At 44.5% G+C, this 143,777-nt stretch overlaps 6 protein-coding genes across 14 annotated transcripts in view; 5 read left to right on the top strand and 1 right to left on the bottom strand.

Moving 5' to 3' along the window:
* The window catches only part of rasal2 (RAS protein activator like 2), a 103,937-nt gene extending 76,535 nt beyond the window's left edge, over positions 1-27,402 (top strand). For 4 of the 6 annotated variants that reach the window (XM_083782906.1, XM_083782905.1, XM_083782909.1 and 1 more), the window contains 17 exons: positions 5,261-5,414; positions 5,819-5,917; positions 6,386-6,606; positions 7,103-7,233; positions 8,415-8,617; positions 9,685-9,829; positions 11,059-11,203; positions 12,034-12,273; positions 12,616-12,817; positions 13,915-14,120; positions 15,571-15,727; positions 17,949-18,256; positions 19,084-19,675; positions 19,985-20,110; positions 20,790-20,992; positions 22,051-22,138; positions 25,800-27,402. In XM_083782906.1, coding sequence (XP_083639032.1) covers positions 5,261-5,414; positions 5,819-5,917; positions 6,386-6,606; positions 7,103-7,233; positions 8,415-8,617; positions 9,685-9,829; positions 11,059-11,203; positions 12,034-12,273; positions 12,616-12,817; positions 13,915-14,120; positions 15,571-15,727; positions 17,949-18,256; positions 19,084-19,675; positions 19,985-20,110; positions 20,790-20,992; positions 22,051-22,138; positions 25,800-25,970 — 3,391 coding nt within the window. In that variant the 3' untranslated portion in view covers positions 25,971-27,402. The remainder of the gene's footprint in view (positions 1-5,260; positions 5,415-5,818; positions 5,918-6,385; positions 6,607-7,102; positions 7,234-8,414; positions 8,618-9,684; positions 9,830-11,058; positions 11,204-12,033; positions 12,274-12,615; positions 12,818-13,914; positions 14,121-15,570; positions 15,728-17,948; positions 18,257-19,083; positions 19,676-19,984; positions 20,111-20,789; positions 20,993-22,050; positions 22,139-25,799) is intronic. The other 2 variants (XM_083782908.1, XM_083782907.1) reach the window with 1 other exon arrangement.
* A 29,182-nt stretch (positions 27,403-56,584) lies between these two features.
* On the top strand, positions 56,585-65,230 carry LOC310871457 (ADP-ribosylation factor-like protein 9). Of its 2 annotated transcripts, XM_083782988.1 has the most exons (5): positions 56,585-56,854; positions 61,035-61,322; positions 62,248-62,398; positions 64,063-64,244; positions 64,560-65,230. In XM_083782988.1, exons 1-5 carry the CDS (start codon positions 56,594-56,596, stop codon positions 64,731-64,733), a joined length of 1,056 nt encoding a protein of 351 aa, XP_083639114.1. In that variant the 5' UTR covers positions 56,585-56,593; the 3' UTR covers positions 64,734-65,230. The 2 variants fall into 2 exon arrangements, with proteins under 2 accessions (XP_083639114.1, XP_083639115.1); XM_083782989.1 differs by lacking the exon at positions 61,035-61,322.
* Positions 65,231-66,369: 1,139 nt separating this feature from the next.
* Positions 66,370-97,862, top strand: dhx9 (DEAH (Asp-Glu-Ala-His) box helicase 9). 2 transcript variants are annotated; one of them, XM_083782102.1, is made up of 28 exons: positions 66,370-66,452; positions 67,883-68,034; positions 68,195-68,335; positions 70,501-70,645; positions 71,327-71,499; positions 74,990-75,138; positions 79,118-79,164; positions 79,736-79,872; positions 80,315-80,404; positions 82,011-82,172; positions 82,420-82,497; positions 82,828-83,019; positions 83,470-83,611; positions 83,777-83,859; positions 84,385-84,541; positions 85,509-85,606; positions 86,190-86,403; positions 87,896-87,990; positions 88,373-88,446; positions 89,046-89,198; positions 89,791-89,951; positions 90,749-90,860; positions 91,099-91,260; positions 92,417-92,544; positions 93,396-93,625; positions 94,113-94,228; positions 95,638-95,838; positions 96,237-97,862. In XM_083782102.1, the coding sequence occupies exons 2-28, from the start codon at positions 67,924-67,926 to the stop codon at positions 96,541-96,543; spliced, it is 3,858 nt and encodes a 1,285-aa protein (XP_083638228.1). In that variant the 5' UTR covers positions 66,370-66,452; positions 67,883-67,923; the 3' UTR covers positions 96,544-97,862. The 2 variants fall into 2 exon arrangements, with proteins under 2 accessions (XP_083638228.1, XP_083638229.1); XM_083782103.1 differs by lacking the exons at positions 66,370-66,452; positions 67,883-68,034; positions 68,195-68,335; positions 70,501-70,645; positions 71,327-71,499 and adding an exon at positions 77,881-77,965 and having other exon boundaries at positions 75,087-75,138.
* Positions 97,863-100,932: 3,070 nt separating this feature from the next.
* On the top strand, positions 100,933-107,999 carry LOC310871031 (kelch-like protein 24). The gene is made up of 12 exons (XM_083782464.1): positions 100,933-101,250; positions 102,293-102,467; positions 103,032-103,166; positions 103,247-103,441; positions 103,654-103,797; positions 104,089-104,236; positions 105,223-105,360; positions 105,494-105,616; positions 105,739-105,921; positions 107,110-107,232; positions 107,362-107,530; positions 107,777-107,999. Exons 2-12 carry the CDS (start codon positions 102,303-102,305, stop codon positions 107,928-107,930), a joined length of 1,677 nt encoding a protein of 558 aa, XP_083638590.1. The 5' UTR covers positions 100,933-101,250; positions 102,293-102,302; the 3' UTR covers positions 107,931-107,999.
* Positions 108,000-109,520: 1,521 nt separating this feature from the next.
* On the bottom strand, positions 109,521-111,815 carry LOC310871289 (exocyst complex component 3-like; the record flags this gene model as incomplete). The annotated part of the gene is made up of 1 exon (XM_083782774.1): positions 109,521-111,815. The coding sequence occupies one exon, from the start codon at positions 111,813-111,815 to the stop codon at positions 109,521-109,523; it is 2,295 nt and encodes a 764-aa protein (XP_083638900.1).
* Positions 111,816-113,448: 1,633 nt separating this feature from the next.
* retreg1 (reticulophagy regulator 1) lies at positions 113,449-139,822 on the top strand. 2 transcript variants are annotated; one of them, XM_083782970.1, is made up of 9 exons: positions 113,449-113,880; positions 116,782-116,888; positions 118,058-118,088; positions 135,762-135,879; positions 136,176-136,260; positions 136,609-136,731; positions 137,135-137,205; positions 137,973-138,096; positions 138,296-139,822. In XM_083782970.1, the coding sequence occupies exons 1-9, from the start codon at positions 113,741-113,743 to the stop codon at positions 138,859-138,861; spliced, it is 1,365 nt and encodes a 454-aa protein (XP_083639096.1). In that variant the 5' UTR covers positions 113,449-113,740; the 3' UTR covers positions 138,862-139,822. The 2 variants fall into 2 exon arrangements, with proteins under 2 accessions (XP_083639096.1, XP_083639097.1); XM_083782971.1 differs by lacking the exons at positions 113,449-113,880; positions 116,782-116,888; positions 118,058-118,088 and adding an exon at positions 130,898-131,154.
* The last annotated feature ends 3,955 nt before the right edge of the window (positions 139,823-143,777 follow it).

The following is a 143,777-nucleotide window of genomic DNA, read 5'->3' as shown; positions in this document are numbered from 1 at the left end:
CAGCTGTGTTACTGTTGGTCACTGGGACAGCTGTGTTACTATTGATCACTGGGACAGCTGTGTTTCTATTCGTCACTGTGACAACTGTGTTACTATTGGTCCCTGGGACAGCTGTGTTACTGTTGGTCACTGGGACAGCTGTGTTTCTATTCGTCACTGTGACAACTGTGTTACTATTGGTCACTGGGACAGCTGTGTTTCTATTCGTCACTGGAACAACTGTGTTACTATTGGGCACTGAGACTACTATGTTACTATTGGTCACTGGGACAGCTGTGTTACTATTGGTCACTGAGACAGCTGTTTTTATTCGTCACTGAAACAGCTGTACTGGGAGCCACACACACACACACACACACACACACACACACACACACACACCAACAATCAACCCACAACGTGCACTGTGAACGGCTCCCCCCCCCCCCCCCTAAACTGTCAACGGTAGCCCAGTGGTTGTACTGGTCAGCTCCCAGTATGAATGTTTCTGTCTGTCGCCATACCCTATCCCCCCCTCTCTCTCTCTCTCAGTGTAATGTTGTTAAGGTCTGATCATATTTCAGTAACTCATTCCGGTAGCTTCCTGTCTCTCTGTGTGTATCGATCCGTCTGGATGCTGGAATCACATCTCTGATACAGAGAGGTTTTAGCTTCTACACATTTTAAAATAGAACATGGATTATGTCTTATTATTATATAGTTCTTATGTACAGTATATGGAAACGTGTTGTTGTTCAACAGTGTGTTGCGTTTCCCAGTCGAAGGTCAGAATTAGTTTGTGCTCTCATCCAGACTCCAGTAGTGTTCTTGTCAAACTAACTTACCGGTAACAAAGCCAGCCGGGGCGCCTGATGGAGGGGAAAGGAACTGGTTGGAAAAACGTGTTCCTTCCACGTGCTACGTCCAACCGGGGAAACTCCCCATTGTCAGGTGAAAAGAAGTGGCTCGGACTCCTCATGCATTGAAAGAACATGAGGTCAGTCCGTTGCTCTCCCCAGGTTGGCAAAGGGAGTGTAGTGCCCAGCATTAAACTACTATTTTAGTACTAGTTTTACCACCACCACTACCACTACTATTACTTATTTTACTACTATTTACAACTATTACTACTGTCACATCGCAACATCTTGGAACCAATCGACCACTTTGATATCTTCCAGTCAGGATTTGGACCACACCACAGCACTGAGGCTGCTCTCATTGACGTCTTCAATGACACCCACTTAAAGACAGACAGTGGTAGAATTTCAGTATCACGAGACCTCAGTGCTGCATTCGACACGGTCTACCACAGTCTAACATATTGCTAGACTAGACTACAAATCTGGGTGGGACCTTCTGGCACAGTACTATTTTGAATCATACTTAAAGGACAGGGACTACTTTGTCTATAGTTAATTACACAGCTTGGCGGCCAAAAAATAATATGTAGTTCTGCAAGAATCCATTCTACTGTTCAATATCTAAACAAAGGCACAAACTGAAGCAATTGATTTTGGAGCCAAGGAAGACTTCTGCATAATTAGTACATTTACTTTTGGCACTTAAAGTAAAGTTTCATGCCAGTGCTCTTTACTCAAGTGACATTTATTTAGAAAACAGGACTTTTACTTCAGAGTATTTCTACATGGTGGTATTGCTACTTAAAAAACTGAGTCCCTGTACTTACACCACCGGTGTGTGCGTGCACATGTGCACATGCTTTCATTTGTGCGTGCCTGTGTTTGTATGTTACGTGTATTACTATACTTGTGTGGACCAAATGTCCTCGCAAGTATAGTAGAATTTGAACCAATTTATACTTGGTTACGTTCCAACATTAGCCTGGCTCCAGCCCCTAAATCGCTAGCCACATTAAAATATTATGTTCAGGCGATTTAGGGTCTGGTGACGCTCCCGAAGGAGGTCTCAGACTCGGTTGGAAATCCAACCGACGAATCAGCGCCGTTTCAACTCGATGACGTCAAACAACAGTGCCGTCCAGACACAAACAAACATGGCTGCCCCCACTGCGGTAACTCACGACCGTATCAATCTGGCTATTAAATCGACGTATGATAAATAGTTTCTTTGAAGACACGAGAGGTTTTATAAACATCATCATCCGACATATTTTACCACTTTTGTTTACATACTAGTAGCGCTCGTTGGCTGTGTTTGTTTGGTTAGCAAACGGGTTAGCCATAGCCACATGATTGACACAATGCCATCTGCTTTCCTACTATTCTGATTGGTTGGTATGAACCAATCACCGAAGACTGCCTCTTTGGCAACGCCCATCCCAGAAACGGTTGTAGTAGGGAGGGCGTTCAGACTGAATAATGGAGTGAAACAAAATGAAAATTCAGGCTGAGTGTCAGGCTATTCCAACATAGCAGTTCGAAAAGCTTACAAGTCACAACGTGTGTGTGTGTGTGTGTGTGTGTGTGTGTGCCTGCCTCTCCCTCGGGGGGGAGGGGGGGACGTCACTATGGCGACGCCCTCTGGGGCCTGAGGCGATTGGTCGGTTCCAGGGGATGTTGTTTTCTTAATCAGCTAGTGGGAAGAGAAGGCTCTTGAGTTTGATACTCCTCATGCTTAAGAGGAAGTGAGAGAGGGATGAGGAGAGAGACAGGGAGGAGGTGGAGGAGGGGTGGAGGACAGGAAGAGTAGCAGGAGGTGAAGATGCCCGGCTGAGATGCTGTGTGGAGGAGGTGCTGTATCCTGGCTGTGTGGTTGTTTATCGTAGGTATCACCTCCTCTCCTCTCCTCTCCTCTCCTCTCCTCTCCTCTCCTCTCCTCTCCTCTCCTCTCCTCTCCTCTCCTCTCCTCTCCTCTCCTCTCCTCTCCTCTCCTCTCCTCTCCTCTCCTCTCCTCTCCTCTCCTCTCCTCTCCTCTCCTCTCCCCCTCCCCTCCCCTCCCATCTCCTCTCCTCTTTCTATTCATTGCCTGCAGCCTGACCTTTGTATCCATCACAATGACACGCACAGGTCACATCCCCAGCGGACTGCTTTATGTGTGTGTGACTTGTTATTGTTAAATAGCTGATCAAAAAGTCGCAGTACGTTTGCTATTTTTTAATGTGGCAGTTGTTGTTGATGTGTGTGAGAGTTTTCCGCCCGACAGAGGCGATATTTGAAGCGCTCTCCTGCTCGTAAAATGCTTTCTGGACGCTTACCATGGAAAAAATGTGATCGGGACATCATTGTATCAATATTATATCCATATCATGATTTTAGACAAAAAAAACGTGATTGAGACATCCCTAGTGTTTAATGTACCGTATGTTTCGTAATAATAATCAAAATCTACACACAAACTAGTAACTAGTTTATTTGAAGTTTTCAAATAAATGCCTCTGAGATGTAGTGAGTGAATTAAAAGTACTACTACATACCACTGCACAGTAGACTTAGTTCGGCTTTTGACATGAAAAACGATTTATAACGAGACACAGGAAGGTTGCTCTGCTCGTTCAATAGACTAATTAGCAGTTAATTACCGTAAGGACACTATCTGCCATGGTTACTGTCAGTGTTCTTATTTCTTTTGTCCTGCATGATGAAAGCATTGTTGTTGATGGGTGTATGTCGTTGTTGCTGTTGTACATCGTTGCTGTCGGCCTGAAACCTCTTAGCTCCATATTCTAAGGGCTGTATTAATGCACTTGGCTGGGGAGCCCTCTTAATGACCCCTCTGGGGTCCCTGGACCCCACTTTGAGAACCACTGCCCTAGAAGGAGAGAATTTCGGTCTTTTCGGAGCATGTAAAAAATAAAATAAACCTCACTTTATGTCAATCACGTTTGCCGAATAAATATATTATCCGTTTTTCGCAGCTGTCTTTCACCATTTGAGCAGTGCTATCCTTCCAGAGCTACCATCCTTGTTTTTGTTTTGTTTCTGCCAACATGGTCTCGGTTGAGAAGTTGATCATCTCGTTGAAGAGCACAACATATTTTATGAAAAGCAACATGCAGTCTTCAAAGACAGAGTCTTGCATGCGTATGCCCGAGTGCGTGTGAAAATAGGCAGCAGCACGCACACACACACACACACACACACACACACACACACACACACACACACACAAAGCATTGGAAGAATGCAGAGAGCGAGAGAAACCGAGAGGGAGAGAGAGATAGAAAAACACGGTGACATCGCATAATAATGATCGGATCAGGGGGATCATCTTCACTACTGCTGCTGCTCCACTCACACACACAACAGCTTGGCACCTCCTCCTTATTCCTCAACCAGGTTTTGTCAAGTCATCCAACGTGGTTCTGTTGGTCGCATGTACAGCACGTACTGTACAGCCCAAGCTGATCCCACAAGTGTTCAAATGTGTTGAGGTCTGATGGAATGGCAGGCCATTCCATCCTCTCCACTCCCAAATTCTGGATTCTGGATGATCCTGGTTCTGTGGGAGCGAGCGTTGTCATCCTGGAGGATGGCGTTAGGTCCCAGATTCTGAAGATATGGGATCGCTACTGGCTCCAGAATCTCACTGCATTGAGATTGCCTTTAATGATGACAAGTTGTGTCACCTGTGAGAGAGATACTGCCCCATACCATTACCAAGCTGTTGTGGCTGTGTAAAGTGTGTATGGATCTTCCAGACACTACTGAGTTCCCTAACACTGAGTGTAACATTAATAAAGTGTAAAAATTACCAATATGTGTTTTTCTTTCTGTTTACTGTGTGAGAGTGCAATCCACTAAGCAACTTAAAGCAAGGGTGAATAGTGAATACCACCAACCACTACCCATTTTGGCAAATGTTTTGGAGGCGCTACCCACACATTTAGCTGTGTTGCTCATTCCAAGAATGCCCGATTCTTATACAATATATACCCTTCAGACGTGCTCCGTATATTTTACGATCATCCTTATTGTGCATCTCTCTCGCTGTCATATTCAAAGTAATCCCATATTGGACTGTGTCTCTTTCTTCCAACTTTAGCTATTTTTCCAAGTAGCATGTAGTCAGTTTCAGGCAGCACTAGCATGGTGCAGAATGTTAACAAGCGTAAAGCGTGACTACATGCTGCCATACGGTGCTGAAAACTGCAGTAAAACTTGAAATGAATCGAATGAATTTAAAAAGATTACATTATAAATATCCCCAAAAAACGAAGGGTATTTTGTCTATAATTTCAGTTAGTTTTATGAATTTATTTGTATTCTTTATTTAGTTTCAGTTAACTAAAATGTTTCTAGTTTTAGTTTTTTAGTTAGTTTTAGTTAACTATTTTAACCTTGGTGTGTGTCTCTTCCAGATCGCGGGCGCTACCCAAGCTGAAGGAGTCCAGCTCCCATGAGTCTCTGCTGTCTCCGGGCAGCGCCGTGGAGGCACTGGACCTGAACATGGAGGAGGACATTTACATTAAACCTCTGCACAGCAGCATCCTGGGACAGGACTACTGCTTTGAGGTACACACACAGAGAACACACGCTCGCCTGCACACACACATACACACACACACACACACACACACACACACACACACACACACACACACACACAGTCGAGTCACACAGTTTGTATTAATATACTTGTGAGGATGTCAAGATATTAGCGACAACGATTTCATGAATGCTGTTTTTAAATAGTAAGCCTAAAGCTGAAATATAGCAGATCTACAAGTGTGAGCTTGTATGTAGATCAGCTATTATTATTTATCTCTGTGTGTGTGTGTGTGTGTGTGTGTGTGTGTGTGTGTGTGTGTGTGTGTGTGTGTGTGTGTGTGTGTGTGTGTGTGTGTGTGTGTGTGTGTGTGTGTGTGTGTGTGTGTGTGTGTGTGTGTGTGTGTGTGTGTGTGTGTGCGTGTCTATAGGTGACGTACTCAGGAGGCAGTAAGTGCTTCAGTTGTGCTTCAGCGTCAGAGAGAGACAAATGGATGGAGAACCTGAGACGAACCGTTCAACCAAACAAGGTGACTTTTAAACATCATCCCTCTCTCTGTCTCCATTTCTGTCTGCATGCTTTGCTAAACACATCAGCATCTGTTGCTTAGTAAGCAACAGACTATGTATTACTGCATGTGTGTATAAACCAAAACCAGCTTGGTGGCTCACCACGACTATGACGACAAAGGTAGTCATAGTCAACATCATTCGGATCACTTTCAGAGCGACTTTTACGATTTATGAGCGATAGACACATTGACAGCCATTCAAAATCCATCAGAAGGTTATCTGTGATGCTGTCAGTCTCACTCAACTCGCGGAACGCTTCGTTATGGACGCCGGAGATAGGCACAGAAAGAATAAGTGGCATTACGACTAAATTGGGAGAAAAAGAGGTAAAAAAAAGTGTAAGATTTCTGTCTGATTCTCTCCATGCCGCCACCCCCCCCCCCCCCTCTCTCTCTCTCTCACTCTCTCTCTTTTCCCCCGTGGAGGATAATTGCCGTCGGTCGGAGAACATGCTCCGTCTGTGGATCATCGAGGCGAAGGATCTGCCGCCGAAGAAGAAGTATTTCTGCGAGCTGTGCTTGGACGACGTGCTGTTCGCTCGCACCACCAGCAAGCCTCGCAACGACTGCCTGTTCTGGGGAGAGCACTTCGACTTCTGCGGCCTGCCGGCTGTGCGCAGCGTCACCGTGCACGTCTACCGCGACAGGTAACTGTTACCAGAGCCTCCTATTGAGAGTTGCGCTAATGAAGGGGGGCAGAAAGCAGCGCCGGTCACATGGTTCATGTAACTCCAAATAGTGACAAACGCCCATAGAAGAACTGGCCCGATGAAGTGAATGGAGATGACGCAACTCTCCTTAAAACACATTCTGTGCCAAAACTTTTTGATACGTTTTTAGCAGCCTGTGCCAGAATGTAATATTACGTTTTTATTACAAAAGAAAAAAAAAAGAAAAGAAAAACTAAATCCCATTCCTATAAATGTAGCGTAGTCAAGATACATGCTTTGTCCTTAAATTGGGGTGTGAAACTCACAAGTATGATGTATCCAAAAACATATACAGTATATACAAATTTACTCAAGTAAATGTACTTTTTACTGTACTACTCTCCAGCACTAATATGCAGAGACAAAGTCCTTGATTCTTGAATCCTGATGATTGAATATTGAATCCTGATTCTTAAATCTTGAACCTCGACAGCGACAAGAAGAAGAAGAAGGACAAGAACAACTACGTGGGATTGGTCAACATCCCAGTTGCCGGGGTGACGGGACGACAGTTTGTGGAGAAGTGGTATCCAGTGAGCACGCCCACCACCAGCAAGGTCAAAGGTGAGAGTCAAGAGGCTAACCCCACCTCTCTAGGATTAGATTCAGGGTTATAATTTAAGTAATTTATTATTTAAAAAGCACACCCGTGTGAAGTGAGGGGTGCTCTTATCATTTCATTATCAGTTTGAACTGTTGCCCTCAGGTCGTCGGCTGAGGGTGCCCACTACAAAGACTAATCGGTTCAAACTATCCTTTGTCCCGGCTGCTATTCAATTGCTGAACAGCAGATAGCACTTTATTCTTGCCTCTTTGCACATACTGCCCACTAATGCACTTTGCTGACTTTGCTACTAATTGAATGTCATGAATTCTCTGTCTCTAGTGCCCTGTTCTTAGATCTTAGTCTTGTATTGAATGTTGTTGTTGTGTGTATTTTTACTATGATCTGGCTGCAAACCAATTTCCCGCAAGGGACAATAAAGCTAACCTTGAACATGAACATTGAACTACATCATCTCATGAACAACTGAATTTATGTGATTGGTTAGCCGATTTTCTCGTCTACATATGACGTAAATTTAATGTTTGCGTTGCCACAAATTTACGTCATAGTTGAGGCACATATGACCTAATTTCTTCTTTCATTGTCAATGGAAAATATGAGACGTGTGGGGACAAATGCTGTAAATAGGAGGGGCTAGGGCTCCTGAAAAAAAGAAAAAAAAGATTCATAATTTATCCCTGTTTTAGGCCTTTTGTTTTTATTATCAGTATTTGTTTTAATATTGAAAATAGTGGAGCTACCAGATCCTAATGTATCATGAAAGTGACACGTTGAGAGCTGCTAAGGTCTGCTCTTTTGAGCTTGTAGATCGGCTATTTTCTGTGAATGTTCCCCCCAGACTAGAGATGCTAGGGTTGAAGCAGAGTGCATTCCACTCAAAATGATTCCAACACCGGGACATAAAACATCCAGGGGGAGCACGTCAAATTGAATGAAGCATTCGGGCGATACACGGGATAACACTTTAACCCATTTTGACCTGAGATCAGATTCTAAAAATGTCTTCTACATCCTAACAGTTTTATGAAAAAGCTATGTTTCTATGTCAGTGGTTCTTCGATTTTTCAAAAATAGCAGACCTACAAGCTCGTAGCGTGACATTCAGTTGCGCGCTACGAGCTTGTAGAACTTTAGCTGTATTCAGTCAGTGTTATTATTTTCTTCATCATCTTTGCAGGTGGAGGGCCTTCTATCCGCATCAAGTGTCGTTTCCAGACCATCTCCATCTTGCCTATGGAACAGTACAAGGAGTTTGCAGAGTTTATCACCAACAACTACACCATGCTGTGTTCTGTCCTGGAGCCTGTTATCAGCGTCAAGAACAAAGAGGAGATGGCCTGTGCTCTGGTCCACATACTGCAGAGCACTGGACGAGCAAAGGTTAGTTCATACTGCATGGTTTACAGCATTATGCTGCTTTATACTGGTTTAGCAGTATACTACATTATACTGGTTCGTTTTCACTAGTATACTGGTTTATAGTGCATTATACTGGTTTATACATGTTTGTTTATACTGGCTCATACTGCATTATACTGGTTTATACAGGTCCGTTTATACAGGTTTACCGGTATACTAAATTATACTGGTTTACTGTATACAGGTCCGATAATACTGGTTTATACTGCCTTATATCTCATTATACTGGTCCCATTATACTGGTTTATACTGCATTATACACTGGTTTATGCAGGTCAGTTTACTGGTTTTTACTAAAGCAATAAGCCACTAGATGCCACAGTTTAGTATTTTAAGGGCTGAGAGGCAGCTGTAGCATGCCGAAAAACGAGATTTGTTTGTGGAAGTCTTTATAACAGTCACTTGTACTTTTTAAAGATATCGATTGAATTTTGAGAAATTAAGTTGTAGATGTCTTGAAATTTAATTTCTCCAGGTAAGAATATATATCTTATATCTTATTATTTCTATACCATTATCCTGGTAAGATATACATCTTACCATTATGACTAGTGAGTGAATGCAATTTTCACTTGGAGGAATATGATTATGGATATCTACAACATAATTACAGATATGAGTGTGGTTCGATTGAATGTTAAAACGGGCTTGCCAAAGCACACATTCCCTGTGAGACCAATAAAGATCAATCTAGAGCTATCTAACGCATCAAACAATAGCTATTTAATGACTATCCACCCCTCCCTCATCCTCTCCTCTCCTCCCCTCCCTTATCCTCTCCTCTCCTCCCCGTCCTTATCCTCTCCTCTCCCCTCCTCCCCTCCCTTATCCTCTCCTCCCCTCCCCTTCCTTATCCTCTCCTCTCCTCTCCTTCCCTCCCCGCCCTTACCCTCTCCCCTCCTCCCCTCTTTTATCCTCTCCTCTCCCCTCCTCCCCGCCCTTACCCTCTCCTCTCCTTCCCTCCCCGCCCTTACCCTCTCCCCTCCTCCCCGCCCTTACCCTCTACTCCCCACCCCTCACCTCTCCAGGACTTCCTGACAGACTTGGTGATGGCGGAGGTGGACCGCTGTGCGGACCATGACGTTCTCATCTTCAGAGAAAACACGCTGGCCACCAAGGCCATCGAGGAGTACCTCAAACTGGTGGGACAGAAATACCTTCACGACGCTCTGGGTGAGTAGAACTAAAGCTCACTGATGTAGCAGGCGCAGTGTGACTAACACCCTTAGAGTATATATGAATAGAGAGGGCATCCGAGTTCTCCTTCCATCCACTTGCATTAAGTTGCTCAAAAGCGCATGAGGCAATTTCACTCCTCTTTCCGGGTAGGAACAGAGTGCATTCTGGGATGGATTTTCCCCAAACACATGAACGCGCTGCCGTTGAACGTGCACGAACGTGCACGAGCGTGCTGCCGTCGTGAACGTGCACAATGATAGTCAACGGACCAGCACGTTCATGTGTTTGGGGCCAACTGCAATATCAAATTCGGCCACTATGTCCATTTCGCCTCAGGGTTTCCTCTGGGTGCCCTCTCTATTCATATATACTCTAAGCTAACGCCCCATGCCAGGGTTTCTCAAAGTGGGTGCCTCAGAATACATTGGTAATATTTGGAATTTGTCAACCCCTTAGACCCTCTACACTTAGTAAAACAGACCCGAGTTGTACTTGGCGTGTTCTTTTTCAATCTACACCAAATCTCTCACCAATAATAGCCGATCTGCAAGCTCACAAACGCTGTCCTTTTAATGGGAAGGTTTTCCTCGTGACATAACTGTATTTTAGTGGGAATGATTTGCATATTTATGTACCGTAATATGACATAAGATTCAATTGTAATGTAATTCAGGGGTGCCTTGAGTAAAAGAAACTACTGGCATGTTCTGACAGCAAGTTCAGCAATATGTTGTTGCTGTCAGGAAGAAATCTTGTGTCTCCATAATAATTTAGTAGTTAGTTATTATTTATTTTTTGTAAATTAATGCCATACTTTTGTCATATTTTAGCCAATCAAATTCATGTGTTGCTTTGTTTACCCTCCACGTGGAACCATACCACAGCAATGTGGTTCCTAGTTCCTAGTTTACTGGACCACAGCAGCGTTATTTACTGTACTAATTTTACATGCACTATGGAGATCTCTGCATCTGTCAGTCCTTTTATGCCCATATGGAGCTGAGTGATTTGTTTGCACGGTTGCACCAGGTGCCTTGCGTTGATGTTAGACAACACACTCCATATTTGGTCGTAGCTGCATTTTGAAACTCCATATATGGTTATGGCTGAGCCATGATGTCATGAGCGTGATGTCGGTCCATCTGCCGCCCGCCCGCCCACTGGCTGGCTAAAGTTGGATAAGAACATGGTGTAGCGGTGCGTCTCTCTTTCTCCCCCTACAGGGGAGTTCATCAAGGCTCTGTACGAGTCAGATGAGAACTGCGAGGTGGACCCAGGGAAATGCTCCAGCAGTGACCTGTCTGAGCACCAGAGCAACCTGAAGATGTGCTGTGAACTGGCCTTCTGCAAGGTCATCAATTCCTACTGGTAGGACTGTAGAACTGCACCTTAATAACATCATAAGTACACGTTCAATCGTGTTTAGCATAACTCCTAGTTAGTTGGTTCAATTCCTTGAGTCTTGCTCAAGGACACTTATCTGGGGGAGCCCGGGTTCGAACTGGGAACCTTCCGGTCACTCTACCCCTGAGCCACTGTTATGAATAAAATCACACCCGTGTGAACTGAGTGGTGCAACTCCCCTTCCCCCTCCCCCCTCCTCTCCTCTCTCTCTCATTAGCAGGCAACAGTGCAGCACTAATACTATATTTCTGTTTCTGGTAAACAGCGCCCCTACTGGTACTAATAGTCATACTCGTGCTCATTAACCCATTCTGAACGGGAACCCATTTTGGTGTTAGCATCATGTTATGCTTTAGCTATTGAAAAATAGCAGATCTACAAGCTCATATCTATTTTTGAAAAATCGAAGAACGACTGACATTTTTAGAATCTGATCTCAGGTCAGGATGGGTTAATCAGACCAGTGTGTGTCCAGTGGAAACCTTGTATGAATCTGATCTCAGGTCAGAATGGGTTAACGTCACATACATAGGCGGACGACACAGGACACAGACATTGCTGTTCCTCGGAGTGGTTGCACCGCTCAAAAAATAACAGTGTCTGATACTGTTATTAATAATACCAGTTCTGTTATTGAAGCTCATCTTTGTGAGGAGACTGACCTCTACTGGCCATTTAAAATAACTATTCTCCTTTCTCTTAATCTCTCCTCCACTCTGCTCCGCTTCCCTCCCATCACCTTCTCTCCCCTCCCCTCTTCTCCTCCGCTCTCCTCTCCCCTCTTTTCCCTCCAGTGTGTTTCCCAGGGAGTTGAAGGAGGTGTTTACATCATGGAGACAGCAGTGTGTAGCCCGCGGTCACCAGGCGGACATCTCTAAGCGTCTGATCAGCGCGTCTCTCTTCCTGAGGTTCCTGTGTCCCGCCATCATGTCCCCCTCGCTGTTCGGTCTCATGCAGGAGTACCCCGACGACCGCACCTCCAGAACTCTCACCCTCATCGCCAAGGTCATCCAGAACCTCGCCAACTTCGCCAAGTAGGTGGCATGGTTATAGTGCTGAATTTAGAGCTAATGACGTCACGTGCGCGATTTTGCGTGCGCAAACGAAAACGAGGCTTTGCAAAAATACGATGACCGAAACGGTTTTGTGTGTTTACAAAACGAACTTAAACTAACTAAAATCATAGAGAAAATGGATCCATCCATCAAAATTCTTCAAAAATAACAGATCTACAAGCTTGGAGATCTGCTATTTCCGCTATTTATATTACAAAAATAAGACTTGATGAATAACAATCGGGGCAAAAGTTTGACATAATCGTGATATTGATATATTCCCCAGGCCTAATCAAAAGCATGACTTTTGTCCCCGGTCAGGTTCGGTAACAAGGAGGAGTACATGGCGTTCATGAACGACTTCCTGGAACACGAGTGGGCAGGGATGATGCGTTTCCTGACGGAGATCTCCAACCCTGAGACGCTGACCAACACGCCCGGCTTCGAGGGCTACATCGACCTGGGACGAGAACTGTCTGTCCTGCACAACCTGCTGTGGGAGGTCGTCTCCCAGCTAGACAAGGTAGGTGTGTGTGTGTGTGTGTGTGTGTGTGTGTGTGTGCAGGCGAGCATGTGTTCTCACCCCAGTCCTTGTTGATGAACTGCATGGCGTTTATGTTACTCTCACCTCTCTTGACCCTACGTGAGAGAAGCTCAACAACGCTGTCTAACGTCCATTCTAACCCTGCAAAGGCTGTTCCTCGCAGCATGATCCCACCCACCCCAGCTAACCCCCCCTAACAAAACAAACACCCCAGCATGTGCACATGTATGCAACACACACACAGTGACCGCTGCCTTATACTCGAAACCGACGTCAAACTTTATTCGGACAATATCAGTCACCAGAAGCAGGGACGTGTTTTTAATCTAACACGGGTAAAATGTAGTTTGAAGTTCAATAGGTTCCAACTTGAAAACTGTCTGGGGTGTAGATGTTAAAATGACCCCATAAATACCCCTCTAACTGTCTTACTGTTAAGTGTACAACTGTCATTCTGATAAGAAAGTACAGTAAATATGAACTTCTACTTCAAGGCCCACACTAGCTGATCTAGTGTCAAATCCTACTGACTGTCTCCCTCTCGGCTGTCCTACTGTCTTTCTCTCCTACTGTACATGGTCTCCCTCTCGGCTGTCTGTCTGTCTGTCTGTCTGTCGGCTGTCTGTCTCTCGTACACTGGCACTGTTCCATTCTGGTCAAACGGAGTCAGCCATGCTATTATGCATGTTGGCTCACTGGAAACACTCTGCTACACCAGTGGGTTAGACATTTAGAGATTAGAGTTATGCCTAATTTATATTTATGCGTGTTTGTGCATGTGTGCGCGACTGCACATGCATGCGCACCTGAGCGCGCATGTGAGTTCTGTGTCCTCACTGTATATTGCATGGCACCCCCCTATGTTTGATTCTGGAATGGCAGTTAGCAGCATGTTTATTTTCATTCTTTTAACTCAAACTTTGTTTTTGTTTTTCTTCTTCCCTCCACACACACACCTCTGGCCCCTCCTCTTCCTGTCTGTTGCCATGGTTATGCTGTCCTGCACCCCTTTCATCATCACTGCATGCATTCTCCATTTACACACACACACACACAACACGCACACACACACTCAGGGTGAGAATTCCTTCCTCCAGGCGACAGTGGCCAAACTGGGGCCGTTGCCGCGGATACTGGGCGACATCACTCGCTGCCTGGCTAACCCCGCCCCCGCCACGCCCATCCAGCCAATCACGCGGCTCCAGGAACACAGCTCCGCCCACAACATCAGCGGAAGTGTCTCGTCTGGACTTCACAGGATCTTTGAAGAACCCACAGACTGGTAGGCAGACAGACAGACAGACAGACAGACAGACAGACAGACAGACAGACAGACAGACAGACAGACAATGATCAGAATACAAACTAGAAAAAGTGCCCTTCTGGGCACAGTTCTCCACCAGGAGAATAGAAGTGTGTGTGATGTTGAGCAAAATGGTTGAGGAGTAATGTTTTTTTCTTTTCTTATTTTTGACGCTACTTTGAAAACTTTAGAAGCCAATCGTAGCCAATCAGGATGGATTATGAGAAATCAAACAAACCCGTCTTGATCACATGACTATGGAGAGCATGTGTACCGATTTGCGTGAAATTTGGATAAAATCTGAAGGAGGTAATATTAGAAAATGTGTTTTACATATGCCGGCCTCCTGGTGGCGCTATAAAGAGCACATGTGAAAAATTCCAGACACAGATCCGTGCAGTTAGAGGTAAAAACACTAATCGGCCAGTTATAGCGCCACCATGAGGCTGAGTTGAAAATGTTGGCACATTGGCAAAAGTGGCATTTCTTCCTCGGCCTAGTGGGAATGTGCATGCACAATTTCACGGAAATCACACGATGTGTTCATGATTTGCGGCATTTTGTTTGGAAACTGAGCACTCCTGTGAACTTTGGAAGCCAATCTTAGCCAATCAGGATGAGTCTGAAAAATCTGAAAGACCCGTTTTGTTGAATGGCTCTAGAGAGACTGTGTAAACATGTGTGTGATGTTTGAACTAAATCTGTAGGTGTACTGTCCAAAAAATTGTTTTGTACAAAGCAGCCTCCTGGTGGCGCTATAAGAGGCCAATGTGAAACCCTTTGGGCAGAGGTTCAGCTGTGGCATTCAGGGAGTGTGTGTGCTATGGCTGTGATCAAGCCAGCGGCGCCGGAGATTAGCTGTCCACAGACGGACGGACGGACACACACATGGACGGACGGACTACTCTCTCCCCATGCCTTCGGCCTGGTGGAGACAATTAAAGCTGCAAGCAGCACGTCTGTGCTCGTTAGTGGCAAATATCGACCAATCAAAACTGGGAGCAGAGTAACTAATGAAGGACATACATTTTTACAGAGTCCAGTGAGGCTACTCATGACACTCTATGACAAACTGTTCAAAAGTTGTGGCAAATGGTAGAATCTATGACATATCAGACAATCAGAAGAGGGGACGGGGCTAATTGACTAGGAGTCAAGGACTTTCAATCGAATCAAGTGACTTGACTCACAAGTCTGTATGACAAACCGTTGAAAACTTAAAGCAAAAAAATAGGAACTATCAAATATCGACCAATCAGAAGACAATACACCAATGAAGGACAATGACTCTGAACCAAGTCCTATGAAACCACCCACAAGTCTGTACTTACAGACAGATCAGTTCAATACTTCCATCCTGTCTCCCACCACAGCGACAGCAGGGTCAGTACAGATCAGTTCAATACTTCCATCCTGTCTCCCACCACAGCGACAGCAGGGTCAGTGTGAAGTCTCCGGTCCAGAGGATGGGCACCAGAGCCCCCCTGCTTGGCCAGAGCTCCGCCCACAGCATGAGCCTGTCCGACCAGGAGGACAGGGACGGCGTCCTGCCCAACGGACGCAGCGTGTCCATGGTGGACCTGCAGGTAAACGCGTGTCATCTGTTCTAAAACACTGTGCAGGAGGTTGCCACTGTGTCATCTATTCTGAAACACAGTGCAGGAGGGTGCCACTGTGTCATCTATTCTGAAACACAGTGCAGGAGGGTGCCACTGTGTCATCTATTCTGAAACACTGCAGGAGGGTGCCACTGTGTCATCTATTCTGAAACACTGCAGGAGGGTGCCACTGTGTCATCTATTCTGAAACACAGTGCAGGAGGGTGCCACTGTGTCATCTATTCTGAAACACAGTGCAGGAGGGTGCCACTGTGTCATCTATTCTGAAACACTGCAGGAGGGTGCCACTGTGTCATCTATTCTAAAACACACTGCAGGAGGGTGCCACTGTGTCATCTATTCTGAAACACTGCAGGAGGGTGCCACTGTGTCATCTATTCTAAAACACAGTGCAGGAGGGTGCCACTGTGTCATCTATTCTGAAACACAGTGCAGGAGGGTGCCACTGTGTCATCTATTCTGAAACACTGCAGGAGGGTGCCACTGTGTCATCTATTCTAAAACACTGCAGGAGGGTGCCACTGTGTCATCTATTCTAAAACACTGCAGGAGGGTGCCACTGTGTCATCTATTCTAAAACACTGCAGGAGGGTGCCACTGTGTCATCTATTCTAAAACACTGCAGGAGGGTGCCACTGTGTCATCTATTCTAAAACAGTGCAGGAGGGTGCCACAGTGTCATCTATTCTGAAACACTGTGCAGGAGGTTGCCACTGTGTCATCTATTCTGAAACACAGTGCAGGAGGGTGCCACTGTGTCATCTATTCTGAAACACAGTGCAGGAGGTTGCCACTGTGTCATCTATTCTGAAACACAGTGCAGGAGGGTGCCACTGTGTCATCTATTCTGAAACACAGTGCAGGAGGTTGCCACTGTGTCATCTATTCTGAAACACAGTGCAGGAGGTTGCCACTGTCATCTATTCTAAAACACAGTGCAGGAGGGTGCCACTGTGTCATCTATTCTGAAACACAGTGCAGGAGGGTGCCACTGTGTCATCTATTCTGAAACACAGTGCAGGAGGTTGCCACTGTGTCATCTATTCTGAAACACAGTGCAGGAGGTTGCCACTGTGTCATCTATTCTGAAACACAGTGCAGGAGGTTGCCACTGTGTCATCTATTCTGAAACACAGTGCAGGAGGTTGCCACTGTGTCATCTATTCTAAAACACAGTGCAGGAGGGTGCCACTGTGTCATCTATTCTGAAACACAGTGCAGGAGGGTGCCACTGTGTCATCTATTCTAAAACACAGTGCAGGAGGGTGCCACTGTGTCATCTATTCTAAAACACAGTGCAGGAGGGTGCCACTGTGTCATCTATTCTGAAACACAGTGCAGGAGGGTGCCACACGTTTGTATTAGAGCAGTGGTTCAAACAGTTTTCATGTCATGGACCCCCCAAATTGACACTATTCCCCCCCCCCCCTTTTGAAAAGATATGCCAGGGAGTCAGGGACCCCCATAAGAGAAGATTTTTACGGCTCTAGCAGTGATTCTCAACCCGTTAAGGACCCTCCAGTTTAACATGCATTAGTCTACAGACCCCCATTTAATGGCATTTCTATCTCTGAGACCCCAATTTACCGTATATTGTAAAATCACTGTTCATTTTAACTCTGAGAATGTACAAATGGAATCAAATGGACCCGTTAGTGTACACTCTCAGAGTTACAGACCCTTAAGGGTCAATTTGGTTCCAAACTATCATTTAGCTGGCGACTCCCTGGAACTCCCTCAAGGACCCAAAAGAGAACTTTGATGTCTTTCAGGGACTAGGGAGTAGGGATGTCAATTATCGATTAATTCATTAATTGATCATTGATAACCTTATCGGTCAATTAACCGCTTAGTTGAATCTTAATTTCCCTCAATGTCTAACATAAAAATCTACATTTTGCTGATATACAGCACCACGTTGTGAGCTTGTAGATCGGCTATTTTCACTACTACTTAAACATTAGTTTTTAGAGAGTGTCCAGGGGGTATCCGTGAGGTTCCCAGTTTGATCCCGGGCTCCCCCAGAGTTAGTGTGGAAGTGTCCTTGAGCAATACACTGAACCCCTAATTGCTCCCAATGAGCAGGTTGGTGCCTTGCATGGTTTCCTCCGCCATTGGTGTATGAATGTTTGTGTGAATGGGTGAATGTAATACACAACCTACTGTATGTAATCATCTCCTCATCTAGGATACTCACTCTCACAAGGGCTCCCTGGTTCTCCACGAGGTCGCTCCGCCTCGCCTCAGCAGGGGCGGCTCCCAGGCCTCCATCGGACCCCCTCTGCCCCCCCACTCCAACCACCACCTCCTCAACTACCAGCCCGCCGCCCCCCACCACCACTCCACCAGCTCCACCCACTCCACGCCTTCGCAGCCCTTGCTGCACCCGGTCAATAAGGTGGCTCCTCCGGTCAGGGAGGTGCTGCCTCAGAGCGCCCCCCAGGTCCGTCGACCGCTGCCTCCCACCTCCCTGAGCCAACAGCATCACCAACGCAGGTAGGGGCTTCTTTTGATTGGTTCAATACTTAAGTAGCATTATTAGTAACGCACAGGTAGTCAAACGGTTAGGCCAGGGTGTCTATAACAGGGGGACTACAATACACTTTATTTGTAAATAAAGTGTATAGAGCGTCGCAGTCCCGCCCCCCCTCGAGAGACCCGGAAAAGAAATCGCCGTTCATTTACCTCATAGGCATTTCTTAAAGTATTTATTTAAAGACGGTTACGCCGCGGACACTCTTGTTCTGAAAGGGGGAGGGACTGCGACGCTCTATTGCAGTCCTGTTAAAGAGCTCTGGTGTAAATAAAGTGTATTGTAGTCCATTTTAGTCCTGGTGTAAATTAAGTGTATTGTAGTCCTGTTGTAAATAAAGTGTATTGTAGTCCTGGTGTAAAAAGGTGTATTGTAGTCCTGTTGTAAATAAAGTGTATTGTAGTCCTGGTGTAAATAAAGTGTATTGTAGTCCTGTTGTAAATAAATTATATTGTAGTCCTGTTGTAAATAAAGTATATTGTTGTCCTGGTGTAAATAAATTATATTGTAGTCCTGTTGTAAACAGTGTATTGTAGTCCTGGTGTAAACACAGTGTATTGTAGTCCTGGTGTAAATAAAGTGTATTGTAGTCCTGGTGTAAACAGTGTATTGTAGTCCTGGTGTAAACAGTGTATTGTAGTCCCGTTGTAAACAGTGTATTGTAGTCCTGGTGTAAACACAGTGTATTGTAGTCCTGTTGTAAATAAAGTGTATTGTAGTCCTGGTGTAAATAAAGTGTATTGTAGTCCTGGTGTAAACACAGTGTATTTCTCTCTTGTCACCGCTGCAGCCTCCAGCCGCTGTCCTTCCAGAACCCCGTCTATCACCTCAGCAACCAGCATCCCTCGCTGTTGCCGCGGCGACCGGACCAGGACGCGCCGGCGTCCAGCTCGGAGAACCTGAGCACGGAGAGCAGCAACAACAACGACGACTCTGACGACGGGCGGCCGGGTGGCCGCGTGGCGTCCAACAGCAGCCTGGAGGAGGTGGGCAGTAGGCGGAGCACGGCACACAGTGAAGACCGCGGCTCCAACGCTCCCGGGCGGAGACCCGCCACCACGCCAACCGCCGTGGCGGTGGTGCGGCAGGGCGGGGCGGCTGCCGGCACCGCCCACATCGTCAGGGTGGGAGGAGCCGGGGGTGGGACAGGGGGCGGGGTCAGGACCCAGAGGTCGCTCCCTCACAGCTCGTCGCTGCGCAGCAACAGCAGTAGCGTCAATATGGAGCCGGCGGCGCACACGCCAACCGTGCACACGCCGACACACACACCCGTGCAGACGCCCGTGCAGACGCCCACGCACACGCCCACGCACACGCAGCCTGCACCCCGGCCCGCTGTGGACAGTCCTGTACCTGCTAGGAACAAGCAGGCAACACCGCAGGTACGGTGCTCACACACAAACGCACACACGTACTCATCAAGTACTATGTAATTTTTGTTGTGGAAAAGAGACCCCTAGGTTGTACGGCTGTACAGCCTGTATATAAGATAAGGAAGACGGTTGTGCTGTTTGTGAAACAAGCTTGTAAATATCTGGAAACTCAGAGCTTCTAAATTTTCTTTCCTTGCCTTGATCTCCTAACCCCCCCCCCCCACCCCCTCTTTTTTCCCTTTCTTTGTTTTCTTGGAAAAATAACACGATGGGAACTACTGGTATGCACAGAAACTAATTTTGCCCTGTGACGTCCAGGTGCAGTCTCCGGTGGAGTCGGTGAGCATGTCGCCTGTGGAGCGGACGGCAGCCTGGGTGCTTAGCAACGGCCAATACCAGGAGGAGGAGGACACGCCCCCCACTGGAAACACCTCCACTGAAAAGGTACCTGAGCACACCTGGCAATCAATCAACCAATCAATTCATTTTCATTTTATTTATTCCATTCATAATTCTACAATCTACATACTATTTACTTATTCCATTTATGATTTTCTTTTTTCTTTTTCTTTTTTATAATGTTTTTTTCTTTTTTCTTAGACATACAAGGAACATGGTCCATGAAAAAACAACAACAACATCCATGACAAAACAAAACTGACAATAACACTTGTAGGCAAGAGATGACCATATAAAATAATCTAAGTTAAAGAATTAATATATAAAAGAAAAGGGTCCCAGGTTCTAGAAAAAAAAAGAAATTCTGGGTAAATAAATGATGACAGGTCTTTTATCCAGGATGTCGTGACAGGGGGGCTAGGATTTTTCCGTGAAGCAAAATGCGGCGCCTCGCTATGAGGGAGGCTAAGGCAACTGAATCTGCCTGACACCTACTGAATCTGCCCACCACAGCATTTTATATAGCCAACTTTTTCTTTTACATATTCCATATTTATTTTTCATGACCTCTCCTCTCCTCTCCTCTCCTCTCCTCTCCTCTCCTCTCCTCTCCTCTCCTCTCCTCTCCTCTCCTCTCCTCTCCTCTCCTCTCCTCTCCTCTCCTCTCCTCTCCTCTCCTCTCCTCTCCTCTCCTCTCCTCTCCTCTCCTCTCCTCTCCTCTCAGTATGAGCAGGAGATCAGTAAGCTGAAGGAGCGTCTGCGTACCTCAGGGAGGAGGCTGGAGGAGTATGAGCGGCGCCTCCTGGCCCAGGAGCAGCAGATGCACAAGCTGCTGCTGGAGTACAAGTGTCGCCTGGAGGACAGCGAGGAGCGCCTCCGTCGGCAGCAGGAGGACAAGGACAGCCAGATGAAGAGCGTCATATGCAGGTACATCTGCACTAGGGCTGGGAAAACAATATTCTACTTCAATATTCCTTGAATATACCGGGGGGCACGGTGGCACAGTCGGTAGTCTCACAGCTAGAAGGTCCTGGGTTCGATTCCCACTGGGGGTTGGCGAAAGGGCCTTTCTGTGAGTTTGCATGTTCTCCCCGTGTCCCCTAGGGTAGGTACCCTCACAAAAACATGCAGTAATCCTGGTCTCTAAAACTACCTCCCCCTGGCCAGCCGGGGGGAGGTAGTTTTAGATAAATAGCGTCAATGCTAGCAAGCTAAAATATAGCCATCCTTGCTCTAGAAAGCACCAATGTTTCCATCTAGACCACCGGATAATCAGCAAAGACCTCCGAACATCGCGCTAATTGACCAAACCACGGAGAGCTCCGTAGATTAGGAGTTATTCAGCTTTTAGTTTGCCTGTATAATGGGAGGTGGACGGGACCGCTGTTGTGCAACCCGGTCTAGGTTCGCTAAAGAAGGAAAGGCCGAGCCAAAATAATAATGAAAAAATAGTTCTCAGCGACGCGGATTGATATCCATAATAAAGCTAATCTGACGGAGCAGAGAGAGAGAGAGAGAGAGAGAGAGAGAGAGAGAGGAGGGGGAGAGGGGAGTTGCACCACTCGGTTCACACAGGTGTGATTTTTACACTAACAAGTCATTTTCTATGGGGACAAAAATATTAAGAATAAAAATATTAAGTATAATTCATATTCGAATATATTCAATATTCGGGCCTTCAAATTTTATTTTATTTCTGAGCCCTAATCTCCACTCACGTTTTCATTTGGTCGACTAAACTACTTTTTTTTTCATTGACGAAAATGAAATAAAAACTGTATAAAAAGCCATGATGACTAAATCTATATTTTTATCAATTTTGTAATTGATGATTGATTGATAATTGCGTGCAACCAAGTGTAAAATCTGCCATTAAGACGTCATCAAGGCCAAAATATTTCTTTGTTGACAAAATCAACTGTAGATTTAGTCGACTAAAACTTTTCAGCAGACTAAAATATGTGTGTATGTGTGCACGCATGTAGGTTGATGGCAGTGGAGGAGGAGTTAAGGAGAGATCATGCAGAGATGCAGGCTGTCATAGACGCCAAACAGAAGATCATTGATGCCCAGGTAAACATTACACCATAATATAAAATACATCATAATGTTATAGATGGATATATGAAAAAGAATAATGTTTCCAGCCTGGACTCTTTTGACTATTCTTTGCTTAATACTTGCGCAAGCAGAGTGCGCAAGTACTGCAATTGGCTGGGTATGTATGTATGTTGGTGTTGTCCACTGGCCAATAAGGGATCGGCTGGTTATGTATGTATGTCGGTGTTGTCCACCGGCCAATTAGGGACCACCATTCTTGATGACATAACTAAGGTACACAGGTATGTACTGTAGGTATGTCGGGGTAAGAATGGTGGTCCCTTATTGGCTGTTACGTTGAATACATTTTAATAAAATACCAGATTTTTAAGATGCATTGAAATCAGTTTATTTTCACCACCATTGTTTCATTTGAATATTTTGGCAGTATACTACCACAATACCTTAACCTCAGCGGCATTGTTGTGCTTTTACGAGAGAGATGGAGCAGGGGTATATATGTATGTCCTCGTGGCCCGGGCCCACAGGTTAGGACCGTCACTCAAAGTGACTTTGATTGTTTATTCACCGTCCTCCAAATCCTCACGCAGACCTAGGAAAGCAGCAGACATGTCATACATGGTTGTCCTTAACAAGCAGCCATGTTTTTGCCCAAAAACCCACAACTACTTGTAATTTAAGTAAAACATCCCTGCACGTTTGTTGGGATAAAAAGTGGCGCTCAATGGTGTAAAGTAGGCCCAGGCCGTGGCGTAACGGTCTGGGCACCGGACTGGTGATCCAGTCGCGGTGTGCCGCGGGTTCGACTCCCGGACCCGACACGGCATTTACCGCATGTCATCCCCCCATCTCTCTCCCGTTTCCTGTCAGCCTACTGTCTATCCCTTAAAAAATCAATAAAAGGCGTAAGCCGCAAAAAAAAAAAAAAAAAAAAAAAAATGGTGTAAAGTAACTATCTACATTGTGTTTGACTTTACTGGAGTATTTACAATTTCCAGTACTTCTACTCCACTACATCTCAGATGCAAATATTAGTTACTAGTGACTTTGTTTACAAAACATACAGTCAGTGGTGTCTGTGGGTCACTGAAGACTGATTTATACTTCATGGTACTGTGGTGTCGCTCAACAATATTAATAAAATAAAATAGCAGATCTACAAGTTCAACCGGGTGTCACGACTTAAAGCATTGTGAGCTTGTAGATCTGCTGGCTTTCTGAAGCCCAACACACACCGGGTGCGCAGCGACGCGGCACAGGCGTTGCCGCGCGGCAACACCTGGAAAATAGAACGGTGGCGTATCTGAGCGTCAGGCGAGGCGTGAACGCTTGTCGGACACCGCCGGTGTGCGATAGGTTCATTGAAAATAACGGAGGCGGCTGTTTTGACGCGCGGCGTTCGCAGACGGTGTGTGAGGCCCTTGAGCGAGCGAGGCCACTGTACAGGCATAATGACTGTCATTATGTTCCATGTGACTTCCAGGTCAATAAAGCGACCGAGGTCGTCCAATCAGGTAAATGTAGCCCCTGCCCCCAGCCTGGCCCCACGCCCTCAACCCCCTCACCGAACCCCCCACCCCACCTGGGTGGTTCTATAGATACTGGCCGGCCTTGTATGATGAGTACGTACTGTACATCCACGTGTGTGTGCACGTGCACGCACGCACCCACACACACTCACACACACAATACACGCATGCACGCACATGCACACTCTCACAGACACACACACACACACACACACACACACACAGTAGACTCGAGGATAAAAGCAATTACTGTACAGATCATGCCACTCCTGGCGTGTGTGTGTGTGTGTGTGTGTGTGCTCCACCAACCTCAAACCCCTCCCCTCCATACACTGTCCAATCATTCTGCTGGAGATGTGTCACATGACCACATGCATGCCTTTCAGCCCATTTGGCAGACCCCCACCTCCCATGGCGACACTGCCCTCCCTTTATCTGTGTGATCTCAGTCTCTTTACATTATGTAGCCAACTATCTTCGGGCTGTAGTTCTCAAGCGTTTTCCTGTCCAGGACCCCCAAGTTTGGACGCTAATATTAAGCAGAGATCCAATATGCACCAGCAGTTGCTCCTTGCGCGCCCACCCCTCTAGACTAGAAAGCAGGCTGGCTATGCCAGGCTAGGTGAGCATGTTTATGAACAGAAGTTGATAAACATCTATGCAACTGATGAGTCAGTAACAACTATTATTTTAATTGTGGTGAAAACTGGGACAGTTGTCTAGTCGGCACACATAATTAGTGTTTCTAGCAGTGGTGGAAAAAGTATCTATAGTATAAATTTGGGTTGTTTTCTTACCTTGTTATGAGCAAACTAGTCCATTCCATGAATTATTTCGCTACGCTGTTTGAGAGGCACCCAGCTGCAGCCGGGCAGACGAGCAGTCCCAGACACAGTCAGACACTTCTCCTAAAGGGTCTTCTAAATTGTCTCCCTCAAACACGTCCATTTGTGTATGTTTTTAGCGACAAGCGGACAACATCAAATCAAATCTGTTTGTTTACCTCCTCCGGAGTGGGTGTACAGATTTGGACCAATCAGATAGTTTTTTTACTCAACACGAACAGAAGTGAGTCAGTTGGCGTAGGCATACCTACAATCAGCTTTTGTTGCATTCGTTTATGTGCTAAAAGAGTGACTTTGACGTTTTCCCAGTTACAATGGAAGTCAATTTTATTATTAAACTGCACAACGGAGCGAAATAATTCATAGAATGGACTAGTTTGATCATAACAATTTAAAGGTATATTCAGTGATTTCACTTAATTCAAATATCACTTATTTTTTTGTTTTGTTGTGATAATCCTCCCTACTATAGAGTGTGCTGGCCATATAAGGAGTTCCTCCCTGTCCCCAGTTAACCCCTGGGGGTCAAAAAACCTCGTTTTTGACTCTCTATCCTGATTGGACGAAAGGCTGGGTCCCACAGCCAAAAACGAAACCTAAGGTTTTTTGAGTGAAATCACTGAATATACCTTTAAGAAAACAACCCAAACCTCCAGAAAAGTGGTCTTACCCTAGCCTGGTTTCCAACGCATAGTCTTAACACATTTAGAACAGGAAGTGCCTTCAAAATAAAGGCTATAGAGTGCCAGAGTTGTCTGATCGCTTTTACTTTGAAAGCCATGAAACAGGAAACACTTGCCTAAAAAAGTTGACTTTACAAAGGGACCTCACATCCCCGATCATCTTAATATATTGTTTTACGCTCCAAAAAACGTTCATATTTTGCCGGAGAGACGGATGAGGAGCAGAAATGAAGCGCCAGCATATCGATCCATTCATCACCGCGGAGAGCGCCTTGGATTAGGAGATACGAGTCATTCTTTCCGCCGCGCTAACATGGGAGTCAATGACAAGCTAATAGTTGCACTGAGCGTTAGCATACGGCAAGCGAAAAGCAAAATGCCAAAAAAAAAAATAGGAAAAATTCTGAATATTCTTATCTCGCCCCGCGTCGCTGGGACGTCCTCACACATCAATAGTACTAATATTTCGGGGTCCTTATGACGTTCTCAGACGTCCTAGAATCTGTTAATCAGGCTAGTCTTACCCTTGGGTTAATAAGAGCAATGCATCACATCTTCTCTCCCGATCCCTCTCTCTCCCTCCCTCTCTCTGTCTCTCTCTCTCTCCGTCCATCAGGAGAAGAGGATCAGTTCTCTGGACGCGGCCAACTCTCGGCTCATGGCGGCACTGACGCAGGTGAAGGAGCGCTACAGCGTGCAGAACCTCCGCAACGGTCTGCAGTCACCTAGCAACGCCACCAAGCTGTCCATCACAGAGAACGGAGAGTTCCGCAACAGCAACTGCTAGTCGACGCATCCGTCCGTCAGTGGATAGATAGATTGGACAGACAGACAGACGGACGGACGGACAGACAAAGTCACTGAACCATGGGGGGGCGGGGCTTCGCCTCCCCACGGCCGCACGCCTGCTCAGAACACGCCCTCCTCTCTTCTGCGGAGGCTCCGTGACTCTGGCTGGACTTTGTCGGGTCTACAAAGATACAATAATAGATCGACGTTGCCGTCTGGTGGAAAGCTCGTATATCTTGTACTTTTGTCATTATTTAAAAAGACACATTAAAATAGTGAAAATAGCCAATCTACAAGTGCACAGCGCACTAACTGTGCGCTTGTAGATCAGCTATTTCTGCTACTTTTGTGTGATGAAGAAATTTGAAATATTGAGATACAAGGTTTCCACCCGACGGCATGGATATATGTATAGAGTTCTATATCTATAAACATGTATTGTACATAGGTTCTATCTGTATTTGGTGTACAGAGATGCTAACATGTTTTATAATGCTGAGCTACAGTAGCCATTTGCAGCCAGAAGAGAAGTGGTTTTAAAGAGATTTTAAGGCGTGTGGTGTGGACGAGCGAAGAGAAGTCATTTTTGGACGGATGGGGACGGATGCCTGATTTGTGCTTAGTTGAATGTCGCTGGTGCTTTGTAGATCAGCTACTTGTTTGGTGGCGCTGTGCCGACGCGCAACAGAGGGTACGTTCGAAGATACGCTCCGACAGTGCTGCAGTGCCGAGTTAGAAAAAGAGGTGGCGCATCAATAATGGGATGTCTCAGTGGCGCGCTAAACCCCAAATGACATTGTTATCTATTCTGAATGTCGATAAACGTACTGAAATCTGATCGAGCATTTCCGAACGCACCCTTAATTGCGTGTTTGTCTTTAATTTTCTGAAAATAGCCAGATCTATAAGCTCACAGCGCATTGTGAGCTCGGAGAGCTGCCATTTTCCGTGCAGAACTACGTATAAATCAGCCTATAAGACGTCTATGTTTTTAGACCAAGTGGTGTTTTTTTGATTTTCAACAATTCAAAAGGATTAAAGCACATTGGAGAACAGATGGAGTTATTCGACTGGAGAAGCCGTGACTGCAGGGCAATACAAACCAAAAACAAACTAATAAAACGTAACGTATGCACTCCGTGTTTAACCCCACTTGTTTTTTTCTTTTTCTTCTTCATTGGCTGTTGCAGAGCAAAGTGAAATTTTATTACTTTATTTTTTTTATTACCCTGCCCGGTTTTACTACATAAATATATAATGTATATATTTTTGCCAGTTTTGGGGGTTTCAGGCGAAAAAAGGTTTGCATTAAAAGACATTTAATTTATTCCTATACTGTTGTGAATCCTCCCCACCACCTTTGTACTTGTATTTGACCTTAACTGTTGCAAACTACTGTTATTAAATGAACATATACCAGTTATTTTCGACATGTGGGTCTTTTGCCATCCTTACTTACCGAGTGCAAGACGCATAAAATCCTAAAATGCGTTGCAGATTTTTCACATCGATAGCTCATTCATACAGGTGGATGCATTTATTTGAAGACAATTTTTGATCTTGTTCAAAGAGTTACCGGCACATGATACTCAAGTTCTGTGTGGATGTACCGATGTAGTACTATAAACATCAGTTTAAATATGTGAATCAATCACAAAATAAACATTCCCCGTGTGTATGCACCTGGACCTTTAAATGTATCATTCATTCTTCAAAACTGTTTTTTTTTAATTTTTTTATGCTGGTCTATTCCTTGTCATGAAGTCAGGTGCCCCTCAAAACATTAGACGCAAAACAATCACACAAAATGTAAATTAATTAAAATGCTGTTCTGATTATGCTGTTCTCACATACAGGTCCATTGTTTCAGCTAACCTCCCCTACAGTCCCATGTATGCAATAATGCAAATACATGCATATAGGACTGTTTCAGCTAACCTCCCCTATACTGTCCATGCAAATACATGCATAACATCGTTGCTGTCTGTAGGAAACATCATAACTATTTATTTTTCCATAAATCAGTGCTATTGAACGTCTGTGTGTTGTTTAAAAAATATTGAACCAATGGAAAGTAGTAAAAAACGCTTTGGACAAAACCTCTTAACCTCATTGGACCCTCAAACTGTCTGCTAAAACAGCTCACTCCAATATCTAATGTCACAACAACAACTTTGATGAAGCAGTATTGCACCGTTTAAAAAATATATGGTTTTATTAATTTCCTTAAAAAATAATATTTTTCATTTCCTGAAAAATTTACATTTTATTGAGTTATGAGGTTTCCTCTGGACAGCAGAGATATTGGACTTTAATTAGTATAAGTGCATGAGAACGCCTTCAAACTATCATATTGAGGAACTGACCATTTTGAGATGTTTACGATATGTTTTGAATAGGCCGATATATCTCAATAATTGGTAAAGATAAAATAAGAGGAATTAAATCATAAACAAGAGTGACAAATGACCCACATATCAAAAAGACTTATGCTCCTTTAAGATACTGCTGTTATCTGTTGACTTGTTTATCTGCATAAACAACACAACGTAAACAAACACAGCAAACACACAACATAACACGAACACATCCACAACAAAAACATCATCAAAGACACAACATAAACATATTTTTTCTTGTTACACAAACCACCTTGTAGCCTACGATGTAGGCTCCATCATTTCGGACACGTTGCATCATTTCCTGTCTGTCTGTTCAGTGTGTGTGTTGACAATAAAATCTGCCTGTCATTTATGTTGCTCTGTGTTCATACAGATTATTTTTGAGCGGTGCCAACCGCTCCTCCATAACTCCATACATAACTCCACAGGTCTCCACCAGTGCAGGTCAGGTTGTGGCCTCCTGGTGGCGCTATAATAGGCCAATGTGAAAAGGGTGCCATTTCTTCTTACACCTTGGATGGCAATTGGATGATTTGAGGCATCTGTTCCATATGTGTTTTGCAAAAATCCACCTGTTGGTGGCGCTATAACAGGCCAATGTGAAAAGTGTAGGATATATTCCTCAGCCTAGTAGGAAAGTGCGTGAAAGGCCAATCCTGCAAACTTTGAAAGCCAATGTTAGCTCATTAGGATGGAATATGAAATATCGGACAGATCCGTCTTGAACACATGACTATAGAGATAGTGTGTAACAATTTGCGGGAGTTTTGGAGAGAATCTGGAGGAGTATTATCAAAAAACTTGTTTTTCAAAAGTCGGCCTCCTGGTGGCGCTATAACAGGCCGTTCTGGAAAATTTGGGGCAGAGGTTCATCGTTGCCATCCAAGGAGTGTGAGTGCAAAACATACTCTCTCCCCATGCCTTCAGCCTAGTGGAGACAATAAGCAAAATCGCAACCCATACCAATATTTACAAGCAACTTTACAGAAAAAGCCCATATTGCTTATAATAAACAGATATGGCAATACTGCTGAGCAGGCCCGTGATCGGCTCTAGTGTCAAATCAAGCATTTGTATGTGGCAAGTGCTTTTTAAGGGGCATAGCAGAAGCATTGCGCCCTTAATTAATTCATGAACACTGGCAATGTGTAAAATAGGCCTATGCTGACGAGTCGTAAGCCTTTGTGTGTGCGCTCAGTGCGACTTGCAGATTATGGATAACGCATAAGATGGTGGCGTTTTATGGGCATAATTTAAGACAAACATAATAGGGCCCATATGGTTAAAAAGACATACGGGTAGCCTACAATTATGCATTTGACTCTTATTCTGAAGGCAACCGCCAACCGGAAACATTATCTGCTAGCTCCTAACCCGGGCTCCGTCTTTTGAGCTAATTTAGAACTTCCTGTCTGAGAGCTAGCTAATTTAAGACATCCGGTTGCCTTCAGAATAAAATAAGGTTATTTAATTAATAATTATTACATTACATTATTAGTATTATTATTACATTACAGTTATTGTAAAGACACACATTATGTTTCTGTGTAAAAAATAAGTAATTAAATAACATCAAAAAGTTATCTAAATGGATAAATGCTATTCACTGGAGTGAATATTCTATTATATTCTAAAAACGACTTATAAATCCTAAAGCCTTGTCTATACTTCACTGTGCAACGGTCCTATGCTGGACAATAGCAGATATGCAAACTCACAGCACATCTCATTCAAGACACTGAACTTGCAGATCTGCCATTTTTGAACACACTATAAAGTTAACCATTTATCATGCTGCTCTACGTGGCACTGCATTCTGTGACATTAAACCAAATGGCATTTTCCACTCTATGACACTACTGTTCTACATTTTTGTCTAATAAAATAGGCTATTAATTGAATCAATCAAACTGCATTAACTAACAGAGATACTACTAACCAAGCTATCCATGTCAACATGCTCTATAGGAGTCTCAATAACAGGTATAAGTAACGTTTAATGTTTAGTAATTTTAATGTAGCAGAAGAGGCCATTCATTGAACAGAGTTTTGCACAATTTTAACATCCCAGATCGATTGAAATATGAATATACTGTGCTGTGCTACACCATGATATATTAAGAGTACAATAACATTCCATTGTGAATAAAAACGTATTAACCACAGTGTAATGCTAAAGGTTTCATCACAGGGCTGTCTGCTTCATGTAATATCATTAAAAGTGTTGTTGGTGACAGTTATATGAGTTGGAAGCATTAAGACCCATTTTAACCCTCAATGGCTTCCTTTCTGACAAATAACGTTATTGTAAAAAAAAAAAAAGATTCACGCGTTCATATGTAGGCCTAGCTATTTTGCATTAGAAGCGGATGGGACCAAGGGACCCGGATGTAACGTAGGGGCAATATGACTACAATATGACTACAATCAATTCCCGGTTAAATCTCGCGGGCGTGGCCTCACACCGGAAGGAAGTGCCGCCGCCCTCAAATACGGAAGAGACGCGTGGAGGTAGGTTTGGTCAGTGTTTGTTTGGAAGTGCCACGTCACCATCGGTCTTCGGAGCAAGTAAGTGATAAATGTTATTTAATACTTAACGCTGTTGTTGTTTGTGTGTTCAAACGTCTATCACTTGAAGTTACTTGTTATGATGTTTATATATGATGTTTGTACGAAACTGTAAAACAGTGTTTCAGTAGCCGAATGGTTAGTGTCGAAGGTTTATAAACAACTATGCCCGGCCTCAATGTTTACTAACCGTCGACAGTACCCACTCGACTACCGAAACACGGCTTTAAAGAGTAGTATTTACATATCTAAACACAACAAGTAACTTCAAAAGTGATAACATGTTTGAGCCACGGACCACCATTTCACATTAATAGACTCTCACAATGGTGGTCAGTGGCTCAAATGGGTCTGAGAGACTAGATGGCCTCAAATGTTGGTCCGTGGCTCAAACGCTGAATAAATAATCGACTAGAGGTGAGAAGAGTATTGTCTGGTAGGTAAAAGGACAAACATTCTGTGAAAATTGGCACGAAGCAACAAACATTCTTTGAAATTGGTGGGAAACGATCCCGGGCACTCATGTTAACAAAGCTCAGTCACTAACCACTATCGCTATGCTACAATCAGCATTATAAAATCCAAGGATCAAAAGTAGCAATCTTCTACATTCTCTAATTGTGTAGTTTTTTGGAAATTAAGCAGATGCTTAACAACAATTGAACTATTGAGAGTGTAAAGATCTACTATTGGGGTCAATTTGGTTACCTAAATTAAATTGCTCTGTATTGTGACAGTAATCATTGCTATAGAGTGTGTGTTCAGTAACAGTGTTAAATAGCTCTATAGTGTGACAGTAATCATTGCTATAGTGTGTGTTCAGTAACAGTGTTAAATAGCTCTATAGTGTGACAGTAATCATTGCTATAGTGTGTGTTCAGTAACAGTGTTAAATAGCTCTATAGTGTGACAGTAATCATTGCTATAGTGTGTGTTCAGTAACAGTGTTAAATAGCTCTATAGTGTGACAGTAATCATTGCTATAGTGTGTGTTCAGTAACAGTGTTAAATAGCTCTATAGTGTGACAGTAATCATTGCTATAGTGTGTGTTCAGTAACAGTGTTAAATAGCTCTATATTGTGACAAAATCATTGCTATAGTGTTTGTTCATTAACAGAGGTCTCCCGGTCTCTCCAGTTTTTTGTTAAACACAGTCCCATAGTAACGGTACCTCTCATTCAGTCCCATTCACTCCCATTCACTTTTATTCACTCCCATTCAGTCACATAGTAACAGTACACCCCATTCAGTCCCATTCACTCTCATCGTATCAGTCCCATAGTAACAGTACCTCCCATTCACTCCCATTCACTCAAATAGTATCAGTCCCATAGTAACAATACCTCCCATTCACTCCCATGCACTCCCATAGTATCAGTCCCATAGTAACAGTACCTCCCTTTCACTCCCATTCACTCCCATAGTATCAGTAACTCCCATTATCTTGCAACACAGCAGCCAAGTATATGCAGAACACATATACACGCATTTGACACAAACAACAAGACAATTTACATACATAAAGACATGAAGACAAGAGCAATATCCACCGCTTAGATTATCCTGTGGCTACTACAACTCCTGATTAAACCCTTTTCTATTTATTAAAGAGCTGGAGAGACAGGAATATTCCTGTTACTGAACACACACTATAGCAATTATTACTGTCACAATAACTTTGTACTTTTGCTACTGATGTTTGTGTGCAACATTTGAGCTGGTGTCAAGTCACCTTAATTCAAGTGATAGATTATATACAGGGGCATGCCATATGGTCTACCTGCACAGCCTTTGTGATTACTGGTAGATCACGATGTACCTTTTGGGCACCCCTGCAATACAGGATTCCTGTCCAGAATTGTTTTTTATTAAATATAGAGGGTTTAAGTGTAGGGTTTGTCATGTTGGTGTTCTCTATAACTTTTCGTCCTGGGCATGACGTTAAACTGTCCAGTGTAACTCCAAGTTACATGGGGTGGGTATGGTTTGAGAGTTTGTGATGCTCAGTTCTTTTTTTGCGTCTCGGTTCCTCAGGTGGAAGCTGCATAGTTGGGTTTTTGATGGGTTGGGTTTCAAGTGGCTGGTCGTTTGTTTAGATATTGAAAAGGAGGGGGGCGAGCGCGCTACCTTGTGGGAGGCCGTTCTTTTCGGCTTTCCATTTACTCCTCTGGTCATTTAACTGAACATAGAAGCGCCTGTTGTTGAGGAGGCTTTTCCTGACCATTGTGCGGTGTTGGACAGTGTCGTAGGCAGCAGAGAGATCTCTGAATGCTGCTCCAGTTATTTGTTTCCCCTCAAACCCATCCTCAATGTGTTGGGTGAGGTTGAGCTCTGTCCAGCACAGGAGCGGCTGGGACGGAAACCAGCTTGGTCTTTAGTCAGCTTGGTATCTATGAGTGGCAACAAGGCGTTGGAGTAGCAGCTTCTCATATAGCCTTGTAGGTGATGCAGAGGGAAATGGGTCGGTAGCTCTTTGTGGATAATGGGTCTATGCCAGGTTTAGGGATTGCAACCACGTTGGCCTTTTCCCAGACAGAAGGGATGGTTTTCTGTGCTATGCATGTGTTCAGCATCCCCACAAGCCAGGTCTTTGCGTTGGGTCCCAGGTGCTGTAACATTTCTGCCAGTAGGTCATCAATCCCTGCTGCTTTTCCGGGTTTCAACTTTCCCATTGCAGTTTCAAGTTCTTCTAGGTCGAAGGGTTTGGTTTGAGGGCTGGCTGATTGTGGTTGGTCTGATACCACTGTGCGATGGTATTCTCCTGTGGGTCGGTGGCGGTCTTGGTCACAACTGGTGGCCAACAGTTGTAACCAACACCGCCACCGACCCACATAGAATACCATCGCACAGTGGTATCAGACCAACCACAATCAGCCAGCCCTCAAACCAAACCCTTCGACTTAGAAGAACGTGAAACTGCAATGGGAAAGTTGAAACCCGGAAAAGCAGCAGGGATTGATGGCATACTGGCAGAAATGATACAGCACCTGGGACCTATCGCAAGGACCTGGCTTGTGGGGATGCTGAACACATGCATAGCACAGAAAACCATCCCTTCTGTTTGGAAAAAGGCTGGAGTAGTTGCAATCCCTAAACCTGGCAAAGACCCATTATCCCCGAAGAGCTACCGACCCATTTCCCTCCTCTGCATCACCTACAAGCTCTATGAGAGGCACTACAATTTCTGAACAGACTATATTTACATCAATATGTCTGGGTCCCCACCTACTCACTCAGGGTTGACGTGTCACACCTGCAGTGATGGGAGGGGCACCAAAATGTGGTATTTTGATTGTTTAATGGGGGCACTCCCTTAGTATAAAAGTGTATGTTTTGTGTACACATGACCTGATGAAGATCAAATGGATCGAAACGCTGTCAGTATTTCAACAAAGAACGTCTTTCTTATACCTGTGGTGTGCGGGCTCCATCCAATACCTACACCAGTTGTGATGCAACAGAGTTTGCTGTGACCGTTGTGAATTATGGGTGGTGTGGTTTTTGCCAAGACGGTGGATTGTGGCCCATGCCTTCCTGCTGTTATTTGACATGTTGGTGTTCTCTATATCTTTTCGTCCTGGGCATGACGTTAAACTGTTCCGTTCGAGAGGACCAGCGACCCTCGAATGTAAACGGCCACGAAAGGAAATTATGTGTGTGTGAGGTGTTCTCTATAGGTTGGGTTTCAGGTGGTTGTATTGTAGTAGCTTGACATTTCTTGGAGGCCACTTTCAAGGACAGACTCAATCTTCTGGAAGTCTGCTTGTTGGGTCGTAATGCATAGGTTGTCGGCGTAGATGAAACGCTGGCATTAGGCATTGGGTAGTGGCTGGTCGTTTGTGTAGATATTGAAAAGGAGGGGGGCGAGCAGGCTACCTTGTTGGAGGCCGTTCTTTTGGGCTTTCCATTTACTCCTCTGGTCATTTAACTGGACATAGAAGCGCCTGTTGTTGAGGAGGCTTTTCCTGACCATTGTGCAGTGTTGGACAGTGTCGTAGGCAGCAGAGAGATCTCTGAATGCTGCTCCAGTTATTTGTTTCCCCTCAAACCCATCCTCAATGTGTTGGGTGAGGTTGAGCTCTGTCCAGCACAGGAGCGGCTGGGACGGAAACCAGCTTGGTCTTTAGTCAGCTTGGTATCTATGAGTGGCAACAAGGCGTTGGAGTAGCAGCTTCTCATATAGCCTTGTAGGTGATGCAGAGGGAAATGGGTCGGTAGCTCTTTGTGGATAATGGGTCTTTGCCAGGTTTAGGGATTGCAACCACTTTGGCCTTTTCCCAGACAGAAGGGATGGTTTTCTGTGCTATGCATGTGTTCAGCATCCCCACAAGCCAGGTCTTTGCGTTGGGTCCCAGGTGCTGTAACATTTCTGCCAGTAGGTCATCAATCCCTGCTGCTTTTCCGGGTTTCAACTTTCCCATTGCAGTTTCAAGTTCTTCTAGGTCGAAGGGTTTGGTTTGAGGGCTGGCTGATTGTGGTTGGTCTGATACCACTGTGCGATGGTATTCTCCTGTGGGTCGGTGGCGGTCTTGGTCACAACTGGTGGCCAACAGTTGTAACCAACACCGCCACCGACCCACATAGAATACCATCGCACAGTGGTATCAGACCAACCACAATCAGCCAGCCCTCAAACCAAACCCTTCGACTTAGAAGAACGTGAAACTGCAATGGGAAAGTTGAAACCCGGAAAAGCAGCAGGGATTGATGGCATACTGGCAGAAATGATACAGCACCTGGGACCTATCGCAAGGACCTGGCTTGTGGGGATGCTGAACACATGCATAGCACAGAAAACCATCCCTTCTGTTTGGAAAAAGGCTGGAGTAGTTGCAATCCCTAAACCTGGCAAAGACCCATTATCCCCGAAGAGCTACCGACCCATTTCCCTCCTCTGCATCACGTCTTTCTTATACCTGTGGTGTGCGGGCTCCATCCAATACCTACACCAGTTGTGATGCAACAGAGTTTGCTGTGACCGTTGTGAATTATGGGTGGTGTGGTCTTTGCCAAGACGGTGGATTGTGGCCCATGCCTTCCTGCTGTTATTTGTCATTATGGTGTTCTCTATATCTTTTCGTCCTGGGCATGACGTTAAACTGTTCCGTTCGAGAGGACCGGAGACCCTCGAATGTAAACGGCCACGAAAGGAAACTGTGTGTGTGAGGTGTTCTCTATCATTTCATTCCAGACTTCACTGTCTATCTCCTGTGTTTTCCATTCATCTTGAGCGTTACACAGTCGTCTGATGTGCGGGGGGAGGTGCCGGCTAGCGCATAAAGGCACGGACGGGACAGGTGTTGTCTTGACCCATCCCGTGATGATGCGACAGGTGTCATTTAGGGCTGTGTCGACCAATTTGGTGTGACGTGATCGGCTCCAGCTTGAGCAGGCATACTCTGCTGTAGAGAAAGACAGGGCCATGGCAGTTGCACGGATTGTTTGTGGGTCTGCGCCCCACTTGGGAGTTCACTAGTTTTCACAGGATGTTATTGTGGGTGTTGACCGTGGCTTTTGTGTTCTCCAGGTGTTTTTTTGAAGAAGAGTGTCCTGTCCAGTGTAACTCCAAGATACATGGGGTGGGTATGGTTGGAGAGTTTGTGACCATCCCAAGTGACGCTCAGTTCTTTTCTCGCGTCTCGGTTCCTCAGGTGGAAGCTGCATAGTTGGGTTTGTGTGTCTTTCTTTTTCTGTCTTTCTTTCTTAGGACGGAGATCAAGGTAGACGCCATAGGAAGGCTCAACACTAGCCGATGCCCCTAGAGATCCATCCCAAAGCTTCCCTCAGGGAGCACAGCAAGCCAGCTAGCCAGCAAGCCTGCCCAGTCAGCCAACGCAGCCAGTCAGCTCCGCCAGTCAGCCAGTGTAGAAAGTCAGGCTGCCAAGCCAGAGCATATCAGCCCTTGCAGTCAGCCATTGCAGCCATACCAGCCTTGCTCAGTCAGCTCAGCCAGGCCTCTCTTGAGGCCTGGCTCTCGGACTGGCCCGGTCTGCCCTGCCCTGCCTTGCAGCAACAGAACCAGCCTTTCTGGAAAGCCAGCCAGCTCAGAATGCGAGCTGAGCAAGCCAGTGCAGCAGCAAGCCCAGACTAGGTTACCGCAGCCTTACTGTGCAGCCACAGCCACTCAGTCTAGACCAGCAGGAGCTGGCCAGGCTCCAACCCTTGCAGCGCAGCCTTAGGCCGGACAGTCCCCCTGCCTGCACTTTGTTGCCTTCCTGGCCTGTCTGCCTGCCTAGGCGCCTCGGTCTTCCTGTCTGTCTGCCTTGGCCTGCCAGTCTGAAACTGGTTTAGACTAACTGCGTGCTTGCCAGCTGCGCTGGCTTGCTGAGCTCGTATTCTGAGCTGGCTGGCTTGCCAGCAAGGCTGGTTCTGTTGCTGCAAGGCAGGGCGGGGCAGACCGGGCCAGGCAGACAGAGAGCCAGGCCTCGAGAGAGGCCTGGCTGAGCTGACTGAGCAAGGCTGGTATGGCTACAATGGTTGACTGCAAGGGCTGATGTACGCTGGCTTGGCAGCCTGACTTTCTACACTGGCTGACTGGCGGAGCTGGCTGGCTGCGTTGGCTGACTGGGCGGGCTTGCTGGCTAGCTGGCTTGCTGGACTCCCTGAGGGAAGCTTTGGGATGGATCTCTAGGGGCATCGGCTTGTGTTGAGCCTTCCAACGGCGTCTACCTTGATCTTCGTCCTAAGAAAGAAAGACAGAAAAAGAAACACACACACAAACTCAACTATGCAGCTTCCACATGAGGAAGGCAGGCAGGCACGCAGGCAGGCACAAGCTGCCTGCGTGCTTGCTTCGCCCTCCAGTTGCTGCTCCAGTTATTTGTTTTCCCTCAAACCCATCCTCAATGTGTTGGGTGAGGTTGAGCTCTGTCCAGCACAGGACGGGACGGAAACCAGCTTGGTCTTTAGTCAGCTTGGTGTCTATGAGTGGTATGAGGCGTTGGAGTAGCAGCCTCTCTTGTAGGTGATGCAGAGGAGGGAAATGGGTCGGTAGCTCTTTGAGGATGATGGGTCTTTGCCAGGTTTGGGGATTGCAACCACTTTGGCTTTTCTCCAGACAGAAGGGATGGTTTTCTGTGCCATGCATGTGTTCAGCATCCCCACGAGCCAGGTCTTTGCGTTAGGTTCCAGGTGCTGTATAATTTCTGCCAGTATGTCATCAATCCCTGCTGCTTTTCCGGGTTTCAACTTTCCCATTGCAGTTTTGAGTTCTTCTAGGTCGAAGGGTTTGGTTTGAGGGCTGGCTGATTGTGGTTGTTCTGATACCACTGTGCGATGGTATTCTCCTGTGGGTCGTGGCGGTGTTGGTTACGACTGTTGGCCACCAGTTGTGATGCAACAGAGTTCGCTGTGACTGTTGTGAATTATGGGTGGCTCCCTGAGGTCCTTGATCGCCATTGGGTCCAACAGTGGTCATTGAAGCGTGCACACACATGCACACATGCACCTACACACACAGGGGCACATGCGTATGCACACCTGGACCTTTAAATGAACAACAACACAAAAACTAAGGCACTGGTGTCGGACTTCTGGTTTACCGGAACGGGGTTCAACTCCCTGCAGTGCCCTGCTCAATGTGTTGTATTTCATTCATTGGTCCATGGTCTCAGGTCATTGAGCGGCGCGCTATAGTGTGCGATTCTTCATCATTGTTGAGGATTTTTTAAAGGTGAAAATCAAGGAAAAGCAAAAGGCTATAGTCCATGGTCACGGACCGCATACTGGTCAAGGTCATTTATACTGGTGAAGATCATTTACTAGTCTTCTAAAGGTCCTTTATACTGGTGAAGATCATTTACTAGTCTTCTAAAGGTCATTTATACTGGTCAAGGTCAATTACTAGTCTCATGAAGGTAATTTATACTGGTCACAGTCATATACTGGTCACGGTCATTTCTACTGGTGAAGGTCATTTATACTGGTCAAGGTCATTTGTACTTGTCAAGGTCATTTATACTGGTCAAGGTCATTTACTAGTCTTATTGAAGGTAATTTATACTGCTCAAGGTCATTGATATTGGTCAAGGTCATTAAGTGGCACGCTATAGTGCGCGATTCTTCATCATTGTTGAGGATTTGAAAAAAGGTTAAATTGCAGAAAAGCGAAAGGCTAAAGTCCATGGTCACGGAGGGCATACTATAGTATGTTGTTTTTCTTTTTTTTGGTGGTGTGCGGGCTCCATCCAATAACTACACCAGTTGTGATGCAATAGAGTTTGCTGTGACCGTTGTGAATTATGGGTGGTGTGGTCTTTGCCAAGACGGTGGATTGTGGCCCATGCCTTCCTGCTGTTATTTGTCATGTTGGTGTTCTCTATATCTTTTCGTCCTGGGCATGACGTTAAACTGTTCCGTTCGAGAGGACCGGCGACCCTCGAATGTAAACAGGTGTTGGGACAGGGTCAGGTGTTGTCTTGATGCATCCTATGATGATGCCACAGGTGTCATTTAGGGCTGTGTCGACCAATTTGGTGTGACGGGATAGGCTTGTAGGTGATGCAGAGGAGGGAAATGGGTCGGTAGCTCTTTGGGGATAATGGGTCTTTGCCAGGTTTAGGGATTGCAACCACTTTGGCCTTTTTCCAGACAGAAGGGATGGTTTTCTGTGCTATGCATGTGTTCAGCATCCCCACAAGCCAGGTCTTTCCGTTAGGTCCCAGGTGCTGTATCATTTCTGCTAGTAGGTCATCAATCCCTGCTGCTTTTCCGGGTTTCAACTTTCCCATTGCAGTTTCACGTTCTTCTAGGTCGAAGGGTTTGGTTTGAAGGCTGGCTGATTGTGGTTGGTCTGATACCACTGTGCGATGGTATTCTCCTGTGGGTTGGTGGCGGTCTTGGTCACAACTGGTGGCCAACAGTTGTAACCAACACCGCCACCGACCCACATAGAATACCATCGCACAGTGGTATCAGACCAACCATAATCAGCCATCACTCAAACCAAACCCTTCGACCTAGAAGAACTTGAAACTGCAATGGGAAAGTTGAAACCCGGAAAAGCAGCAGGGATTGATGACCTACTGGCAGAAATGATACAGCACCTGGGACCTAACTCAAGGCCCTGGCTTGTGGGGATGCTGAACACATGCACAGCACAGAAAACCACCCCTTCTGTCTGGAAAAAGGCCAAAGTGGTTGCAATCCCTAAACCTGGCAAAGACCCATTATCCCCGAAGAGCTACCGACCCATTTCCCTCCTCTGCATCACGTCTTTCTTATACCTGTGGTGTGCGGGCTCCATCCAATACCTACACTAGTTGTGATGCAACAGAATTTGCTGTGACCGTTGTGAATTATGGGTGGTGTGGTCTTTGCCAAGACGGTGGATTGTGGCCCATGCCTTCCTGCTGTTATTTGTCATTTGTCATTATGGTGTTCTCTATATCTTTTCGTCCTGGGCATGACGTTAAACTGTTCCGTTTGAGAGGACCGGCGACCCTCGAATGTAAACAGCCACGAAAGGAAACTGTGTGTGTGAGGTGTTCTCTATCATTTCATTCCAGACTTCACTGTCTATCTCCTGTGTTTTCCATTCATCTTGAGCGTTACACAGTCGTCTGATGTGCGGGGGGAGGTGCCGGCTAGCGCATAAAGGCACGGACGGGACAGGTGTTTTCTTGACCCATCCCGTGATGATGCGACAGGTGTCATTTAGGGCTGTGTCGACCAATTTGGTGTGACGTGATCGGCTCCAGCTTGAGCAGGAATACTCTGCTGTAGAGAAAGACAGGGCCATGGCAGTTGCACGGATTGTTTGTGGGTCTGCGCCCCACTTGGGAGTTCACTAGTTTTCACAGGATGTTATTGTGGGTGTTGACCGTGGCTTTTGTGTTCTCCAGGTGTTTTTTTGAAGAAGAGTGTCCTGTCCAGTGTAACTCCAAGATACATGGGGTGGGTATGGTTGGAGAGTTTGTGACCATCCCAAGTGACGCTCAGTTATTTTCTTGCGTCTCGGTTCCTCAGGTGGAAGCTGCATAGTTGGGTTTGTGTGTGTCTTTCTTTTTCTGTCTTTCTTTCTTAGGACGGAGATCAAGGTAGACGCCATAGGAAGGCTCAACACTAGCCGATGCCCCTAGAGATCCATCCCAAAGCTTCCCTCAGGGAGCACAGCAAGCCAGCTAGCCAGCAAGCCTGCCCAGTCAGCCAACGCAGCCAGTCAGCTCCGCCAGTCAGCCAGTGTAGAAAGTCAGGCTGCCAAGCCAGAGCATATCAGCCCTTGCAGTCAGCCATTGCAGCCATACCAGCCTTGCTCAGTCAGCTCAGCCAGGCCTCTCTTGAGGCCTGGCTCTCTGTCTGCCTGGCCCGGTCTGCCCTGCCCTGCCTTGCAGCAACAGAACCAGCCTTTCTGGAAAGCCAGCCAGCTCAGAATGCGAGCTGAGCAAGCCAGTGCAGCAGCAAGCCCAGACTAGGTTACCGCAGCCTTACTGTGCAGCCACAGCCACTCAGTCTAGACCAGCAGGAGCTGGCCAGGCTCCAACCCTTGCAGCGCAGCCTTAGGCCGGACAGTCCCCCTGCCTGCACTTTGTTGCCTTCCTGGCCTGTCTGCCTGCCTAGGCGCCTCGGTCTTCCTGTCTGTCTGCCTTGGCCTGCCAGTCTGAAACTGGTTTAGACTAACTGCGTGCTTGCCAGCTGCGCTGGCTTGCTGAGCTCGTATTCTGAGCTGGCTGGCTTGCCAGCAAGGCTGGTTCTGTTGCTGCAAGGCAGGGCGGGGCAGACCGGGCCAGGCAGACAGAGAGCCAGGCCTCGAGAGAGGCCTGGCTGAGCTGACTGAGCAAGGCTGGTATGGCTACAATGGTTGACTGCAAGGGCTGATGTGCGCTGGCTTGGCAGCCTGACTTTCTACACTGGCTGACTGGCGGAGCTGGCTGGCTGCGTTGGCTGACTGGGCGGGCTTGCTGGCTAGCTGGCTTGCTGGACTCCCTGAGGGAAGCTTTGGGATGGATCTCTAGGGGCATCGGCTTGTGTTGAGCCTTCCAACGGCGTCTACCTTGATCTTCGTCCTAAGAAAGAAAGACAGAAAAAGAAACACACACACAAACTCAACTATGCAGCTTCCACATGAGGAAGGCAGGCAGGCACGCAGGCAGGCACAAGCTGCCTGCGTGCTTGCTTCGCCCTCCAGTTGCTGCTCCAGTTATTTGTTTTCCCTCAAACCCATCCTCAATGTGTTGGGTGAGGTTGAGCTCTGTCCAGCACAGGACGGGACGGAAACCAGCTTGGTCTTTAGTCAGCTTGGTGTCTATGAGTGGTATGAGGCGTTGGAGTAGCAGCCTCTCTTGTAGGTGATGCAGAGGAGGGAAATGGGTCGGTAGCTCTTTGAGGATGATGGGTCTTTGCCAGGTTTGGGGATTGCAACCACTTTGGCTTTTCTCCAGACAGAAGGGATGGTTTTCTGTGCCATGCATGTGTTCAGCATCCCCACGAGCCAGGTCTTTGCGTTAGGTTCCAGGTGCTGTATAATTTCTGCCAGTATGTCATCAATCCCTGCTGCTTTTCCGGGTTTCAACTTTCCCATTGCAGTTTTGAGTTCTTCTAGGTCGAAGGGTTTGGTTTGAGGGCTGGCTGATTGTGGTTGGTCTGATACCACTGTGCGATGGTATTCTCCTGTGGGTCGTGGCGGTGTTGGTTACGACTGTTGGCCACCAGTTGTGATGCAACAGAGTTCGCTGTGACTGTTGTGAATTATGGGTGGCTCCCTGAGGTCCTTGATCGCCATTGGGTCCAACAGTGGTCATTGAAGCGTGCACACACATGCACACATGCACCTACACACACAGGGGCACATGCGTATGCACACCTGGACCTTTAAATGAACAACAACACAAAAACTAAGGCACTGGTGTCGGACTTCTGGTTTACCGGAACGGGGTTCAACTCCCTGCAGTGCCCTGCTCAATGTGTTGTATTTCATTCATTGGTCCATGGTCTCAGGTCATTGAGCGGCGCGCTATAGTGTGCGATTCTTCATCATTGTTGAGGATTTTTTAAAGGTGAAAATCAAGGAAAAGCAAAAGGCTATAGTCCATGGTCACGGACCGCATACTGGTCAAGGTAATTTATACTGGTGAAGATCATTTACTAGTCTTCTAAAGGTCATTTATACTGGTGAAGATCATTTACTAGTCTTCTAAAGGTCATTTATACTGGTCAAGGTCAATTACTAGTCTCATGAAGGTAATTTATACTGGTCACAGTCATATACTGGTCACGGTCATTTCTACTGGTGAAGGTCATTTATACTGGTCAAGGTCATTTGTACTTGTCAAGGTCATTTATACTGGTCAAGGTCATTTACTAGTCTTATTGAAGGTAATTTATACTGCTCAAGGTCATTGATATTGGTCAAGGTCATTAAGTGGCACGCTATAGTGCGCGATTCTTCATCATTGTTGAGGATTTGAAAAAAGGTTAAATTGCAGAAAAGCGAAAGGCTAAAGTCCATGGTCACGGAGGGCATACTATAGTATGTTGTTTTTCTTTTTTTTGGTGGTGTGCGGGCTCCATCCAATAACTACACCAGTTGTGATGCAATAGAGTTTGCTGTGACCGTTGTGAATTATGGGTGGTGTGGTCTTTGCCAAGACGGTGGATTGTGGCCCATGCCTTCCTGCTGTTATTTGTCATGTTGGTGTTCTCTATATCTTTTCGTCCTGGGCATGACGTTAAACTGTTCCGTTCGAGAGGACCGGCGACCCTCGAATGTAAACGGGTGTTGGGACAGGGTCAGGTGTTGTCTTGATGCATCCTATGATGATGCCACAGGTGTCATTTAGGGCTGTGTCGACCAATTTGGTGTGACGGGATAGGCTTGTAGGTGATGCAGAGGAGGGAAATGGGTCGGTAGCTCTTTGGGGATAATGGGTCTTTGCCAGGTTTAGGGATTGCAACCACTTTGGCCTTTTTCCAGACAGAAGGGATGGTTTTCTGTGCTATGCATGTGTTCAGCATCCCCACAAGCCAGGTCTTTCCGTTAGGTCCCAGGTGCTGTATCATTTCTGCTAGTAGGTCATCAATCCCTGCTGCTTTTCCGGGTTTCAACTTTCCCATTGCAGTTTCACGTTCTTCTAGGTCGAAGGGTTTGGTTTGAAGGCTGGCTGATTGTGGTTGGTCTGATACCACTGTGCGATGGTATTCTCCTGTGGGTTGGTGGCGGTCTTGGTCACAACTGGTGGCCAACAGTTGTAACCAACACCGCCACCGACCCACATAGAATACCATCGCACAGTGGTATCAGACCAACCATAATCAGCCATCACTCAAACCAAACCCTTCGACCTAGAAGAACTTGAAACTGCAATGGGAAAGTTGAAACCCGGAAAAGCAGCAGGGATTGATGACCTACTGGCAGAAATGATACAGCACCTGGGACCTAACTCAAGGCCCTGGCTTGTGGGGATGCTGAACACATGCACAGCACAGAAAACCACCCCTTCTGTCTGGAAAAAGGCCAAAGTGGTTGCAATCCCTAAACCTGGCAAAGACCCATTATCCCCGAAGAGCTACCGACCCATTTCCCTCCTCTGCATCACGTCTTTCTTATACCTGTGGTGTGCGGGCTCCATCCAATACCTACACTAGTTGTGATGCAACAGAATTTGCTGTGACCGTTGTGAATTATGGGTGGTGTGGTCTTTGCCAAGACGGTGGATTGTGGCCCATGCCTTCCTGCTGTTATTTGTCATTTGTCATTATGGTGTTCTCTATATCTTTTCGTCCTGGGCATGACGTTAAACTGTTCCGTTTGAGAGGACCGGCGACCCTCGAATGTAAACAGCCACGAAAGGAAACTGTGTGTGTGAGGTGTTCTCTATCATTTCATTCCAGACTTCACTGTCTATCTCCTGTGTTTTCCATTCATCTTGAGCGTTACACAGTCGTCTGATGTGCGGGGGGAGGTGCCGGCTAGCGCATAAAGGCACGGACGGGACAGGTGTTTTCTTGACCCATCCCGTGATGATGCGACAGGTGTCATTTAGGGCTGTGTCGACCAATTTGGTGTGACGTGATCGGCTCCAGCTTGAGCAGGAATACTCTGCTGTAGAGAAAGACAGGGCCATGGCAGTTGCACGGATTGTTTGTGGGTCTGCGCCCCACTTGGGAGTTCACTAGTTTTCACAGGATGTTATTGTGGGTGTTGACCGTGGCTTTTGTGTTCTCCAGGTGTTTTTTTGAAGAAGAGTGTCCTGTCCAGTGTAACTCCAAGATACATGGGGTGGGTATGGTTGGAGAGTTTGTGACCATCCCAAGTGACGCTCAGTTATTTTCTTGCGTCTCGGTTCCTCAGGTGGAAGCTGCATAGTTGGGTTTGTGTGTGTCTTTCTTTTTCTGTCTTTCTTTCTTAGGACGGAGATCAAGGTAGACGCCATAGGAAGGCTCAACACTAGCCGATGCCCCTAGAGATCCATCCCAAAGCTTCCCTCAGGGAGCACAGCAAGCCAGCTAGCCAGCAAGCCTGCCCAGTCAGCCAACGCAGCCAGTCAGCTCCGCCAGTCAGCCAGTGTAGAAAGTCAGGCTGCCAAGCCAGAGCATATCAGCCCTTGCAGTCAGCCATTGCAGCCATACCAGCCTTGCTCAGTCAGCTCAGCCAGGCCTCTCTTGAGGCCTGGCTCTCTGTCTGCCTGGCCCGGTCTGCCCTGCCCTGCCTTGCAGCAACAGAACCAGCCTTTCTGGAAAGCCAGCCAGCTCAGAATGCGAGCTGAGCAAGCCAGTGCAGCAGCAAGCCCAGACTAGGTTACCGCAGCCTTACTGTGCAGCCACAGCCACTCAGTCTAGACCAGCAGGAGCTGGCCAGGCTCCAACCCTTGCAGCGCAGCCTTAGGCCGGACAGTCCCCCTGCCTGCACTTTGTTGCCTTCCTGGCCTGTCTGCCTGCCTAGGCGCCTCGGTCTTCCTGTCTGTCTGCCTTGGCCTGCCAGTCTGAAACTGGTTTAGACTAACTGCGTGCTTGCCAGCTGCGCTGGCTTGCTGAGCTCGTATTCTGAGCTGGCTGGCTTGCCAGCAAGGCTGGTTCTGTTGCTGCAAGGCAGGGCGGGGCAGACCGGGCCAGGCAGACAGAGAGCCAGGCCTCGAGAGAGGCCTGGCTGAGCTGACTGAGCAAGGCTGGTATGGCTACAATGGTTGACTGCAAGGGCTGATGTGCGCTGGCTTGGCAGCCTGACTTTCTACACTGGCTGACTGGCGGAGCTGGCTGGCTGCGTTGGCTGACTGGGCGGGCTTGCTGGCTAGCTGGCTTGCTGGACTCCCTGAGGGAAGCTTTGGGATGGATCTCTAGGGGCATCGGCTTGTGTTGAGCCTTCCAACGGCGTCTACCTTGATCTTCGTCCTAAGAAAGAAAGACAGAAAAAGAAACACACACACAAACTCAACTATGCAGCTTCCACATGAGGAAGGCAGGCAGGCACGCAGGCAGGCACAAGCTGCCTGCGTGCTTGCTTCGCCCTCCAGTTGCTGCTCCAGTTATTTGTTTTCCCTCAAACCCATCCTCAATGTGTTGGGTGAGGTTGAGCTCTGTCCAGCACAGGACGGGACGGAAACCAGCTTGGTCTTTAGTCAGCTTGGTGTCTATGAGTGGTATGAGGCGTTGGAGTAGCAGCCTCTCTTGTAGGTGATGCAGAGGAGGGAAATGGGTCGGTAGCTCTTTGAGGATGATGGGTCTTTGCCAGGTTTGGGGATTGCAACCACTTTGGCTTTTCTCCAGACAGAAGGGATGGTTTTCTGTGCCATGCATGTGTTCAGCATCCCCACGAGCCAGGTCTTTGCGTTAGGTTCCAGGTGCTGTATAATTTCTGCCAGTATGTCATCAATCCCTGCTGCTTTTCCGGGTTTCAACTTTCCCATTGCAGTTTTGAGTTCTTCTAGGTCGAAGGGTTTGGTTTGAGGGCTGGCTGATTGTGGTTGGTCTGATACCACTGTGCGATGGTATTCTCCTGTGGGTCGTGGCGGTGTTGGTTACGACTGTTGGCCACCAGTTGTGATGCAACAGAGTTCGCTGTGACTGTTGTGAATTATGGGTGGCTCCCTGAGGTCCTTGATCGCCATTGGGTCCAACAGTGGTCATTGAAGCGTGCACACACATGCACACATGCACCTACACACACAGGGGCACATGCGTATGCACACCTGGACCTTTAAATGAACAACAACACAAAAACTAAGGCACTGGTGTCGGACTTCTGGTTTACCGGAACGGGGTTCAACTCCCTGCAGTGCCCTGCTCAATGTGTTGTATTTCATTCATTGGTCCATGGTCTCAGGTCATTGAGCGGCGCGCTATAGTGTGCGATTCTTCATCATTGTTGAGGATTTTTTAAAGGTGAAAATCAAGGAAAAGCAAAAGGCTATAGTCCATGGTCACGGACCGCATACTGGTCAAGGTAATTTATACTGGTGAAGATCATTTACTAGTCTTCTAAAGGTCATTTATACTGGTGAAGATCATTTACTAGTCTTCTAAAGGTCATTTATACTGGTCAAGGTCAATTACTAGTCTCATGAAGGTAATTTATACTGGTCACAGTCATATACTGGTCACGGTCATTTCTACTGGTGAAGGTCATTTATACTGGTCAAGGTCATTTGTACTTGTCAAGGTCATTTATACTGGTCAAGGTCATTTACTAGTCTTATTGAAGGTAATTTATACTGCTCAAGGTCATTGATATTGGTCAAGGTCATTAAGTGGCACGCTATAGTGCGCGATTCTTCATCATTGTTGAGGATTTGAAAAAAGGTTAAATTGCAGAAAAGCGAAAGGCTAAAGTCCATGGTCACGGAGGGCATACTATAGTATGTTGTTTTTCTTTTTTTTGGTGGTGTGCGGGCTCCATCCAATAACTACACCAGTTGTGATGCAATAGAGTTTGCTGTGACCGTTGTGAATTATGGGTGGTGTGGTCTTTGCCAAGACGGTGGATTGTGGCCCATGCCTTCCTGCTGTTATTTGTCATGTTGGTGTTCTCTATATCTTTTCGTCCTGGGCATGACGTTAAACTGTTCCGTTCGAGAGGACCGGCGACCCTCGAATGTAAACAGGTGTTGGGACAGGGTCAGGTGTTGTCTTGATGCATCCTATGATGATGCCACAGGTGTCATTTAGGGCTGTGTCGACCAATTTGGTGTGACGGGATAGGCTTGTAGGTGATGCAGAGGAGGGAAATGGGTCGGTAGCTCTTTGGGGATAATGGGTCTTTGCCAGGTTTAGGGATTGCAACCACTTTGGCCTTTTTCCAGACAGAAGGGATGGTTTTCTGTGCTATGCATGTGTTCAGCATCCCCACAAGCCAGGTCTTTCCGTTAGGTCCCAGGTGCTGTATCATTTCTGCTAGTAGGTCATCAATCCCTGCTGCTTTTCCGGGTTTCAACTTTCCCATTGCAGTTTCACGTTCTTCTAGGTCGAAGGGTTTGGTTTGAAGGCTGGCTGATTGTGGTTGGTCTGATACCACTGTGCGATGGTATTCTCCTGTGGGTTGGTGGCGGTCTTGGTCACAACTGGTGGCCAACAGTTGTAACCAACACCGCCACCGACCCACATAGAATACCATCGCACAGTGGTATCAGACCAACCATAATCAGCCATCACTCAAACCAAACCCTTCGACCTAGAAGAACTTGAAACTGCAATGGGAAAGTTGAAACCCGGAAAAGCAGCAGGGATTGATGACCTACTGGCAGAAATGATACAGCACCTGGGACCTAACTCAAGGCCCTGGCTTGTGGGGATGCTGAACACATGCACAGCACAGAAAACCACCCCTTCTGTCTGGAAAAAGGCCAAAGTGGTTGCAATCCCTAAACCTGGCAAAGACCCATTATCCCCGAAGAGCTACCGACCCATTTCCCTCCTCTGCATCACGTCTTTCTTATACCTGTGGTGTGCGGGCTCCATCCAATACCTACACTAGTTGTGATGCAACAGAATTTGCTGTGACCGTTGTGAATTATGGGTGGTGTGGTCTTTGCCAAGACGGTGGATTGTGGCCCATGCCTTCCTGCTGTTATTTGTCATTTGTCATTATGGTGTTCTCTATATCTTTTCGTCCTGGGCATGACGTTAAACTGTTCCGTTTGAGAGGACCGGCGACCCTCGAATGTAAACAGCCACGAAAGGAAACTGTGTGTGTGAGGTGTTCTCTATCATTTCATTCCAGACTTCACTGTCTATCTCCTGTGTTTTCCATTCATCTTGAGCGTTACACAGTCGTCTGATGTGCGGGGGGAGGTGCCGGCTAGCGCATAAAGGCACGGACGGGACAGGTGTTTTCTTGACCCATCCCGTGATGATGCGACAGGTGTCATTTAGGGCTGTGTCGACCAATTTGGTGTGACGTGATCGGCTCCAGCTTGAGCAGGAATACTCTGCTGTAGAGAAAGACAGGGCCATGGCAGTTGCACGGATTGTTTGTGGGTCTGCGCCCCACTTGGGAGTTCACTAGTTTTCACAGGATGTTATTGTGGGTGTTGACCGTGGCTTTTGTGTTCTCCAGGTGTTTTTTTGAAGAAGAGTGTCCTGTCCAGTGTAACTCCAAGATACATGGGGTGGGTATGGTTGGAGAGTTTGTGACCATCCCAAGTGACGCTCAGTTCTTTTCTTGCGTCTCGGTTCCTCAGGTGGAAGCTGCATAGTTGGGTTTGTGTGTGTCTTTCTTTTTCTGTCTTTCTTTCTTAGGACGGAGATCAAGGTAGACGCCATAGGAAGGCTCAACACTAGCCGATGCCCCTAGAGATCCATCCCAAAGCTTCCCTCAGGGAGCACAGCAAGCCAGCTAGCCAGCAAGCCTGCCCAGTCAGCCAACGCAGCCAGTCAGCTCCGCCAGTCAGCCAGTGTAGAAAGTCAGGCTGCCAAGCCAGAGCATATCAGCCCTTGCAGTCAGCCATTGCAGCCATACCAGCCTTGCTCAGTAAGCTCAGCCAGTCCTCTCTTGAGGCCTGGCTCTCTGTCTGCCTGGCCCGGTCTGCCCTGCCCTGCCTTGCAGCAACAGAACCAGCCTTTCTGGAAAGCCAGCCAGCTCAGAATGCGAGCTGAGCAAGCCAGTGCAGCAGCAAGCCCAGACTAGGTTACCGCAGCCTTACTGTGCAGCCACAGCCACTCAGTCTAGACCAGCAGGAGCTGGCCAGGCTCCAACCCTTGCAGCGCAGCCGTAGGCCGGATAGTCCCCCTGCCTGCACTTTGTTGCCTTCCTGGCCTGTCTGCCTGCCTAGGCGCCTCGGTCTTCCTGTCTGTCTGCCTTGGCCTGCCAGTCTGAAACTGGTTTAGACTAACTGCGTGCTTGCCAGCTGCGCTGGCTTGCTGAGCTCGTATTCTGAGCTGGCTGGCTTGCCAGCAAGGCTGGTTCTGTTGCTGCAAGGCAGGGCGGGGCAGACCGGGCCAGGCAGACAGAGAGCCAGGCCTCGAGAGAGGCCTGGCTGAGCTGACTGAGCAAGGCTGGTATGGCTACAATGGTTGACTGCAAGGGCTGATGTGCGCTGGCTTGGCAGCCTGACTTTCTACACTGGCTGACTGGCGGAGCTGGCTGGCTGCGTTGGCTGACTGGGTGGGCTTGCTGGCTAGCTGGCTTGCTGGACTCCCTGAGGGAAGCTTTGGGATGGATCTCTAGGGGCATCGGCTTGTGTTGAGCCTTCCAACGGCGTCTACCTTGATCTTCGTCCTAAGAAAGAAAGACAGAAAAAGAAAGACACACACAAACTCAACTACGCAGCTTCCACATGAGGAAGGCAGGCAGGCACGCACGCAGGCAGGCAGGCACAAGCTGCCTGCGTGCTTGCTTCGTCCTCCAGTTGCTGCTCCAGTTATTTGTTTTCCCTCAAACCCATCCTCAATGTGTTGGGTGAGGTTGAGCTCTGTCCAGCACAGGAGCGGCCGGGACGGAAACCAGCTTGGTCTTTAGTCAGTTTGGTGTCTATGAGTGGCATGAGGCGTTGGAGTAGCAGCCTCTCTTGTAGGTGATGCAGAGGAGGGAAATGGGTCGGTAGCTCTTTGGGGATGATGGGTCTTTGCCAGGTTTAGGGATTGCAACCACTTTGGCCGTTCTCCAGACAGAAGGGATGGTTTTCTGTGCCATGCATGTATTCAGCATCCCTACGAGCCAGGTCTTTGCGTTAGGTTCCAGGTGCTGTATAATTTCTGCCAGTATGTCATCAATCCCTGCTGCTTTTCCGGGTTTCAACTTTCCCATTGCAGTTTCGAGTTCTTCTAGGTCGAAGGGTTTGGTTTGAGGGCTGGCTGATTGTGGTTGGTCTGATACCACTGTGCGATGGTATTCTCCTGTGGGTCGGTGGCGGTGTTGGTTACGACTGTTGGCCACCAGTTGTGATGCAACAGAGTTCGCTGTGACCGTTGTGAATTATGGGTGGCTCCCTGAGGTCCTTGATCCCCATGGGGTCCAACAGTGGTCATTGAAGCGTGCACAGACATGCACAAATGCACCTACACACGCACAGGCGCACATGCGTATGCACACCTGGACCTGTAAATGAACAACAACACAAAAACTAAGGCACTGGTGTCGGACTTCTGGTTTACCGGAACGGGGTTCAACTCCCTGCAGTGCCCTGCTCAATGTGTTATATTTACATGGTTCATTGGTCCATGGTCTCAGGTCATTGAGCGGCGCGCTATTGTGTGCGATTCTTCATCATTGTTGAGGATTTAAAAAAAAGGTGAAAATCAAGGAAAAGCGAAAGGCTATAGTCCATGGTCACGGACCGCATACTGGTCAAGGTAATTCATACTGGTGAAGATCATTTACTAGTCTTATGAAGGTCATTTATACTGGTCAAGGTCATTTACTAGTCTCATGAAGGTAATTTATACTGGTCAGTCATATACTGGTCACGGTCATTTATACTGGTCAAGGTCATTTGTACTTGTCAAGGTCATTTATACTGGTCAAGGTCATTTACTAGTCTTATTGAAGGTCATTTATACTGCTCAAGGTTATTGATCAATATCAATGACCTTGATGACCCCAAGGTCATTAAGTGGCATGCTATAGTGCGCGATTCTTCATCATTGTTCACGATTTGAAAAAAGGTTAAATCGCGGAAAAGCGAAAGGCTATAGTCCATAGTCTCGGAGGGCATACAAAAATGTGTGGTGCTATACAGGCCGTTCTGGAAAATTTGGGACAGAGGTTCATCGTTGGCATCCAGGGAGTGTGTGTGCAAAATTTGGCATCGACCGGGTTAATGGTGCTGGAGATTAGCTGTTAACAAACTGACGGACACACACACACACACTCACTCAGAGTGCAAAACATAGTCTATCCCCATGGCTTTGGCCTGGTGCCATACCGTTATTAATTATTGCCTACAATGTCAATTGTGAAATTACTTTACCGTTGCAATGCAACATTTACATTTCAACGAATGGACCTCGTAAAACAAAACAAAAACCAAGGCACTGGTTGTGGTACTTCTGGTTTACCGGAATGGGGTTCAACTCCCTGCAGTGCTCTGCTCAATTTGTTGTATTTACATGGTTCATTTTTATTTTCTGCTCATTGTGTTGCCTTTTCATAGATGATAACCCCCAGGTTCTTTAATGTGTTTGCACTCCCTACAGTTAGGTTACCAAGTCTATTTATTTATTATTTCTGTTCACTAGAACTAGAACCAATTACCAAAGTAGGCTTTCTAATGACACAACTCGCCTTTGTTTTTATGTGTAGCAAAAACGTTCTTTTTATTTACGCCAAAGAGTAGAGGCTGGTCTGCATTCATGCGAGCGGGGAAGTTTAGAGTAACATAGCTCTAAATGAAACGCATTAGAGCTATGGACCAGAGCTAGTAGTCATAGCACTTCATGGTATATGCATAGTTTATATAGTTTCATTATAGATATATTAAACAGAGAGGACTGGAGTCAATTGGGTTATATTATGTTTAACACTAATTTGAAGCTGTCAAAATCTGACAGACTTCTGGCGGCCATGGCCACGCCCACCTTTTGGTAACGCCCACTTTCGGCCAAGCCCACAAAAAGGACCCCCCATGTAATTTGCCAGGCAGGCTCCACTCTCAGACAGATATTTGGCTCCGTCTTATGAGCTAATTTAGAATTTCCTGTCTGAGAGCTAGCTAATTTAAGACATCCGGTTGCCTTCAGAATAAAATAAGGTTATTTAATTAGTTAATTAAATAATTGTCAATGCCCCAAGGCACAGCACTTTTTTGAGCGTTGACCTCAGTAGAAGGTCTGCTGCCGTGAATTTTACACCTCTCCCACTTAGCGGAGAGTGGGGTGTGGTACAGGACATCTCCCCGAACGCGTGGGTATACTGCATCTACAAGTAGTACAAGATAAATTGAAACCATTGACACCTACTTCGATGGTTCAGTTGTCATCTATGCCGGGGAATTTAGCAGCTCTCATTCAAGCGTTTTTTCAAAATCCAGGTCACACATTTGATTGCAAAACAATCTGTGGTGTCACTCAACAACTAGTGAATAGCATCTTACTTGGCCTTAGGAATGCACAATGACCCATTAGATTTTATACACAAACTAGTAGTTTGGTTGAGTATGTGTGGTGTCCACACAGTTGTTCAAGCAAAACATACAGACATCTGTACATTCTGTGCCTGGACAGTTGAAAGCAATTAACAGAACAATAACGGAGGACAATTTGGAAGAAGATGATGATGATGTGGTTTTATGCAATGAAAGTCTAAATGACAATATGTGTGAAGCTATACCATTACCAATTCTAACATTTCTACAACAGACATCTGCTATCAAAAAATGTCACACACGGCTTGAAGAAGCAGCAGCGCAGGACTCAACATTTAGACGGAAACTTGAGAAATTCAATCTAGCCAACACATCAGTGTCATTAGTGTCTCAGAAATGTTCTAGGACAGAAGAATGCACCATATTAAACAGCTTTGTAGAATACACACTTCGGTCTCCTTTCCTTGGAGATGACCTGCTTTGCCTGAAAAGTCTTAGTCTGTATAGTTGTACTCAATGTGGTGACAAGGCCTTACCATCTACAAAGAACATGTCACAATTCATAGTGCAGCCACTTGACGTGTCACAAAAAGGCATCTTAGACACTATTGCACAAATATTACCTGCTCAATCTGAACAATGTGAAACATGTCAGCAGGAAAAGAGCTTATCAACATATGAAGTAATTAACAGCCCACAGACCTTACTTCTCCTGTTAAGAGCTGGCACAAAAATTCCAAAAACATTCAATTTATCCTGTCTGTACCACCAAAATGAGTATGCTTTGACCAGTATGTGTGTATTTTTCGACAGGCCACCATATGCGTCATTGTACATCCTTAAAGATCATAAATGGCATATCTGGACAAATGAATCGAATGACACAGCAGGCTATACCTTTGATGCAAAGAACATCCGCTCGACAGCACACAAAGAAAGTAGTTTCTATGTTGTGTCATACGAGAAAATAAACAGTCGAGAAATAATCAAGTTTCGTCAGGACAAACAAATGCATAAATGCACAGACAGATGCAATCAACGCACACAAGTGACACCCATTCCAAAGCTAGAGGTAACTCCTTGACCTGACTTAGCTTGCGTAGAGAAAGTGATTTCATGTCAATGCCCCAAGGCACAGCACTTTTTTGAGCGTTGACCCCAGTAGAAGGTCTGCTGCTGTGAATTTTACACCTCTCCCGCTTAGCGGAGAGTGTGGTGTGGTAGAGGACATCTCCCCGAACGCGTGGGTATGTCCAGATAGTTGCCTCGCGGAGGCCTCTTTGTCCAGTGTCCATTCTGGGTCCGGAAACGGTACTTTCTTCAGCGTTGACCACAGTAGAAGGTCTGCTGCTGTGAATTTTACACCTCTCCCGCTTAGCGGAGAGTGGGGTGTGGTACAGGACATCTCCCCGAACGCGTGGGTATGTCCAGATAGTTGCCTCGCGGAGCCGTCTTTTGTCCAGTGTCCATTCTGGGTCCGGAAACGGTACTTTTTGTCAGCCTTGACCCCAGTAGAAGGTCTGCTGCTGTGAATTTTACACCTCTCCCGCTTAGCGGAGAGTGTGGTGTGGTAGAGGACATCTCCCCGAACGTGTGGGTATGTCCAGATAGTTGCATCGCGGAGGCCTCTTTGTCCAGTGTCCATTCTGGGTCCGGAAACGGTACTTTTTGTCAGCATTGACCCCAGTAGAAGGTCTGCTGCTGTGAATTTTACACCTCTCCCGCTTAGCGGAGAGTGTGGTGTGGTAGAGGACATCTCCCCGAACGTGTGGGTATGTCCAGATAGTTGCCTCGCGGAGGCCTCTTTGTCCAGTGTCCATTCTGGGTCCGGAAACGGTACTTTTTTCAGCGTTGACCACAGTAGAAGGTCTGCTGCTGTGAATTTTACACCTCTCCCGCTTAGCGGAGAGTGGGGTGTGGTACAGGACATCTCCCCGAACGCGTGGGTATGTCCAGATAGTTGCCTCGCGGAGCCGTCTTTTGTCCAGTGTCCATTCTGGGTCCGGAAACGGTACTTTTTGTCAGCCTTGACCCCAGTAGAAGGTCTGCTGCTGTGAATTTTACACCTCTCCCGCTTAGCGGAGAGTGTGGTGTGGTAGAGGACATCTCCCCGAACGTGTGGGTATGTCCAGATAGTTGCCTCGCGGAGGCCTCTTTGTCCAGTGTCCATTCTGGGTCCGGAAACGGTACCTTTTGTCAGCATTGACCCCAGTAGAAGGTCTGCTGCTGTGAATTTTACACCTCTCCCGCTTAGCGGAGAGTGGGGTGTGGTACAGGACATCTCCCCGAACGCGTGGGTATGTCCAGATAGTTGCCTCGCGGAGCCGTCTTTTGTCCAGTGTCCATTCTGGGTCCGGAAACGGTACTTTTTGTCAGCCTTGACCCCAGTAGAAGGTCTGCTGCTGTGAATTTTACACCTCTCCCGCTTAGCGGAGAGTGTGGTGTGGTAGAGGACATCTCCCCGAACGTGTGGGTATGTCCAGATAGTTGCCTCGCGGAGGCCTCTTTGTCCAGTGTCCATTCTGGGTCCGGAAACGGTACTTTTTGTCAGCATTGACCCCAGTAGAAGGTCTGCTGCTGTGAATTTTACACCTCTCCCGCTTAGCGGAGAGTGTGGTGTGGTAGAGGACATCTCCCCGAACGTGTGGGTATGTCCAGATAGTTGCCTCGCGGAGCCGTCTTTTGTCCAGTGTCCATTCTGGGTCCGGAAACGGTACTTTTTGTCAGCCTTGACCCCAGTAGAAGGTCTGCTGCTGTGAATTTTACACCTCTCCCGCTTAGCGGAGAGTGGGGTGTGGTATAGGACATCTCCCCGAACGCGTGGGTATGTCCAGATAGTTGCCTTGCGGAGCCGTCTTTTGTCCAGTGTCCACTTTATAAAGTCCATGCACTCCAGTGAATAGCATTTATCCATTTAGATAACTTTATTATTATTATTATAAGGATTTAATTACTTATTCTTACACAGAAACATAATGTGTGTCTTATAGCATCATATAGCATCATTTAAATGCTTAATTTGTAGTTTTAATGTGCAAATTAAACTTTTTTTCAATACTCTAGAGGGTACTCTTATTTTGAAGAGATCGTCCACCGGAAGTCTTAAAGCCCCTAACCCGGATGTAAAACGGATGTCTTAAATCTGCTGAGTTGAGCCCAGATTCTGAGTTGCTTCGGGACGGGAAAAGTGAAAACAGAAGCCATGACAAGCGGAGAAGCAGCAGCAGAGAGAGACAAGTTTGAAGAAGTACCCGCTACACTCACAGCTGGGGTGTGGGAACATTTTGGTTTCGCTGTTGAATACAACGACGCGGGAGAGAGAACGATGGACAGAAGTAACGCCGTGTGCAAGCACTGCTTGAAGCATATTGCATACACAGACTGGAGTACTTCCAATATGAAACAGCATCTCCGCCAGATGCACGCAGATGTGTCGGTCTCTCTGAAAAGGCCAGCCACGCAGGTAAACCCCAGCGAGAACAATATGCTTTCATTCAGAGAAACACAAGAAAATACCCTATATAACTTTCCTCCGAGGTTTAATCTAGATCTATGAAAATAACCCGTGCGGTGCAGTGTTCATGACTGCCGGTGGGCGATCTCTTCAGAATAAGAGTAGAGTAACCTAGTCTCTAGTCTAGACAGTCTCTAGAGTAAACTGAATCCATTGAAAAACATTAATTTGCACATTTATAAACTATAAATTAAACATTTAAACAATGCCATATAGTCCATGAGCCAGACAAGATTTCATCCTCAAATGATTGATAGCCTGAGATTCAGATGCAGGGCCAGATTCAGTGAGCCGTGAGGGGACAGGGGCCCAAACCTAAGGGGCATACAATGTGTGTGTGTGCGTGCATAGCGCACACCAACTTTTGTGCGTGGTCTTTTTGTGGGTTCCGTTCCGTCCCTCGTGCCCAGTGGTGTAATGGTGATTTTCTTTTCATCCACGGACACGCATAGCCCCTTTCGGGACCCTCAGTTACCTTTTCTGAATTTTGGACGGCGGTACCCTAGGCCTAGGGTCCCTCGTAGGTTTTTCCACCCTCCATAGGACGCAGATTTACCTGCTGTCTGTTCACGGAGACCTGCGCGGTTGCTTGAGTGTTGGTGAGATGTTTCAAAGATGCAGTTTTAGGAGACAACGGAAACTTTTTTTTCAAGTTTTGGCTTCTCTGAAATTCTCTCTTCCTCACTTCCCATGTCCCGCCTCCCACGACACAACAGCATTATAAACCATAGACATAAACGTAGACACCCTTTCCAGCTCTGAGCGTGTCACAATTGAAGGCACAATTTTCCAGAGATTCCTTGCAAAGCATTTGCCTTCAATGAAGCTTCCGCATGCGTAACATAAGTCCTGGAAAAGACGTGCTGTGATTGGCCTATGTTATAAACATCCTGCATGTACGCGGTCGGCCAATCAGAGGCAGTAACTAGGACGTGCAGCTAGCCAGTCGCCGCTCGGGAGGCGGTACAATGGGGAGTCAACAAGGAAGTCAAGGAAGAGAGAGGAGAGAGAAGTTAAGCGAAGCAAAATTTCTAAAAAAGGGGTGGAAAAACCTATGAGGGACCCTAGGGTACCGCCGTCCAAAATTCAGAAAAGGTGAGGGCCCCGAAAGGGGCTAGGACACGCACAGCACGCGCCCACCGCCGCCTAAATGTGTGCATGGCATGCAGAGAACAGCTGATAGCCTAAGGATATTCTATATTATTATTGTTTTGGTGTATGAGAGTTTTAGACACAAACACAAAAGTAGATTTAAAATAATCAGACAAACTTCTTTACTGTGCTGCAGTACAAAACTATAAAAACTATAAAAAAACAATTGGGCGAATCTCTTATTTTATCTGTTAGTCTCTGTGAACTGGCCAAGAGAAGAGGCAAAATGATTGACACAGCTCTGCCATTAACAATTAATACAAGACAATAACAGGACAAACATGCAACGCTCATAAATATGTACCCACTACCGAAAAAGAGAACAGGAACGTCTAATAATGCAACCAATAAAGGCTAATAAATAAAAACTAAGCAAACGAAATAGGCTAATAAACTAAAAAGCAAGAGAACCAACATTTGCTATACGTCAAAGCAGGAGCAATGTTTGGGAAGTGTGCCCATGGCAAATAACCTTTTAAAGCTGGGGTCATACCTATGTTCCCTCAGCCCTATGTTCCCTCAGCCCTAGTGTAGCAACCTGCGAGACGTTAAGGAGTAGCCTACCAATCCACTAGGGTGTACAGAGTACAGTGATGAGTCCTATAGGTTGAGTTGGTTATGAACCTCAATGCAGCATGAAACAAGGGGTCAAGTTTGCTCAGAGTTGAGGAACTAGCAAAACGGTAGACAGTACCGACAGCAGCCTAATCGAGCTGCGACAGGAAGAGGCCTGTAACCAGCTTTTTGCGAGAAGCATTAGAAAAGCTTGGACTCCTCATACATAGAAGGTAGAATGAGGTCTGTCCACTGCCCCCCAGGTTGGCAGAGGAAGTGTAGCGCCCAGGATTACATTAGATAATTGACACACCTAAAATCACACCTGTGTGAACCGAGTGGTGCAATTCCCCTCTCTCTCTCTCTCTCTCTCAGCACTACCCCTCTCTCTGTTTCTGGCACCCCCTACTGGTATTAATAAATGCACGCACACAGCATTACCCCGTGTTCCAATTTCACGCATGCGCACACCACTCGTGCTCTTGACTGCTACTTGACTGATACATGATACACACGGACATTCCTGGTTGTAGGAGTGGTTGCACCACTCAAAAATGGGTTGCAAAATCGTGGGATAAAAACTATAGTAAAAAAAAAAGCAGGACTTAATTCTGTAGAAGAAACTCGGCGTGAACTTAAAGCCAAAGGAGCATTCAGTGATTTGACACGCAACAGGCCAACAGCACACATACCAAGGCCTGCCCCCAGCTCGATCATGATTGGCGGAAGGCCCCTCTCTATCCTGATTGGATGAAGGCACCTAGTCAAAAACAAAACCTACGGTTTTTTTTACCCCAGGGGTTAACTGGGGACAGGGAGGAACTCCTTATATGGTCAGCACACTATAGTAGGGAGGATTATCACAACAAAACAAAATAAATAGTGATATTTGAATTAAGTGAAATCACTGAATATACCTTTACGCTTTTTTGCCACGGCATCAATGTGGTGTTTGAAGTTTAACTTGTTGTTCAACCAAATCCCAAGATATTTCTACAACTCAACCCATGCAATGGATACTCCAGCAAAGTGGTGATGTTTACCCCCCCCTGCTACGAGAGTCTAAGGGCCCTATGTTCGTCCCCTCCCTAAACTTTTTTTTTTACTATTTTGAAAAGAATATTTAAATTGTTCAATAGTCGATCTACATCAACACAAAAGGCAAAGACATTTAGGGATAAGGGGTTTAGCACTTACGAAAATTGGGCCCCAAATTAATATTATATAACCCTTCCACAGGTGTAGGTTTTTTCATATTTATTACACTTTTAAGAAATAGTTATCACCATGAAACTTCCACAGTTGATTACCTGCATGTTTATTGTATTGAACGTTTGCTGAAATTGTATATTTAATAAACTAGAGCAGTGCCCGAATGCCCATGTTGTGATGTCAGAACAGGCTATATTCTTACAATTCAAAATTACAATTTAGGCATCTAGCAAACATTCTTAGTCCAGAGCGATTTACAGTAAGCAAGAACAAAAAACATGGTAATAGATCAAAAACATTCACATATGGAGATTTAGGGGTGCCTGTGCAGAGGCTTTTGTGCTGGTTCCGGGCAACCAGAAATGCTTGCCCCACCCAGTTATTATGTAATATGTATGTGTACCTTTTATTCCCATATATGGAGTTCTTTGTCAAGCATGTGCCAAATGAGACTGTTGTGCTGGTTCTGGACAACCGGAAATGAGTACCTGTTCCACCCATCATTCTGTTTGGTTCATCATGGAGTGTTGTGATGTCAGAACAGGCCAGCTCCATATATCCTCGAGTTATGTGGATTATACAGACAGAGACATGGTGCTTTTATTGCGACCACAGGTCGCATTTACTATGAACACGTGCAATTCCCGTCAGTTAGTTAGTTAATTGGTCACCCCCAGGCATGACCATATATGTTCATACCTCGTGACATCACGTGACATCACATGACGAATGGAGATCCCTGATGTCATCAATATTAAGCCCATATATGGGGATCCCTAATGTCATCAATATTGGCCAGCAACTCTACATCTGATCTCAAACCCTTAGATCTCCATATATGGAGCTGACCTGTTCTGACATTCGATATGTTGATCCTTCCCCAATCCCATCCATCCTTCCTCTTCGATGTCTACCTTTCGACTGATACCTGTCCATTTAAACTTTAGACGGGCCTGCCCCAAAGTTATTAGTGCAGCCGTGCCCACCAGCAGCCGAAAACGAGTTCTCAACGGGTCCGAAAATTAAGCCCGGCCCTACCTGGTAGATAGATATGAAAATACTATAGACACCTCTTTGTACACATAAATGTAATTCTAAATTAAATGTATGGCTTTTCACAAACATGAATTATGATGATCATATTTTGAAGGCAACCGTTAAACATTATATTTGATATCTCAAAAACTGGAATTGTTAAATGTGCCAGCAGATTCTGGACAGGGCTCTGGAAAACAGAAAACGGAAGGCCATGACAAGTGAAGGAGAAGCAGAGTTTGAAGAAGTCCTGGCTTCTTCATTCAAATCTGTGGTGTGGGAACATTTCGGTTTCGCTGTTGAATACAACGACGCGGGAGAGAGAACGGTGAACAGAAGTAACGCAGTGTGCAAGCACTGCATGCAACGTGTCTCGTACATAGACTGGAACACCAGCAATTTGAGTGGGCATCTCCGCCGGCATCACAATGTGACGGTCTCTCGGAAAAGGCCAGCCACACAGGTAAACCGCAGCAAAAAAACATGCTTTCATTCAGAGAAACACAAGAAAACAACCTATATAACTTTTCCTCCAAGGTGGAAAGCCTGTTGATGCCAGGTTAATATAACTATGAAAATAACCTGTGCAACCAGTGAGAGCTGTGTTCAGTAGTGGGTAGTCTATAGCGTAGCCAGACAACTATTCCACAATCTCCGAATCCTATATAGAGAGAGACTACACCTCCCGAAATCCGAGTAAGGAAGCTGCTATTTCTGTTCACGAAAATATATTTTAAAATATCTTTACATTTTATATTTTTATTTCATTTTCTGCTAAGCAACAAGCTATATATTATTAGATGTTTTCTATTTATATTAAGATAGATTTGCGCGACTGTAAACACAAAACGGAAGTGGGGAAGAGGCTCCACTTCCGCTTTATATTTTACTCATGATAGCTTTTCCATTGCTCCAGACTGTGTGACGGAAGAATTTTGGATAACTGATAGTTGGATGTCCCGGGAAACAGAGTTGTCACTGTGACGGTTCACCATAATGGAAAGCGAGTATGTTGAAGAATGTATCTCGAGAAAGTAGCACAAGGTTAAAGGGATATTTCACTTATTTTTTATCATTTTATCGTCTACTCAGGCTTATGTGAACACCCTGGACAGTTTTAAGTTGCTTGATTAGGTATTTTAAGATATTTGATATTCATTTTAGCTGCCAGTTCCTATACAAACCCATAATTTGTGTAATGTCAACCTCCATTTTAACCATAGATACACCTAAGTTTCAACTGAGTTTTATGTGAGTTACTCATTAAATGGCTCTAGAATGGCTGATAATATCCCGACCCATATGTTGATTTATGGCTGTTTATGGAATATACGTGCAAGGAAGAATGAAACATTTCTACTACCGGTATATGGTTATTGTGGTGTCAGGTGTTGGTGTTGGGTCTGGATGGAGCAGGGAAGACTTCGCTGGTGCGCTGTTTCTCAACTGGAGCAGTGTCGAAGCCGAATGTGCGTCCTACAGATAGATTCAACGTTGTCACCATCCAAAGAGAGGGCCAGCAGATTGAGTTCTTTGAGAGTAAGTCCATACTCACTAAAATCATTGTCAATTTGTCAGTGATAGTGTGTCCTTAGCTCAGTGACCTTTTCAGGCCGTGGCCCCCCAAAATAATCTTATTTGAACTGGGGCCCACCAAAATAATCTTATTTGAACTGGGGACCCCCCAAAAAATCTTATTTGAAGTTGAACTGGGGACCCACCAAAATAATCATATTTGAAGTTTTGAACAGGGGACCCACCCTGACAAGCATTTGGAACGAGTTGTGATGTGGTATTAAAGTTTGTTTAACTCTGTTCCACAGATAAGTATTGTGAAAATAGCTGATCTACAAGCTCACAAAACCTTGTGTTGCGAGCCGCTGGGAGCTTGTAGATCAGCTATTTTTTTATATTATTTGATAATTTGGCCACCCAATGTAATGTTTGACTGTTTTTTATAGTATAGTTGGTTACTTTTGATGCAATAATGGTCTGTTTTCAATTTAATTTAATTTATTTTCTTTTTAAGGTATTAAGTCCTTAAATTGGCATTTTACTGTCACCTGAGGACCCCCGTAAAAGCATGTTGGCACCTTAGAGTATATATTAATAGAGACCTCACCGGATTTCTCCTCCCATCCACTTGAATTACGTTGCTCAAAAGCGCATGAGGCGATTTCACTCCTCTTTCCGGGTAGGAACAGAGTACATTCTGGGATGGCATTGGGCAAAAACGTGAACGCGCTGGGACGTTGACTATCATTGCGCCATTTGCGCGCGTTCACGTAGGAAACATAGCGTTCACGTGTCATCGACCCAATAACATGAACGTGCGCAATGATAGTCAACGGCCCAGCGCTGGCTCGAGCTGCAATACCAAATTCGGCCACTATGTCCATTTCGCCTCAGGGTTTCCTCTCGGTGACATCAATATTATATTTATACTATAAGACCCACAGGTTGAGTATTCTCAACTGAAATAACTTTTGTCAGTTAAAAATTGGTTTGTCGCCCAGGCGGTGGCGTAACCGTCTGGGCAACCGACTGGTAATCCGCAGTGTGCCGCGGGTTCGACTCCCAAGCCCGACACGGCCTTTACTGCAAGTCATCCCCCCATCTCATCCCGTTTCCTGTCAGCCTACTGTCTGTACCTTAAAAAAAACAATAAAAGGCGTAAGCCGCAAAAAAAATTGGTTTGTCAAGTGGCATGCAGTCATGCAACAAAGTATAAACAAAAATATAAAGTACTTTATAGTGGGTTGCCCTTATCGCAACCACAGGTAGGGTCTTCGGGTCATTTTGACCCCTTTTACAATTTTCAACATCAAGGAAAAGTGTTAAAATGTTTTTTCTCCATGAAATCTTCTGCTCGGCTTTGATATATTCAATCAATATTTTGTATTATGTCCGCCGCTGTGAATGTTTGCATGTACATTACGTCTATGCCAAGGAAGAATGCACTGTACATGCCCCATTGTGTGCTTGGAACAAAGCTCTTCTTCCAAATGTAGTCTTTATGCCTCTCCACACACTCCACACACACACTGTTGGTTGTATCCTACTGACCCACCTACCAGTGACCCCAACCGGGAGGAAGTATAGGGTCTTCGCCCTACTGCCCTACTCCTCCCGCCCCCAAACTCCTGCTACCCTAGCCCAGTGTGGCAATTTTCATTTTTATTCTGGTCTCTTACTCTATGTAGTTGGAGGGCGCGAGGACCTGCGGAAGGATTACTGGCAGCAATACATGCCCAAGGCTCTGGTGCTGGTGTTTGTCATAGACGCTTCTGACAAAATCCGGTTATCCTTGGCCAAGACACACCTGCAGGAACTGCTGGCTGCTGCAGATCCCAAGCTCCCTTTAGTGGTACTGTCCAACAAACGGGTAAGAAGGACCGATAAACATACAGAATACACACACCAATTACACTTTTCAATTAAAAACAAATCTTCTACTGTCTTTCCAAACAGTAATCCTGCCCATTAGCCGCCCGGTCTGTCCCTTTTAAATTCATGGGGTCCGACACCATTTTGCGTATTAAACACCCCATCCACATAATTCTTTTTTAATTTGTTGGTTGGGGGGGGGGGGGATATGAATAGGATCTCCCATTTTTCAACCTGGGATCTATTTTTGTGTTCCCAATTTGTGTAGGTTTTGGGTGTCTCAAAGTTGATTGTACATTTCCTTGTTTTTCAGGAGGTTCAAGGGTCCTACAAAGCCTCACAGCTGTCCCTGGCTGACGTTATTGGGGACGAGCGCCCTTACCACATCATTGACACATGTGCAACCGGTGCATCCCTTGATGACTCTGGTGTGCAGAATGCGTTGTACCAAATATTTGAAATGGTGAAAAAAGCCAGAAGTGATTAGTTCACACCCTGTTCACTCTGGGACTACTAGCCAGGTTACATGGATATTCATACTCCAATTCCAGTTGGATTAATAGCCTGAACAGATTTTTTTTCCTTCTTTGTAATTGCCCCTTTTGTTGGCTTTCTTGGACTGGTAACATTTACCACATTTGTAGGAAATGGCAATGTTTAGACAATGTTGTGTATGTTGTTGTTTTAGGATGGTGACTGTGCTTATTATATATACTGTATGTATAATGGTTGATATTATTTTTGCTTTCTTTTATTCCCCCATTTAAGAGTATAGCCTACTCTTGTTCTTGAACACCAGCACTGTTGTGCCTGATTCATCAAGCAATTTACGCTCATATTTTGAGCGTACTGGAATGTCCGACCATTCCTACGTTAGGTGTGGGATTCATCATATTTTTTGGCTGTGAATTTGGGCGCATCATACACTCATCCTCAAGTCAGCTCCGAGGCTGATTTACCAGAGATCAAAGCTTTCGTAAATGTATTTGGAATGCTTTAGTCTTCATGCTGAAGCAATTAATAGTCCCAGTCCTCAAATAAAACCAGATGATCAACATATGCAAACTTGTGTATTTCACATTTTTAGACAATTAGATACATGTTAAAATACTTTTCTTTATGATTGGGTGGACGCCTAATTCGTATATTTCCGAGATGGCAGTTATAGGAAGATTTGTTATACCCAAATATATAACACTCTTGGTAAACTTGGTATTATTATTAGACTAGAGCACTTTCATTTACTTATTACCAATAGGGTCACTATTCACCAAAATCTACATTTTCGCCCAGATTGAGTTAAACTCAAAACAAACAACCTATGCAATTTTCAGATATTGAAACAATAAAATGAGTAAGTAGTTTTGATACAGCTAACATATACAATACGTTTAGATCAGACCAGCAATCATCATTGATACTTCGCCACACATGCACGCACGCACGTGATTGATGACAACATCAAGGTTCAAGGTTCTTTATTATTTGTCTCCCGAGGAAGAAATTTGTCTTAGACAAAGGGCCCGCATGCAAGCGTAGCCCTTATGTCCATGACGCTGCAGTGCAGCGCCAAATGCACACCTAATAATGTCTGGTATGGGGACTTTCTTCTTCAAGTAACTGTAGAAGCGACTTTTTGGGATTATCAGTGATGAGCTCACGAATGATGATATGTAGGGTTAACTGCTGCTTTGTAACAAGAAAAATGTGCTCTCAAACTAACCTAGTGGATTCAATTTGTCTGCACTACAGCTTTGAAACCATCCTGAAAAGGACACAAGAATAGTTCTGTACCTGGCCCATGCTGGGGCCAATGGCCAATATCAATTGTATAGTTGTATCAATTGTAGGCTATAGACTAGTTCTTGAAATCCACTTATTTGAGACATTAATGTTTTGATGCATTGAAAATGGTGGACCCTGTTGTAAACAAGTGTAATGCTTTATGGTGTCGTCCACTCACAGTTAACAGTTTTTTTTATTGAGTTGTACTTAAAAATGTACTGTAATTCTGCAAACTGTTAATACATCAATCAATCAAACTCACCAGTGTACAGCCTGCCGGAAAGTCCGGGCCGGTACTATTATTGTGAAGTAATCGTCCACCGGAAGTCTTATTTTGCAAAGAAACACTGGCCTTAGAAGCACCTGGCGAATAAGAAGAAGAAGAAGCGTTGTGTTCGTTGCAGAGGACTTCATTCACCGGGTATATAAATACACAGAATGTTTAATGTAACATTTACTGTAATAATCTTTAAACATTAACTTATCGCCATTACACTCACGTATGTGCAGTTTGAAACACTGACGTCAAAAGTTCCATTCATATATCACTAACGCTAGCCCGCTAGCTAAGCTAACCCACATTATTATTATTATTATTGCTGTTGTCTTTACAATCACACCCCGTCCTTTTGAAACGGTTGGAATTACATTACATTAGCATTACCATGTATGTTAAATACATCCTAGATAGATTAGATACATCCATGATGCTAAACGGTCAGCTAGCATTTCAAGCTCATCTAGCTGACTAGCTCATCGTGTGAGAGAGAGAGAGACCTGACCTCCCCTTAGTGTAACTATGATCATGATAGTCTTGAATTCTTGATCTAGCTCTGGTCCATATAGCTCCATACCCTTACTGCTCTTGCTGCCGTTTTATTGTTGTATTGCGACGGCTTTAAAGAGCTATGGACCAGAGCTAGTCTTGATTTGATGAATTGAACAATGTGGACCCTGTTGTAAACAAGTGTAATGCTTAATTGGGTCGTCCACTCACAGTTAACAGTCTTTGTATTGAGTTTGTGCTTAAAATGTACTGTAAATTCTACAAACTGTTAATAAATATTTCAATCAATCAATCAATCAATCCAAGATTTCAAGGACGAGACACTGGCCTGAGTTACATGCACAAAATGTATTCACCACGAATTCATTCCGAACAGAGATTCATACCCAACTGTACATGGAACCTGAATACAAGTATTCCTGTTCCTCAATTGTTTACATGACCAAAGCAGTCATTCGGAATATAACTTTGAACTATAGAGATGGCCAACCGTTATCCCTTAAGAAATGAATAACCGACAAACACTAACAGCTATTTTCTGTCATATCGCGCAGTCCCTACAACCACACGCGACCTCCACCCAAAACAACCCAGAACTAAAAAACAAAGCATCCATACACTGCAATTGGCAATGGCACTGTAAATCGCTGATGGTTTCGTAAATAGCGCATTTTATTATGGGGGGGGAAAAAACTGGTGTAAATGGGTAAAATATAGCGCATTTCTGCGCACATAAAATGTCTCCAAATGGCCATCCCTGCTTGGACATGGGCATAAAGCACTATACTATAGTCTACTAAGACTAAGAGCAGACATGTGTAAAATAATACATGTATTCCAAACTCCCAGTAGCATTCAGAATAAAGTGTTTATATGGTGATCTATACCGATTCAAACGGTATATACAACCACCCCTCCAGACTGGAATGAAAATGTATTCGGAATGTGATATTCTATTCCAATTGAGGTGTTTACATGAGCATTTTTATTCTGATGACTGGAATGAATCCAATCCAAATGTATGTTGGTACATTTCTGACATAATTTCCTGTTGACCCCCGCAGGCTGCAGGTCAACAGAGCTGTAGACCCACGGCGGCGCCAACATGGCCGATATCAAGAACTTCCTGTACGCGTGGCTGGGGAAGAAGAAGCTGACTCCCAGCTATGACATCAGAGCTGCTGGAAATAAAAACCGACAGAAGTTTATGTGTGAGGTAAAACCTTTTATTCCTCTCTGAATGATGTTGGCTTATGAAAATAAGGGGGGGCGGCGCAAATAAATGAGTAAGATATGATATATTTCCTGTATCAATCGATATTTGAGCACAGCCCTATATAATGTACTGTACATTCAAGCCCTTCTTGTGATTTCAGGCCCGTGTGGAGGGTTTTAATTACACCGGCATGGGGAACTCCACCAACAAGAAAGATGCTCAGTCCAACGCAGCCCGGGACTTTGTCAACTACCTGGTCCGTGTGGGAGAGATGAACGCTGCCGAGGTTCCAGCAATAGGGGTCTGTAATGCTCTGTTTTTACATCTCTGCTGTCAGGCAGAAACCTGCTATGTCCAAAATATTAACTGTTCAGGAAATGTGGGGGAAAACAAAACATGTTTTAGAACAACACAATACCGCCTGAGCCTCCTCAAAGTTAGTACAGTGACTTTTTCAGATACTTGAATGTCTCCTTAGTATCATCACTCAAGCACTCAAGCTCTGAGGTTTTTGACGTAAATCAAAATGTCAAAAGTGTATCACACGATAAATGGTTGTTTTATGGTTATGGTTTTTACAGTTAGGCTTAGAATTAGGAACATATTCAGGTTAGATTAGAGGTTTATGTCGCAGTTTATGTCGCACACCGACAAATAGCATCCATTAATACAAAATAGCACCCATAAATACAAAATGGCACAAAAACACCCATTTATACAAATGAGTCTGGTCTGTTTGCTATTTTCAGATATTCCCAAATGTTTGTCCTCACAAGTATGGTAATGAAAACCGTATGCGTGTGTGTGCGTCCGTTGGTCAAGATGACTGGACTCTAACAATTTACAATTTAGGCATTTGGCAGACTCTTAATCCAGAGCGATTTACATTAAGCAAGACCAAAAAACATGGCAATACATCATATACATAAAAAAGTAGTTATCATGAATAGGGGTGGGTCCCGAAACTCGGGACCAAGTATGTACCGAACCGAACGTGCCTGGGTACCGGGTACCCATTACAATAATTCAATTTCGGTTCTCTCTATCGGTTCTCACAGACACGCGGTCACACGCTATTTATTTATTTTCTACCCTTTTAATAGAAGCGCAGGGAACAGAGCTGATCTACAAGCCTACACCGCGTTCACGCGTTGCATCAGCGACGCGTTGTGGGCTTGTGGCTTGCAGAGGCGGGTCTCATTTATTTAAAACGATAAGCATTGAAGCAACAACTGTTGCAGCCTTCATGAAAGCAGTGACGCACAAATAATTAGGCTTAATTAAACAAGTCAACTGCCTGACGCAGGCATTACCTCTCAAAAAAAAAAATATATATAGCCTATAATCAAAGCTTCTCTTCCGATTGAAACTCAGATGTGAAAACACCAAAAAAAGCACCAGTCCTGGAGCTCCAGGCGCGCTAATTTGCGCCGCGGTCTACGCCGCTCTCAGACCCTTCCGACGAGGCTCTTTCTTGGGGTAGAAAAGTGTGGATGACCGCGGCTCAAATTAGCGCGCCTGGAGCCCAGGAGGTCAGGGGCCTTTTCCCCTGTCCCATGCGTGATTCGCCGCGGATTTTTCGCCGCGGATTTTTCGCCCCACTTGGGCCATCCCATATGCATATGTGTTCTTTGTTCTCCTTGCATATTCTAAAATGCAACCACACTTTAGATTTATTTTGTGGCGGCATGAGTGCAGGCTGCTGTGTGTGTGTGTGTGTGTGTGTGTGTGTGTGTGTGTGTGTGTGTGTGTGTGTGTGTGTGTGTGTGTGTGTGTGTGTGTGTGTGTGTGTGTGTGTGTGTGTGTGTGTGTGTGTGTGTGTGTGTGTGTGTGTGTGTGTGTGTGTGTGTGTGTGTGTGTGTGTGTGTGTGTGTGTGTGTGTGTGTGTGTGTGTGTGTGTGTGTGTGTGTGTTGACTTCCTTGTTGTTACCACCACGAGTGAGGGGGAGAGGGGAGCCGTTCTCACCTATCGGCTGGAGATGCCCCCCCCCCATTAGCGATGCTAATTTGTGTGTGTGTGTGTGTGTGTTGCTCTCAGATCTCAGACATGCTTTTATTTGTCATTGTCAGTAGTTAGTAGTAAGAGAAGTAGCCTACAACACTATTGCCCTGGGTAAATACTTTTAATTTTAATTTTAATTTAAAATAATCACTATATTATCCACAAATGGCTCAATAAAGGAGAGGATGTTACACTATTCATTGTACATTATATATATACTCAAATTGACATTGAGCTTTTTTGTTAAATAAACATTTGACCTCTTATTTAAGTTATTTTATACCATTTTGGAACCGAAATAGGGAACCGTTAAGAACCGGAATCGATAAGCAGAACCGGAATCGGTACCGGTCTCGAAAAAATCCTAACGATACCCATCCCTAATCATGAATCATATGTAAGCTAAGAACGTAACAGTGGAATACTAAATTATGTTGTTTATTTCCTTGCCTCTTTGTCACCAGGCGAGCGTCTCAGATAGCTTTGAGTCTCCTGAAGGAGGAGGTGGAATGGGAGCTGTCGCAGGAGGAGGAGGTGATAACGGAGGTTTTGGCAGTCTGCCTGCCAGTGGACCACTGCCTCCACACCTCCTTTCTGTAAAAACAGAAGGTAGGAGAAGATCATGAAACACTATTTCACTTTAATTTACTCACCCTGTGATAGCTTGAATACAAGGAGATTTTTGGTTTGTATATTCTTTTGTGATGATGACTGAAGAATAAGCTAAGCAAATGCTTTAACCCATTTAGGCCTAAGGCCTAAATGGGTTAAACGCCTAACCTGACCTAAGTTTTCTGAAAAACTTCAAATATTTATATAGCAGCATCAATTTTTGTATTTTTTTAATACTGTACATACTGTACAGAACCCAAAAATGGGTTCCCGGCCTGAGGGGGTAAACACCAAAAGGGGTTAGAGTTTAGTTTTTTTTTCTCCCAACTACTAATTTTAAATTATATTCAGAGAGACAGCAGGATGTCTGAGAGGGAGACATTTTAGGAAAGATTGACAGTAGGAAAGCTGAGAGGGAGAACGTGTAGGAGAGACAGACAGTAAGACAGCTGAGAGGGAGACAGCGAAGGAGAGACAGGCAGTAGGACAGCTGAGAGGGAGACGGTGTAGGAGAGACAGACGGTAGGACAGCTCAGAGGGAGACGGCAAAGGAGAGACACACAGTAGGACAGCTGAGAGGGAGACGGTGTAGTAGGAGAGACAAAAAGCTAATACATGTTCTTGAATTGATTTATTGATTGTGTGTATTGACTGTTATTATTGATGACTGTGTTTCAGTTGTATCAGTCCCAATACCAGGGGTAACTGGTCTGGGGTACTCAGGAGGAGGAGGAGGATTTGGAGGAGGAGGAGGTGGATTTGGAGGAGGAGGAGGTGGTGGGGGCCAGTGGGAGAGAGGAGCCAACCTGAAAGAGTATTACGACAAGAGAGACGAACAGGATGCACAGGCGGTAAGACTCACTGCTCACATGTCGTTGCCATCAGGCAGAAACCTTGTATCTCTATTTCAACTTATTTTTCTTTTTTAGATATACATATCCCACGATTTTGGCAACCCATCTTTTCACCCAGTGTCCTTATCTAATGTACAGCTGCCCCCCTTTGCCAACTTGTAGACTTATGTACTGTTATTTATGAACTTTTAAACCAATGACCTCTTCCTACAGGAAAGGATTCAAAATAAGCCTTCTGGCTTCTTCCCTTCCTTGCATTGTATTTTTGTTCTTTGATATGTTATTGTCTATTTTTTGTACTACATGCTAAATAAATAAACCTAAACCTAAACCTAAATGTAATCCTGGGTGCTACACTTCCTCTGCTAACCTGGGGGGGCAGCGGACTGACCTCATGCTTCCTTCTATGCATGAGGAGTCCAAGCTGCTTTTCACCTGACAGGGGAGAGTTTCCCTGGCCGGACATAACGCGTGGAAGGAACACGTTATTCCGACCAATTCCTTTCCCCTCCATCAGGCACCCCAGCTGGCCAGGGGGAGGTAGTTTAGAGACCAGGATTACTGCATGTTTTTTGTGAGGTTACCTATACCCTAGGGCAGCGGTTCCTAAAGTGGGGTCCGCGGACCCCTAGGGTCCGCGGAATCATGGTGTGTGTGTGATATGAAATGTCCAGTACCTCCCCAGTGCCTCCCCAGTGTCTGCCCTGCACTGTCTGCCCAGTGTCTGCCCAGTGCCTCCCCAGTGTCCGCCATGGTGCCTCCCCAGTGTCTGCCCAGTGGCTCCCCAGTACCTCCCCAGTGTCCCCCTGAGTGCCTCCCCAGTGTCTCCCCAATGTCTCCCCAGTGGCTGCAGTTTCTCCCCAGTGCCTCCCCAGTGTCCCCTCAGTGCTTCCCCAGTGCCTCCCCAGTGTCCCCCTGAGTGCCTCCCCAGTGCCTCCCCAGTGTCCCCCTGAGTGCCTCCCGAGTGCCTCCCCAGTGTCCCCCTGAGTGCCTCCCCAGTGTCTCCCCAGTGCCTCCCCAGTGTCTCCCCAGTGCCTCCCCAGTGTCCCCTCAGTGCCTTCCCAGTGCCTCCCCAGTGTCCCCTCAGTGCCTTCCCAGTGCCTCCCCAGTGTCCCCCTGAGTGCCTCCCCAGTGCACAGCCGAGTGCCTCCCCAGTGTCCCCCTGAGTGCCTCCCCAGTGTCCCCCTGAGTGCATCCCCAGAGTCCCCCTGAGTGCCTCCCCAGTGCCTCCCCAGTGTCCCCCCAGTGTCCCCCTGAGTGCCTCCCCAGTGTCCCCCTGAGTGCCTCCCCATGCTCCCCAGTGTCTCCCCAGTGTCCCCTCAGTGCCTTCCCAGTGCCTCCCCAGTGTCCCCTCAGTGCCTTCCCAGTGCCTCCCCAGTGTCCCCTCAGTGCCTTCCCAGTGCCTCCCCAGTGTCCCCTCAGTGCCTGCCCAGTGTCCCCCCAGTGTCTCCAATAGCAATACAAGAGCAATAATACAAATTCATCTTAATTTATTAATCTTATTAATTAAATATTGAATCAAATTAATTAATTAAAATGTTCGACGCAAGAAGGCCCCCCTGCGGCCTGCGCCCAGAACCATGCCAAAGCTCTTTCCTGCAGGAAACACTGCTTGTGGTTGTAAATATATTGTTATCTGTGTTGCGAGGATGAGGGGGTACCTGGAAAAATATCAACCCCAAAAGGGGTACCTGGTCCAAAAAAGTTTGGGAACCCCTGCCCTAGGGGACACGGGGAGAACATGCAAACCTTTCGCCAATCCCGCCTCAGGTATGGGCACTGATAACACGCCCACCCCTAGGGTCCGCGGAAGCATGGTGTGTGTGTGATATGAAATGTCCAGTACCTCCCCAGTGCCTCCCCAGTGTCTGCCCTGCACTGTCTGCCCAGTGTCTGCCCAGTGCCTCCCCAGTGTCCGCCATGGTGCCTCCCCAGTGTCTGCCCAGTGGCTCCCCAGTACCTCCCCAGTGTCCCCCTGAGTGCCTCCCCAGTGTCTCCCCAATGTCTCCCCAGTGGCTGCAGTTTCTCCCCAGTGCCTCCCCAGTGTCCCCTCAGTGCTTCCCCAGTGCCTCCCCAGTGTCCCCCTGAGTGCCTCCCCAGTGCCTCCCCAGTGTCCCCCTGAGTGCCTCCCGAGTGCCTCCCCAGTGTCCCCCTGAGTGCCTCCCCAGTGTCTCCCCAGTGCCTCCCCAGTGTCTCCCCAGTGCCTTCCCAGTGCCTCCCCAGTGTCCCCTCAGTGCCTTCCCAGTGCCTCCCCAGTGTCCCCTCAGTGCCTTCCCAGTGCCTCCCCAGTGTCCCCCTGAGTGCCTCCCCAGTGCACAGCCGAGTGCCTCCCCAGTGTCCCCCTGAGTGCCTCCCCAGTGTCCCCCTGAGTGCCTCCCCAGAGTCCCCCTGAGTGCCTCCCCAGTGTCCCCCAGTGTCCCCCTGAGTGCCTCCCCAGTGTCCCCCTGAGTGCCTCCCCATGCTCCCCAGTGTCTCCCCAGTGCCTCCCCAGTGTCCCCTCAGTGCCTTCCCAGTGCCTCCCCAGTGTCCCCTCAGTGCCTTCCCAGTGCCTCCCCAGTGTCCCCTCAGTGCCTTCCCAGTGCCTCCCCAGTGTCCCCTCAGTGCCTGCCCAGTGTCCCCCCAGTGTCTCCAATAGCAATACAAGAGCAATAATACAAATTAATCTTAATTTATTAATCTTATTAATTAATTATTGAATCAAATTAATTAATTAAAATGTTCGACGCAAGAAGGCCCCCCTGCGGCCTGCGCCCAGAACCATGCCAAAGCTCTTTCCTGCAGGAAACACTGCTTGTGGTTGTAAATATATTGTTATCTGTGTTGCGAGGATGAGGGGGTACCTGGAAAAATATCAACCCCAAAAGGGGTACCTGGTCCAAAAATGTTTGGGAACCCCTGCCCTAGGGGACACGGGGAGAACATGCAAACCTTTCGCCAATCCCGCCTCAGGTATGGGCACTGATAACACGCCCACAGCGTCCCCACCGGGTATCGAACCCAGGACCTTCTAGCTGTGAGGCGACTTTACTACCGACTGTGCTACCATGCACCCTTCTATTTAAACTTTCAATGTTTTTTGGGGTGGGTGTATATAAATGTGCCTCTTTGTCGCACAAAAGTAGGGAAAATAGACAATCTGCAAGCTCTGGTATTTTCACAAATTTCTTATTGTTTTAGCATTACCCTAAAAGTGTTTCATAGTGAAATAGCTGTTTCAGTCCTACTAGCTCAACCCTGTCTGTTTCCCTGGTGACGAGCGGGATTATTTGATGGGGCGGAGATCTCCGTCTTGGCCGTTCAGAGTGTTCATTGAGATACAAATAATAATTTATGAATGATTTGTTTTGTGGCATTGAACATGGGAACATACCTGTATAAGTAAACATTACACTTTGCACGGGTTACAAATGACAATACATACTGTCTTTAAGCTTATTGTAAAGTTGGACTGTTGTCTAAAAGGTCTGACCTCCTGTCTCTCCATTAGACCCTGGAGTCTGAGGAGGTGGACCTGAACGCTGGTCTCCATGGCAACTGGACCCTTGAGAACGCCAAGGCCCGACTGAACCAGTTCTTCCAGAAAGAGAAGACCTCTGCAGAGTACAAGTACAGCCAAGTAGGACCCGATCATAACAGGTACACACATACTGTAGTCCAAGTGGGAACAGATCATAACGGGTCCTAGGTCTAAACCTGATCATATCAGGTACCACACTGTAGTCTATACCTGATCATATCAGGTACACATACTGTAGTCTATACCTGATCATATCGGGTACACATACTGTAGTCTAAACCTGATCATATCGCGTACATAAACTGTAGTCTAAACCTGATCATATCGGGTACACAAACTGTAGTCTATACCTGTTCATATCAGGTACACATACTGTAGTCTATACCTGATCATATCAGGTACACATACTGTAGTCTATACCTGATCATATCAGGTACACATACTGTAGTCTAAACCTGATCATATCGTGTACACATACTGTAGTCTATACCTGATCATATCGGGTACACAAACTGTAGTCTATACCTGATCATATTGGGTACACATACTGTAGTCTATACCTGATCATATCGGGTAAACAAACTGTAGTCTATACCTGATCATATTGGGTAAATAAACTGTAGTTTATACCTGATCATATTGGGTACATAAACTGTAGTCTATACCTGATCATATTGGGTAAATATACTGTAGTTTATACCTGATCATATCGGGTACATAAACTGTAGTCTATACCTGATCATATTGGGTACATAAACTGTAGTCTATACCTGATCATATCGGGTACACAAACTGTAGTCTATACCTGATCATATTGGGTAAATAAACTGTAGTTTATACCTGATCATATTGGGTAAATAAACTGTAGTTTATACCTGATCATATTGGGTACACATACTGTAGTCTATACCTGATCATAACCGGTACATATACCTAAACCACATAGTCTTGTCATCTAAACCGGCTCATATCGCTCACATGATTTCAGGGGTCAAATAATATAAGAAAGAGGCAAAAATAATAATAATAGTGGAGATAGCCTTGTGTTGTGAGCTTGTTAGATCTGCTATTTTCAAAACAGTTACCGGTATCTGTGGAACTGAGTCAAATTAAATGTTATGCCTCAACTCTTGCCTTACTCTTACAATTCCTAGTGTTTGTCAGGGTGGGGGGTTCCCAGTTCAAATATGATTATTTTAGGGCGGCATTCGAAATGGTTGAGAACCACCAATCTAGACCAGATCGTAACAGATACATATAGTCTATAGTAGACCAAATGATGTAGTCTAGACCAGATCGTCTAGATCAGGGGTGGGCAACTTTGATGATGGAGAGGGCCACTATATTTCCACACTCACTTCAGAGGGCCACATTGCATACTGTCGTAGCAAAAATAGCCGATCTACAAGCTCAAAACGCATCGCAGTGTGATGCCTTTTGAGCTTGTAAATCAGCTATCTTTGCTGGGCCACATTGCATACTGTCGTGGCAAAAATAGCCGATCTACAAGCTCAAAACGTGTCGCAGTGTGGTCCGTTTTGAGCTTGTAGAATTTTTGGCTATTTTTGAATTGGAATCCTGAAAAAAACGTTTTATATCATTTCAAATGCATTTAGTTATAGTTATGTTGACTTTATGAACAAAATACAAATACATTGGACATAAAACAGACTAACATTTTAATGCCACTCATTAAGCTACTAGTCTATCTATAGACTGAAGTAATTAAAGCGGTTGATGTTTGCATTTTTGGAACTCTAACAGCTGAAATAAAAATATGGGCCATTAAGTGAAGGTGGGGGCCACATGTGGCCCCCACCTTCAAAAATGTAAATGTGTTTTGGTAGATGTTGATGTGCATTGTATCAGTCAGTGTGTTTTTCTGCTGGACTGCTGCTGAATCAGAGAGCTCCAGTGTGTGCTGGTCTGAACACCAGAGAGCTCTCACTGAAAACTGACCTGGAACCTGTACACAGTCATCATTCTGGGAGCTACAAGAACACACCTCCCACACAATGATGTTACAACTGACACTGTATCTGACCACATGCCAGGGTGGGAAACATCTGACTGTAGCTTAATTCAACTAAAATGTAATTGATTATTTAAAATAAAAATTGCAATAATTAATAACTTTCTTATAATAACCTTTTAGTAATTGGTTGCATGCTGAAAGTCTCAAAACAATTCAGAAATGGTGAAAATAGCCATCAAAGCGGCACAACGCTTTGTGAGCTTGTAGATTGTCTATTGTTGTCCCAGGTTTTGCACAGCACTGTTGTGCGACGAGGTATCAAATAGTAAGGGCGGACATCTTTAGGTGCCTGACGATTCAATTCAGATGGCTACGATTCGAGTACAAATCAATTACAGATGCATCTCGTTTCCAGTACATGTACACTAAACTGGTTCATTTTCTTCCATTATCTTTTATCACACTACAAACAAATTAAATCATTAAGCACTTTATCAGAGACATTTTCTTTGAATTTCTCGCCTAGGACATATCAAAGGTACGGCTGTAAATTGTGATGCACTGATTCAGCGCCCATGACAACAGGGCTACGGAGGTGTCCTCAAAATCACTATGAATCTTGAACAGTGTATCAAAAAGGATATCGGCATCAATAAAAATGACCGATCCCCAATCCCTAATCCTCCAGTGTAGCAGTCAGACTGAACTTCCCACCCTGATGTACAGTAGGACCCTAGGAGGCCTCATTAGACGGACAACGCTGACACCAGAACTCCAACCCAGACCATGTGAAGACATGGGACAGTGTTTAGGTGAACTAACGCTGTCTCATGGTGGAATGGCTCACAGTGCTGGGTTGTGATTTCTGCTGTCAACTGTTCCACAGTTCACAGTGTAGCATGATGGACAAACAGGTGATTTATTGAAGGCTGGCAGAAAAACACACAGGCTGACTGCTGAGCAACCAACAGGTAAGATCAACCAATAGTTTTCTATTATTATTATTATTATTATTGTTATACAGTATATTATATATAGTATATTTTACAGTTGTACTTGGATAAGAACATCTGCTAAGTGCCTATGGTCTAAATACAATGAACTGCTCCTAAACCCTCTAGAAATAGAAAATTACAAAATCCCATTGCTGGGACAGTTACATTACATATTATAAAGGTGTGCTCCATGCGTTTTGCTGTGTTGCACTGGGCTGTATTTCTACTCCTGCAAATGAGACAGATTTACATTTTTGGCTTGGCGGTTCTTCCTCAATCTACTACGAGTGTGTGCAAAGATCTGCAGTGATAAGTGATGGGCGAAATGAGCTGTTCATGGACAGATGGACTCACAAGACTGAAAAGTTAATCGTCACTCCCCTTCGGCCATTCCGGCCTGGCAGGAATAATAAATGGTTTTGTTAAAGCATTATGACTCTTTTGTAGAGACTTATATTAACCATGGCAGAATATTAACCATGATGTAACTCTAGTCTAAATATTGGTGCGGTATATCCAATAGTTAGTCTCCTATCCTTTCACGTCAATGTAACTCTTAACACATTAACCATTAACCATTTCCGTTTTCACGTAGTTTAAGTTCATTTTAAGTTTCAGAGCATCGCATCCCTTCAGGCAATGGGACGGTAGCTATGCTATACCACTATAGGACGCATGTGTGTTTGTCAGACAGTCGGCCAGCTGTACCAGTTTACTGATATGTGGCTTATTTCTACCCTATAATGTTTCCAGATACATATTTTAGCGTGATGATTGAAACTGAGTAATTCACTGTCTGGATGTCATCTTGAATGAGTTTTAAAACGGAGTGGTTTTGTAATCAGTAGCAGCTGTGTTGGACAGTGTTGGACGGATGTGCAGATATGGGGAATTAAACTTGTGAGCTTCATTTTTATTGGCTTTTATCGATGTGGGCCTCGACACGTCATCACACAGTATAATTTCGTTTTCAGGAAGTAATTCAAATTCAATCTCCCGCATCATCCCAGGAAAGGACATGAAACTCACTAATTGCAGCTTTAAATGTAGTAATGGGGTAGGATAATTGAGTCATCATTGCTGTTTAATGATAATCCTGTCGTTGTGATGTAACTGTGTTTTCTATAGGAGTTTCATAGCGGAGATGCAGCTCTTTGTGAGACAGTTGGGACGAAGTAAGTTGTTTCCCCCTTTTCAAATACAATGTACCAATCTTTTTTTTTTTCTTTTTAAGATATTGTTTGGGCTTTTTGCCTTTATTGATAGAGACAGACAGGAAACGGGGAGAGAGATCGGGGGGGGAAGCCCCCAGCAAAGTTCGTCGGGATCAGGACTCGAACCCGCGACACACTGTCATGCTGGATTACCAGCCAAGGTGCCTGGACCGCTAAGGCCCAGGCCACCATGTACCAATCTTAAAATGAACATTAACTCTGGTGGAACGTTGGTAAAGTGCCTCCCCACCACCACAGAGGCGGGGGGTTCGAATCCACAGCAGTGCATCTGGCTTTTTTGAGTCTCTACAGTACACAAACACAATGGGCTCGAGTCAGGGGAGGGAAGCCGGGTGGGGAGGGGGATGTTTGTCACTGTACGTACCCTGTCAGCAGGGAGTGTTGGGCAGGAGGAGTAGGACGAAGGCTCTACGTACTCCCGGTGGGAACTCCTCACAGCCTTTGTTGTTGTTTATTATTATTATTTGTAGTAGGTAGTATTATTAATGATAGTTATATTGTATTTTGATAGAGATCACAGCTCGTGAGCATGGCTCCAACAAGAAGCTGGCAGCCCAGTCGTGTGCTCTGTCTCTAGTTAGACAGTTGTACCATCTGGGAGTCATTGAGCCTTATACTGGAATCACCAAGAAGAAGGATGGAGAAACGGTAACGTACATTACATGATACAGTATACACTAGTATAGCAGTGAAAACGTTACTATTAAACAAGATCATAGTGGATATAATAAATTCAAAGTACATATTTAAGAAAAGTCACTTACTTCAAATACTTTTGGTACTTAATCTATTAACCTAATGTTAATTGTTAACATAAACTATATAAAATAAACTTGCTTTGTGTGTGGTTCCACCGACCACACTTACTGTAGCTCGCTAAGTACAGTATGATGAGGATGATGATGTATTGACCCACATGACGCCACAGGGACCCTAAAAAGTTTATACGGAATAAAGTTGGGCAATTACTATAGTAATCTCACACTAAATATATAAATGTATAAATACATGAAGCTAAATGTGATTACTGCATACTACTATTACTCAATGGTTGTCAATGGTGTGTGTGTGTGTGTGTGTGTGTGTGTAGTTGGAGGTGCATGATGTCACTGTTGCTCCAGACCTTCAGCAGCAGATCATGACCGTGATTCAGGAACTAGGAATTACCATCCCATCTCCTGTAAGTATTACTGCGTTACCAACATCACTCTGTCTCTGCGGTTGTTCTGTCCCCTGTACCATGTGTATTTGTTCTTGTTCTGTCCCCTGTACCATGTGTATTCGTTCTTGTTCTGTCCCCTGTACCATGTGTATTTGTTCTTGTTCTGTCCCCTGTACCATGTGTATTTGTTCTTGTTCTGTCCCCTGTACCATGTGTATTTGTTCTTGTTCTGTCCCCTGTACCATGTGTATTTGTTCTTGTTCTGTCCCCTGTACCATGTGTATTTGTTCTTGTTCTGTCCCCTGTACCATGTGTATTTGTTCTTGTATTGTGTTTTTGTATGGATAGTTTTATCATAATTTTTAAGAGCCTGCTCAGGGACTACAGATGAAGATTTGCTTCTGGCTAACATGGATGTGAAACTGACGTGTCAATGTCCCTGTCAAATAAATAAAATGTACATTATATATACATTTTTATCATCATCAAACCTTCATCATCCTAATTGTTATTATACAGAATGCTGCCTTTTCAGAGGACAGTTTTACTTCACAGCTGTTGATGAAGTTCTACCAGCTAAACGTTTTCTTTGATGGGATCAATAGTGGTGGTTTCCATTAAGGTGAACAGGTTCATGGGAAGTCTTTCCTCATGGAAAGGGATGTGTGCATGATGAGATATTAATGAAAATCATTGCATGATAAATATCGCAGTGTCACTATTAGTGGAACAATGGACAAATACAGAGTAAACAACCCGGCACTCAAATGAAAAACAAGTTGTTAAAATCAATTAAAAACAGGATTAACATGAAAAAAATCAAAGATGCACCGATCAATCATTCGCCGATCAAAATAGCCAGTTCGGTACCAGCCGGTCACTGTCATTAATTGTGGTGTTATGCCAGTCATACTGCGTGGGGACTGCGCAGCAGTAACATGATGGTCGAGGTCTGCGTGGGGACTGCGCAGCAGCAGTAACATGATGGTCTAGTTTTGGTGTTATGCCAGTCATACTGCGTGGGGACTGCGCAGCAGCAGTAACATGATGGTCTAGTTTTGTGTTGCGAGACTTGCGACTCAGTAAACTTTGTTTAGCAAGTAGCGTAACTGACAGGCTACAGATGGTGATTACCATTACAATGTAAGAATAATATATTCCATAATCTCAGCATGCCAGCTGCTCAGGACAGAAATGAAAGGCAGTGACGTTGCGTCACCAGGCTTTCCAGACAGTCCATGCTGTTCTAGTGAAGCACTTTCATTGATAGATTGCAACAGCATTGCAAAAACTGTTGCAGGCTACAGAAAAAAACAACCTCACTTTCAAAAAGTGAGGTTGTTGGATGCTTTCTGTTTTCACTCTACATTACATATCTTCTCTAAGTTTTCCCCAGAGGGCGGGTGCTGGCTCGGGTTTAATTGGTTAATATCTCAGACAGTCTGTGGATTCTAGTATGTAGACTGAGTTTGTATCTCTGTTTTTTCTTCTTTTTTGTTGTATCTTTAGACTCCTATGGACGCTAGCACTACATTGTCTCTCATTCAGGGGAAGATGGCTGACTTGTGTTTCTTGTATCGGTGCTGTTTGTAAAGCTATGTTTATTTTTTAAATGTGTTGCCAGCCTATGGACGCCAGCGCTCCAGTGTCTCTCATCCAGGGGAAGTTGGCGTCGTTTGAGCCCAGTCAGAGGCAGAACACAGCGGGGGTGGTGCCCTGGTCTCCTCCCCAGGTCAACTGGAACCCCTGGACCTCCAGCAACATTGATGATGGACCACTGGCCTTTGTTAGTATTAATGATTAAATAGAACCACTGGCCTTCGTTAGTATTAACACTAGTGGGTTATATTGTTGTGATAACAACTTCCATTAACGCTACTGTTGGATTGTTTGGATTGACATTTTAATTATCATTAAACTTCTTCAGTATCTAGAGATAATGTCTCTTTCCCTTCCTCCCTCTCTGTCACTTTCCCGCCATCTCTGCCTGTCTGTGCTCTCTCTCTCTCTCTCTCTCTCTCTCTCTCTCTCAGTGTACATCAGAACAGATCAGTGCAGATCTTCACCATGCACTGACAGACCAGATGCAACACGATGAGAACCTGCACAAGGTTTAACATTATACTATATACATTATACAATATTATTTACTAGTGCACTATTATTAATATTATTATATTATTAATAGTATTAATTGTAGTAATGCAGTCTTAATCAGTAAAGCCATTAATATCTCTTTTCCACACCAATACAATTTTATGCATTTAAACTACTGTATATTTTGTTTAAAAAAAATGTACATTTCCCCATGTTCCCTGGTTACTGTTTGAGAAACGGCAGTAAGACTATATAGAATAGATGGATGGATAAAAGCAGACTAGATGGTTTAAAAAAAAAAGACTTCAACCTCCTTTCTCTCTCTCTGTCTCTCTCTTCTTCAGATCCTGGCAGATAGACAGACGCTGCCAGTGAAGAAGTTTGAGGCAGAGATCATGGCTGCTCTAGACAGCAACTCAGTGGTGATCATCAGAGGAGCCACAGGCTGTGGTAAAACCACCCAGGTCCCACAATACATCCTGGACAAGTTCATCCACAACCACCGCGCTTCAGACTGCAACATAGTGGTGACTCAGGTAAATACTACTACAACAAGAGATGTAATGATACCCTCGCACTACGATAATATCACAATGAAAAAGTTAACAATATGATATTCGTCACAATATAAAAATCACACCTGTGATCATCATCATTCCGTGATCATCATACATCACATTCCATACTCAGCCAATCAAATCATCACAAATGTCATTCCGGCCAAACACTTTTGGCGTCTTCACTGTTCTGCCCTCGCTTACTTTGCTCAGCCAATCGTTGAGCTGATGATGGGTGTTGCGCTCCACCTCAGCAATCCATCTCCCAGGGGTCTAGCACATTGTGAAACAGGGATAGACTCCTGCACCCTGGCTGATACCGACAATAAGCCTCTCTGACTTTAATGTAATAATACAAAGTAATTGTGTGTGTGTGTGTGTGTGTGTGTGTGTGTGTGTGTGTGTGTGTGTGTGTGTGCGCGCGCACAGCCCAGGCGTATCAGTGCGGTGTCGGTGGCTGAGCGGGTGGCGTACGAGAGAGGAGAGGATGTCGGGAAGAGCTGTGGTTACAGTGTACGGTTCGAGTCCATCCTTCCCAGACCTCACGCCAGCATCATGTTCTGCACCGTGGGTAAGTCAACACACTGGTCCTAGATCAGCCATCATCATGTTCTGCATCAGCTTAAAGACAAAATGTGTGGTGTATTTCAGTTGTATAGTTGTCACATGTTGTGTTTTTCAGGTGTGTATTGTTGTGTTATTGCGTGTTACAGGTGTGTATTGTTGTGTGTTACAGGTGTGTTACTCAGGAAGTTAGAGGCCGGCATCAGAGGCATCAGCCATGTCATCGTTGACGAAATCCACGAGAGAGACATTAATGTAAGTCATGAAATAATTACTTTGACATATTAACGTGTATCGGTCATAGATACATTAATAAGAGACATTAATGCAAGTGAACTATTTCCAATTGTCCAATTGTCATAGGTGTGATGCATGGCTGTCTGGAGAAAGTTTCTTGTAAATTAGACACATTTGGACTTTTCTGTCGTAACGTTTCAAAAACTCTGATCAAGTCGACCAGGGTAATATTTGTTGCGCATGTAATGCACACAACTGCCAATCATTGGTGAAAGTTTTATTTCTATTATACTATTTCATTTCTCAATCAAGTTTGTAAACACTTGGCAGAAGGAGAAACAAATCACGTTCAATTAATAGTTGTGATGGGTTTTTTGCAGCGGTCCATTTATGCAACTGTATTTGTGTATTGTGTGTATACATACACACGTATAATCAATTGAACATGAACAAACCTAGAAATGATCACTAATAATCGGACACGCATAAAAACAAGGCTTTGCAAATGTTTTTTTAATGGGTGATGTGCGTTTGTTGTGTCAGACGGACTTTCTGATGGTGGTGCTGAGAGACGTGGTGCAGACGTACCCAGAGGTCAGGGTCATCCTCATGTCAGCCACCATCGACACCACCATGTTCAGGGAGTACTTCTTCAACTGTCCCGTCATAGAGGTGTTCGGACGCACCTTCGAAGTCCAAGGTACACTTCATAATACGATGGACACACAATGAAGGCCACGATGACTTTAGGTCAAAAGGGCATCAAAGGAATATGGGAAACAAAGGAAACTAAACTAACTACTGAACTCCCAGCTATATACTCCAGCATGACTCTCTTCTCCCTAAACAAAGTAGACTACTCAGCCCTATAAAGCCACACACACACACTGTCCATTGTTTACCTGGTATATAGTTTCAATGTACAGATTGTTATTTCGATAGTATATTGCTTTTATACTGATTGCTTACCTGTGATCCTAGTTTACTGAGGCGCTACACTTTCTCTCTTGATTCTTCGTGATTATCTTGCTTAACTCATTTACCGACAAGATCGCCTTTTCACGCCTACTGGTCCAACGCCAACCTTGCCAAGATCGCCTTTTCATGCCTACTGGTCCAACGCCAACCTTGCCAAGATCGCCTTTTCACGCCTTGTGGTCCAAACTCCCTCCTTGCCAAGATTGTCTTTTCACGCCTTTTTTATCAATTGATTGCGGTAGAACTGATTGCGGTAGAACTGTAGAAACTGAAAGAAACCAGAAATGAAAATTCCGCTGGCTTATGCTGTCCATGGGAACCCAATTTTTAGGATTGTAATATCTCGGATTCTTCTTTTTCGACCAAAACAATCTTGATTTGCGGCTCATTTCTCGAAACGATATGATCATCGATCAAAAATGTTTTGGGTGAATTAAATAATATTCGCCGGACATGTTTTTTTACTTCCTGTTCCAGTTTTTGGGTAAAACGGCTTTCAAACTAATACGCTCTCTAACGTTGAAGTGAACGGGTGGCAATCTGTGAGTTCCTTTTCAGCCACTAGATGGCAATATTGGCGGTAAATTAGTTTATATTGTAAGTCTCTCAGCATAAGAGTGTCTGCCGAATGATTCAATGTTCTGAAATCAGATATGTTTAACGTGTGCGACTGTGCGTGCATTTTACAGAGTATTTCCTGGAGGATTGCGTTCAGATGACTAACTTCGTACCTCCTCCGTTGGACCGTAAGAAGAAAGACAAGGATGAGGATGGAGGAGATGAAGATGTGAGATTGAAACCCTTTTTAAATTATTTTTTTAACCTCAATTTAGTCATTATGCCAAATGAATGCTCCCCAGGCTCACCTGCCAGTGAGGAGCCCCCACCGAAAAGACGTGTATACCCTTTGTCCTACTCCTCCCGCCTAACACTCCCTGCTGACAGGTGGACCCCCAGCCTGTAGGAGTATGTACTGTGACAAATATCAGCATTCGTATATAGATAGCGACGCTCAGCGAAGTCTGATGCTGTGTGCATTAAGACCCCCCAGACCCTGCGGTGGTGGGCAGATACTTTACCATTGTGCCATCCGTTTTTTAATCATCATTTAAGGTTGTGGACAAAGTACTCAACTCTAGGTAGTTTGGTCAATAGTAAAGTGTTTTCCGCCCGACAGCAACTTAAGTTTACTTTCACCAGCAATATTTGTATAAAGCTGAGCACCTCTTTATTTGATTTGCTTAATTTTGTTTTCTAAATGGTCTATGGGTGCAAAGGTTAACCAAACTAATCGATGAGATAATATCAACTTTAAAAATAATCTTTTCCAGTTGATGTAAAAGGTGTCCTGTGTTCATTTGCGTCCGCAGACCAACTGCAACATAATTTGCAGTGCGGAGTACTCTCCAGAAACCAAGCGCACCATGTCCCAGATGAGCGAGAAGGAGACGCCCTTTGAGCTGGTGGAGTCGCTACTTAGATACATCGAGACGCTCCAGGTGTCCGGAGCCGTCCTGATCTTCCTGCCTGGATGGAACCTCATCTACTCCATGCAGAGGCACCTGGAGATGAACGCTCACTTCGGTAGACCCCACATCCAAACCAACCTGTATCCACCCACATCCAAACCAAATGAACCCGCATCCACCCACATCCAAACCAAACTAACCCGCATCCACCCACATCCAAAACAAACGAACCCGCATCCACCCACATCCAAACCATACGAACCCGCATCCCCCCACATCCAAAACAAACGAACCCGCATCCACCCACATCCAAACCAAACAAACCCACATCCAAACCATACGAACCCGCATCCACCCACATCCAAACCAAACAAACCCACATCCAAACCATACGAACCCGCATCCACCCACATCCAAACCAAACAAACCCACATCCAAACCATACGAACCCGCATCCACCCACATCCAAACCAAACAAACCCACATCCAAACTAGACGAACCCGCATCCACCCACATCCAAACCAAACTAACCCGCATCCACCCACATCCAAACCAAACTAACCCGCATCCACCCACATCCAAACCAAACGAACCCGCATCCACCCACATCCAAACCAAACTAACCCCCATCCACCCACATCCAAACCAAACTAACCCACATCCCCCCACATCCAAACCAAACTAACCCGCATCCACCCACATCCAAACCAAACTAACCCGCATCCACCCACATCCAAACCAAACTAACCCACATCCCCCCACATCCAAACCAAACAAACCCGCATCCACCCACATCCAAACCAAACTAACCCACATCCCCCCACATCCAAACCAAACGAACCCGCATCCACCCACATCCAAACCAAACGAACCTGCATCCACCCACATCCAAACCATACGAACCCACATCCACCCACATCCAAACCATACGAACCCACATCCAAACCAAACTAACCCACATCCAAACCAAACTAACCCACATCCAAACCAAACTAACCTGCACCTACACATTGAGTAATATTGGTAGTTTGTCAGCCATATGGTTGTGCTTGTATTGTAATGTCCTTTTATGTCTGTCTTTCGTGTGTGCCTGTGTAATATCCCTGTCTCTTTGCCAGTTCTTTCTTGCAAAAGAGACTCTTGCTTCCATGCTTTTACTGGTTAAATAAAGTTTATAGTAATAATAACACCCAGTCACCCTGACCCAAACTAACCCACACATCTACTCAATGCACACCTTTAGATGAAAGATCACTTTGTTAGCCCCCAACATCTAAACTAAACATCCTTTTTTAAAGTTAATTTAAAGTTTTTATCTGTCAGTTATTTAGGTTAATTTGTGTTTGTTTCCTTCCTATTGCCCTCAAATGGAAACCTTTGGAAACATGAAAGGTTTTTCAAATTGCTTTCAAGATTTTTTTATTGCATTTTTTATGTTTTAATGCAAAATATGGGTAATAAAAAACAGGTTAAATGGGGTCTAGGGCTCTCATTGGACAGATCTGTTCAGCACCCAAACAATCCCATTTCAGGGTTGTTGGCGTCAAACGAATAGCGTTCCTTTAATCTTCATCGACCAATCACGTGACTGGTGTTGTTTTCACAGGAAGTAGCCGCTACCGGATCCTGCCACTCCATTCCCAGATCCCACGAGAGGAGCAGAGGAGAGTGTTTGAACCTGTTCCTGACAACGTCACTAAGGTCAGAGGTCATCACCATGACAACCATGCTTTTTGATGGATTGACAAATCAATTGTCCCAAAGCCTCAATTTATATTCTCATATGCAGTGTTGGACAAAGTACTCAAGCTGTCAGTACTTCAGTCAGTACTTAAGATTGTGACTATAAGCAAAGGTTGCTTCGTCAAATTTGTGGTTGAGTTACTTGTACTTACAAATACACTTACACAAATAGCCTAACAAAATTCATTTTATTTTTTATATCAATGCATCACTGTATTCAGGCTACAAAGCTTATGTGTTGCATGTGATTCTGTCCACCATCAATATCAATATCATCAATATTTACAAATATATATAGTACATAATTGACTGTATAAATTATTCAGTGTTTGCTTTGCAGGTGATTCTGTCCACCAACATCGCAGAGACCAGCATCACCATCAACGATGTTGTCTACGTCATCGACTCCTGCAAGTGAGTCGCACATCGTCACCGCATTGCGTTTGACGTGTACAACTATAGCCGTAATAGAAACACAACATGCACTACCACAACCCTCCTCAGTACAACACTACATGACCTAATTGTCCACTGAAGCTCTGTGCTACAGTATGAACTACTGTTTGTAAACAAAGTAACAGACTTGTTAAATTACAAGCTTTTACATAACGTCTTAAAAAATGTAATGTGTTTTGACGATGCAAAGAATTATCAAATATAAAATGCATCAAAACGATCAAATATTGTGCACCTAAATCATCTGCTGTTGCGCTAAAAAGTTAGGCGCACCAGTGCAACCAGTGACAAAAGGTAAAACTATAAAAACACAAATTAAAGATGGAGTCATACATTTTTTTGGGTTATTATACTCAAAACAAATGTCACTAAACAAGAAGTTATTTAACCCATTTTGGGTGGGAACCCCTTTTGGTGTTAGCATTACGTTATGCTTTAGCTATTTAAAAATAGCTGTCAGGATGTAGAAGACATTTTTAGAATCTGATCTCAGGTCAGAATGGGTTAATAGTGGTATGATATGTGTCTGTAACATGTGATGTGTTGTATACTTCTAGGCAGAAAGTGAAGCTTTTCACGTCTCATAACAACATGACAAACTATGCCACCGTGTGGGCGTCTAAGACCAACCTGGAGCAGAGGAAAGGTCGTGCGGGGAGGACGAGCGCTGGCTTCTGTTTCCACCTCTGCAGCCGCGCTCGCTTCGAAAGGTACCGCCTGATTCATGTCTGTAGTACCTTCCATAATCTGAAACTTTCCAGAACTTTGTTTATGTGCTGAAAGTGTGAGAGCCGTTTCATTGTTACTAACCCTGATCATGTAAGGCACCAACCTGTTCATCTGGAGCAGTTAGGGGTTTAGTGTCTTGCTCAAGGACACTTTACGCTAACCCAGGGGCGATTCCTGCTCTACCACCCGAGGCTCTGCCTCGACACTGGCAGCTACAAAACTACAGGCTACCATTCATTTTCAATGGAAGCGAGCGACATGAAGACAAACTGACATATTATTGCCGTGTTCTTTTCAAACCAAGCCTTTTATATTTGCATTCATATATATTTTTCTCACTTGTCGCTCACACACATGCTTGATGTCAACAGGTGTGTTGAGCAACACTAAAACAGCAACACTCTGCGACAGTGTAGCTGAACACACTTGTACTATTAGACTCATAATTGAGTCTAATGGTACAAGCGTGTGTCTATAGACTGTAGATAGTGTCTATCCCTTCTGCACAGTCTGCTAGTTGTTTATGAGAGATGTGATGACATCACCCTTTCGTCTGTCTGTCTGTCTGTCCAGACTGGAGACCCACATGACTCCAGAGATCTTCAGGACTCCTCTGCACGAGGTGGCACTAAGCATCAAACTGCTGAGACTAGGAGCCATCGGTCACTTCCTGTCCAAGGCCATTGAACCTCCACCGCTGGATGCTGTGATAGAGGCTGAACACACACTGAGAGGTACACTAATCTACACACACACACACACACACACACACACACACTGAGAGGTACACTAATCTACACACACGCACACACACACACTGAGAGGTACACTAATCTACACACACACACTGAGGTACACTAATCTACACACACACACACACTGGGAGGTACACTAATCTACACACACACACTGAGGTACACTAATCTACACACACACACTGAGGTACACTAATCTACACACACACACACACACACTGAGAGGTACACTAATCTACACACACACACACACACACACTGGGAGGTACACTAATCTACACACACTGAGGTACACTAATCTACACACACACACACACACACACACACACTGAGAGGTACACTAATCTAAGCCAGGTCTCTTTCTGCTCAGCCTTCCAGACCGGACCATGTCTCTGAGTCTGAATCCATCTAATGTTATGCTTCTTCAAAAAGTATTAGTTCTGGCCAGAAAATGTATCCTTTTCAATTGGATTATGGATAAACCACCAACAGTTACAGTGGTACCGGGATATATATAAGATTTTACCCATAGAGAGAATGAGTGCTATAGGTCTATCTAAAGGCAATGAAGACGGATGTCTCTACTTTCCGCAGGGGTTAGTTGGTAAAGGGGTTATCCAGTATTCCATACGGGTAAATCCACTTCACATTCACTTACCTGAGACCCATGGCAATTATAACAGTTTTCGACCCATACCCTGTAGAGAAAATATTTAGGACATGGTGGGATGTGATATATTTTACACATGATGATAATAGAATGTTTATGTTCACAGAGTTGGACGCTCTGGACTCCAACGATGAGTTAACTCCTCTGGGAAGGATTCTGGCTCGCCTCCCCATCGAACCTCGCCTGGGAAAGATGATGATCATGGGATGCATCTTCAAGTCAGTACCAATGCTTCACTTCACTGATTAACTATATTCAATGAGTTTTCACTTATTTCGTGATGTGGATGTACATGTGGGTGTATTGTTTGTGTGTGTGTGTGTGTGTGTGTGTGTGTGTGTGTGACGTGCTGTGCACCATCTCTGTGGTTTATTCTATAATTGTATTATATGTGATGTGTGCTCATGTAGTGTGGGTGTATTGTGTGTGTGTGTGTGTGTGTGTGTGTGTGTGTAGTGTGGGTGATGCACTGTGCACCATCGCGTCGGCTACCTGCTTCCCTGAGCCGTTCATCAATGAAGGCAGACGTCTGGGCTTTGTTCATCGTAACTTCGCTGGGAATCGTTTCTCCGACCACGTTGCTCTGCTGTCTGTCTTCCAGGCCTGGGACGATGTCAGGTCAGCATTCTCTTAATACTATTAAGTTTGAAATGTGATACTGTTCACACTGTACTAGTCCAGCAGCCGGGCTTGTGGGGTGGGAAATTTGGTATATAGTATTTTTTATTGGCCTAAAATATTGTCTATATACGTACATGAATCCACTTGCTGACCGGCTGTCACTATTTTTTATAGGGGTTTCTTGTGACCCTACCATTAACATCCAAATATTTTCAAACTTTCCTTATGCTTTAAGTAGCATGTGACATGTCGAACTAGGGGGTTTTCATGATTCTGAATCCATTCCAAGCATTAGTTTTGCACAAAAAACACTCCTTGGGCTAAAAATGGCCATAGCCGTCATGACAAATGTGATGAGATCAGCACAAATGTGATGAGGTCAGCACATTTTGGGCACATTTGGGCAAGTGGCTATGGCTGTTTTTAGCCCAAGGAGTGTTTTTTGTGCAAAACTAAGAATCATGAGAAACCCCTAGTTTGACATGTCACATGCTACTTAAAGCATAAGGAAAGTTTGACATTTTTGCCTTGCATAGGATGTTAATTGTAGGGTCACAAGAAAGTAAGAAACCACTATAAAACAAATTGCCTAATACTGACAGCCGGTCAGCAAGTGAATTCATGAATGTCTGTATATAGACAATATTTTAGGCCAATAAAAAATACTATATACCAATTTTCCCACTTTAAACAATAGAAGCCTGTTGGCTGCCGGACTATACTGGGAGCTGACCAGTACAACCACAGTCTGCTACTGAAGAGTCTACCTACCAGCTCGCTTCAGCCTAATGCGGCTAGTCCGGTGTCACAGGGGCAGGGACAACAGTTGCAGAAGGGATAAGACACTGGAGCAGCTCGGACAATGTAATGTTTTTATTCAGTACAAGAAATGACTGACGTTTCGATCTTGCAATCTTCCTCAGAGATGACTCTAAACGTCAGTAATTTCTTGTACTAGCACCTGAATAAAAAAAGGCTTAAACTGTCCGACCTTCCCTCCTGCCCACTGTCCTCCAGTGTCTATCCCTTCTGCACAGTCTGCTACTGTTGTACTGTGAGATGTTCAGGGTTGAACATGTTATTGGTTATGTTATGGTTAATATTTGTTAATATGTTATGATTCATTATTGTTAATATGTTTCGGTTATTTCAGGGTTAACGGTGAAGACGCTGAAAACAGATTCTGTGAGCAGAAGCGTCTCAACATGTCAACCTTGAGGATGACCTGGGAGGCCAAAGTTCAATTGAAGGACATCCTGATCAACGCTGGCTTCCCTGAAGGTTCATGAACCTTCTGTTATCTTCTGTCTTCAGTTTAGGACTGATTCATTCTGTCTTCAGTTTAGGGTTGATTAATTCTGTCTTCAGTTTAGGGCTGATTCATTCTGTCTTCAGTTTAGGACTGTTTAATTCTGTCTTCAGTTTAGGGCTGATTAATTCTGTCTTCAGTTTAGGGCCGATTAATTCTGTCTTCAGTTTAGGGCCGATTAATTCTGTCTTCAGTTTAGGGCCGATTAATTCTGTCTTCAGTTTAGGGCCGATTAATTCTGTCTTCAGTTTAGGGCTGATTCATTCTGTCTTCAGTTTAGGACTGATTAATTCTGTCTTCAGTTTAGGGCTGATTCATTCTGTCTTCAGTTTAGGGCTGATTCATTCTGTCTTCAGTTTAGGGCTGATTCATTCTGTCTTCAGTTTAGGACTGATTAATTCTGTCTTCAGTTTAGGGCCGATTAATTCTGTCTTCAGTTTAGGACTGATTCATTCTGTCTTCAGTTTAGGACTGATTCATTCTGTCTTCAGTTTAGGGCTGATTAATTCTGTCTTCAGTTTAGGGCTGATTAATTCCGGTTGGTGGCAGTGTGTTGCTCACTGAAAATAGCAGATCGGAGGTGCCGATGGCCTAGCGGTTAAGGCGCAACCACATACAGGCTCTAATGCAGCCTGATCTACACACTCACAACGAGTTGCACTGACACATCGTGAACTTGTAGATCTGCTATTTTCAGTGTGCGACGGTGTCATGCAACCAAGCGTAAATCACCCTAAAGAAATACTTGCATCTGTCTTTTGTTTTCAATGCCATGAAATGCATCTCTCTCTCTCGTCCGTTTGTCTATCTGTCTCTCTCTCAGAGTGTCTGTTGTCTCAGATGTTCTGCAACGTGGGACCAGACAACAACCTGGATGTGGTGGTGTCTCTGCTGGCGTTTGGTTCCTATCCCAACGTTTGTTTCCACAAAGAGAAGAGGAAGATTCTCACCACAGAGGGACGCAACGCTTTGATCCACAAATCCTCTGTCAACTGTCCCTTCAGCTCCCATGACATCAAATACCCCAGTCCTTACTTTGTCTTCAGTGAGAAGGTATGGAGGCATGGACGTGTGATTGTGTGGAGGAAGGGAGGGGTGGATGGATATTATATTACTGTATGTGATTCCAGAAATATGTACTCCCTGTATTGTATTGTATATAACTCCAACTTCTACCTGCCTCTGAGAACTTTCAAATGGACATTATTCTATGATGAGCTGACACCAAGTCACAATTTAGAATGCCACCAAGATGAATGACATTGAGGTCTATAGCGGACTGTTTGGAATGCATGCAATGTGTGGAATATCTACTCCGTTTTTATTTTCTATACACAAACTGTGTGAGCCGTGCATACAGGTCTTGGCAATCAAACCATACAGCATACGAAAAACGTGAGCTTTGGCTTTAGATCGCCACTGCACTCATACAGTAGGAGCTGCCTGTAAACAACAGCATTTCTAAAATTGTACAGTGTGTATAGTATGCCTAGCTTCAAGGAATGACTCTTATTGTGTTCATGTTTAAATCTGACCTCAGATCAGAACCAGGGCCATCTCAGCTAAAGGAATGACGTTGGTCAGTCCTCTACAGCTGCTGCTGTTCGCCTCCAAGAAGATCATGTCCGACGGAGACGTGGTGGAACTGGATGACTGGTGAGATAACTGTACCAATGCACTACACTGACGCAGTATGTGACCTATAGTTCTAATGAACTGGATGACTGGTGAGATGACTGTACTTGCACTACACTGACGCAGTGTGTGACCTATAGTTCTAGTGAGCTGGATGACTGGTGAGATGACTAAAGGCCCATTCATACTGCAGTTTTAGGTGATGAGTTTCAGTGTATGAATATGAATAGGCCTTAAGGGTGCAACAGTTAAACTGTAAAATTGATTTAATGGAAAAAAAATCCTTTTTTGGGGAGGAATGAATTTCATGTTATTTTGCCTTAAAAATAAAATATGTGAAAATTGCAAATCTACAAACTCAGAACGTGCAACGACACGATAAGGGGATTAATCACTTGTATACTGTAAACCTGACCTGAGTTGGCTCTGTACCTCTTCCCTCCTACACCAACAGTAATAGCGTGTTGCGTTGTGACACATTGTGACCTTGTAGTTCGGCTATTTCTTTATGTATGTTCCCCACAGACTAGAGATGCTAGGTGCAGAATAATTATTCATTATACTATATTGTTGTTATGGTTGCTTAGGGTTCCCCAATTAATTTTCCTCAAGGGCCATATTTTGACTAGCGTACCAGGCTGGGGGCCGAGTCTGCACGCGCAAGGTCGAGGTCTTGCCCTGAAAATTCATTTTCAGGGCAAGACCCCATTTGAAAAGGATGCCCAGTTTGACATGCATAGGCTACTGACCCCCATTCAATGCCATTTATGTCTGGGACCCTTCTGGGACCCTTTTTTTTGGAAATTCTTTCATGGGCCACAAGGGGGCGCTCTGTGGGCCGCAAATGGCCCACGGGCCGCCTATTGGGGTACCCAACCTTTATATTTTACCATCACCTTTTGTACTTACCGGTATATAATTCATTATAGCCTATTTGGAACCTTGTAAGAGCATAGATGTCTCCACTAGGCCTGGTAGCTATTGTTTATGTTACAGCCCAGCTTGTCTTTGAAGCATCTACAGTATAACTATGGTCTGAGCCTTGTGCTCCTTGGCAGAACTACCATAGCACTGTCCTGAGTGTTATGTACTTCTCACCATGATATCATGTCCATTAAAGCATAACTATCACCACCTACGTAGATTATTGTCTCCGACATCAATTGCTGATTGATCAGAATTCCACTACTATACACTAGACTAGAGGTAATCCATTCTGGGCGGGAACGCCTTTTGGTGTTAGCATTATGTTATGCTTTAGCTATTGAAAAATAGCAGATCTGCTACGAGCTTGTAGGTCTGCTATTTTTGAAAAATCGAAAAACCACTGACATAGAAACATAGCTTTTTCAGAAAACTGTCAGGATGTTGAAAACATTTTTAGAATCTGATCTCAGTTCAAAATGGGTTTTCTTCTTTTTTCCCCCCAGGATCAAGTTGAGGCTCCCCCATGAGATGGCGGCTGGTATTGCAGCTCTGCGTGCGGCCATGGAGGCGCTGGTGGTGGAAGTGACCAAAGACCCAGAATACATCAGACAGCTAGACCCCACCAACCAGCGTCTGCTCAACACCATCAGACAGATCTCCAAGCCCTCTGCTGCTGGACTCAACCTTATGGCCAGCAACGCACGGTACGTACCAAAAATAAAACCCCACTATACCATTTATATAGCCCAAAATTACGTATGTAACTACAGATCTATGAATCCTGAATGACCGCCAGAGCACTCTGTCACTCAGAACCCTCGTGTTCTCGCGAGAAGATTCTGTAGGGACTGAACCCCTGGTGACCTCCGGAAGATAATGGTCTCTTCTGGTTCATCACTGGGTCAAAGTTCACATTGATGGTATAAAATACTCTACTGCGCATGCGCAAAGGGACATATTCAGTGCTTAAAGCACCACCCTCTGGCGGTCAGCAGGGATTAAATAGAACCCTACTGTACCATTTATAGAAACCTATAGTGCTGTTTGTTCATAAAAGGTGACTAGTGTGAACACACCCTTAACTGACTGGTCCTCTCCACAGGTTCGGTGATGGACCCCGCCCTCCCAAGATGGGTCGCTTTGACGACGGAGGCAGAGGAGGAGGAGGAGGGTACAGGGGGGGTGGAGGTGGATACAGGGGCGGAGGAGGATACAGAGGAGGAGGGTACGGAGGGGGAGGTGGCACTGGCTACAGGGGAGGCGGAGGTGGCTATAGGGGTGGAGGAGGGGGCTATGGAAGCGGAGGAGGGGGCTATGGAAGCGGAGGTGGGTACAGGGGAGGTGGAGGAGGTGGGTACAGGGGAGGAGGAGGAGGGGGAGGTGGAGGAGGATACAGGGGGGGCTATTAGACATAGGAGGACGAGTTGTGATCTCTAAAGAGGAATTTCACTTTTTAAATCATGCTGTGTAACACGTTGCCGATGTAGTCATCTGTTTATAGCTTATTTTTGTTTGACCGCCCCGTTTAGATAAAAATGGAAGAATAAATACATTTCTGGTTCCAAAGCATCACCTATGAGTGCCTGTTTTTTTGGTGTGTTAGTTTAGTAATGCAGGCACCACTCAACAGCAGTCACTGTCTAAATAATATTAAGAGAACTGGTCATACAATACATTTATGCTAAATGGTTATTCTGGAAAAAATGGTGTGAAAAACATTTTATTTGGAAGGTTACACAGTATGATCTTAAAACACGTGTGGTACATCTACTGTACTTTAAATAACTGACGGGGTGTGCACACAAGCCTGAGTAGATGTTAAAATGACCCCAAAAGTGTTTTGAAGTGAAATTCTCCTTTTGAGGTGAACTCCATCAGATTCTGCAGCTGTAATCATTGTTTAAATTTTAACTTTATTAGTATAGAAACACGTCACATGACCTTCCTGGATATGATATCACAGAGGGGAGGTGTTACAGGTCGTGCATTGTGTATTTTGCAACTGATTCTGGGCATGTCATTTACGGTGAAATGCTCAAGTTTTTCAAATCTTTAATAACAATAGCAGATCTACAAGCTCACAATGTGTCGTGCTGTAAACTTGTAGATTAGCTATTTTTGTACTTTTTGAATGGGTCTTAAGTCGTTAAATAAAATGGAGAATATCTGGTAAGACATGGATAATCAGTGGTTTCGGAATGTCAAAAATTGGGATCTGCTTCAGATTCAACATTCTATCATCATTCGTTGTATTAGTTATAGATATATTTTTGTTGTTGTACTAGTTCTAGTTCTCTGTAAAGGACAGAGCAGTCATAGTTTAACTGTACAACCCAATATGTTGACACAAGGTGTAATATCTCCTCTTGCGTAAACGTGCTTGGCTCAGCAGTTTGCATTTTGGAAGACACAGGTTCGAATCCTGCGTAGGACATAAGTTTAACAGATCGCAGCATTTACTGATTTCACAGCACTCTGGCGCCAAAACCTGGAGCGGTGTAAAACGGAGCGGATTCTAAGAGAACATTTACGAATGCACCTGTGACGTCTAGATGATGTAATCTGACAAATGATCGTTTGAGACCAAGTTGGAAAGAAAACCTGATTATGTGTTTATTTCAAAATGTTGTTTCCCCCCTCAAATTCAGTTTCATCTTCTAAATGATCTGAGTAAAGCAGGGAAATATGGTTGTTTTTGTTTTTGGTCATAATAAAGAATCTTTTATACGTATGCGTTTTCTATATCTTACTTTTTTCTCGTCTACAATTATTTAACAGCTTTAGTTACTATTCGTTATTTTGCAGAATTAGATAATTACACATTAAATTAGTACTTTTACTTTGGTACTTTACATTTATTTTATGCCAGGCAATCACTTTTACTCAAGTAACATTTTGAAAACTGTTTTACTTATAGGGTATTTCCACTTTGTATATAAAAGTATAAGTAAAAGTATATATTAAAGAGAAAAAGTCAGGTAGGGGAGACGGGGGTAATGTGAGACACTTTTTACATTTGCTCCCCTGTAGGCGAGCTAAAATGATATATCAGTCAAATTTACATATTTCCCATTCATTTGGGATGTTTCCTAAAAATGGAAATGATTAGAATGAATCCAAGACAAAGGGCAGTGAAAATATGATTGTTTTAAAAAAAGTGGTCAGGTGTCTCACTTTACCCCAGGGCTGGGGTAAAGTGAGACAGACCAGCAAAATCAATGGGGTAAAGTGAACCACTTATTCTTTTCACTTTAAAACTACCATAAAAACACTTGTTTTAACAGTTAGAACACTGACAGCTAGCTTGACAACCACACATTCCAAAACTAATGTCAGACTAGTAACAGAATCATGGGAATTGGTCATTAACCACATTTTCTTTCTAAACACTTGAAAGTAAGTCTGAACAGAATCAAAGACAACATTCTGTAATTCAAAATGTTTTAATTAACATTCAAATGATTAAAACACAACACACACGCACACAATTCACATCTCTACAAAAAGCAACACTTGCTAAAAGAGATAAACGTTTCTCTCGGTCGAAGTTTCCCCCCATTTAACCCATTAAGACCGGGAATGTATCTGTGTCACTTTAGCATAGTAGACAGCAATTGGGTTCGGAACACTTGACCCTTAGAGCAGGCTAGTAGGGGCTCAGCACCATCAGAACCAGCTAGAACAGCTACAGCTACAACTAGGCCTACTCTACATTCCAGCCCTGAAGGTTACAGTTTGTAAATACATCAACGATGTGATTATAATCCATTTCTAATGGATGAAGCCTTGGCCTGGAAGAGAGGTCATCAGGTGGTCTCCAAATGTCTTAGAGTGTTTCAACCCTCAACAACTACACTCTCCAGTTGGCGGGTCAGCAGTGATTTGGCCAAGTCACTGCCCCTCTCCTCCATGCACCCAGCTATAGACAAATCTGTGGAGGGGCGCCCCGGGCACAGCCATCACTGAGGTGAAACCAGCTATAGCATTGGCCACACCCGGCCAACAGGGAACGCTGACCTGCTGGCCAGGTGCAGCAAACCAGTGCTGACCACACCCCAGCGACCAGCTCACCCAGGGAACCCCCCGAAGATCCGCCCACTGTCCTTTCTGTCATGCCTGAACCAACAGGAGGCTCCCTCGGCCTTGTGTGTTCTTGGGGGACTGCAGGCACTGAGGTCTCTAGGACTATGGTTTGCCTCATGCCTAGGGTTCTCCTACATCTCACCAGACTGTTCGTCTGTGCGGTGTGCATGTGTCCATCCTTGTCCAGTGTCCACACTTAGCCTTACTCTGGTGTATTTGAGTCAAAGAAGCCTTCTCTGAGTCGGTGTCACTGGCATTGTTGTTGTCGTTGAATCTGTCCTATCGAGTCTCCCTTCCTCCCCTCCTCTCGGGAGACTCTGGGGGTATTGCTTATTTGTACGTTCTGTAGCTTGCTTGGTGCCCTCTTGCGAGTGCTGCGACAGGGGCTGCTGGCCCCTGTTACCCCGCCAGTCTTTCCTGGAGGTCAGCTGTCTCTCCAGCGTCACTGACCTTCCTCGGTTGCCATCCAGACTTTCCTGGAAGTCACTGGTTTCTAAAGGTGAGGATTTGCTCTCTTTGTGTGGTTCCTCCACGCTGTTTAGGTTGTGGCAGCTTCTTCGCCACATCACATTTCAGAACATGTGCCACATCGTTTTCCTTTATAGCAAATGTGGGTCTCTCCCATGCTTTCGTGTTTCCCAGGATTCTTCTGATCATTTGTGCAATTGTGCATATATTTCTGGTGTATTATCTTCTTTTCTGCCTTGCTCTCAGCGGCTGCCTTCTCCATCTCTACGAGGGCGGTTCCACCCCAGGTTGTCTTTCTGGTGTATCTTGGCATTTCCTACAATGTTTATGACATAGAAAATAAAACATATGCAATGTAATATTAGATTAAAATATGTTTAAGACTGAACTTAACTTGTGCCTCATGGTGGGGTAATGTGAGACAGTGTCTCGCTTTACCCCAGAGCATTTGTCTCACTTTACCCCACACCCACATTTTGGTAAACAGGACCTCTTTTAGCAATTCAGGCTAATCTTCAGCTAGCAGCAATCTCATGGATGTATATGATGGTAGTTCATCAACGTGTATGATTTAAGTTTTTCTACCTGAATTAATTTGCTTTGACACAACAGCTGATTATGTCGACGACAAGAAAATTAACTTTTACATGCAAAAAACATATTTTTGTGAAAAAAACATGCTTACCACAGCACAATAAGGTCCTCTCCTCCATGGCAGGTAGGAAATGGGAGGGGCTTCAACATATAATGGTCACATGACACAAATGTCTTGTGGTCTTGTGATACAGGGGGTGTCTCACATTACCCAGTGTCTCACATTACCCCCGTCTCCCCTACTTCTACCACTATAGCTTCTCTTTTCCCTGCTCACCTTTTTAATGACTGAATTAAGTCTTCTATAATGATTACATTAAAATACAATAATAAGTACAACTACAACGCAAATGTTATTCCTCTTGACATTATTCCTACAGTGCATATTAATGAAAAGTTGAGGTTGCCTTTAAAGAAAAACTATAGGCGTATAGACTAGATTTCAACAATCTCAGACTAATTTGTTTAATTTCTATTCTGGGGATTATTTTCCAAAATAGCAAATCTACAAGATGTGTTTCGGTGGTTCTTCCAACTTCCGGTCCAAGACATTAATTTGTCACTTCGCAATGAATGAAGTGAAGTGAACGGAGTTCTCTGTCTGTCTTACTCTATGGCTCTGGCCACCAGCAGCAGCATCATTGCATTGAAGATTGGATTATGATAGTTATATTTTTTAAGGTGCAACCAGCTCGATCGTCAATAAAAACAACAAAACCACTAAATAATAACCTCGCATCACCAGGCTTTCCACCACCTCGGAGGAAACTAAATGCTCATGTCTGTTTCCCTTTTAGAGACCCCTTGCAACTCCCGCCGTCCGTTTATTTAGACGCTAATACATTGTTGGTTATAAATTGTAAGTGTGATTAGCCTAGCTAGCCATTAGCTTTTAGCGGCTGCTTGTGGATGAGTGAACCCAAACTCCGTGCAGACTTGGAAAAACAACTGCGGCGCTAACTACAGACAAGGTGGGAGAATGAATGAGAACGAAGAGCCACACATTGTGTTTGTTTCCCCGTCCATAGAAATATGTCTGTCACTTCTGTTGCACGCTAATATTCTGCGTCTAATTGTTTATTATTGCACCGGGGGCGAACACTTTGAAATCTGAATCTTGTACACGATAACTTTGTAAATGTAGCAAGTGGTTCAACACGGGGAAGGCGAGCATCGTGTGAACCATGGCTAATAGTAACACTACACATGAACAGCTTTGCTGGGTCTGCTGTAGTCTTTCTTGGATCAAGAACATTTGCATATGATCCGAAAGTAAAAGTCAGACTTTATCAAATACATCTAGTCTTGGTCCAAGGCTAGGTCTGCTGCTTGCCTTGCCAAGTTGCCATGCTTTTTGTTTGTTTTGTTGTTTTTAGCACACACAACAAATCTAACCCCTCGAGTCGTTCATGCTCAAGATAACTTGACTAACAGCACCCTCTAGCGGTGTAGGGCATCCAGCAGCTGCAGAAGTTGTAGGGCATCATAGGTGCCCTACATCTATGTTTCCTGTCTCCTCGGTTGTTTTTCACTAACATTGCTGTGTTGTGGTATATTGGGTATACAAGAACAAAATACATAATCATGTGTATAAAGACAGTGTCCTGGCGAGCTCCATAGTTCCTTCACATGCAAATAGTGTCTTAAAATGTGATTGTGTAGATATGACAGGCCCGGCGCCACGGTGGCAAAGGGGTTTGCCCTAAATCAACCTCTTTGCCCCCTTAGATCAAATAGTTACAGACAAAACAATGGTACATTTCCAGGCATTCCATTGCTTGAAAGGAAGGAAGCCAACGAAATTGTGCGCCTCTGCCCTCTATAGATATGCAAATGTGGCGCATTGTCTTCATGTCCAATACCTGCCCCCGATTGCCCCCTCTGTCATTTCATCCTGGCGCCGGGCCTGCGATATGATACTGTCATACTCTCTCTCCATGATTATTCTACCGGTATTCATTAAATGAAACATGATGCCACTGTCCATGTATTCCTTCCCCTCCTGTTGTATAGGCTGAGGAACATGGATAAAATAGTGTTCAAGGAGGAGACTCATCCCAACAACGTCTTAGAGGGCCTAAACAAGCTTCGGCTCAACAATTCATTCTGTGATGTGATTATCTGCTGTGGCGGAAAGGAGTTCCCCTGCCATCGGAACGTGCTAGCCTCCTTCAGTCCTTATTTTGAGGTAAATACAAATTCTCAACTTTAACACTTAAAGGGCCACTTCACCCCTTTTGCAACCAGAGCTTATCTTAATTATGTTCAGGACACAAACACTTTTCTGGTGTTTTTATGTGTGTAATATGTTTTTTTTTTAAATATTTTAGTCATGAAGCCATGTTCATGACAAAAAAAAAGTCATGAAAATGTCGTCTCACTTCCTTCCTGGACTACAAAGTCACACCTGCATGCAGCCTCCCAGCGTCTCCACAAGGAGGGGAAGTGCACTAAAGCATTATGGGCATTGTAGGAATTCAGCAAACCAGTCAAACCCTAGTCAAACACACAGACTTTATTATTTGTCTAGCCATAGGGCCATCTACTACAAATACTATTAACATTGACTGACTGCAGTTTCTTCCAGTGTTAGAAATGTCCCTTTAAGATCTATATATTATCAAAAGGGGAACATGTTAAATTCTTGTGATTTAAAAAATAAAATAAATAAATAATGCAATGGGTTTCCTGTGCAACAAATATGCTATATCCAGTCAATTAAGCCAACCATTCACCTTTTCAACCTGCACAGGCAATGTTCACAGGTGGAATGGTAGAGTCCAGAGAGCACAGGGTTACCATCAATGAAGTCGAGCCTGAAGAGTTTGGCATGCTGGTGAACTTTGCCTACACTTCTACGGTGGAAATCTCCTCAGCAAATGTGCAGGTATTTATCATTATAAACCTTATTCATTGTCTCAGTTTTTGACCCACCTCTGCAAAAAGAAATGTATTTATTTGATCTAGGCCCTGATAGCAGCAGCAAATCTGCTCAATGTTACCGCTGTGAAAGATGCCTGCAGTAGTTTCCTGGAGCTTCGCATCATGGATGAACAGAACTGTGTAGGAATTCACCTCTTTGCTGAGAGACACTCCTGTAAGACTCTGGAGCAACGCAGCCTTGATTTCATCCTCAATCACTTCAGTGACATTTGTCAGCAGGTCAGTGATTACAATCCTTACGTTTTAATGTGTTTGACTGTTGTGAGAGTTAACTATTTAATTCCATGTATTAATACAGATTGATTTTACTACATATAAAATCGAAATATGAAATTATCACATAATCAAGGTCACACTGTGTTGCAAGGTGAGCATTGTGGAAATGTTTGGTAACCCCTGAGCAAATCTACTGCATTTGTTCCTGCCACTAGGAAGAGTTCCTGTCAGTCTCTGTGGATAAACTGACTGAGATTCTGGCCAGTGACAACCTCAATGCACCCAAGGAGGAGATTGTATTTGAGGCTGCCATGCTGTGGTTAAACAAGTGTCCTACGCGTAGGCAGAGCCTGGAAAAGGTTAGTCCCTTCTCTGTGCTTCACCTGAAGGTTAAGAAGTGTAAGCAATGTGTAGCTGGTTAACACAAGCTTAACAGGATGCATTTCAGTTAATTGTTGATGGTTGTTCATAATGAAACCATTAGTGTTAAAAAAAAAAGTTCATTAAATCTGAAGGTACAGGATAGAAATGTTTGAATGCTCATATTGTCTTGCAGCAGCTGTAGAAATGTGTCTGCAATATATAATGCTGTTAATGTTTACGCAACATCTAGTTGTAGTAAATAATTAGTGTTATATTTGCTCTTTCAGGTTTTTGAGCTCATCCGTCTTCCTCTCATCAGTCCCTCCTACCTTCATGATGTGATTGAGTCTGTGGATGTGGTGAAGGAATCCCAGGGATGTCAGAAGCTCATCTCTGACGCCCAGCATCAAACGGCTTGCCCACGTTCATCCACTGGTACCCTGCCTGCCTCACACAATAGACAATACACAATGCATGCATATTGCAACTGATGGTGGAAAAAATATACATCAGTTTTTCTAGTTGGGATTGCAGTGACAAATGCCTCTAATATACACAAATGCATGGTAAATGTTGCATTCATATAGCGCCTTTATCCAAGGCGCTTTACATAGATTGTGCATTACATTCACCATTCATACACCGATGGCGGCGGAAACCATGCAAGGATGGGAACCGCAAGGTTCCCATCCAGCCACTCTACCCTTGATCCACATGGCGATAAAGATTTATCAGTGTGGCATTGTTCAAAAGGCTTAGTTTGCTATTTGGGCTGCATAATCATTATTGCATATTTTATTAATTAATTTACTGCATCCTTCTGTCATCATATGATTTGACAATTCAGGCTTTGATTTAGATATTTTTTTTTTAACTAGATTTTGTTAAAGGACCACTTCACCACTTATCTTCATATAATTGGTCCTCACTAATGTTCATGATAAAATTCCACATTTTCTCAGACTGTGTGTCATAGGAGGGCTGTGGGCAGTTCAGAAACTCGTCCACCAGTGATATCATCGTTAGGCAGATTATTTTTAAACAAGAATTTTCTTAATTAATATTTAGATTTTTATTATAGTGAGAACGATGGCTTTCATTATCACATCGCATTCAGGAATAGACGGCTGCAGTTTCTATTAGCTTGGATTCCCCTGGTGTCACTGGTGGACGGGTTTCTGAATTGCCCACAGCCCTCCTATGAGATACAGACTAAGTAGAAAGAAATGGTGGCATTTTATCAGTGGTCCTTTAACTTAACTAATTACAATGTAGTAATCAAAGTAATGTAGTATACCAGTTTAATTCTCAATTTATTAATTGAAAGATAATTTGTGCCAAACATTTCACCTGTTCACACGTTAATTCGCTGTGACTCATGCACATACCTGATGTTCTCCCCCCTCTGTCTGTATGTGAAGTGATACTGACTGTGGGAGGACGGAATGACTATGGCTTTGATATTGACGACGTCGAGTGCTATGATCCCGTTACCAAACGATGGAAGACCCTGCAATGTCTGCCAGAAGATGTCATTTCTCTTGGTCTGGTTGTGTTGGGTAAGCATGCCACCAGAGTTAATTTCAAGTAGTCAGGCGATAAAAATCAGTTTTGACAAGACTGTTGACTTCTGAAGCTGATGGTGAGGTAGGTATATATGTCACACTCACAACATACCTTGTTTCCATTTAGGCCCTGCACTGTATACGGCTGGAGGCACATCCTATAAGGCCTGTAACAACCTCTGGCGCTATGACCCTTCCAGTAACTCATGGGCACAGATGGCATCCATGCACATGGGACGTAATGGCTTGGGTAATATTGTCAAATCATGCATTCAATTTTGTTTTGGTGTAAAGTTGTTGCCTTCTGCATGTAACCAATCACTTCTAACAATCAAGGTTTGTTTCCTTGTACAACCCCCATGGTCCAAATAGGCTTGGTGGCACTGGGTGGATATGTTTATGCAGTGGGTGGCTTTCTGCAGAAGAAACTTGTGACCTCGGTTGAGAGATACGACCCCTACACCAACACCTGGCAGCTCACGGAGTGTATCGGCATGCCGGAATATCGCAGCAGAGCGTCTGTGGTCGCACTTGATGGACTGATCTACGTTATTGGTATGGAACAGGTTTATGTGTCTGCAGGTTCAGCCTGCTGGGTTTCGGGGCTTTGGGGGTAATTTTAATGGTAAAGCATGAAGGTTAAGCGAAATGTCCAAAGTCTTTATATTATTGTCTCCGCCAGGCTGGATGGCTGAAGGCCGGAGACAGTTTTTCGCCCATGTCCGTCCATGCGTGCGTGGAACAGAAATGTCCTGCATCATTTGGCCGATCGACATGAAACTTTACACACAGTCCCTGGGGGCCAAGGAAGAACCTCTGCCCCAAACCTTTCACATCGCCCTGGTATGGCACCAGCAGAGGCCAATTTGTTTTCCAAAACATTTTTGTCCAAATCTCCTCACCCAAATTGGTACACCTTATCTCTGTAGTCATGTGATAAATATGTATCTGTCAGATTCTGATTCTGACTACGATTGGCTTTCAAAGTTCACGGGAATCTGTTCTCCCACACTGCCAGTAAGCTAAGGAAGAACCTCCACCCAAATTATTTCAAATTGGCCTGTTATATCGCCACCATGAGGCAGATTTTTGCGACACATCTTTTGCTACTACTCCTACTGATTGTGTCCAAACCCCACCCTGATAATCTGTAGTCATTATCTCTGTAGACATGTGATCAAGAATTGTATACAGGTTTAATGTTTGTCTTTCCTACACAAATATTAAATTCACACCCATGTGAAGTGAGGGGCGCTAATATATTAAAGTCTAACTCATGTTGATTAGGTGATGTAAAATAAACAGTGACAAAACCAACATTAAATTGTCTTTATTGTTAATGGCATTTAATGTTTGTGTTAGGGACAAGATGACGTATTTTCCCTTCATTGTCAATGGCATTTTTAAAACAAACATTGAACTAAAAACAAACAAACTGTATATAAAAATGCCATTGACAATGAACAGAGTTTAATTTTTGTTTTGTCTGTCACTGAGCAAATTGGCATATGATGTTATGTTATCACGGTGATATAAGATGATAAGCGTTGGTTAAGTGCCCCTCACTTCACACGGTGTGATGTTTCATATTCCGTTCTGGCTATGATTGACTTCCAAAGTTTCTGTAGGCAACCCGGCCTGGCGGAGACCTGTGCGCCGAATACCACCACTTTTGGTTACATATTTTACGATACTCGCGTTGACAATGAATAATGTTTTGTCATGTGTCTCCCTGGGGCCTAGGTGACACTGGCGACATGCACCACTACAACCCTGAAACATCTCTATGGACCGAAGTGTCTTCTATGCAGGAGGTTTGTCATGGGCCAGCTGTCTGCACACTCAAAGGAAAGATCTACATTATAGGTATCATACCTGTCCTTAATGGCTCTCAGTTTCATAATAAATTTGATTTCAACTTCCCTGTAGTTTTGGAACATAAAACATAAGAACGTAGTTTTTTTAGCCCACTAACTATAGCTATCCTCTTAATAGGTGGTCGGTCCTCAGCCAGTCATGAACGCCTGGATAAGGTTGAGTGTTACAACCCCCAAACAAAGCAGTGGACCATGTGTGCCCGGATGAAAAGGCCACACCACATGCCTTCCGTAGCTGTGGTTAATGGACAGATCTATGTCCTAGGAGGGGAGACCACGTCTGACTAGTAAGAAGCTGTTCCTTCCGTAGCTGTGCTTAATGGACAGATCTATGTACTAGGAGGGGAGACCACGTCTGACTAGTAAGAAGCTGTTACTCTATGACGTCTGACTAGTAGCTGTGGTTAATGGACAGATCTATGTCCTAGGAGGGGAGACCACGTCTGACTAGTAAGAAGCTGTTACTCTATGAAAAAGGTGTCTGCTTTTTCCACACCAGACGTTTGTCTCATGGCTGTTCTCTCTTCTTCTAGTGCTGAACGTACCATCGAGCTGTATTGTGAGCAGACGGACACATGGGAAATTGTAGGGGAGATGCCCTACAATCGCCACCTTGTCAACTGTGTGCCTCTCAGGTTCGGAAAGGATGCACTCGCACAGGCACCTGACAAAACTGGCACACGGTAAAATCCCACAAAATGACCTACTCACCCCATGGAGCCTTGAATTCATGGATATTTTTTCTTGTCGCATTCCTAAGCCAATATATTATTTTTGTTTTACTTTATTTTTTGTACAATTCCTTGTAAAAAATAAAACGTTTTCTGATAACATTTGTTTTCACATGTTCTATGTCACTGTTGTTGGCCCTTTATTTTTACATTATACAAAACAAAATAACCTTCACCTATGGGGGGGGGGGGGGGGGGGGGAGAGGTTAGGGTTTTAAACAAAGAAAATAAATAAACACTTCCAAAATAAATATTCCTTGTTTATTTGATAGGGAGCCCATTTTGTGTGTGTACTGTACATGTCATTTCATGGTGTGAGCAGGTTCAAAGGTGCTGAATAAAACGGGTACATTTATAATTTGTTCCTATCTGGACCCAACTCCATTTTTGAGGTTTTGAATTGTTTTGTTTTGTTTTTCTCTTTAGAAATCAATGCTATTGCACATTCTTTGTCTGTTTTTATTTCCTGAAATAGGATTACATACACATACCTCCATGTGGGACACGGGCTGACAGTTAAAACGGGTGCTATGACAACGTATATCATTAGGTTCTCAAGTTGCATCGTTCCCAAGTAGGCTGGTGGCCGACTGCAACAGGAACATACAGGTCTAGTGGGTATAAAAGGGACACAGACAGATGGGTGGAACGGGTACAACCGGACAGAGATAACTCAATATAGGAATAAAGGGACACAGAGAGACAGATATGCCTACATAAATATCCATATATTGACAAGGGTACACCGCTCATATTTAATGTCAGATTAGTATTTTATTGTGTGTATTGTATTCAGACATTCATTCACGGATCTCAGCCTGTTGCTTTGATTCATTTTAATTGTTGTATTATGCTATACACACCAGGTACAGTACACAGTGTCACTGAATGCTTGTTGACAAGCAGAGATAGAAGATAATTCGATCATTAATGTAATTAATGTGACATAAATAACAACGTGACCCTATATATTCTGATTAATAAACAAAACAAAAATATAGCTGCAGGCAGCTATAACACAGGGTCAAGCTCTTATCATACATCATCATATACGTCATCACATTAAGTGCTCAGCCAATCAAATCATCACAAATGTGGTACACACACATTAACCAGAGTCAGACTCCATTCACATGAAGTGAATGTGATTTCTTATAGAAATCTATTTGCCAATGAAAGGAGAAATTAGGTCAAAATTCCACCAAATGTGACATAAATTAAACATCAAAACATTAAACGCCATTGACATTGAAGGGAAACTTTACGTCATATGTAGACAAGCAAATCGGCTAACCAATCACAAGTCGTTTAGCCAGAAGATGTTTGCCATCATTCAAATTGCGGCCATAGCTGCACTGCTACCATGTGTAGAAAGCCTGCCTGGGAAACAGGTCCCAGGGTCGATTGCTGGGCCCAGCAACGTGTCTAGGTGTCTGTGAGCAAGAAACCTAGCCCCCAATTACTCCCCCCACTGCGGTCAAGTTTGACCACTTCAACAGCAATCAGCTTGGCGAAGCTTAAAAACTGAATCCCCTGTGTCGTTGCATCAAATAGGTCTAATTATTAACTGAGGGTTGAGGGAGGTTGATCCATGCACTCCGGGGACACTTGGTGAAGTCTTCTTGAGAAACTTTGCGGTTAAGGACGGCACGGTAACGTCTTTGAAGATGGTCTGGGTGGTGCTGGCTTCGCCCGGTTTGTTCTGGCTCAAAGTCTCCTTGATCATCTGACGCACATCCCGGCTAGCATCGCCACGCACCGCCAACAGAGCCGCAAAGTGATCCTTCCTGATATCGGGGTATTTGGACACCAGCGCTGAGACCTCTAGATACAGCAGAGTCCGGTCGTTCAGCTTGAAGACCTCGGCTACGGCGGCTATGGTGTCACAAAGACCGTCTGCTTCTTCCCCTCCGGTGCTGACCTTCTTGAAAAGCAGCTTGAACTGTTCTGCCTCTTTGATCATCTTCTCAGCTCCCTTCCTCCTCTCGTCTGCGTTCTTAAAGCTGATCCTCCTCTTCATAACGGCCTTCAGGTATTCCACCACCACCCTGCGACAGGCTTCACTCGCCATCTCCCGGTTGAAGGGTTCCTTCATTTTGTTGAAGTCGCTAAAATAGTCCTCTACTGTCATACAGATGGTGTCCACAGCAAGGGAGCTTGACAGCCACTTCCTGGTCAACAGCTCATTTAGTGTGGGCTCGAGGTCAAGGAAGACCTCATCTAACAGGAACTGGCATCCCTCCTGGGCAAACTCGTTGAGCGTCTTCTCGTTAGCCGCATCGATGTCGGAGAGACCTGGTGACTGCTTGTGCCTCCTCTTCAGGCTGCTGATGGACTCTCTGAATGTCTGACAGTTGTTGACGATGGCAATCATGTACTGAACGTAGCACTGGGGCTGTTGTCTGTCTCTCAGATGCTGCCCTTTGTAGACGACGACTGCTTCTCTGTACCTGGTGAGGAAACTGCTCAGCTGCCGGAGACAGAGCTTCAAAACCTGCTCCTCAAAAGCCTCATCTATCTGAGCTGCAACCTGCAGGTTCTGTTCAAAGATCTGGAAGATGTTCTGGTAGAGAGTGGTCTGGTAGTGGCCATCTTGGTCAGCCTCAGGCTCTGTTTCCTTTTGCCAGTCCTTCTTGTCATCCTCCAAGGCCTTCTGCAGCCAGCCTGTTATATTAGACGTGACCGTCTGAACATATCGGCCAAGGAGCTGATCCACAATGTCCTGCGGCAACAGGGCCTCCAGTTGGTTGACATCACACTCCGAACGCAGCTCCGGATGTCCCATCATCTGCTCACTCTTATACGTGTGAAGAACCCAGGCGAGCATGGGAACAATTTCATTGGGCTCCAAGTCTTCAGATGCCAGTTCTTGTAGACGATTTGACACAGCATCGTGGTATAGACGGAAAAACCTTGGGAAGGTGTTGTAGTGTGGCGGAAAGCAATGCACCATGAGGTTCTTCACGACGCGTAGGTCATCCAGAACATATATCCTGGTGATCTCCAAGAGCCGAACCAGCCACATCTTATCCATCTCCCGTGTCACCGACTGGGTGCACTCGATGCGGTTGCTGACGGTGCCCTCCAACACTTTAAACATCTTGTCCTTCCATCGTTTCGGTCGCCCGGGTGGGATGAAACCCATCTGCTTCTCACGGTCCAGCATGTGTCTGTCGATTTTCTCCTCACGCTTGATGATCCGCACTGCGGAGACCAGCATGGTGGGGTCACGGCGAACCATTACCAGCGAGCGCTGGAGCACCACCCACAGCTGCTTAGCCAGCTCGTCGGACGTCGACTGTACGTCTTTGAAGTGGATGCGGAGGAGCTGCATGTCGCTATCGTCTTTGCTGTCCATGCGGTGCTGCTCGTACATCAGGTCATCGCGGGAACTCTCCATCTCCATCAGATTTCGGTGGGCCAGCAGCAGCTGAGCCTGCTCTATCAGCTGTTTGGTCTCCTGCGCAATCTCCGGTACCGAGAAGATGTTTCTGAGGTTTTCCACAACGGACGCTAGCTGGCTGTGCTGCACCACCGCGGCCTTCACGTCTTTCAGGTTTCCTATGGTGTCCATGCTCCGCCTCCAGTCCCTGCCGACGGCCTCCAGTGACTTCCCGATGTCTTTAACGTCCACCAGGGTGTTGTGTAGACGGGTGAGTCCGGTCCGAACGCCGTCCAGGTGGGACTGGACGGCTACCTCGAGCCTTGCTTCCACAGAAGCCTTCTTGCGGGCCTCCTCTGTGCGGGCCTCCGCTAGCTTGTCCAGCTGCTCCGCCTGTTGGAACATTCCTGCGACGCGCCGCACGGCCCTAGCAGCCACCTCCCTCTCTGTTTCCTCCATAATGCTTTGTTTGTCAAAGGGCCAAGGACCTCATGGGAACTAAGTTCTCCGACGGTATCGTGTTTTATCCGTTTTTGTTTCAGAAGTATGTACCATGTGTTTTTTATATGAAATAATGATAAATACAATAAAAAAATAAAAAAATCTGTATATAGTACTGGGGCTTCAGTTGTGTCCCCAAAGCTCCTAGTATGTGAACATGGTACATAATGCTTGAGTGATGTCACGCCAGCTGATATAGGCTCAACATGCAAATCCTCCCCACGCAGACATCAGAATTATGACGTATGTATGTATGTCTGTGTCACCTTTATGCCCATAGAAGGAGACGCGTAGAGATGGATGGGGGCAGAGAAAGAGATGGGAGGGGGCTACGAAGTTGCTCACCAGGCGCATACACCCTTTTCACAATTCTGCCATGTTATGTTATGTAACTTGTTATGTTATGTTATGTTCTTCTCGGCCGTCATGGTCGACGCCCGGTTCATGTAGCATATAGACACCCATCTCGTTGTGGATGTTACTCAGCCGTCTCAGTGCCTGCGCCAGATCTTTCGCTCCTCTGCGGAACTCCGACTTCGCCACAACGTCGCAGGCCACCTCGTAGCACTAGCTGCTGGCAAACAGCTGGTGCTCCGAGTCCGTCGTGATGGTGGCCAGGTCCACGGCCGCGCCACCAAAGGCCTGACAGCTGCTGCCGCTCTCGTGGTGGCGCAGGCTGTGCAGGATCAGACGGTCCTCTCTGGGCGTACTCCTCCAGGTGGGCCTTTGTGGTCTGGTAGCCGTACTCCTCCAGGTGGGCCTCCCTGCCGCTGGCGTTCTGTGCCAGCAGCAGCTGGATGTCCTAGCGACAGGCACTGGTAGTGGAACAGCAGCAGCGCCTGCTGGGGATGATGCTGCACGTCGTCATTGCTCGTGGAGCAGAAGGCATCATAGCAATGCAGGGCCAGTTTGACATAGCGCAGCGCACATCCGTATTTGCGCATGTTGGTGGCCGTGCCGTATAGGACGTAGTACGCCTTGGAGGCCTTCAGGAAGAGCTGGAGCTTCAAGCTGTGCTGCCAGGAGCCAGTGGTCTCCGTGACTCCCTGTGGCAGTCCCCATGGGGTGGTCCCGGACCACCCTGGGGACCACCACCGGGACCACCCCGGAGCCAGGGACCACCCGGGGACTCGGAGCACATGGGGACCACTGCCTCCCTGATGGACCCCGCTCGGTGACCCCATCGCCGTTCATACTGTAGGCTAGTAGTAGGAGAGATAACAGGCAAACGATCAAAATAACAATTCTTCTACATTCTGTAATTGTGTAGACTTTGTAAATTAACTGATGCAGATGTTTACCAATAATTTAACTTTTGAGAGCGTAAAACATTTTACACTCTCAAGAGTTAAATCTATAAGCGTCCATTTGGTTACCATCATTTAGCTGGGGACCATGGAATGATTGGAATCCCCTCAAGGACCACTGGTCTAGGACTCTAGGCCAGGGAGGCTAAGTTTTTAAATGACAGTATTCAACGGGTAACCAATCTCGGTGTGACACCACACCAGACACGCGTCCACGGTGACGGTCCACGGAAGGAACGGGAGTTGCCGCTGAGCCGAGTCAGTCCAAATGGCAGAAAGTGCCGTTCCGTGGATGCGGCGTCATGCAGAGATTGTCGACCAATTCTGTCACATTCAATTTCAAACGTCGACTGGTTTCACAGTTTCACCCACCAGCTCCTCGTGAATTGAATCGACATAATTCTATGGGTCACCTATCTCGGCATAACACCACCACCACCACACCGTGACGGAACGGGGAGTTGCTGCTGTGCCAGGCCGGGCTGAGTGAGACACTTTCAGACGGGGTGGAAGGTGGTTTGTTAACTTGTACCCGGACCAGATCGGGGACCCCAGGCTGCAGGAACAACAACAACAATGGAGCAGGGACACTCTCAATGCCCGCGGTGGTGGTGGCGCTTGCCGACATGTTGGTGTCGCATCCAGAGGAGGCTCGTCAACTGGGACAGACCGTGTAGGACCTGCACCCTGCTGACTGTCACCATCCAGATGATATGGTGAGACACCATGACTCATGAGTCATGACGCAGTCATATTTATAAAATATGATTGTAGTTTAAAAAAACATTTTCTACATTAGGCTATGTTTGAATGATTATGGACCACAATAGAAAATAGCATTTGGCTTTTACAGTAGGCTATGTGATAGGCTAAGTCTTTTAATTAATGTCTGCTGCTTTTAAACTGTATATACTTATAACTTATAATATTTATATTATAATAACTATAGTAGGCCTATAATATATGATAACATATATAGAGATTAGAGTCTATAATAGTCTATAAGCTATATGTATATTATAATATTATATATCCAATTCAAAGATGCTTTGTTGGCACGAGGGGGGTTGGGGGGTGTAGACAAACATTATGGAGATACAAGCTTCTGCCCAACAGCAGCACTCACGGTCCAAAATGGCAATATACACCAGTGGAGATTGCATAGGCCTACTATACTATTCAAATCAATAATTGCATTCATGAATAGTTTATATTGAAGGGTATTTTCTATTAATCTTTTGTACACAAACTATACCATAGTTGTAGGTCTCAGACTCTCAGTATGCATACATAATATGCAAAGTTTGTATCAATATTTTTGTTTATTGTGTGCAGTTTCTATTTCACCACAAGGATCAGAAAGCTTTACTTTTTTATTTCTGCTTTAATCATCATCAAACAAACCATGGATTTGACACTCTGTACTGTGATTGTTCAGTAACATAACAGGGGTGTCCCAGTCTCTCCAGCTCGTACATTTTCAGGCCAGGATACCAATTTAATCACTTCCGATTAATGAGTGTATCCTGTATGAGGTTACTCTCTCTCTCCTGAAATTAGTATCCCACATTGAAAATGTATTTTTCTTTAAAGAGCCAGCAGAGACTGTTACTGAACAAAGTAAACACTCTAGTCTACAGTGCTGATTGCTATCACGATATAGGCCTAGAGCTATTTAAAACTTATTTCTTTGCACTTATAACACAGGTTTTACAGGGTCGGAAGTCAGAACCTGTAAAACCCTAACAGTCTAGACTCTGACATTTTTTTGTATTTATTTTTTACAGTCATAATCGAGCCTTGGATAGTTAGGTTAATCTGAGATATTTTGTATACGTATGTTTACACTAACTTTAAAGTGGCACTATGCCATTTTGTTTTATGAATACAATGTAATTTGATCTAATCTAGTATGTTAATACAATATAATTTATAGTCAGACATTATCGGGGTGGTTGTATCTTGTCTCCCTGCTCTTCTATTGAGACATTTAGATCGTGTCAAAGGTCATGTCTCACCTAGACACGGGATCTGAGTCTGACACGAATTCTGACCTGGTGATTCAATTGATCCCCTTGAGCAAGCAGGCTGGTAAAAAAATGGTAAAAAAAAAAATGGTAAAAAAAATTCAGCACGTGCGCAGGAAACCAAGTTGAAAATCCAGGGTAGAAGAGGAAGGTTTACATAGTGCTGCTTCAATGTGTGCAGTGAGGTAAACGCAATCTATGTGGACCAGCGGGTCGCGTTTATGTAAACCTCTACATTACAACGCTGTTTCTCAACGTCCATTTGTCCATTTGTCCATTTGGTTCCATATGGCATATGTACACTTTCAGAGTTAAATTAGCAGCACTGAGGATTTTACAGTGTAGTTCTCAACCTTTTCAGTCCGTGACCCCCCAAATAATTGTATTTGAACTGGGGCCCCCCACCCCGATAAGCACTTGGAATTTAGGAGTTGAGGCATTATTCATTTGACTACAGTTTGACTCAGTTCTACAGATAAATATTATCATGACAATAGCAGATCTACAAGCTTGTAAATCAGCAATTTTATTGTTGCCTCTTTCTTATATTATAATACAATTTGGCCAATGTTTGACCAGTTTTATAGGATAATTGGTTGATAATCCCGGGTGGGTTAGCACAGACAATTCAGGAGAGGGAAACAACAGTGATGTATAGCCTACGTATAACATAATAGCCTACATGTTTCTTTTTCTTGCAAAACCAATAAAATGGAAACCAAAACAAAAGGTATTAAAAATCAGCTATTTTCACTTTATAAATATTTTATTCATGGAAATGATTTTATTTATTTATTTCATTTATGAAATACTTTTGATTAACTCACAACTTCAAAAGTCACAACTTTTGAATGGTTCAAAAGATTTAATATAAATATATTTTAAATCTTAACAATAATGTTTTTTTTAATGCATGAAATGAAAAAAGGGGATATTTAGCTGCGGAGAAAAGTATTATTATGAGGATCAGCTTGGCGCATTCGGCCCCCCCTTCCCCCCTCGGTGTCACTGCTGCTACTCGCGACCCGACCCCTAAAAATTGGTCCACGAGCCACTGGAACCAGTGCAGATTACAACATACAGTACATACTGTAGGTCTTGTTCAGGATTAGGTTCAGTGTACAGATTAGCCTGGCATCTGGCCAAAGGTAATTAAGATCACTAAGGACCAGGCTGTAAACAAGAGCACAGAGCTGCTACAAACAGTGGGCCATGTGAACTCTACAGCAGTACTAGTTACCACACCTTTTTGTGCCAAGGACCACCACCTGAAAATCATTAGTGCCTGGGACCCCCAGAAGTGAAGATTTGAGTTAAATAATTCAAAGGTATTTCAATATTCTTTTCAATATTTTCAAACATAGCAGATGTACAAGCTCGTGGCACAAAGTGACGCACTGTGAGCTTGTAGATCTACTATATAAATAGGCCTACCGTATGTATGCTGAGGAGGTTATAATCGGCAATGCATCGCTGCTAAAACCAGTTCAACTCACCGTCGTGTGACGTGTGACGCAAGCTGATGGTCACTCTACCATGAATAGCCATTCATTCTCTCTCTCTCTTTCTCTCTCTGTTTGGTGTTTGCAGGTTTGTTGCCTTCACCTGGTACAGACTCTACTGTGCGCTGTGTGTCTCTCTGGCTGTGATGATCGTCTTTCTGGAGCTTAAAGATGTCGCTCTGTCCACTTCCAAAGGTATCGTCATACTTGATATTTTTCATTTCATTTTTAATTTGTGTTCAGGGTTCCGACCCACTGCTTGGGAAACAGTGGTCATTAAGATCTCCCGCCATGAAACAGCCCTGGACGTGCCTGAATGTGGGCCCATGAAACAGACCTGGAGGCGCCTGAATGTGGGCCCATGCCTTTAGGTTCAACCTTCATGAAACAGACCTGGAAGTGCCTGAATGTGGGCCCATGCCTTTTGGTTCAACCTTCATGAAACAGACCTGGACGTGCCTGAATGTGGGCCCATGAAACAGACCTGGACGTGCCTGAATGTGGGCCCATGAAACAGACCTGGACGTGCCTGAATGTGGGCCCATGCCTTTAGGTTCAACCTTCATGAAACAGACCTGGAGGTGCCTGAACATGGGCCCATGCCTTTAGGCTCAACCGTTCTCCTATATGGCAGTGAATGCTGGAACCTGAAGCCAACCCTGCAGAAGTCTCTAGACCAGGGGTTTTCAACTGAGTATGAACCAGGGACCACCACCCTGACTGAGAATCAACCTGGGGACCACCACCCTGACTGAGAATCAACCTGGGGACCACCACCCTGACTGAGAATCAACCTGGGGACGACCGCCCTGACTGAGAATCAACCTGGGGACCATTGTTGTGTTGGGAGGGGGGATATGGTCGTGGTGTGGGGGAAAGAAATTAACCTTCCATATTAAACTCATGTGCTGTTCATTGTAACTTATTCTATGACTCAGTAAGCAGACACTTGCGATTCATTATGGGCACATTTCCTTATAATGGTGACTCAACCAGGCAATACGGTACGGTTTCCCTTGAGATTCTAACTCACTTTTCGGTGGAAGTTCTTGACATCCGTCTTCCCAGTAACTGACAACATCGATGCGTCATCATTTTTCACCAGATTATTTACTGCATTGTTTCTCAATTTGTGGTCAATACAATAAATTCAAATATGAATCTTCACTTTCCTACATTACTAAATGCATGGTCAGGGACCACATGCAACACCTTCACGGACCACCAGTGGTCCACGGACCACCTGTTGAAAACCCATGCTCTAGACGGGTGCTACACCAGAATGCTGCTTGCAGTACTTAATAACACGTTATAATGTTGTATAAACATGACAATAAAATAATACATGTCTTATCTTCTTACAGGGGCTCACCTATGGCGGCAATTGACTGCAAGGTAGGGTGTGTGTGTGTGTGTGTGTGTGTGTGTGTGTTTGTGCATTTGGGGCTTTGTTTGGGCGTGCACAAATGTGGCCTGTCAGAGCAAATGCTATCACATTGGGGACATAATTGACGTTCCTGATTGGATATTAGTGAATTTCATAGTGTTGTAGGGGTTAGGGTTAGGCCAAGGAGATCTGGAATCTGTGTAATTCCCGTCCCGACATCATGTGAGATGCCATCACACCACCGCATAGGGTTGATTGACCGCACATGGTTGGCTAATCCGATCCCAGCTCAAGGATGTTGATGTCAATGCATGGGTAGCCTATTTACGGATGGATGGCAGTGGTGGAAGTAACAAGTACATTTACTTAAGTTGTATTACTGATTACTGATAATACAGTATTAAATCAATCAATATAACTATATATCGAATCCTAAACATAACTCCTAAACCTAAATGTATATGTATAATCCTAACCCTAACCACTAAACCTAAACTCTAAATGTTTCATAACAAAACAAGGCTTTCTCTTGTCATGACTAGGAATATTGTCCTCACAATGTGTATTTCTTAGATCTAGGGGGGCATGTGTCCCTCACAAGTAGAGTAATAGGCTATGCACGCACGCACGCACGCGCGCATGCATGCACAAAGCATTGAAATGTGGCAGACAGTCAGGTCACGCATATCTCTCTGATTAACATAGCAAATAGGAGAAGACATTTCACAGGAGTGTGAAATATTTCCAATTATCCTCCCTCTCCAAGACCAAATGAAAATGTTACAAATGCCAGGGCCGGCCGAGCGGTCCAGGCACCTAGGCTGGTAATCGCGGGTTCGAGTCCCAAACCTGACGATCTTTGCTGCGTGTCTCCCCTACCCCCCCCCCCATCTCTCTCCCCCTTTCCTGTCTAACTACTGTAAATATATCAATAAAAGGCAAAAAGCCCCCAAAAATATCTTAAAAAACTGAAATTACATTTCTGTTTGGCTTTCAGGCTTCGTCTACAAAAGGTGCCCAGGGCACATATGACAAATAACGTACATGATTTAATAACATTTTACTTTGATAGTTGATCTACAAGCGACACCCTTTGAGCTTGTAGATCTGGTATTTGTACTGTTTTTGAAAATGTTTAATATATGAACCTTGTTTTCAACAAGGGAAATAATTTTGAGGATTATGCAAAAAATAATTGTGATAATCTCAAATAATAGCGATTATAAGAACAACAACACAAAAACATTGCATGGATAATAATTGACAGGCATAGCCTATAGAAGACCATGACTTTTGTAGATCTTGTAGATCGGTTCTTTTCAAATAGTCAAGGTTTAAAATATCTAAACATTTTTGATGCTATTTCACTGGGACCCCCTGGAACCCCTGGTACTCACATACCCCACATTTTGAGAACAACTGGTCTCTAGACTATTTGAGGAAATTAGTTCTTGTTACCTGCCCTTTAAAATCCTCAAGAGTTAAAGGTGGTGTAAGTCAGTGGTTGTCAAACCTTTTCATGGACCCCCACATTGATGTGATGAAAATATGCATGGTTTATGTGCCAGGGACCCCCAGAAAAGGAGAGTTAAGTATAAAGTAAATTATTCACAATTTTCCACATCTTCTAAATGTTTTTAAAAAATTGCAACATGGAAACGATTGACAATTATGCAAAAATAACTGCGATTAGGTGATGTATGTAATATTTGTGACAGGTCTAGAGACGAGGAGACTCGTTCGCCACTGAGACTATATCCGACAGTGTCATAATATGTAATTTGAGGAGAGGAGCCATGCATGCATGCTGCCGTCTGAGTGAGTTGATATTAGCTTCTCACCACTAGGCGGCAATGTTTCTTCAGTGTGTTGTCCATATGGCATTATACAGACAGACAGACTATACTGTTTTTATTGCTTTTTTGGCCGATAACCGATATAAACCGATGTCGATATGATCTCATTCTGTTTATTCTTTTTAAAACTATGATTTTGTCCATTCTGAAAAAGGCATATGAACACTGAATTTGAAAAAGCAATGCCTGTTATTGAATTGTTGGGCCATATCCCACCATAAACAGCTTGAATATAGTAATTTTATTAAATAATGTTCCAACTTGTTGAGCCTTTTGAAAGCTTTCCCATAAAGATGATAGAATCTGCAGCCTTCATCATCACAAAAGGCTTTTTCAGTCTTTTGTTTATTTCCTCAAAATAATAATTATAAAATAAAATAGCGGCTATGTTAAGATCGGTTCAATACCGATATTGCACTTGAAGGCCAACATCGACCCATACCAATATGATGAACGATTAATTGCCCATCCATAATCTTTTGTGTTTTTTCTCTTCCAATTTCACGTGTTCATCCTGCCTGTATATCTCTCTTAGAAATATGTCTTCTGTTTACCAAAGTGCTGGAGAGACATGCAAGGAAAGACCCCCCTGTTACTGAACAGTCACTCTATCTATACTATAGCATTGAGTACTACGGAAACATTCATGAAGTAGTTGGAGCCGTTAGGCGCGTCGTTACCCGTTCGTATGACCGTCGCTGTCTTTGACTTTATTAAGTTTCATCAAAGTAGTGTCGGATGGTTTCATTGGTTAGACTTCATGCCGTTCATCACGTTGGCCATGTGGTACAGCTAGCATCCCATGGCAGAGAGGTTGACTAGAGGCAAAAAGTGGCTGGTTGCCTAGAGACGAGGCAGCCAATACGGCTGGCAAATGGCAAAGGGATCGTTCAGAAACCAGCTCCGCTGTGCTTCACACAGCAGCTGGTAGAAACGTTACAGAGTCACAAGGTTAGACTGGGCTCTTGTTAATACCTCTACCCCCTATTTTGTGTGTGTGTGTGTGTGTGTGTGTGTGTGTGTGTGTGTGTGTGTGTGTGTGTGTGTGTGTGTGTGTGTGTGTGTGTGTGTGTGTGTGTGTGTGTGTGTGTGTGTGTGTGTGTGTGTGTGTGTGTGTGTGTGTGTGTGTGTGTGTGTGTGTGTGTGTGTGTGTGTTCCATTTGGCTGACATCCCCAGCGTCCCCACTCAAGTCAGAGTGTCCAAATGGAACCAAATGTGTACCTTCTCTCAGAGTTACACTAATACTGAGGACTTTACAGTCTAGATTGAGGTCCCAGAGATGGTATGAAAAGGGGAGGGGGGGGGGGGGGGGGGGTCTGTGGTCTGATGCATACCATACTGGGGGTCTTAGAAATTGAATGGCTGACCTAGAAACGCAAAGATCCTTTCATGTGGTTGGGTGTTTGTACAATTAACGCTTGCGTGCCTGGTGGGGTGTTGAAGCATAACTGAAGCCCCTAAACAGCCCCACAGCTGTTTGGGGTGGTGGGAGTGGGGTGTGTGCGTGTGATACACCGGTGAACTGGTTCACGTGAGGCCTAAACTGGACAACTGATTACTGACCTTTAATGCAGTGGTTCTCAAAGTGGGGTCTGGGGAGCGTTAGTGAGTAATCTCCTAACAGGTGCTGCTCCGCTGTCTCCGTCTTTAGTAAAATAAAACTACTTTGCTACTCACCAACACAAAGGCTGTGTTTTGTGTTGTTGAACGTCCATTCTCTCGGGACCCCATCTTCTCTGTATAATACATGTTTTTTGGGGGGCAGGAAAAAAAAATATGTCCGCCGGATGGAAATACATCCACAGATTTGGTCAATATTACCAATGACCGGAGAATACACTTTCAACAACACAACACAGCTTTTGTTTGGGTTAGTTTTGGGTTAGTTTTGTTTTTTCACCACCAGTATTTTAACCACTTTATCGGACAAGATCAGGCGTGTTCGGGGCGGTATGTCCACAAACACTTTGTGCTGCGCTGCGAGCTTGTACAACTGCTGTATTTGAACATTATTTGAAATTTGAAATTAATATAAATGTTTTCTTATGGGGATCCCTCTGGCACACATATTGGCACATATTTTCAAATGGGTGTCCGCAGCCCCATATCAATATAACCAACAACATATCAATTTGGGGGTTGTTTTGTTGAGAACACTGAAGCCACTTCAGTGTGCCTCAAATGTCCTCGATCAGCAGCACTGATGTGAACCCACAAGCTCGGATGTCCTGGAACAGAGCCAGCCGCCAAGTTGTGATGTCCTGGAACGCAGTCATCTATCTCTCTATACCACTATTCTCTCTATCCTTGCTGTCCTCTGTTTTGATCGAGGATAACCAGTCCTACATTTAGCTAGCGGAAAAAGTGGGTGCTCAAAATGCGGGTGCTTCGCCAAGTTCCCATGCTCTGGAGGGGCGGCCACAGTGCTCCTCCCATGCTCTGGAGGGGCGGCCATAGTGCTCCTCATAGCGGACACAGCTGGCTGGTGCTTGTATGTAATGTAATTGTAATGTAATTAAAATTAAATTAAAACTATGCTGTGATGACTAAACTAGGACAACATTTGACAATTTTGTCAACAAATAAAAAACTAGACTAACATTTTTGTCCAAACATTTACACAAATCGGTACACATTTTCTCTATAGTCATGTGATGAAGACTGATCTGTTCGGTTTTTAATATTCCATCCTGATTGCCAAATTCCCAACATTGCTGACCCACAATAATCATTAATCAGTCTTTAAAGGCCCGCTTACATGCCCCTCGGGAGCTAAGAACTGCTATCAAACAATGCTATCATGATTCTGACGTCAGACTGTGACAAGCTTTCTCCATCGACTTCTATGCGGGCTCGCCGGGCTTGGTGGCCGTAGTAGCATAGCAACTTATGCTACTATTTTGGTGTCACATTTAGAGTCATATTTCCTATAAATGTGATTGTGAAATGTGAAAAAAATATTTTTTCGCTCTAAAATATTCGTTACAATGACATTGCTGTCATTGCAGCTGGGATGCAGCTCTCTGTAACCCCGCTAACATGGCCTCAAATTCAGCCTTGTGCAGAGCCCTGTTCACAGGTTCACTGCCTGTCTATAGCAGCATTGCACCGGGCTAAAATGCATATCCGTCTTCAAATATCTTATGTACCACAGCATTGTTCAAGTGAACTGTGTGTTTATGCTTGTTCATTGTAATAATCAATATCGCTATGATGATTTATCGCCGCGTCACTCGAGTCCCGTCCCGTGGCCGGGCCATCCAGTCCTCTGTCCCCGCCGTCATATAGTGCCTCTACCCGGGGCAGTGGGGCACTGCTGCCGGCTCAAGTAACCTGACCGCTCTCTCTCTCTCTCTCTCTCACACACACACACACACACACACACACACACACACACACACACTCTCTCTCACACACACCGATATGGGGGGGGGGCAGTCTGTCTCTCTCTCTCTCTCTCTCTCTCTCTCTCTCTCTGTCTCTCTCTCTCTCTCTCTCTCTCTCTCTCTCTCTCTCTCTCTCTCTCTCTCTCTCTCTCTCTCTCTTATGGCATCTGGCAGTGAGACAGGATTGTGTCGCTGCTCACCTGCTGGTGTCCATCAGAGATGCATTGTGGGTAATTGTGAGACAGGCTTTCCGGAGTCTCGGATAAAGCCTTGTGGGAGATTAGCCGATCCAGAATGCCGCCTGACAGCTGTGTGTGTGTGTGTGTGTGTGTGTGTGTGTGTGTGTACAGTAGTGGTGTAAATTATTTCCACCACTGCACGTACAGTACAGTACGAGTGTACTGTACTGTACGTGCAGTGGTGGAAATAATTTACACCACTGCCCTTGTACTTTAGGTACAACACAGAACATATTTTCCTATGTGTGGTTGACTCATTTAAAATAATTAAAATTTGTTTAAAATCATTTTATGATTTTGGTCGAAAACATTACCAACATCTTCCGCGGCACCTTGGACTGGGGTCATATCTGGCAGGCACTCTAGGGCACGGGTTCTCAACCATTTCAGGCCCTCAAAATAATCATATTTGAACTGAGAACACCCCCTGGGGGGGTCCTGACCCACAGGTTGAGAACCACTGCCCCATAGGGTGCCACAGCACTCCCTTTGAGAACCCCTGCTCTGGTAATGAAATATTACAACATGACTGTTGTCAGCCATAACAACATGTTGAAAACATTACACAAGTTACACAACAACAACAGTAAAACTGCCACAGCAGTTATACTGTTTCACACTGACGGACATCGTGTCACTTTATGGTGACAAATAAGAGGACAGCTGTCACACAGCCGTCACCTACATGTGTGTTTGTACGGATGTTACTTCCCACACCTTTTTATCCCCCTTATGTTAAAGGTAGGTTAAGTGGTGAGCAGAGAACATTGGAACTGAAACACTATAAAACTAGAAACTGTGTGGTTGCCTCCATCGCACCAACGCCGTTGGACACTCTGCGAATCCACCCGGAGACGTTGCGTTAGAGGCCAAGGCCATGAAGCAACATGCAAATCAAGTTTGGTGCTGATCGGATCCTCAGTTTGTGACATATGCCATTTAGAAATAGGTCCCTCCCACTCATTTTACAAGCCAATTAAATTGTCACATCACCCCTGAGATCATTTGTAAGTATTTTGAAGGGGATTGATCCCCCAGAATATTGTTTTTGCCCCTCCTATAATCAGTTATACAGGTCGATTATCCAGTTCCAATAATATTACATATCATATTACAGTTTTTAGAGCTGGGGGCGTGTAGAATGTCATATTGCAATTTTGGGCATGTTAAGAAGCGCTTTCGACACCCCGTGGATTGCGCAAAACGGCCTTGAATTAGTCATGGGAGTGTTTAAGGAGTGTTTGAGACGTACCAATCAACATGTCCGTACTATTCTCTTTACCAGTCAGCTGATGTCACATACGGAATGCGCACTTTGGGGATCGTGGTATTTCTTCATGCTGGCACCATAGAAGACATGACATGACTTTGTCACATTTGGGTTAATTATTCCTATTGCACTGCATGCTGTAACCTTTATACCTCAAAATAATTTGTTTCTATTGAAAAACACCAGTAAAATAACGTTTATTATATTTTATTTCATTCAAGTCACATGAAGGAATGAGTTGAATGGGTGCTGCTTAATGCTGTGCCTGTGGCCCCGATGGTATATGGTCTTTGCTCGTAGCATTTTATTGAAGAAGACTTGAATTGGGTGTGATACAGCGTATGAAAGCAAACTTCCCAAGGATTATGGAGATGTTTTTATTTTTTTTAAAGGTTGAGAAATGAAAGAATTATGGCCGTTTCTAATCTCAACATTTTACAAAAAAAAGGCAAAAAGAGCGCTGTTGCCATATCTCATAGAAACATGTAAATAGGTCTATAAAAATAATCCCAAAAGAAGCGCATATAACAGGGGTCTGTATATTTTAAATGAAGTGCCATGTTTTTATTTTCTAGATAGTGAGTCTGCCATATCCAGATTAATTTTAATGACACCACATTAAAATAAAAAAACATATTTTGATTGTCCACAAATATAAAGTTCTTCCTTATTTTTAAATATGTTCTTGCACATTGTTATAATGATCATTATATATCCCCCTGCAGTCAGAGTACATAGTTTTAATGAATGAATGTGATGCATTGTGAGCTGGTAGATCTGCTATTTTCAAAAGTAATCTTGGATTATTATTTTTTTAATTTTGGATTAGCCGTCCTTAGTTGGGCAAATGCATTCATCTGGGGATCCTTGACATGGGAATGTGCTGTGTGAGGATCACTGGTTTAAACAACATTAGGAGAAAAGCCCAAGTAACCACTTTAGAAACAAGAAAAGCAACCACAACTAGTACTACCAATATTTATACAAGCAACTTTACAGAAAAAGAAGCTGCTTATAATAAACAGACATGGCAACACTGCAGAGTTCAGAGCCGCTCAAGTGTAAAATCAAACAGTGCTTTTTGCATTTATGAGGTGGTCAGACCCACGTCTAATCGTTATGCACTGAGTGTTTTTAGGTCAAGGGGCTTAATAGCAAATTGCGCAAAGCGAAAATAATTAACATATGGACACTCCCACAATGCTAAAATATTCAGGGACAAAGTATGCCATATGTGTGTGCGTTCAACACGGACCGATATGCCTTTCATAATATGATTGTGCGCAGAGCAAGGGCAATTTATGTATTACCCCATTGTAAAACGCATCTTCAAAATCCAGCCCATTGTGTCTAATGTTTGTGTTGTCTGACCACAAACATTAAATGCCATTGACAATGGATGGAGATTTTGTGTCTGAGAAAATCGGCATATGTATGTCGGTGGGAACCCTTGGCCAATAAGGGACCACCATTCTTGATGATGATGTACGATGATTAGAGCGCCCTTGACTTCACACACTATGGCTGAACAAACACTATGGCAATGATTACAACGGTATCACAATATAGTGCTTTAACCTTAACAAAAACTTAAAACCTTTTTGTTTGAACCACCAAAATAATATCACTTACTCAGTAGCAATACCACAATGTTTACATTTGCTGTTAACTAACTCTTAATTCAAAATGTTAATGAGTATAGGTATGGCATCAAAATAGTGCCAAAAGTGCCAACAGTTTGTCAAGTGCCAATTCAAAATCTTTTAAAAATAGTCAGAAGTGCACACAAAAAAAAGGAAAAAAAAGAAAATGACAGAGCGCACATGAAAAAAGTAATTGACAAATTGCTTTACATCTCTAAATCTGTGATGTGACAATAAAGCTATAGCTGATTCTGATAATTACATAATATGTGGCAGCCTTTATTATTGCACTCTGTGTTGTGCAATAAAGTAAGCTTACTAGGAACTTAGGAAGCAAAGTGATAAGAAGGGACTGTGTGTGGTACTGTTTATGTGCTGTATTATTCCTCTCTCTCTGTGTGTGTGTGTGTGTGTGTGTGTGTGTGTGTGTGTGTGTGTGTGTGTGTGTGTGTGTGTGTGTGTGTGTGTGTGTGTGTGTGTGTGTGTGTGTGTGTGTGTGTGTGTGTGTGTGTGTGTGTGTGTGTGTGTGTGTGTGTGTGTGTGTGTGTGTGTGTGTGTGTGTGTGTGTGTGTGTGTGTGTGTGTGTGTGCGCGCGTGTGTGTGTGTGACAAAGCTGTTTCTCGGCTCCCGGAACTGCCTGGGTAGTTGCATTACGTCATTTAGCAAATACAGACACTTGACACACAGGGGCTGGGGGTGTGGCTCAAAGGGCCAGTTCTCATTGGCCTGGGGCAACAACAAATAAAGATGATGTCACTTTCCTATTTCTCATTTCTGATCAGAGTGACTGTCTGTCTGTCTGTCTGTCTGTCTGTCTGTCTGTCAATCTATTGATCTATTTATCTGTCGATTATGTATTTTAGATTGTCATAGTGTGGATGGTGACAGCGTTGCTTAGTGTCTATGTCTATGTTTATCGTGTTTATGGAACGTTGTGTTTACCTGACAGAGTACCAAACTCATGTTAGCAACCACAGAAACGTACGTTTGCGCAACTTCTGAGAAAGTGAGAGTACAGCCCAGTCCTGTGTGTGTGTGTGTGTGTGTGTGTGTGTGCGTGTGTGCGTGCGTGTGTGCGTGTGTCTGAGACTAAACAACAGCATTAGCAATTAAATATGAGGCAAGGAACACCACCTTCCAGCCTATAGTCTTCTGCACCACCCCTCTTAAGAACTCTAAAATAATCGCACCCAGGTACGATCTCCCACGTGGAACGCCAACATCTTAACCACTAAACCAAAGGGATATCCCTATGACTCAGGGGAGATGTTAGACAGTTTAGGCCATCAGGCTGAGGCCGCTACACTCACCACCCTTTTGACCTCCTCCCACGGGAAAACCACCCGGGAATATACCCTTGGTCTCCCACATGGAAAGCCAACCACTAGCCAAAGGTAATTGCCTATGGCTCAGGGGAGATATTAGACTTGTGAGGCCATCAGGCTGAGGCTGTGAGCCATTTAGCATTCGGAGAATGTGGAATTGTTGTCTGGCTATATACGCTATATACTCTTTGTGACGGCAGCAGCGTCTCTCCTCAAGGCCAGGTCGTCTGTCAGCAGCACTCCAAGAAGGAATTCTGGTACTTGTTACCCTCTCGTCTCCACAGCTGAGAGTCCAGGCATCGTTATGCCCTTTTCACCACGTGTGGCATGGATGGTTCAAGGTCCTCTAGTCTACACCACTGGGACGGGACACGTTTGTGGGTCACGGACCAATTTTTATGGGTCACGACTTGAGTAAAAATGCAACAGAAAAGAAAATGTATTTCAATTCCTCTCCCGCACAATTTAAAAAATATAGTTTATATATTAAAAAACAAACAAATTCCATTAAAAAATATATATAATAATTAAGAAGTAGTGAAACTAGCCGATGTACAAGCTCACAGGCTAAAAAGTTTGGGAACCACCGCCTCTACACGTATACCAAGGAACTTGAACTTGGTGACCTTCTCCACTGCGATTCCGTTGATGTGCTATGGATGGCTGCATGCTCCCTCATCGGCCTCCCGTATTCCACAATCGGCTCCTTGGTCTTTCCTTGGCGTTGCAACGTGCTGTGAGCTTCTAGATCTGCTATTTTCAAAGTGCAATACCTGAGAAGCCATCGTTGGCTACGCAGTGTGCAGTATTTTTTGATTGATTGAAATATGTATTAACAGTTTGCAGAATTACAGTACATTTCAAGCACAAACTCAATACAAAGACTTTTAACTGTGAGTGGACGACCCAATTAAGCATTACACTTGTTTACAAGAGGGTCCACCATGTTCAGGGGCGGTGGGGGGGATTCAGATTTTACGGGGGCCAGTTTCGAATTGCAGCCGTCCGTAGGTGCCCTTTGAGAGCGGTTTTGAAGGAGTCAAGGGATTTGCATGTCTTAATGACTGTTGGTAGGGCGTTCCACATTTTGGTGGCATAGGAGTGAAAATAATTTAGTCCCTTATTTGTGCCGAATCTGGGTTGTACATGGTTTGTTGAACTCCCTCTGGTGTTGTGTGTGTGGACTTCATTAACATTAAGGAAGTATCTAGACAGGTACATGGGTATCTTGGTGGTGTATCGAAACTTGTGGACCAGACCCATTGCAAGATGCTGTACTCTGTCGTCGACCCTAAGCCATTCCAGCCTGTAAAAGTGGGCAGGGGTGAGGTGGGTTCGGGGGGTGAAGCCAAGTAGGAGCCTGACCAGTTTGTTTTGGGAAGTCTGGAGCCTAGTTTTAAGGGCCTTTGAGGTGCTGTGGTACCAAGAGGTGGATGCATAGTCAAAGAAACCTTGTACGAGGGCTCCTGTTAAGGTCCTGTTAGTGCAGTAGCAGCCGGTTTGGCGCTACGTGTGACATACACCGTACTGTATGTCTTTTATATCTGTGCATCTATTATCTATATCTGTACAGTATATCACTCTCACACATCAACACCTCGACCTTGTGTCAGGAGATGAAACAATATAGCAGCAGACAGACATACACCCCCCCTCCCATCAGCACCCCCCCCCCCCCCAGCAGGACAGCAACTAAGTACATTTACTATCTCAGTACAATTTTACTTTACTTGAGTATTTATATTTCTTTCTATACTTCTACTCCACTACAAATTATTGTACTTTTCATGCGACTACAGTTATTTGAAAACTTAACTTACTAGTTACTTTGTATAATTTAGATTAATATAGCGAAAACATAACTTAAACAATGTAGCCCTGTTTTATATGTTTATGTATATTTGAAAATGTCAGATCTATACACTTACAGCGCGTCACGTTGTAGATCTGACATATATATATTTTTTTAAATGGACACATTTTGAAAACCTTTGAAACCTTTTTTGCTACTTTAAGTAGTGTGGAAACCAAAACTGTTACTTTTCAGGATTCAAATTCAAAAATTGCTAAAAGAATTTGCAGATCAACAAGCACAAAACATGTCACTTTGTGCCGCGTTTCAAGCTTGCTATTCTGCTATTTTGGAGACTTTGGTGCAATGCTGCATGATCAAGTAGGAAAAACAAAAACAATATATGGAGATAAGAGGTTTCAGTATAGCCTATGCATGTCAAACTGGGCATCCTTCAAATTAAAATGATGAGAATCCCTGCCATATCTTTTCAAATGGGGTCTTGAAATGAATTAATTTTACACTCAAGAGTTAAAGATCTATAAGGGTCCATTTGGTTACCAACTCTCCATCATTTAGCTGGAGACCACCAGGAACCCCCTCAAGGACCACTGGTGGTCCCCGGACCACTGGTTGAGAAGCTTAATTCATGAATGAAAAAATAAAAACCCCAATTTTTCATGTGTGCGGCCCTAGTCAAAATATGGCCATCGAGGAAAATGAATTGGGGAAGCCAATGTCTATATACTTTTGGCCTAAACTATAGTCAAGTTGAGAATATACAGGTGTTTAACTTGTAACAGAGTAACATTGTGGTATTTCTACTTTTCAAAACATCCGAGTATTTCCTCCATCAGTGTTGATTTTGTCGACTAAAACTCTGACGGAAAATGTTCGTCGACCATACCCTTTTCACTGACAAAAAAACAAAAAAACTATAAGACGACTACAACGACTAAAACTATAGGACTAAATGTATTGACAATTTCGTCTAACAAAAACTAGGCCAACTGTTTCCATCTTCCTGAAGGCGTTCTGACAACAACCCCACCCGAGTCGACCTGATATCACAAGGGGGTGATGAAGTAGGCCAGGGTGGGGTGGGGGGCATCGGGGGGTGGTTGGGTGACGGGGGTGTGTTTCTGTCCTCCTGAAGCCCAGCATGCGTCCTGGTGGAATGCTGTGTGACCGGCTCTATTTTTAGCCGGGCGCCCCTTTGCTTGAAATACTCCACACCTCCAGCCAAGCTCCCAATGAAGATAAACACTAGCTCTGCTCTCTCCTCTCGCGCCGTGTGTGTGTGTACTCTACGTGTGTGTGCTGTGACACGTATAAAGAAACAAAACAAATCAAAAAACATAGTCAGACGTGACCCGGACCGGATAGGACCGCCCCGGAACGCACCAGAACCCTCCCTCAACCTCTGCCGCTTGCCCCGGACAAAGAAACTCCCCAAAAAGTGTTGTGTCATTGTATACATCTTCTACTGTGTTAGAGATCTGTGGAGAAGGAACCCCCAAAGCTCTCTGGATGTCCCCTGAAGCTCACGGTGCAGCAGTAAGGTATGGAAATATCTGAAAGGAGTAGTTCACCCCAAAAAATGACTTATTTTCTAGCAATTGCACACCTTGAATTCAAAATGTATTTTTTTATTTTCTTTTGTTTTCTCCTGCATTCCTAGCTCATTAAGACCTGAGGCTGTGATTTAAAAAAGTCTTCTAACGGTTTTCTGAAAAGTCTGTTTCCGTCAGTGGTTCTCAAACTTTTTCATGCCAAGGAGCCCCACAATATTTGGCCGCCAACCCCCATTTTTTCTTCAAAATGTTCGCTTTAAAAATGTGCTTATTCAAAGGTTTGAACAAATGTACACTAACTTGCATATACATATAAGCTAATAATTTGATGACCGACTCGAAGAATCTTCTACTGATCCGGTCATCAAATTATTGGCTCATGAATGCAACAAAACCAAAGAAATGTCCATTCAAGGCTTCGTAGGTTGTGTAATTCATAGAAAATCAATAGTGAGGGTCTGGGGGAACGGACCCACAGGGATCCTTGAGAGTATTCCGGGCCCGGGGGACATTAGTTTTCTATTTATGGAATTTATGAAAAAAGCTTTTGGGAATGTTTTTTGAAAATGTTTTGAAATAACAATAATAATAATAACGAAAAACTAAATGTAGGAAACCAAAAATAAAGGCACCTATGAAAATGAGTCTGTGACCCCACAAATGGGTTCCGAGTCCTGTGATTGGGAACGACCCATTTAAACGTTTGAATTTGTGCTGGTGAAGTCGTTTGGCTGAAATCAAGTCGTCACGAGATATAGTTGCCGCGTCCGGAGTCACTAGCATGGTACAGGGAACGGGACATCAGGCTTCTTTCTTGGAAAGCAGCAGACATACGGTACATTCGCTCATGTCATACTTAGAGTAAATAAGACTGTCATGTAATACTGTTGGTCTGGCCGGCTTGAAGTGGACTTCTAATGGCCCATGTACAGTATGCTCCAGCGTATGGCGGTGTGGCTTGCTGTAAATATCAGATATTTGAAGGCACACATTAGTATATACAACTTTGCCCTGTGTTTACATAACGAAACAATACATTTTACCCATCATTTTGATCAACCACTGGAGTAGGGTGGTGGTGTTTACCTGCAGAAACACTGTATTGTGATGTTTTCACCCGGACAGGGCGTTCTTGGGCTACCAAAACAAACAGCAGAAACACCAACACACTGCGTGTTTCTGCTGCTAAACACCGTTACATACAGTAGATACCTTTGAGCTTACAATAAAGTACAAAACTGACTGGCTTCGTACAGATAGACAGTGAATTAGACTAGAGACTAGGCTTGGTTTTATCGTTTTAGTAGTGTCGTTCATAAAACGACACGATGTGTGTGACCCTGGCCGTATTCGCTTCAGGCGGCCCCGATTTGATTCCCAGGGCCCTTCCCGGTTGCTTACTGAAGTGTCCTCGGGTTCCTGATTCCCGCCGAACGCACTTTATGTTCCTCCGTTGACTTGCACACACAGAGGGCTGTACGTAAACATATTTACCGTTTGCCTCTGTCACCATGTGAACAGGCTGCCGGGCGGGTTTTTGCCGCCGTTCCTCACATTGTTTGTGTGTGTCTATTTTTAAAGCTTGTTAGAGGCTCAGACATGCTGCTGCCTGCCGCTGTTGTTGTTTCAGCGATTACAAACCGTCTGTCTGTCTGTCTGTCAGTCCGTCCGTCCGTCTGTCTGGCCTTCCAACAGCTGCCGTAGAGGCATGAAGGATGTCGAGCTCATCCAAGAGTTCATCTCCCCAAATTCAACCAAATATATCCATTTTCATAAAAAAGAAACCTATAGACCAAAGTGAGGCCGAACATTATGTTATGTGAGATACAGTGGATAGGTCATTTTGATACAGTGTATAGGTCATTTAGAAACGGGTCGCTGTTTGCTTTGTGTCATCTGAAGCAAATAAGCCTTTCCACTTCCAAGTAGGTTGGAGGGGCTTATTGTCGTTATCAGCAACAGCAAGAGCAGTTTGACAATGTTCTAGCTAGACAGACAGACAGACAGACAGACAGACAGACAGCAACCTGTCTATTTTCATTAGTTTGAGTCCCAGGCAAACATCTAATCTCTATTTTGCGTCTCGACCTGAAACGTTTGGAAACCAGCTACACAACTACATAATACAGTACAACAACACGCATGCATCCGTGCCTGTGTGCCTGTGTGCGTGTGTGCATGTGTGCCTGTGTGCGTGTGTGCCTGTGTGTGTGTACAGTATGCCTGTGTGCCTGTGTGTGCGTGTGTGCCTGTGTGAGTGTGTGCTTGTGTGCCTGTGTGTGCAAAAGAAAAGCTGCAAATGACATCACCCAAGGATCACTTCCGGTTGCCGTGTGGCGTCCCGTGCAGTGAGTCGTGGGCCAAGTTGCGACACTGACACGGTGAAGCGTTGAAGCGTTGAGAGTGCTGGCACAGGGACAGACCGCTTTGGAATGCACACACACACACACACACACACACACACACACACACACACACACACAGTCACACACACACACACACGCCAGGTGAGATGATCCTCAGTCACATCCATCACAGAGCAAAACAGAGGCCTGTATTCAAACATAATATAGTTTGTATATTGTAGTTTTTAATTTTTACTATAGAAATCCAAAGATTGGCCATGTAAGTGGCATAGAATAGCAACAAATTAACAAATGGAAATACTCATGTAAAGTAAGAGTACACACTTGAAGTAGAGGTGTGCGTGCGTGCATGCGTGCAAGCGTGTGTCTGTGTATGAGGGGAGGGGGCATTTCAGTGTCTTGCTCAAGAACACAACAGGACACAGCTGTTCAGGAACACACACGCATACACACACACAGGTATCAAACCTAGTGACCTCGTTCTACTCTTCCACCTCCCCCCTCCCGCTTCCCCCAACTCTCTCTCTCTATCTCTCTGGCTGGCGACCATTCCTTGGAGCTGAGTCAGAAGTCATAAAAGGTGATACAGTTGTCACCTCCCTCACCCACCCAAAGGGTGTCACATGGGCGTTGGGTTATTATTCCACACAGCTTGAACTCACCTCACCTGAACATGCATGGAACCATTAAAACCAGGAAACGCATCCATGTAACCTTAGATGTTCACCGCTGTAGCCATTATTTTATACGTCGGATAGCAGATCTACAAGCTCACTCAGTGGTTACAAGCTCACTTCGTGCCACGCTATTAGCTTGTAGATATGCTATGTTTTGAAAAATTGTGGAGGAAACAGAGGCCGCCTGTGTGTGTGTGTGTGTGTGTGTGTGTGTTGTCCCCCATGTTGTCTCACCTTACAATTGAATTAACTCCTTAGATCCTGTGTGTATTTACAGCACCTCAACAGTGTGTTTACAGCTGCTGTACTGTGTGTGAGCCAAGCACACAGAACAAGCATACTGTATGTACAGTGTGTGTACGTATGTACTGAAGGGGCCATGTATGCGTGTATGTCATCAAGTCAGCTGGGAGCCTTAAAGCTTAAATGTCAAAGAGGTGGGCTTGTGATCTTGTGACTTGCGCGCGGCGTGCCCTCTCCACTTACTTATAGTAGATCACAGGAATGCATGGTCAAGCCTTCGCTAAAACACCCTGGAGAGCGTCCTAGACTCTTCTCCCTTCCCTAAAACACCCTTGACAGCGCTCCACGCGTCCTAGACTCTGCTCCCTTCCCTAAAACACCCTTGACAGCGCTCCACGCGTCCTAGACTCTGCTCCCTTCCCTAAAACATCCTTGACAGCGCTCCACGCGTCCTAGACTCTGCTCCCTTCCCTAAAACACCCTTGACAACACTTAACACGTCCTAGACTCTTCTCCCTTCCCTAAAACACCCTGGACGACGCGCTACACGTCCTAGACTCTTCCTCCCCCGCCTCTTCACTCCACTTCAACCCCTAGCACTCATCTGTCCTTCCTATCCCTTCTGGTCACTTTTTGTAATGCTGGGAAACACTGGTTTAGATAGATGCTCTAGGTTCATTGTTGATCTGGCATCCTATAGTTTCAAATGCAGAATGTTATTGATAGCATATTGTTGCAGCCATAGGCTATGCTAGGTTTTTGATGCTCTGAATGTTATTGATAGCATATTGTTGCAGCCATAGGCTATGCTAGGTTATTGATGCTCTGGTATAGTTTCTTTGAGGCACTACTGTTCTCTCTGCACTCTAATTACAGTGTTTACTCTGTTTATGCTGATCTCACACACTTCTTGTGGATGAAGGGCGTCTGCTAAATGCCCAATTTTAAATGATAAATTGTGTTGCTGCAGGGCCTGTAAGAGAGAGAGAGAGAGAGAGAGAGAGAGAGAGAGATTGAATAGATGAATGAACATTGTGTGCAATTAGCCAATTTCTATCTGCCGTCCGCATTTTCCCTAACACATTAATATGTGTGATCAACAAATACAAATAGGCCTAGCTGTATTTACAGAGGGAACGGCAGCAGTGTATGATCCCTCATTTCAAGGGGATTTAATATCTTACTTCACTTAAATAAATAAATAAAATAAAAATAAAATAATAATAATCTGTCCTAGTTGAGGCCAACCGACTCTCTGTCCTTCTCTAGCTCATGGTTTGTGGTGTGTTTGTTTTGTGTCTCTCTCCAGCTGGGAGCTCATGGATTCGGGTCAGGACAGCAGGTCCAGTCTTGGACCAGAGATCAGTGAGTCGTTCAGATTGTTCCTACAGGAAACCTCGTCCTTCAAACAGCAGAACCCTGGCAAGGTCAATATCTACCACTTTCTTCTTCTTCTTCTTCTAACGTTGCTGTCGGGCAGAAACCTTGTATCTCCATGTTTCAACTTCTTATGTTTAGTGGACCAAATGGACGGGTCCATATTTGTACACTCTCAGACTCAAACAAGTGTGAGAAGCTCCACAAGCTTAAGCTTGTGGATTTAAAATCGTTATAAGAATTATAATAAAAAGGGGACAAGGTTTCCATCCGACAACAACCATATTATATTATATTATCTTTATTATTATTATGTAATGAGATGTTTCCTTCTTCCTGGTTTTAGTTTTGCTTGCTGGCCTGCAGTGTGTGCACCTTCTTTGCTGTCTTAGGACGCTACATTCCTGGAGTCGTTATCTCCTACATTTTAGGTACGTGTTCTGTTCATATTTTTGTTGTAGACAAACTGGCACTGAGACGTCTTGTGATATTAAACTTGTTATTAAACGTCTTAAAATTTTCAAATGCATGGCTGAAATCAAAATGTAAGAGAGCACAGTGTGCTATGCATGACGGCACGGCGTCTTAGGAATAAGATAGCACAGTATCTTTTATCAAAGACACTAGTGTCAAAGACACTATCATGTTTTGATTTTGTTCATTTCCATATAAAAGTATATATTTTTTCCCCCATGTTTGTCTTTTGTCACATATTTTAACATTGTATGTGTGCAAATAAAACTAAACTGAACTAATGTCCTACACAATGTGGGCTACAGTTCTGGGGGTATTCCTGTGGCCCCTCATCTCCTCCCCTGAGTTCCTCATGTGGCTGAAGCCAGTTCTGCAGAAGCTGGACTTCGGCGTTGGGGACTTACTTCACAGGATCAAAGAGAATCACGGTAAACTTATTAATAGTAGCTTATCATAAAATACGCACGCACGCACGCACACACACACACACAGCTAGGTTAATGTTGCCGGAGATTAGCTGTGCACAGACGGACGGACGGACGGACACATGGACGCACGGACGGACACATGGACACACGGGCGGGCGGGCGGACGGACAGACAGACACACGGACGGACGAACAGACACATGGACACACGGGCGGGCGGGCGGACAGACAGACACACGGACGGACGGACAGACACATGGACGGACGGACGGACAGACGGAGTGCAAAACATACTCTCTCCCCATGCTTCGGCCTGGTGGAGACAATTATGTGATGGACTGATGGTGGGCACAATAAAATAAACATTACAATTACAAACGAGATATATCCTGTTTTGTGTGCAGAGAAGCGACTCCTCCAGTCTCAGGGTGAGAAGGAGAACATAGAAGAAGACCTCTCCTCCATGTTCCCTAAGGTAAGATGGTGCTCCTCTCATGGTTCTACTACCCCTTGAATGCTATAGCGCAGTCCTTCTCAAACTTTTACATTTCGAGGACAGTAACTCTGACTCATAACTCTGACAGTATACTATACACGGACATTCGGCAAAAACAGCAACTCTACAAGCTCACAGTGCTATGCGTTGTGAGCTTGTAGATCGGCTATTTCCCGGTGAAGAGGTTTGGTGTGTAGAGGGAAATACTATAGGATCTAGTATAGAGCCCCGGGAAGTATATCAGCCTTTAAATGGTTAAAGTTCTCGTTCACCATGATTGATACAGTACATTTGGAATCTTGGTCCATCATTATTATTATTATTATTATTATTATTATTATTATTATTATTATTATTATTATTATTATTATTATTATTATTATTATTTTATTGATGAAACTAGCAATATTTCTTGAACTGGTTGGCTGTAAGTGGAACAACTAGCATAATTTTAACATATTATGCTAATTGTTTAGGAAACGCTTGTAGGCTAACAGGGGGGGTACAGGCCAGACATACTAACAGTCCGTCAGTCATTAGTCCGACACCCTACCCTAAACACTAACCTAACTTGACAATTTATCGTAATCTTAAAGTTGTAATCGTGACAAACATACTTATAATGCCTTATTGGGTTTCCTGTTAAGACGCTGAAGCTTAACGATGTTATTCGGACACTTGTGTATATTATATTAATGGGAATGTTGGTTTGGTTGTGTGTGTGTGTGTGTGTGTGTGTGTGTTAGCTGGACTCCACTGTGTGTAAGGAGATGTGTGTTTCGGACACAGACGTGTCTGACGTGACGTGGACAGACAACGGAACGTTTAACCTGTCGGAGGGACACACGCCACAGACGGAGAACTCAGAGGGTAGGTGAAGAGACACACGTCGTCTCTGTCGGGGTAAAACTGTTACTGCTTAGGATTCACATTCAAAAGAAGCAAAAGCAGCAGATCTACAAGATCTAAACTCATCGCTTCGCATTATTTATTTTTTGTTTTTGTCGCATTCCTACTCCATTCCTAAATATATAATTCCTTTTCCTACATTCTTTCCCCAACCTCACAGACCTGGACAAAGAAGAGGCGTTTACCCTTCCAGAATTCCCCTCCCTGGACAACGGCCTTAGCAACGGCGACGACAGCGACCTCAGCATCGGCCTCCCGACCCCTCCCCCCCTTCCCTCATCGAATCAAGCCCCTCCCCCTCCTCAGACCTATGGCAGCGTGGAGGCGCAGGCACTGGAACTTGTCCAGCAGATGGCGTCGGACGCCATCGCGGCCGCCGTTACCTCCGCCATCCAGGAAAGGATAGAGGCTGCCGTGGTCGCCGCGGTAACCTCCGTGGACGACCTCCCCGCCGAGAGGAGGTCGCGGTCGAGGCCCCGCCCCCAGGAAGTGCAGGTGACATCGCTGACGCCCTTTGACCTGGCGGAGGAGGAGGAGTCTGACAGCGAGGTGGAGGACTTTGAGCTGCTCGACCAATCAGAGCTGGAGCAGCTGCAGGAGGAGGAGCTCCTGGGAGCGGAGCATAAGAAGAAGAAGGCGGAGATGGATGTTGACCCTGCCTCCTCCGGAAAGCCTCCGTCTTCACCCTCCACTGGATTCTTCTCCAAGCTGCTGGGACGTCACTGATTGGCTCTTTTGAAGGTGCCGGGACGTCGCTCATTGGATGTTATAAAAGTGCTAGGACATCAGGGATTGGTTGCAATCAGCAAGAGTGCTGGGACGACAATGATTGGCTGTGATAAGATTACTGGGAGGTCTGTTGTTGGCTTAGATGGATTCTGATTGGCTTAGATAGTCTGTTAGGATGTCTTTGATTGGTGGGGTGAAAAACACGTTCCCCTTCTGTTATTATTGTGATTTTCCATTTGTACAAATGGAATCGAATGGACCCTCACGGTCCATTTGGTTTCAGTTGTACACAATTTTGGTTCCATTTGTACCCTCTCAGAGTTACAGACCCCATAAGAGTCCATTTGGACACCTTTTGGGCCCAGGACTAGAGGTTGAGAAACATTGGCTTAGAGGGTGTTGTGTTTACTAGATGTTCAGGCCACCTGAGTGTTCACTAGATGTTCAGGCCACCTGAACTGAAAATCCGGTTTTGTCCCAAGACAAACACAGTATCCAAAAACGGGACAATTTGCCCGCAGTAACATTGAAACATATAAGCCAACTGTAATATAGGATGGGTATTGATTATGGGTAGAGGAACATTTACCTGTTTCGCAGACATTTGTTTCCCGTAACCTGACTGCCAGGAAGTTTAACTTTCATGGACGGATGCTGATTCAGTCGGTTCAACTACACTACCCAGAATTCCACTGCCTTATCTTGACTTATCTCACCAAATTGCACCTGTACTAGAAAATGCACCATTCTGTGTGTCTGGTCTGTAGTGCAGGGGTTCTCAACCTGTGGGTCGTGACCCCTCGGGGGTCCCCCAATTATTTATTTTTTGTTTTTGTTTTTTTGCACCTGAATGGCCAGAAAATGGAAATGAAGAGTTTACATAGTACACAGTACATGCATAAACTTGGTTTCGGTATTTATTTTTGATATATTTTCTCTATTGTTAAGGTTATTTTTGCAGTCAGTTTGTATTGGGGGGGGGGGGGGGGAGACATGGCCAAAGCATTTCCGGGGGTCCCCATCCAAAAGCGTTGAGAACCCCTGCTGTAGTAGTGTATGCCCAGATAACACTCATGTTTGACAATGGATGACACAGTACATTGAGTACAAATCATATTTTGTAATATTTTCCTTTTTAATTTTATATTTTATCTTTTCTTTCCATGAAGCCATTATTATATAGTTGAGCGACTTGGCATTTATTATTATCATTATAACATGCAGCAGGTCTCGCATTACTATCATTATTATTATTATGCATGTAAATATCCGTTTGAGACATAAATCCGTTCAGTAACATGTGAAATCCTGCGAGTTGATGCCAGTGGTGGACAAAGTACTCAATTATCCAATACTTAAGTCAAAAGATATTAGTATTCAAAAGTAGAAATGACAAAGTACTTTCAAGAAGTGGCAACATTAACATTATTTTGTCAGAAAATTCCAATCCTTTTGTAATTCTAACATAAATAAACAAATAAAATAGCCATTCTACAGTGTCATGATGCAACATGTTGACCTTGTAGATTGTCTATACTTTCTACTTTCTTTGTTTTTGTTACAAATCGAACCTTGATTGTGGCCTTTGCGAAGACACTTCAGCCTGGTCTTTTAACCTTCCTAATCCTCATATTACTGTATGCTGACAAACTCATTATGTATGTACCAACACATTAGAAATGTAATTCATAAACCAAGAGGAAGAACCTTGTAAGAGGAAACTTAAGGTTTTATTTTCAGCTCCAGCGGGTGAAGCCCTTATGATCTCATCCATGATGAGGTCATGGGATTTTCACTGTATCAAAGGTTTTCATTGGAACATTTTGACAAATTAAAAATAAATTGGGAAAATAGTTCACCTACAAGCTCATTACATTACATTGTGAGCTTCGGGATTGGCTATTTCCGGCAAAGAGATTTGGTGTAGGGGGGAAATGGAGAGGGCCTAGGGCAGACCTGTGCGGGACCCCTGTCAACAATAGGGCTTAAGGAGCACTTCACCCATTGTCATCCTTATCTTCATAATAATTGGGGGAAATAATAATAATTATTGGTCATGCTCATAGTCATACTGTATCACAATGTGTCTCAGAGGAGGTGGACATGCTCATAGTCATACTGTATCACAATGTGTCTCAGAGGAGGTGGACAGTTCCGAAACTTGCCTACCACTGCTACCAGTGACATCATCGGTAGGCAGGTTTGGTCATATGAAACAAGATTTCAAACGTTATTACATTTTAAATTATGCAATGCAAGAACAATATGGTTCCCATTTCAATATGCTAATTTTCCAGGAAGAGAAAGGCTGTAGTTTCTTCTTTTGTATTATTTTGTATTTTTATTGAGAAATATAATACAAACAATTCACAGAACAGAAAATGAACAAAGCAGGACAAATTAACAGAAAGACAAGACATTACCATACAATAATAATAATACAACAATAATATCAGGGTTCGGGAAATAACGATTCAAATATGTGTAGCAGTAAAGGCCTGAGGGGAGCGTTCCAAGTTCCAAGATAATGGCTTGGAATCCCCAACGATGATGTCACTGGTAGGCACGTTTCTGCCCACCAAGGAGAGTGAGTAGACAGAAATGGTGCATTTTATTATGAGCATTAGTGAGGACCAATTATAGATTGTAGATGAGGTTTAAAATGGGTGCTCCATTAAGCGGTTAACCGGTTCACAGCCAAAGAGACAATCTAGAATTCTTCTTGATTAACATTCATTATTCATCTATGATGTCATGGTGATGTCATTGTGATGTCATGGTGATTGCCTTACAGCAGTGGTTCTCAAAGTGGGGTCCGGGGACCCCCAGCGGGTCCTTGAAGGGATTCCAGGAGGTCACCAGCTAAATGATTGATAGTTCCACAATTGATCCAGGTCTGTAAACTCTCAGGCCAGTTTATGCTTGGGGCGACAAAAGTGAAATGAAAAATTTGAGAACAGAGAAGCACTGCCTTACAGTGACGAGTCACACAGAGACCTGGGAGGTTAAAAATAATGTTTGAGTGTGTCTGAACCCACGTACATAATTCATGTAATTAACTGAACTGGAGAATGTCAATACAATAAACTCACTAGATTTATCCTTCAGTGTGTGTGTGTGTGTGTGTGGGGGGGGGGGGGGGGGGGGGATCTTGATCATCAGGTCAAAATTCCTGTCAGATCCTGTGTCTAGCTGAGACATGAACAATAAAGACGTATAGCCGCACACTCTCGTAGCTGCCATGAGTAGCAATGCCACATTTTTGTTGTGGACACAGAGACAAGACCAGTGGTTAGTAGTACTGATAGTTGAGACATGACCTTTGACACAATCACAATCTAAATGTCTCAATAGAAGAGCATGGAGACTAAATACAACCACCCCAATTGTGTAAGTTATATTGTATTAATAGCATACTGTACTATGCCATAAATATTAGACAACATTACATCTTATTCAAAGCTAGCGCTGTTTAAAACATAATATTGGTTACACCACCTTTCATTTCTAAAACTAAAATAGACACTTTCCAGCTGTTCACTGTTTTATTAAAGTATAATTAAACAGAATAGTCCTGGCCCTACATGATGTATCAGTATCACACATCCACAATTTTACAGTGGATGGATGTAGCCATGTAGGCTACATCCATCCACTGTAATGGAGCTTGTCCATAGTTTCAAATACCTTGGAGTTATTATGAACTATAATGGATCATTTAAGATTGCTATCGAAGAATTACACAAGCAGGCCTCACGTGCCATGTACTCCCTCCTTAGTAAATGTAGATCTACTAGATCATTTGATTTACCAGTAAATGTTGCATTGGATCTCTTCGACAAATTGGTCTCACCAGTCATGCTGTACACATGTGAAATCTGGGGGTTCGAAAAACTAGAAAAGTTACATTTGAAATTTCTCAAGTATATCCTAAAAGTTAAAACAACTACCTGTAGTAATATGGTGTATGGTGAGCTGGGAAGGTACCCAATTTGTATCGCTGTTAAAAAGAGACTTATCGGGTACTGGGCCCGGTTGATCGAAGGAAAAGAGAGTAAACTGAGTCGAATAATGTACGACTGTCTGCTTAACCTGTTCAACACAGGTGCCCATGTGTCACCTTGGGTTGCACAGGTGAAGAAAATACTGGATGACTGTGGTATGTCTTACATTTGGTTGGCCCAGAAATGTAATAACATTGACTGGTTGAAGCGAACTGTTGAACAAAGGTTGAAAGACCAGTTTTTGCAAAAGTGGCAAAGTGAACTCAATAGTATGACATCATGTGACACCTATGTTGAATACAAACAAGAGTTCAAACTAGAAAAATACCTTCTATGTGAAAACCGTAAGTATAGACAAGCTATTTGCAATCTTAGGCTAAACAACACAAGAATCCCAAAGGTCATCGGTAGATATAAAGGTTTGGAAAGAAATCAGAGGATTTGTAACCTATGTAATGAAGCCAGAATTGGAGATGAGTATCATGTTTTGTTGGAATGTAAGAATACTGGCATTATGAATTTCAGGCAAAAATACCTGCCAATTTATTTTAACACCCTTCTATGTTTAAATTAATTGCATTACTAAAATCTGAAAAACAAAAAGTAATCTATAAATTAGGTGCTTTTCTGAAAAATGTTCTTCCACTGTACAAATAAGGAAAGCCTTCCGATATGTCTATGTATAGGCTATCGTGTAATCTGTAATGTATTGTATACTTTCGATTGTATACTTTTATGAATCTGTGCTCCAAACCATGTGATCATGGTCGTGAGTTAAATAAATGATGATGATGATGATAAAATTGTGGATGTGTGATTTGTTCTGAACTAATTATACCCACTAGGTGCCAGTGTAAAACTAAACGAAGGGAAAAGTGTATCAACCACAGTCTAGCGGCTAGCCAGTCA

The sequence above is a fragment of the Protomyctophum parallelum genome (assembly GCF_964188405.1).
Source record: "Protomyctophum parallelum genome assembly, chromosome: 14".
In the NCBI taxonomy this organism is placed as follows: Eukaryota; Metazoa; Chordata; class Actinopteri; order Myctophiformes; family Myctophidae; genus Protomyctophum; species Protomyctophum parallelum.
The sequence above is the reverse complement of the archived record's forward strand: the minus strand, read 5'-3'. Positions and strand labels throughout refer to the sequence as shown.

What these genes read in the sequence shown, in the direction of transcription:
- dhx9 (XM_083782102.1), top strand. Translation starts at nt 67,924, where the DNA reads ATGGCCGATATCAAGAACTTCCTGTACGCGTGGCTGGGGAAGAAGAAG. An exon ending in TCCACGAGAGAGACATTAAT is followed by an intron (nt 83,860 to 84,384) that starts GTAAGTCATGAA and finishes TTGTTGTGTCAG; the next exon opens with ACGGACTTTCTGATGGTGGT. An exon ending in GGCTGAACACACACTGAGAG is followed by an intron (nt 89,952 to 90,748) that starts GTACACTAATCT and finishes TTATGTTCACAG; the next exon opens with AGTTGGACGCTCTGGACTCC.
- LOC310871457 (XM_083782988.1), top strand. Translation starts at nt 56,594, where the DNA reads ATGACAAGCGGAGAAGCAGCAGCAGAGAGAGACAAGTTTGAAGAAGTA. An exon ending in GCAGATTGAGTTCTTTGAGA is followed by an intron (nt 62,399 to 64,062) that starts GTAAGTCCATAC and finishes TACTCTATGTAG; the next exon opens with TTGGAGGGCGCGAGGACCTG. An exon ending in TGGTACTGTCCAACAAACGG is followed by an intron (nt 64,245 to 64,559) that starts GTAAGAAGGACC and finishes CTTGTTTTTCAG; the next exon opens with GAGGTTCAAGGGTCCTACAA.
- LOC310871031 (XM_083782464.1), top strand. Translation starts at nt 102,303, where the DNA reads ATGGATAAAATAGTGTTCAAGGAGGAGACTCATCCCAACAACGTCTTA. An exon ending in TCTTGGTCTGGTTGTGTTGG is followed by an intron (nt 105,361 to 105,493) that starts GTAAGCATGCCA and finishes GTTTCCATTTAG; the next exon opens with GCCCTGCACTGTATACGGCT. An exon ending in TGGACTGATCTACGTTATTG is followed by an intron (nt 105,922 to 107,109) that starts GTATGGAACAGG and finishes CCTGGGGCCTAG; the next exon opens with GTGACACTGGCGACATGCAC.
- retreg1 (XM_083782970.1), top strand. Translation starts at nt 113,741, where the DNA reads ATGGAGCAGGGACACTCTCAATGCCCGCGGTGGTGGTGGCGCTTGCCG. An exon ending in TGGCGGCAATTGACTGCAAG is followed by an intron (nt 118,089 to 135,761) that starts GTAGGGTGTGTG and finishes GTCTCTCTCCAG; the next exon opens with CTGGGAGCTCATGGATTCGG. An exon ending in ACAGACGGAGAACTCAGAGG is followed by an intron (nt 138,097 to 138,295) that starts GTAGGTGAAGAG and finishes CCAACCTCACAG; the next exon opens with ACCTGGACAAAGAAGAGGCG.